Source organism: Balaenoptera ricei, chromosome 2, assembly GCF_028023285.1.
Source record: "Balaenoptera ricei isolate mBalRic1 chromosome 2, mBalRic1.hap2, whole genome shotgun sequence".
In the NCBI taxonomy this organism is placed as follows: domain Eukaryota; kingdom Metazoa; phylum Chordata; class Mammalia; order Artiodactyla; family Balaenopteridae; genus Balaenoptera; species Balaenoptera ricei.
This window is the reverse complement of record NC_082640.1, coordinates 6,032,446-6,176,624: the sequence shown is the minus strand read 5'-3', so window position 1 is coordinate 6,176,624 and position 144,179 is coordinate 6,032,446. Positions and strand designations below refer to the sequence as shown.

The 144,179-nt window shown below is 40.3% G+C and overlaps 2 protein-coding genes across 2 annotated transcripts; one reads left to right on the top strand and one right to left on the bottom strand.

The window, feature by feature from the left end:
* Nucleotides 1-46,891: 46,891 nt before the first annotated feature.
* On the top strand, nucleotides 46,892-113,600 carry PTER (phosphotriesterase related). Its single transcript, XM_059910113.1, has 5 exons — nucleotides 46,892-47,023; nucleotides 83,909-84,380; nucleotides 85,876-86,141; nucleotides 105,552-105,692; nucleotides 112,347-113,600. The coding sequence occupies exons 2-5, from the start codon at nucleotides 83,949-83,951 to the stop codon at nucleotides 112,555-112,557; spliced, it is 1,050 nt and encodes a 349-aa protein (XP_059766096.1). The 5' UTR covers nucleotides 46,892-47,023; nucleotides 83,909-83,948; the 3' UTR covers nucleotides 112,558-113,600.
* A 1,832-nt stretch (nucleotides 113,601-115,432) lies between these two features.
* On the bottom strand, nucleotides 115,433-122,451 carry C1QL3 (complement C1q like 3). The gene is made up of 2 exons (XM_059915277.1): nucleotides 121,772-122,451; nucleotides 115,433-115,981 (listed from the first exon to the last, which is right to left on the bottom strand). Exons 1-2 carry the CDS (start codon nucleotides 122,357-122,359, stop codon nucleotides 115,802-115,804), a joined length of 768 nt encoding a protein of 255 aa, XP_059771260.1. The 5' UTR covers nucleotides 122,360-122,451; the 3' UTR covers nucleotides 115,433-115,801.
* Nucleotides 122,452-144,179: the final 21,728 nt, after the last annotated feature.

The following is a 144,179-nucleotide window of genomic DNA, read 5'->3' as shown; positions in this document are numbered from 1 at the left end:
AAGTACTTAAAAGAAAATTATAATATAAATTCTGTAAAGAATGCACTTTGAATGTATTTTTATCCTGAAATCACGTAATAACCGTATGATACATACCTCATATGAGAAGACAGTTACTAATGCTTCTACAATGCTTCCTTTCTCATTTAAATACCACAGTAAGTAGGTGCATAACGTTTTTGTATAGGAATAGTACATAAATATGTTCATCCCCAAAAATGACACAAAATGTAAGCATGATTTTGGGTAAAATGACGTTTAAATGTTTCTAATTTTTCCCACAATAAGACATCAATTCCACTTTTTTTTTTTTAGAAGAGTGGGTGTTATTAATTCCATGCTCTAATTCCTCTTTGTTCTCTAGATCAGTATTTGACACAGTTCTACTAAAAAGGATCTGTTTCTATAGTCAAGGGCTGCAAGACAGAGAGGGCAGCTATGGAAGTTTCTGAGATCAAGGAACCTAAATATGGGACCATAATTAACTGACATAGACAGATGCATGGGTCAGCTTCTACGAGGTCAGTATAGAGAAAGCAATTTCTGTCATGTGACCATAAAGGATGTTTCCATGAAGTCATCTCTAGAACTCAGGTGGGGAATGAAAGTAATCATTTCCCTGTGGATGTTCCCCTCGGATTCAGTGTAGACCTGCCCTTAACATTTGTAAGACAGAAGGTTAAGATGACAAAAACATATATTTGTTGAAACATTTACATGTTAAAAACAGGCTAAACACTGAAAAACATATGTTCTACAACCTTAACAAATATAATAATATTCCTTCATTACCTTTATAACCTTCATAATGACAGAATAGAAAAATGTATATAAAGCTGTGGCTTTTATAACACTGCAAATCAGTAAAACAGCAAATGACTAAATTTAATTATTTTTTTTATAAGTCAGGATATTTTGTTGATGCACCAGTGAGTCATAAGATAAAGACATGTAACTCATAAATCATAAATAATTTCATGAAGTTTATTTTTCATATTTTCCTTTCCACAAAATCAATAATTATGTTGTTATAATGAAGATACGTATATAATTTTTATTCAATTGTCAGTAACCACCTAAAGAAGTATTTACAGTAGTGATTTTAAGTGACAAATTTTGACTATATTTTCATCCAAAATGTAAATTAATGTATATGTACAAAATCCCCAACCATTTTATATACTTTTTAAAAGATATTTTTCTATAATAGAGTTATTAAAGGGATAATATAAATTACATTTAATGTTTATCAAAATTTTTATTTGATCAATTTCAGTTGCTTCATATCACTAAAATTTTTAAGCAAAATTAAACATTCGTTTATTGTTTTTAAATTTAATTAAATATCATCAAATATACTTATAGAAAGAAAACTATTTGTAATTCTAGGGTTCAATGCTCATCTAATTGCCGATGTAAAGCACTGATACCGTGCATCACACACCTAGACCTATATAGTGACAAATTTAAGAGTGGTATGAACTATTTAATGCCACAGAATGTTCCTCTGACAACTCCTGCAGCTATTGTCAATACTGCAAAACTGTGAGCACTTCCATAACCACGGATTGGAAAAGGAAGGGGAAAACTGAAACCAAGCAGGACCCTGTGGGGCTCTTGGGCACGGAAGTCTTTCAAACAGTTGCTCATCAGGGAAGGGAGGGGACACAGGGACAAGGGGGCAGCAGCCAAGAAACAACAGTGCAGCCTTGGGGCAGGGTCCTGATTCCACCTCAAGGGACACACATCACAATATCTTTAAGCTCTTCTGCAGAACTAAAACCCGCACCAAATGGAAGATGTTCCAGAGAGAAGGTCACAGTTTGATAACCTCAAAGCTCATCAGACCACCACCTGAGGCCAGATTAAAGGAGTGCAGGCCCTGCACACACCCTGATCCTTCAGCAACCTGCCCTTGAACCACTGTTATAAAACTCCTCACCATATCCTCCCGGGTTGGGACACAGTTTTTCAGGGCACGAGCCCACTGTGGCCCCCCTTTGCCTGGCAAAGCAGTAAAGCTGTTCTTTTCTACTTCACCCCAAACTCTGTCTCCGAGATGTGATTCGGCACCGGAGCACAGAGGTCGAGTTTTCGGCATCAAAACTGGACTGTAGGGCTTCCCTGGTGGTGCAGTGGTTGAGAATCTGCCTGCTAATGCAGGGGACACGGGTTCGAGCCCTGGTCTGGGAAGATCCCACATGCCACGGAGCAACTAGGCCCGTGAGCCACAACTACTGAGCCTGCGCGTCTGGAGCCTGTGCTCCTCAACAAGAGAGGCCGCGATAGTGAAAGGCCCGCGCACCGCGATGAAGAGTGGCCCCCCTTGCCACAACAGAGAAAGCCCTCACACAGAAACGAAGACCCAACACAGCCAAAAATAAATAATAAATAAATAAATAAAATTTAAAAAAAAAAAGATTTATTGTAAGGTGTACTCAATACACACACACACACACACACACACACATGCACGCGCGCACACACGCACACACATCGCAACGATGTGAGGTGATAGATGTGTAATTAACTTATTGTGGTAAGCATTTCACAATGTATACATTTTTAAATCATCACATTGTGCATCTTAAAAAAATCACATTGTACATCCTAAATATATATACTTTTTATCTGTCAATCATACCTCAATAAAGCTAGAAAAACAAAACTCCTGGCCAAATTGGGCCAGGCTTGAAACCACTGTGACCCATCCTATGAGACTTTTACTGAATTATACAAAATAATTTGTTCTACAACAACAAACATGTATGTTACAGATGCAATGCTTATAGGTGCTACTCAGGAAATAACTCCCAGTCCCAACCGAAAAACGCAATTCAAGCAAACCTTGAGGCTTGAATTCTGAGATCAGTGTTCTCTTCTCTAATTCAACAGATCTCTTCTATGTATCACACACACACACACACACACACACACACTCTCACTTTTTTCTGGAATTAATTATATATACATGTAAATTTATAAATTGTATATATATAATTAATTCCAGAGGGAAAAAAAAAACAGTGGATGTTTTCAGTCATTTGGTATATTTGAGTTTTCAAGGGTATTACCCAGAGGCTATTACTTCTCTTAGTCACTGCCCCTAAAATTCAGGAAGGTTCCTATCAGGTGGGCAATAATGCCCAGCTTATGACCCCATATTCCAAACAGCTCAACAGAGCAAATATAAGATATGTTTGAATTTCAACTACCCTACAGTTCAGCTTACATAGTAGAATGTACTATTAATATGATTTATTATTTAGGCAAAAATTTAAGTTAAAAAATATGTTTTTGGACTGTTACCAAGTTCTGCTTATATTTCCAGACGTGGGGGAAAATTCCTTTTCTAATTTATTTTAAAACTTCTTTATTCAAGGCTGACCAAGATTTAGCTTAGGTTAAATTTCACTTAGAGTTGATGAAAATGGCGCTTCTCCTACAGCTCAGGACTGAGTTGTACCTATTGTTTCTCCTCTACCTGTGGGAAGATCTTGAGTCATACCCTAATGAGCATTCTACACAATCAAGAGGCTTTTATCTAGGTTTTACACATCAACAAAAGCAGGGAGTGAATAATAACCAGCCCCCAAAATGAAATATTTAGTAATGCTAGGTGCCAAGCATACTGCTAAAATGCCCTCCTTATTTATTTCCCAGAACCACACTGCAGAGCCTATGAGTATTGCTATTATCACCTCTATTTCACAAGTGAAGAGAAGACCAGAGTAGTTAACTCAACTGCCCAAGGTCACACAGCTAGTAAGTGGCTAAACCAAGACTCCAGTCCATGTCTGCTAGATTTCACAGCTCAATCTTCCCATCTTTCCCCCTACCCCATTTTTTTTTTTTCTTTTTTTTCTTTTTTGCTTGCTGGACATACCTGAGCCTCCCATTTTCTATTCAAAGTTTCCATCCATTAACTCCATTTCTATTTCAACTCTTTATCCGTTCAAATTATTTTTTTGTAATTTTTAATTTGACTACAATGTTTAAACCTATATGTTAAAACTAATATAGCGTCATCTCTGATATAGATTGCTTTAAAAAAAAAAAGATAATGAACACTTTCTACATCCTAACATTTTCAGCGTACATCAATGAAAATTAACAAGGAATTTAAACAGTGGTATAAACATATTTCTCCACAGAGAAGAATTCATAACAATAGTTCATATCCTAAGAGGGCCAAGGAATGACTTGAAAGATTAATGGAATTAACTTTAAAAAGCGATGAAATTTTCATAAAGTGGAGATTCTCATTAGGCATAAAACAAACTTAAATATGATTTAATGAATTATTAGAAGTGAAACTTCAGGGCTATCTAAAACTGCCCTTAGTCCAAAGAATCCTTTGCAAATAAATAGAAAAGTACATTGAAAGAAAAAAAATCTTTCTGAGGAGTAGAAGGGTCCAAGACCACAGTAAACTAATTTTACTAAATTGTTGATCCATTTTTTGACGTGTATATTACTTTCTGCAGTGTGACCCAACCAGTGGTTTAACCCAGACCAAATGGTTGACCTTTACTTGAAAAGTAAATAATCATCTACAAAAGTTCTTGATTCAGAGATGACTCACTGGTGTCCACTGTCCACGAGCACTTCCTATATGGACGGACACCTGCTTCATGATTATTAACCTCTGCTATGGGCTCAGTTGACTTGGAGACTGAGCAAATGATTAATGAGTGAAGAATGTTTTTTCCTCTGCTACTTATAGTGTCTGCACCAAGAGAGAATGCTATGGCAACCAGAATATAGAGAAGTGATGGAAGGATGTTGCCGAGTGATGACAAAAGCATTTTGCAGGAAGTACTGAAGCTATGGTAAAATGAATATGAAACAGAAATGAAGTCTTGGGAAGGAGAAAATAAATAGAGAATAAAGGAGAGGGAAAACTCAAGAAAGCTGGACCTTTAGGAGGAAGACTAAAACTTTACAGACATGAGACAAAATGAGAAAAATTTCTGGGTAACATGGAGTAAGTAATAGCAATAGAATCTACAACTCAAAGAGTTTTTAGGCCATCAACTAAAATTAGGTGATTTTTCAATCACATTAGAGCAGGTGTGATTCGTTAATCACAAATGTCTTAAACCATCACCATCACCTTCCAGAAGCATCTAGTAAATGTCAATCATGCATGACCAGGGAGGTCCTGTTTGGGTTTTTTTGCAAGAAAAATTCACATTCTTAGTTTTTACCTAGTATGTCACTTTGGTGCACATTAAGTGCACAATAGTTTGCTAGTTGTTGGGTTAGGCTGGCAAACAGGATCATGTATAAGAATACAGAATAGGAAAAATATTAGAAATGGTCCAAAATATGTCACTGAGTAGTTATTCAAATGAATGCATCTTGGCCACATGAATTTAGGCCATATATAATCAAGATGGCATCAAGCAGTCACTGAGTTTAAGGTGAAAGGGTGAGTTCAGTTCTCATCTCTGGGAGGCCTGAAGAGAGAAGGAGGATATTCAAGAACATTTCTAGTGACAAATGAAAGACACAGCTCAGTGTCTGGGAGAGGGGGACCAAGGAGGAAGGAGGGGCTCTAGGCAGAGCCTCAGCCAGCTTAAGTAGGTGTGGGAATGACTGACCCCCTGTGTATGCCTGTGCCTGAGATAAGTGAAAGCCATGCATGGGCCGAGGTATAGAAAGATATCAGGGAAGATGGAGGTAAGACTGAGACGACTGCAAAAATGCACATTGAGGAGAAAGAATGCTTTGGCATGGTAGGTTAGAATAGTCTGGAATGTGGTGCTCTTCTTCCTTGCTGACAATCTTATTTTCTTTTGCATCGAAATCCCAGTGCGGGGGCAGGTTGGGGGGGAAACATTTGAACATAAAAGTCAGCATGGTTAGAACTACGTAAGACTAGCGCAATCCACATGGCATTTGGAAAATCCGAACAGAAAAGAACAGCAACCAATGTTAACCAATGAGGGCATTTGGTTGAAGCCAAAAGAATTTAATATTAGTTTCACCCCCTCCTCTTATATGACCGCTCAGGGCAAGTCACTGACAACTTTTCCTTCAGGGCCCCTATGTACAGCATAGGACAGCATGCACCTAACAGCAGAGAAATTAATCAACCAATCAAGCTTCTGAATCCACCTAAACTCTCATCAACAGCTTAAGTATCCTCCCTGATATCACTGTTTGAAGATTGTTGTAGGAGCTCACAGAGGGCCCTGGCGCTCAAACCCACAGTGGTCTTTCTGGTATCAGAACACGGTTGATTAGGTAATGTCTGCAAAGATAAGGGCCAGATTCCTAAGGTCCAGAATGATCCTTATGTATGGTTCATTCCCTACAGCAGAATCTCAGCCAGAACTGAAGGAGGGAGGGAATAGGCTCTCCAGCTGGGCTGATGTCCAGTAATTGGTCTCTAAGAAGCAACAATTACTTTTCAGGTGTCCTCTCAATGAAGCCTAAATACATGCTGCACTCTCAAAATTTCCCAACTATTCGTTATCTGCAAATCCATTACTTGCAAAGAGCTTCTAGCTTTTGGCCTAAAACACTGAGATTCACCTCCTTCCTGCTGAATATCTCAAAAGGCAGGAAAAAGACAATGGAGCAGAATGTGACTAACCCATCCGTCAGGCCACTTCTGTGACTATTTCTGTGGACCCTTTGTCCCCTCTCAGTCAGTATTAACTATACAGTCCAATTAAACCTAGCGCTGGTTGTCCACAGGGATTCCTTTCATACAGAAATGCAATTCGCTCCCAGATTCTCAGCATTACCTAATGGCCTGCATAGAAGCAGTTGGATGGTCTCTGGCCGGTTCCCGGGGGACAAATTGATCACCATGGCAATAATCAGAAGCTCTCACCCTAAAGAGGAGCAAGGTAATATCCACAGCGCCATGGAGGAAGCATATCTGATTATCTCAGAAGGGCTGCCTCCTTGGCGTAGGCTGCTACCGCCAATTAAACTGCACACACACACACACACACACACACACACACACGGCTAGTGCCAGAATGTGGAAGCAGGCATATGGCTGGAAACTGAGTGGGGGAAACACGCCAACTTCTGATGCAGCCCAGATGCCTCTGCTCAGGTGGTCTGGGTCAGCTCTCTGTGAATAGGACCCGCTCAGCCCCAGTAAATAGCACTGATGGATACTTGCAGAAATACAACTGGACTGAATCCGGAAACCACTTCACCAGCAATACAGTACGAGGAGAAAAATTCAGGAAACGTGATCCCATGACAACGTTTGAGAAAGTAATGTGAGCCTGCACCAAAACCCTATGATAATTATAAACTGTTTGATTTTACAATTCTTTTGGAGCGCCTACAAGTATTAAAGGAGGAACTAGATCTAATTTCGATATTTTTTTCTGCTATATTGCTTTCAGCTAGATTTGCATCTTCTGTTGGAGACATCCTCTGAAAAGAATGTCATTAAAATACAGACGAGAGATGTGTAAAAGAAAATACATACTTGTATTGTGTAACCTCTATAGTAACAAATGCCCAGTGGGCCAAACAAGACCAAAAATCTAGTTTCCTACACTGTGTGAAGTTGGCATGTTCGCACTGCACAAAGCTAGGGTGAAATTGATCCAGGGAGAAGTTAATGTACGCATTCTCATTACTACCTATTGTAAAGGCACATACATACTTTTCCTTATTACTCTGTGCATTCGAAGGCCTTCGAAGCATGCATTCACAACCCTTACTTTCCTTTAGTGTTGAGAACAATCTAGGGACAGTTCACTGTATATGATCAAGGGAGGGAAATATCTTCTAAGCCCTCGTGCGAAGTTCCCACCCTTGTAAGGTCACAGGCTGACATCTAGCCCCCTATGACAGGAAAGATGTGGGCCAGTAGTCAGACTGCTTCTCAGGGGCGCTGCCTGCAGTCACTTCTGGGTAGAAAGATGGGCCCTTACAGGACTTTAATGAGCTTGCTGAAAATCGCACTGAACCCAAACACAGAATGACTTCACAATTAGGAGTTGGGATTGTCTAGTCTCTTACTTTTCTGTCACATTTTTGTACTGGGTGTTAATAGGTCCTTCAAACTCTTTCTAACTAACCCCTTAAATAGACTGCAATTAAAGAATTTCAATGATGCTATACCACATAGGATAAATCATATTTCAGATCTGTGAAAACTCATCTTTTCTTTTTCAAGAAACCACTATCTTGTGTTAAACTAATTTGTGTTAAAATAAATGTGGATTTGACATGGCACTTTGTACAAAGTTTCTTTAAACTGCTGCCATTTAAAGTAAATAGCAGCCTCTTCTTTGCTGTGATAGTAGTAAAGATTTAACTTATTAATCTCTGAGTCTCTTTCCTCAATCAGTGAAGAAGTTGAGATTTGTGTGTCTTAACCCATGGATTTGTGGTGACGATTATATACTTGGCATGTAATATTTTCTCAAAAAATAAGTTACCCATCTCTCCCATTTATGAACCATCTTTTTGTCAAGACTTTATGTTATGGGACTTCCCTGGCGGTCCAGTGGTTAAGACTCCGCACTTCCTCTGCAGGGGGCACGGGTTCGATCCCTGGTCGGGGAACTAAGATCCCACATGCCGTGCAGTGTGGCCAAAAAAAAAAAAAAGACCTTATGTTAAATATCCTTAAATAATAAAGTTCCACTTTCATTCTATTTGCTATTTCATGAAAACAAAATGCAAAAAAAGAGTAGATTTTAAATCCTCAGACCCATAATTTAGTGAATCTTTGGGAAATTGATTAGAGGGAGTGAGGCAGAACATTCCCATCTGTAAACCTCATCACAGATATCTCTCTCTTCCACACCAACTAACTGTCCTTCCTCACTTCAAATGTCTTCATTCTTCTATTGTCCTCAAACCAGGGTGTGCAAAGACATCCTGAAACAAGATGTCACCAAAACCAAGAGAAGCTGGGAGCCACGGGTGCATTTCATTTGAAGAGGTCTGCCGTTACTTAGGGGAGTATAAACTTTGGAGTGAGGCAGAGCTGGGTTCAAATCCCAGTTCTACCATATTTGGCTGTTTGATCGCCGGCAAGGTGTCCAAACTTGCTAAGTCTCAGTTTTCTCAGTTGTGCTATGGGTGATAATCCATCACCTCTAAATGTTATCAAAGACCCAGGTGGATTTGCAGTGGAGCTAGTGAAGCTTAACTTCCAGGACTGCTCACTTGCACGAGTGTCTTCAAGGCCCTCTACCTAATACTGTATTTCTACTTTTTATTCCTTTTCTTTTTTTTTTTTTTTTTTTTGAAATTCACGTTCTTTTATTTATTTATTTATTCATTTATTTATGACTGTGTTGGGTCTTCGTTTCTGTGCGAGGGCCCTCTCTAGTTGTGGCAAGTGGGGACCACTCTTCATCGCGGTGCGCGGGCCTCTCACCATCGCGGCCTCTCTTGCTGCGGAGCACAGGCTCCAGACACGCAGGCTCAGCAATTGTGGCTCACGGGCCCAGTCGCTCCGTGGCATGTGGGATCTTCCCAGACCAGGGCTCGAACCCGTGTCCCCTGCATTGGCAGGCAGACTCTCAACCACTGCGCCACCAGGGAAGCCCTTATTCCTTTTCTTAAACAGAGCTTCTCAACGTGTGTAAACATCAGGCGTCGCAAATCCTGGACCTACCCTTGCATGATGATTAAACAGGAAAATAAACTTAAGGTATTGGTCCATAGCAACTGTCCAACAAATGGCATTATTGTCATCAGACTCACAGGCCAAATGATTAGATCTGGTATTAAGCTGATGCAGAGAAGGCTACCAACTAATGGTATTGCTTACGGATTACACAAAGTTTAACTCTAATAACCTAAAAGGGAAAAGAATTTGAAAAAGAACAGATATATGTATATGTATAACTGAATCACTTTGCTGTACATCTGAAACTAACACAGCACTGTTAATCAACTGGACTCCAATATAAAATAAAAATTTAAAAAAAAGAATCAATAAATTTTAAAGAACATTCACTGATTCAAGAGTCATTTACCACACATTTACTGTGTACCAGCCTTTGGTACAATAAAAGCAAATAAAAAATAAAACTAAAAAAAAAAAAAGTTTAACTCATCCTAAAATATGCCACACCAAGCTTGGGGAGATGCTGGAACCAAGCTCTAGCGACACATTTGGATTCAACATTAATATTAAATGTGTAACCGTACTTGGGTACATTAGGAAGTAAGGCTTCAAGTTAATTCATCACAGGATAGGTCGACTTAAATGTTGAGGAAGAAAATGTAAAAGCCTCGAGCAAATGATGCCCAGGGTTCTAGGGGGGAGGGCTCGTAATGCCGACTGTGGGGACCTGATGTTTTGGAGGCTCACTCATGTTGCAGCAAGCATGACTTCTTCATCAGGCTTCTGCCTTTTTGACAAGCTACCCCACCCAGGTGATTCTGAAGTCCAGTTAGTTTGACAACACTTGCTTACGATTAAACATGAAATAAACAACTGATTAGATACTTTTCAGGATTCCGTATATGTTCCTGCCTGGCTCAGAAGAAAACCAATTTTCTACCGACAGTATGGCCCTTCTCTTCCACAGCAAGAGGCGGGTGGTTTGTACATTTTCTCTCTTGATGGGTTTACCACAATTGCCGATAAAGAGCATGCCATTCAGACATATATTGCGATTCCAGCAGGATCAGGGATCTCTTTATATACTTGGGGATAAGACGGTTTAATGTTAGCTGAAATACAGATCTACTGCCCAGAGGAATAGAATCCTCCTGAAGATGGTGGATTAACAGCCACAAAAGCCTGAAACAAAGTTTCCAGGGGAAGGACAGAATGCTTGCTCTCTGGCTTTGTCCTGTTTCAACCTTGTTATCAATAACAGATGGAAACCTAAGAAGCATGCTTACAAATATGCAGGTAGTGCAAAATAAGGAAGGAATAAATGCCTGGAAAAGGATAATGATCAAGCTACAAAGCAATCCAAACAGGCTGGAATTAGAACCAAAAACAAATACGACCATGGAATTGATGCAAGCATGAGTGAAAAGAAAAGAAAACCAGGACTGTCTCAGGAAGGTATTATTGATACAAGTTTTGTTTGAGTCCACAGTAAAATGCTGTGAGTTTAATGCTGTTGCTGCTACTCTTATATGTGCATATATTTCCACTTTTTGGAAGAAAATAGTTCTACTCTATTCTGTGCTGGTCAAACTATGTTTTTTGGAACAGATTCATTTCTGGGCATAACACTTTAAGAGGAGAAATCCTCAAATTACCAGGCAGCCGAAAGGGGATTGCTCGGATGTGAGGAGTCTAGAAACTAATGTATACTCCATATGACAGCTTGAGGAGTAAAAAAGGCTTGTCTTTCTTCAAATAATGGATTGTCTGTAGACTTACTCTGTTACTGCTGGGCAAAATCACGGCTATGTGATGGCTGTACGAAGGCATGTTAAGTTAACTACAGGAATATACAATGAAACAGTTAAATATCTCCCCAAAATGCAATGGAGAATCCAGTATGGAAGTGAGCTCCCCGTTGTGAAGGTAATCAAGCACAGAGTAAACAGTGACCCAGCCAGAATTACTAGAGAATGCTTTCTCTCGCTTGATATTGTTCAGAGAGGAGAGGGGATAAATCCGAGATGCTTTCGGCTCCATAGAGAAGTTTCTATTATTTGCTTTATCTTAGCTAGCTCAGAGTTTCGGCTGCAAGTTGAAGCTGGAGAAGGAGCAGAAAAAAACAAAACCCAAAAAGGGCACATAGACATTCAGTCAATATGTCTGCAGCACATATCAAGTGCCATACCCTGTTCCCAGCAATGGGGATACAGAAGGAAAAAAAAAAATCCCAACCCCAATCCCTGCCCTCATAGAGCTTATATTCTATTACGAGACATCTATGATAGGTGGCTTGGTGATTTCCCCCTGCTGTGAGAACACAGAATAAAGTAAAAAGGACTGTGGGGAGTGAAAGGGAAGCATGACTGTGCCAGAGGGCATTACTTGAATGAATACTTCTCAGTCTAAATAAATCCCAAGATTCCTTATCAATGAAATCTATCCCATATTAAGATTTCATTGGCTTCTCTGAAGCACCGCAGTCTATTCATTCAAAAAGGGCATATTTGCTGCCCCTACTCCCCTTTTAAAGATCCCCAAATGACCATCTGACTCTATCAATATTGACTTCTTTAGAGGAGGTCACCACCTACCAGATGTTACATCCATTATGTCAAATGAGTTCCCCCTGACATATTGATTATTTCATTTTTCTTGTCTTTTGGCCATAACCTCCTTTCTAATTAATTTATTCTTGGTTCTATCAGTGTGTACATCTTTGATGTTCCCAAGACTATACTGTCTACCTGAATCACCAGCTGCCTAACTCCTGTAAGCTGCTGTTTATCTCTGGCTTAGTGATCTTCTTGAACCTTGACTCTGTTTGCCTTGCTTTAGGAGAACTCTGAACACATTTGCAAATCCCAATTCCAAGACTGCTTCAGTTTACACGTGTATCTTCTAAGGTAGAGTCTCTCTTCATGACCCACAGGCATCGTTGGCAGTGAATGAATTTAGCTCTCAGAGTCTCACATAACCAGGGTAAGCCTCTACTTTCTCTCTGCTTTTATCGCTGGTTTCTGCTCAATTCTGCTCACCTTCAGGAATACAGATGTTGGGATCTGGAGGTCAACTGTGAGGGTGTTTGAGTTAATCTCAGCGAACCATGATGCATTGATCTCCAGTCTCCTAGTGCACTCATATTTCTCTCCCTGGAATTAGATGCTCAGCTATCTGCCAGGGGACCTCTTCCCAGACAGTCTCTGATTTGAACTATCTGAGGGCTCCTCATCAAGCTGCTATGGGAGAGTAACAACCCACAGAGCTCATGCTATGGGCTCCACTCCTGGGGAACAATGCTGCATCCTTGCCAAGCAATCAAACCAATACCTCAATCATAGAAGATGAATGCCTCTTTGCTTATATCCTTGAAGGGGGAAAAATAGCTAATGTGATTCTCTCCTTCCTAAAGGCTTCTGTGCAGTAAGTGGCTGGGATTAAATTATATAATCACATCATCTATCTGTTCAAAAGCCTGTCACTCTTTTGCTGCATTTGCCAACTTGTCCCTTTAGCAGAGGGGCTCGATACTGAGAGCAGTGGAAAAGGGAGCATTATGATGCCGAGTAATATAATTCTAAATACCATCAAGGCCATAAAACGGGAAGTAAGTGATAAATAATTTACATTTATCAGAATGACTGAATCTTATTACAAGTTCAGCAATATGATATCCTCCCAGACAGCACAGACGTGGATGGAGAAAGAGATCAGAATTTCAATAGTTGGCCAGGGTCGCACTGAATTCTTGTTTAAAGCCCTACGAACCTGGTGTGAACCTGATTGATCTTTTTTTTCACTAGTCCCTAGAAAAGAGGGTGCTAGTTTTTTTTGTTTTTTTTTTTTTAATAAATTTATTTATTTTTGGCTGCTTTGGGTCTTCGTTGCTGCGTGCGGGCTTTCTCTAGTTGCGGCGAGCGGGGGCTACTCTTCGTTGCGGTGCGCAGGCTTCTCATTGCGGTGGCTTCTCTTGTTGCAGAGCACGGGGTCTAGGTGCGCGGGCTTCAGTAGTTGTGGCTCAAGGGTTTAGTTGCTCTGTGGCGTGTGCGATCTTCCTGGACCAGGGCTCGAACCCGTGTTCCCTGCCTTGGCAGGCAGATTCAGGTGCTAGTCTTATAACAAGGAAGTAAGCAAGTCGAAAAAAGAAATCCAATTCAACAAGATCATTTGGGGGCTTCCCTGGTGGCACAGTGGTTAAGAATCCACCTGCCAATGCAGGAGACACGGGTTCGAGCCCTGGTCTGGGAAGATCCCACATGCCGCGGAGCAACTAAGCCCATGCGCCACAACTACTGAGCCCACGTGCCACAACTACTGAACCCCAAGCGCCTAGAGCCTGTGCTCTGCAACAAGAGAAGCCACCACAATGAGAAGCCCGTGCACCGCAACGAAGAGGAGCCCCCGCTCGCCACAACTAGAGAAAAGCCCATGTGCAGCCAAAAATAAATTAAATTAAAAAAAAAAAAAAAAAAGATGATTTGGGAAAGATAAGAAACTATGGCAGTAAGTAAAAAGGATAAGATGCCATAGTTGTTTCCATTCTTTTCTTCATTCCAAGTTTACCTTTATTCTTAATTCATTTCTTCATTCATTCATTCACTTTCTTAAATGCCTAGAGTGTGTAAGATATTGTATTGAGAATTGTGGAAGAGGCAACAATGAAGAATAGATATGCTTCTCACCTTCAAGTAGTTTACACTCAAATACAACACACTGGAATAAACCTTGGGAAGCAGAACTCCACCTGTATAAAGCAGAAGTGAGCATATGTCCGAGCTAAACACTAATACATTATCTTTTTCTTCATCCTTCTATCGTGATGGTATCTGCCTAATTCAGAGCTGCTCCCCCTTGAAAAGTTTTCTCCTGGGACCAGGTCCCTGGTTTGAAAAGCAAAAGTTCAAATCCACTTTCATTTCCTAAACAGGATACTCAGAGCAAAGTCATTTCTCAAATGATCAATTAAACTTTGTTTAACACATTTTTTCTGACAGAAAAAAACACTGATCAGGGAGGCCTATGTCTCTGAAAACACACTAATCTCTACACACACGACCGCAACTCAAGACTACCTTTTTTTTTGGTGGGATATATCTCATGTATGAGCGCAGTTATTTTTAGTAAATACCTGATGGTGCACTTGATTAAAAATACCAATCCCTGGAAGTATAAATTGATATAGCCACTATGGAGAACAGTATGGAGGTTCCTCAAAAAACTAAAAATAGAACTACCATGCGACCCAGCAATCCCACTACTGGGCATATACCCTGAGAAAACCAGAATTCAAAAAGAGTCGTGTACCACAATGTTCACTACAGTTCTATTTACAATAACCAGGACATGGAAGCAACCCAAGTGTCCATTGACAGACGAATGCATAAAGAAGATGTGGCACATATATACAATGGAATATTACTCAGCCATAAAAGGAAATGAAATTGAGTTATTGGTAGCGAGGTGGATAGACCTAGAGACTGTCATACAGAGTGAAGTAAGTCAGAAAGAGAAAAACAAATACCGTATGCTAACACATATATATGGAATCTAAAAAAAAAAAAGGTTCTGAAGAACCTAGGGGCAGGACAGGAATAAAGATGCAGACGTAGAGAATGGACTTGAGGCAATGGGGAGGGGGAAGTGTAAGCTGGGACGAAGTGAGAGAGTGGCGTGGACACATATACACTACCAAATGTAAAATAGATAGCTAGTGGGAAGCAGCCGCATAGCACAGGGAGATCAGCTCGGTGCTTTGTGACCACCTAGAGGGATGGGATAGGGAGGGTGGGAGGGAGGGAGATGCAAGAGGGAAGAGATATGGGGATATATGTATACATATAGCTGATTCACTTTGTTATAAAGGAGAAACTAACACACCATTGTAAAGCAATTATACTCCAATAAACATGTTCAAAAAAAAAAAAACAAAACACCAATCCCTTTCCACCTTTTCTGCTTGGAGTAATAGTAGCCATTCAGCTGTATGAATCTCCTCCTCACCTGGCATCTGGCTATCTTTTCTTTTAGGGAAGGCTCCCAGACTTTATTTTCTGGTCCAAAAGAGTTTATTAAATAAACTAACACTAACATCAGAATACATTTTTTTGCAACCCTTCTCCAAATCCCTGCTGCTGCAAGCTACACTTGAGACACGACCAAGGTGGGAAAACCAAGGGACACAGCGGCAGCCTCTAGCTACCAAATTTCAGTGACAGTGAGCAGAGGTCCTGGGTTAGTCCCCTCTTCCAGTCACCACAGTGGCTTACAAATGTATTGTCTTCTCCTCCATACACATCCCGCCCTGTTCTCTCCGTAGCCCTGTTTCAGCAGAACCTCCATGTTGAATTAGCGAGTGGATTAGCAAATTCTCAAAGCTGCGCGAAATGCATCAAGCTCTTTTGTGCCTCTGAATCTGTTCCTGCGCTGCTCTCTCCACCTGGCACGGCCTTTCCTTCCCCAGCCCTCTTGTGCCTCCAGAATACGAACCTATCCTTTAAATCCAGCTCCCCAGGATCCACTCTACAGCCTCTCCAACCGCAGAGGAATTAACTCTTCCCTCCTGTTGATTTTCGATTGTTGCTAAAGCAAATTACCATAAATGGAGGGACTTATGACAACCCAAACTTATTATCTTACCGTTCTGGAGGTCAGAAGTCTTAAAAATCAAGGTGTCAGCAGGACTGTATTCCTTCTGGAGGCCGTCGGGGAGAATTCGTTTCCTTGCTTTTTCCATCTTCTAGAGGCTGCCTGCACTTCCCGGTTCGTGGCCCCTCCCCCAAACGCTCTGATCTCTGCTTCCCTCACAGCTCCCTCCCTTCGCCAACTCTCAACACTCCTGATTCTTATTAGGACCTTCCTGATTACATGCGGCCCACCTGGATAATCCAGGCTGCTCTCCCCAGCTCAAGATCCTTAATTTTTTTTTTTTTTAATTGAAGTATAGTTGATTTATAATGTTGTGCCTGGGAGTGTGGCATTAGCAGATGCAAACTAGTACGTATAGGATGGATAAACAACAAGGTCCTACTGTATAGCACAGGGAACTATATTCCATATTCTGTGATAAACCATAATGGGAAAGATCCTTAATTTAATCATATCTACAAAGACTCTTTTGCATGTAAGTAACGTATTCACATGTTCTGGGGATTAGGACATAGATATTTTTGGGGGGCAGTTATTCTGCCTACAGCCCCTCCTTTTGAAGCCCCACTCTGCTCTTCCAAATGTCCACATTAGCTGCATTATATTCCAGTGCATTTTGTTTATAAAAGTCACCCTAACAGTCTTCCAGAAGGTACTTTGGGTCTTTAAGTTGTTTCTCCAGTGCCTAGAATTTTGCTTATTACTTAGCAGTCAATGAATCGAATTCAATGTTTGTGGAAAAGGAACTCGGGAGGGGGTGGGAAGGATGATTTAACTGTAAGGCAATTATTTGACAAAAAAATATAATAAACGAATGTTTGCATCAACAAGGATGACAAAGCAAATGGTTGGAAAAGCACAATCAATTCAGCATTCTGGCATAAGGTCTCATAGATAATCACAGAACAACAAAACCCAACAGGTGTAGATCAGGGGCTGGCAAACTACAGCTCGTGGCCACCTGTTTTGTAAATAAAGTTTTATTGGAACACAGCTGTGTCCATTTGACATACTGGCTGACATATTGCTTTTGTGAGTCAATGGCAGCTGTTGACCAGTTGCTACAGAGACTATATGCCCTACAAGCCTAAAATATTTAGTGTTTGGCCCTTTATATAAAATGTTTGCTGACTTCTGATCTAGATAATGAGAGAGATTGAATTCGAATTTTGTTCCAGGCAGGTTGGAGTAAGCATTTTGAAAGCCAGATTCACCTATTCAACTACCATGGCAGTTGAATGCCCAACTATTTAGCTAGGCTCTCTTAGCGATTAGATTAGAAGGCTGACATACTAATCCAGTCATGAAATTATAAAGCTGGTCAGTTGATATATTTTGAATATGTTAATGATAGCCGAGATAAGACAGTAGTGTCTCCAATTTCTTACCCAGTGATCAAACTTCAAATTTCCTAACTCCATCCTTATAAATGTGGATCAAATTGTCTTACCAATGCTTCACAATGGCACCCTTAGAAAATTATTTCAACATTTAAGATGCATCGTTTCTACCTCCTACTTGCCTCTTTTGAATGCATGTATAGGCAATAGGCAGAAATAGCCATCCAATTCTCTTTGATAAAAATCCACCTGTTTGTAAGAGAAAATAGAATGAGGATGAGAAGAAAAGTCAGGAAGTTAAAAAAAATTTTTTTTTCTAAAATATTACCTTTTAACAAAGATGGCTTTGTAGTTTTAAACAAACAAGCAAACAAATAAGCAAGTCACTGTTTGTGGTATTTGCATGAAGTTAGAACTTTTCATATATTTGGTCTGAGAGAAAATATTTATTGGTCATTTTTGCCATATCACTTTAAATAATACACCTTTAATTAAAAAAAAATTAAGATTGAACGTCAGTAACCACTATTATAAAACTACTAACATTTAACCTAGTTTCTCATTCTCAGGAATTGAAATTAAGAGCCTTGAGTCATAATTCCAGTTCTGCCATTAACTTTCCCTGTGAACTACAAGGCACATACATTTCCATGGCCTCAATTTCCCCATATGTAAAATCATTACAACAATATATTCCTCACCTAATTCATGGCACTGCTGTTATGATAAAATGAGGTAATGTTGGTGAATTTGTACAAACTCTATACAAATGAAAGATATTATTATTATCTGATTATTGCCTTAACATCTTCCCAAATTGTCTCTGGTATTAAAAATGTTATGGTCATAAACATCTATAACAGTGCTCCTTAGTTGACAATGAAATATTCCTCCTTGTGAATTTCATAGTTTAGATTTTATTTTGATGTAATAAAACGAGCATAATTAACTTTTATTGTGTGCATTGTTTGTGGGAACGTTTTAACACGTTAAGTATAGCCATTTATCTCAGCATCACACAAGGATTACCAAATTGAGAAGTGCTTTCTTTAAAAATGGGGTGATTTCATCTGGAGATTTGAGTTTGGTTTTATTGCTGAGATTAATAAAATGTTGTTTAAAATGAAACTGTTTTCTTTCCAGTACTTCATATTTTTGCTTGGTTAAAGAAACAGCAGTAATATGATTATATGTCAGTAATTAAATATCTTTGCAGAACAGTATCTTAATAGCATATATTTAGAACACAGCTATACCAAAAACATTCAATTACATAGATACAGCTTTAATATTTAACAGCTTGTTTCTTAACTACCATCCTTCTGGTAAGCTGATGTTGACCATGTATAAAGGAAAGCAAGCAGCTTAGTGTCAAATTAAGGGAAGTGGAATATATTATAATGGTAGCTTTTATGTTTTGCTATTCTCACATTCAGCCAAGTATAATGTTTTTATTTAATACGTTTAACTATCGATTCATCTCTCTTATTTGTAGCAACAGGGGCCTTCAATTTTCTCTAAACACAATGAAGGTTTATCCAGGGACCAAAGTAGGAAAAAAAAAGTCATTTAACTTAAGCATCATGGTGAAATAAACATGTGTAAGAGAAAGAATAGGCATTTCCAATAAAATTCCCGGAAAACAACATGCTGAAACCACTGGAAAGGCATCTCAGGAAGTAGAGAAGAAAGCTACCTGATACTCTTCCTTAAAGATGGGAATAGCAAAGAAGCCAGGCTCCTGTTAGGAACCTCTGTGTTTCCCTTTTACCTAATGTTAAATGTGAATCTGTAAATAAATGGAACTGTCCCTAATTTATTAATGGTGTACTTTGTTTTAGAAAAGAACCTAGCGTTCTCCCTAACTTTTGACTTTGATTCCAGTTTCACGACTCCTTACTGTAAGTCAGGGCTCAGTCCTTTCTACTAAAAACTAAGGAACTAGGCATGGACTCTAATAGGTAGAGTGATCTTCAACAATCCCAGAGGGTAGGGACGTGGCTCAGACTATTTCCAGGTCCCCATAGCGATAATGACCAGGATGGTTCGGGGGGCAAGATGTCCATCGAACACTGACTCACGTCTCTGGTTGGGTAGAAGAAGCCAGTCTGCCAGTAGACACAACTGAGTCTGAAGTTAAACCACAGGGGTTAAAGTTTGGTGCCACCACTTACTCCCTGTGTGACCCAGGGCAAGTCGCTAACTGTCCAAATCGCAGTCTCTTAGCTGTGCAATGAGAGCTACTAATGGTACCTACTTCCTGGAAATGTCAGAATGTTTAAGCCAGGTATGCAATTAGTGCTCAGTAAATATTAGAAGAACAAAGGTGAAACAGTACTAGAGAAAAATCAAGCAAAGGGGAAACAGTATGTGGAAAGAGAGTACCTGTCTGGATTAGAGCAAGTCTTCGGTGGGGAAGGCAGGGAGAGGGGGATGTAGAGACAGATGACTTTTACAGTAGTTGTAAGGAAGAGCAAATGAGACACCTCACCAGCAGGCTCTGGCTCCTTCATGTCGACTACAGTTCCTGGGGTTTCCCGGAAATCAGAAGGTTTTGACTTAAGTGCCTTGTACTTCCTCTTGACCTTTGAGCCTTAAAATATTGTGCACTGCTGCTGGCCTTTTGAACTTAATTATGATGGCAGTAACAATGGGCGTAAATCTGGAGCAGACCACACATCCTTTGCATGTGAGCCACTGGACGCAGTCCTCATTACTCTGGTTATTAGTGAGCACTTGATAACTATTTGTTGAAGAGCCGATCTTCCTGATAGTCTTGATGCCCAAAGCTCAGCTTCTCTGTACACAGGTGCTGAACTGAATCTCAGGGACAGAGTTTTGGGTGAAGTAGAAAAGGATAGCTTTACTACTTTGCCAGGCAAAAGGGGGACACAGCGGCTCCTGCCTCGAAAAACTATATGCGTCCCAACTTGGGGAGGGTAGTGAGGAGTTTTATAGAAATGATTCAAAGAGGGCGTGATCAGCTCGTGGACATTTTTCTGATTGGTTGGCGGTGAGGTAAGTAGGAGTCGGCATCATCAACCTTCAGGTTCCAACTGGTCTGGGGTCTACATGCTTGTGGGCAGCATATCATCATTAACTTCTCCCACCTGGAGGGGGTTTCAGTCTCTGCAACACAGCTCTAAGATGTTGTTGTGTGTATCCCTTGCTGGAGAACCAGGACCCTGCCCCAAGGCTGCACTATTGTTTCTCTTGACTGTTTCTCCCTGGTCTCACATCCCCTCCCTTCCCTAATTAACAACCGCTTGAATCTGCCCCGTTGGAACCCAGGGAAGGTCATGGAGGCTGAATGAAGGTTATTTCCTATAATCAAAGAAATGGGGGACACAGAAAGGCTTTGTGCCCAGGAGCCCCACAGGGCCCTGCTCGCTATCAGTCCTGTCGCTGTTCCGCACTGTTATCTGTAGAGCCTCAAGTACCTTGTACGGAGGTGGCGGTGGTCGGAGGGTTGGCTGGCATTCTTTCTAGCAAAAGTGAGGGCGCTGAGCTCCCCCCGACTCCGTGCGAGGTCTGCTTTGTGAAGGCAGCAGCTCGTCAGAGGGAAAACGGGCAGCGCCAACGAGAACTGCTTTGCTCTGTCCTGCTCTATTCTCCATGCAAGATCATAATCAATATCCTTTAGCGGTGAATGGCCTATCGATGGCTGAAACGGGGAGACAAAAATACTTTCTTTCTGATTCATCTCTCAAGTACTCCAGCGGAGGGGATTCTGATAAAGAACAGCAGTAAACATTGTCACTGCTCTCCTCCAGTCTGTCAGGAAGGGAATGAAAATGCTGCCATAGAAGCAATATTTCTATGAAATCCTCCCTGATTATTTCCACCAGGGTCTGCCCAGCTCCAAAGCCACACTATTTAAAAAGAAAGAAGAGAGGGCATTGCTATGAATAATGGGAACACGTAGAGGGAAAAGCACAGGAGGATAAGGCAGAGAGATAGCATTAAAATGCCTTTTCATATTCGACACAGAAGAAACCTTATCTTCCAACAACGACAAAAAGTCGGATGAATATGTAAGCTGCTAATACTTCGCTACATCTGAGATTCCATCTTGGAGTGAAAAGGAATGATTTCATTGTGGCGTCCTGAAAAGAAATGTACAGAGAATGAAGAGGAAGTGTCTCCACTTAAAGACTGGACAGTGTTGATGATATCATATTCTGAGAAGTTGTCTCCTGACACCAGCTATAATAGCGTCTCAGATTTCTACAGGGTTTCACACAAATAGAAAAGGTGGGAGCGGATTGTAGCAGAAGCCCCCCCCCCCCTTTTTTTTTCTTTGGTGTTTTTTTTTACCTCTGGTTTAAAAACAATGGAAAGAGTGAGGAAGTTCTCTCCACCACAGACAAAGCCGAGGACTGTTTTTAAGTTAGAAGTTACTTCAAAGTCATTAGAGTCAAAGGACTTTGAGGGAAGAGAGAGATCACTGAAGACTTTGCAACTATTGCATAACAGCGAATCAGCTATCAACCCAGCAGAGATGAACAAGCTGAAGAGTGCTTCATTCATTTTGAAATAACTGAAATCAAACTCACTGGAAATAATTAAGTGAAAACAGTTGGCTCCACAAAGAAAAACCAGGGCACTGAAATAGGACGGTGAAGCAATATCTTGCACTTATACCTTCAAATCACCCCAGCCCAGGTTTCTCACTACTGACATTTGGGGCCCGACAATTCTTTGTTGTGGAGTCTGCCCTGTGCCCTGTGGGAGGTTTAGCTGCATCCCTGGCCTCTACCCAGTAAATGCCAGTAGGAACCCCCTTCCCAGTGTCTCCAGACATTCACCAGGGCAAGGGAGGGAGGCAAGGCAAATCACTCCAGTAGAGAACCACAGCCTTAAACCCAGTCTTTTTTTTTTCATTGATCCGTAGTCTACTGTCCACTCAGATACCCCGGAAGACTCATCTGACATCATCACCAACTTCTCACACATCACAGGCCTCACTTAAAAATGTGCTAACCTATCCTATCCTTAGCACACCACCCTTTATTTCCCTTTAGAGGGTCCTTGAGCAGACCACTTTGCTTTCTTAGGCACTGGGCTGACAACTCCACCAAACCGTTTTAAGGCCTCTAAAGGCACTTGTTGCAAAGTTGGTGAGTCCTGGGTTCAAATCCTGCCTCTGCCACTTGGAAGCTGTGAGAACTTCAGGCAAGTCATTTTCTTTTCTGAGGCTTGGCACTCTCTCCCCCCCACTCTCTCTCCATATATATATGCATATATACTCAGAATAAAATTAAATTTACCCTATAGCAATGTTGCTGATTAAATGACATTATATGCAAAGCCCTCATCAGTATCTGGATGTACTTATTTTATGATAGCTTACAAAGTTGGAAATACATTGCTTAAACATAAAGAAACAATTTGAGGGACTTCCCTGGTGGTCCAGTGGTTAAGACTCCATGCTCCCAATGCAGGGGGCCGGGGTTCAATCCCTGGTCAGGGAACTAAGATCCCACATGCCGCAACTAAGAGCCCGCATGCCACAACTAAGAGCCCACATGCCGCAACTAAGACCCAGCGCAGCCAAACAAAAAAAAATAAAAGAAACAATTTGAGGGTAACAACAGGAGGCCAGTTGGAGCTGAAATAGTATTTGATCAATTAGCACAAGAATGAACATCAGCAGTCTTGGAAATGAATGAGTGGTCAGAATGATAGGCAGAAACTCAGGTGCGTAGAGGTCACGTGGGCATTTGCAAGCAGCTTAATGATTATGATGGTCAGGGCCAGGAAATATCAAATTATGGTGTACAAAGATGGAAATGAAAAGAGCTGGTGTTGAGAGAAAACACTACGTGTGCCTAAAATAGACACAAATGAACCAAGGATAGATTGGTGATCAATACTTTCTTTTTTTTTTTGCTTCCTTGTGTTTCACTAGCCAACTATTTTCATCTCATTGATTTTCTAGCTAATTTGGAAGCTGTCACCTATTTGTAAAAGAATTCCCTATTTCCTTTAGATTTTTACCTGCTCAATGTTTCTCTGATTGATTCATCACGTCAAAATCAAAACATATTATTAATGAAATATGACATTTCTATAGCACCTACTTTTCAAATACATGCAAAAAAAAGTGCCTGAAAATGTCTTACTTGCCTATAAAGTCATTCTAGACTATATTTTTAAAGGGAAGGTAAGTTTTAAAAACCCAACTAGTTTAAAGAATTAGATTTCAAAAAATTAAAACAAAATGCATTACACTGTAAAACTCATTCGTAGAGTGGATTTATTTATGTCCTGAATAGTACACTAACAATAATTAGGTAAGTTTGAAGATAAATGCATTCACAATCTTCCCTTTAAATCCAATATTAGTATAAAATTTCATTGTTGCTTAATTAGAAGCTGAACTGGTAGCCAATATATCATTTTATGTAACAATAGTCATGAGAGAAATTATTGTATAGGATCAAAATAATAAAGCAGTAGCTGACAACTGCATTTTTCTGTCAGATGCATTCCTAATAGCTCTATACAATCACTATTAGACCAAGCCCCAGCTAGAAGTGTCAGGAAAATTAAAGCAGACAGGCACCTCTTTAAGGCACTTGGTACAATTTAGTTTGACTTAATAGGGTCTGTTTCAGGGAGTCTGAATAGAAATATAAGCAGTTCCACCAAAATTTTCAGATCTTATTTGTGTTAGAATCGTCAGTTGCTTTTGACCATGTTGATCATGGGGTCCTTTAATTTGACTTGCACATAAGATTGGGTTCCTACCAGGTATTATCTTGTTTCTCTACACACTTTAATGTTTCTCCACTTTCATTTCAGTTTAAACAAATGCACATCTGGCAATAACCCACCGAATAACAAGGTTCCTCAAGTCATTATTCTGTGGACATCTTTTCAGGCATGTTTTTTCAGTTACTATGTATGTCTCTCTCTGTATCCATTTTTAGGTGTCATGTATGTTATCTCTGTTATATCCAGTTTTATCACTGTATTTTCAAACAACTGCAAAAGAAATCTTGTCTCTATAAAAATTACAAATGGAGACAACTTATTTTCCATCTTAATAGAAAAGAAATCCTATAAATTTTACTATCAAATGCTGCCTCTGTTTTATATGTTTAGGACAAAGATGAATTTCACTTTTATTGCATTGTCTATTCCATTTTTGAAAACAGTTTAGGGTGCATATCCCGACTGTGAAACTTTCCATAGCAACAAGATATAAGAAAGGATACGGCTTTCTTTTGCATTTTCTAGGCTAAATGGCTGTGAGCTACTTTGATTTTGGCCTTTGAAACGCATTCCTGCAAACATTCACAGATAGGACAAACCCCAAAATTTATTGTGTGTGCCTCTAAATCAACTGAGTCAATTATTTTTATTTTCAAACTATATTTTAATTATGACTAGTGTTAGGGACTGAATTTCAAGGAATTAAAATTATTTTACTAGGTACTCACATGAGATAAGAGACTATTTTCTTTGTATATAATCTGGGAGATAGAGAAATGAAACATGATTAAGGAAGCTCAACTCTCTCTCCCTCTCTCTCAATCTCTCTTTCAATCTCCCTCTCCATCCCCATGGGCGCACACGCGCACACGCACACGTGCGCACACACACACACACACACCCCTACGTGACCCCCAGGATCTGAATCATGCTGGGATTTGGTGGGTGAAGGAGGGAGTGCGATAGAGTGTGTGTATGTCAGGGAACATAATGGCCATTGTTGATGGTGTTTAAATTTGGGGGAAAGTTCACAGTTCTAAAATCTCAGACCTCAGGACTTCCCTGGCAGTCCAGTGGTTAAGACTTTGCCTTCCAATGCAGGGAGTGCAGGTTCGATCCCTGGTCAGGGAGCTAAGATCCCACATGCCTCGTGGTCGAAAACCAAAACATAAAACAGAAGCAATATTGTAATAAATTCAATAAAGACTTTAAAAATGGTCCACATCAAAAAAAAAGAAATCTTAAGAAAAAAATAAATAAAATCTTAGACCTCACTATTGTTTTGTTGTTTTCCCTCCCTCACTAGACATTTTATCGTCTATGAGCTGAGAAGCCTTGTCAACTGCAGTAAGGGTCTAATGACTTATTAAGCATTTTCTAAAGCCTGAAAAGTCACCCATCTACTAGCAGTAGACTCCTGGGTCCAACACTGCGGCCAAGAAATCCAGATTCAACATTCACACAACCTGGTGTTCTTTTGCAGAATAGTTCTCGCAAAGCAGTGCCTGGAAAATGATATTTTAAAAACGAGTAATTGCGTGATCAAGGAAATGGGGAAGAGTAAGCCCTAATTTTCAATATTTGTGAATAAAGGGAATTTGTGTTATTCAAATGTAAGGAGCTAATAATATCTCTAGAGGGTGATGCTTGAGAAATCTGGCACCAAAGTGCTCTGTTTGCAGAAATGCATAACTCACACAATCCACGTTTATACAGTTCTTGTTTAGCAAAGGTACCTGTTACATATTTGTTGATGTCTTCTTACCTTGTGTTGTTGATGCTGTTTTGTTTTTATATGAAGAACTCCCAAAGCACAAGGTTCTGTTTCATGTTTCTCGTGAAATATCTATTTATTTAACCATGAAAGTCTGTTAAGAAATAAAGAACATGGAAACACACACAATAGAGAAGAAAAATTTACTCTGAATCAAAATATGCATGTTCTCAACTTAGTTTTAATTGTTCGTATTAAAAACTGAATGGATACAAAAATTCAATTAACAATATGTGCATAAGGTACAGTGAATTACAATAACATTGACCACCACGTGCCCACCACCCAAGATAAGGAATAGAATGTTTTCGGCACCTTTGAGGGCCTCTATGCATCACTCCATGATGTCATACTGCTCCTCCCTAGAGGAAACCACTACCCTGAATTTTGGTTTATCCTTACCTTGCTTTGGCACATATGTTGATATTCTCAAACAGCGGGTGGTTTAGTCGCAAATGTTCTGAGTTGATATAAATGGAATCACTGTCTGAATTCTTCTGCAACTTGATTTTTTCACTCAATATTATTTTCTGAAATGCATCCAACTTGATGTGTGCAGTGATATTTTATTCTTTTTCACTGATATATGGTACAGTTACATTATTTTAAAAACCACATGAGATGGAAAATTGGCCATAAAAAGAAAAATGCATCTTCAGTATTTGTTGTTTGAGAGAACTTCTAGCTTTCTTTCCATTTCAGCCTTTGACTCAACTTTATACTTCCCCTGGAGAAAAAGAATGATGTATTATTTATTAGTGCACACGGAGAAGTTAGAGATTATTTTGCTCAATTCTCTCACTTTTTGTATGAAGTGCCTGAACCCTAGGTAGATGAAGGGACCCTTGCAAGATTACAGAACACTTAGGTCTTTGGGCATCTAACCTCAGCCTATATTTCATATGTCCTCAAAAGAAAAATGAACTTACCCTCTGCCATTCTCTTGTACCTTCTCTTTTCTTCAGGAATAATTCATCAAGATACTAAAAGAGGGGTTGTGTCTAGACTCATTTCAAAGTGACTATAGGTCCTGATTTTCAGAAAAAATTCGACGATTTTTCTACACTTGGCTAATATTCACCGTGTGGGAACTGGTAGGAAGCAAAGCCTACTTGATACCATAGGAGCCCCAAATACCAAATATTCACTTTCACCACTTCCCTTGCAGCCACGCATTGCTGCATAGGTGTCCTTGATCTGTCAATACCTAAACTCTTGACTTTGAATTGGGAGCAAATGACTTAAATCCTTTGTTTTCAGTGGCAACAACATCTAATTTTCAGAAGTAATAATGGCAGACTAGAGTTACATATATACAAAGGTAAGAGAAACATGAGTTAATACTGCAAAAATTTCCTCAGCTGCCATGTACAACTACAGCAAGTTCCACATTAATTCATGGGTATCTTTAGGGCCACAAATTAGAACAAGAAGAGAAGCAGGAAAAAGGATGTTCAGCACTGCTAAGAAATGTTATTTCCCGATGCAACACTATATTGCCCTGATAGTATGTGAGAAGGCTTGGACATGTTAATTTCTCTCTTCTTGTACCTAAGTTCTTTGGCTGCCGGAATTGTCCCTGTGCTCTGAAGCAGTGTCTGTCTCTCATGTTGGCAGGGACGCCACCCACAAACATTCATCAGGAATAGCTGCCTTTTGTTTCAAGGATGTAGAGCAAGAGATGTGAAGTGCTTGCCCGGGGCCTGAACAGTGTTAGTGTCAAGAATGGATGTCAAGAAAAGACACTAACAGCGTTAGCATCAAGAATGGATAGAACAGATGTTAAGAAAAGATGCTCAACATCACTAATTATTAGAGAAATGAAAACCAAAACTACAATGAGGGGCTTCCCTGGCAGTGCAGTGGTTAAGAATCTGCCTGTCAATGCAGGGGACATGGGTTTGAGCCCTGGTCCGGGAAGATCCCACATGCCGTGGAGTAACTAAGCCTGTGCGCCACAACTACTGAGCCTGCGCTCTAGAGCCTGCGAGTCACACTACTGAGCCCACGTGCCACAATTACTGAAGCCTGTGTGCCTAGAGCCCATGCTCTGCAACAAGAGAAGCCACTGCTGTGAGAAGCCCACGTACCACAACGATGTGTAGCCCCCGCTCACAGCAACTAGAGAAAGCCCAAGCGCAGCAACGAAGACCCAACACAGCCAAAATTAAATAAATAAAATAAATAAATTTATTTTTTAAAAAACTACAATGAGGTACTACCTCACACCGATTAGAATGGCCTTCATCAAAAAATCTACAGACAATAAATGCTGGAGAGGGTGTGGAGAAAAGGGAACCCTCCTACACTGTTGGTGGGAATGTAAATTGGTGTAGTCACTATGGAAACCAGTATGGAGTTTCCTTAAAAAACTAAAAATAGAGCTACCATATGATCCATCAATCCCATTCCTGGGCATATACCTAGAGAAAATCATAATTCGAGAAGATACATGCACCCCAATGTTCATTGCAGCACTATTTACAATAGCCAGGACGTGGAAGCAACCTAAATGCCCATTGACAGAGGAATGGATAAAGAAGATGTGGTACATGTATACAATGGAATATTACTCAGCCGTAAAAAAGAACAAAATAATGCCATTTGCAGCAACATGGCTGGACCTAGAGATTGTCATACTGAATGAAGTCAGACAGATAAAGACAAATATCATATGATATCACTTATATGTGGAATCTAAAAAAATGGTACAAATGAACTTATTTAAAAAACAGAAATAGAGTCACAGATGTAGAAAAAAAAACTTATGGTTACCAGGGTCGGGGGGAAGGGAGGAGCAATAAATTGGGAGATTGGGATTGATATACACACACTACTATATATAAAATAGATAACTAATAAGGACCTACTGTATAGCATAGGGAACTCTACTCAATACTATGTAATGACCTATATGGGAAAAGAATCTAAAAGAGTGGATATATGTGTATGTATAACTGATTCACTTTGCTGTACAGCAGAAACTAACACAACGTTGTAAATCAACTATACTCCAATAAAAATTATTTCAAAAAAAGAAAAAAAAAGAACGATGTTTACAGTTATGGGTCCTGCACTGCCAGCCCTGAGCACCAGACCCCACACGTCAGGGATGCCTGGATGATCTTTAACGTGTGTGTGTGTGTGCACGCACGTGCATGTGTGTGTGTGTGTGCAGGAAGTGGGACCCTCTAAAGGGCAGGACCTGGTGCAGGGGTTGCTCTGGCTTGGATCATAGGCAGCACTATTCATGACAGTGTTGAGAGGATGGCAGCTGCTATATAAAAGGCCATTTGCCTAAGAAGCAGAGTGACCATCACATTCTTCCCAGACTGGTTCTGTGGTCCTGCTCATTGCTTAGTCTCCCTTTACTCCTTATTTACATCTCAATATTCCATTGATACAACAGGTAATTTTGAATTTGCTAGATCACAAAATCCAAGTGACTGCAGATTAGATCAGCGAGATCAGCTAGAAAGTTGCTCTTTCCTTTTCCTTCCAGGTAAATAGGTGTGGAGAAAGAAAGTCTCCCTGGAATTTTTCTGTGTTTCCATAGCCTTTTAAGACTCTTCAGAGGATTTTGATACGTAGCCATTTGTCTAGTTAATTGCCCTGATTTGAAAGAGTACTATATTTTCTTATCTTCCCAGGTGGACCAAATATAATAGTTACAGCCCTTGAGTAGGTCCCTAGGCTAAGTCGAAGGTGTCTTGAAGACAGGAGTGTTAGCTCCCTAGATATTTGCATTTCAAAGAGGAATGGCCCCCAAGAGGCACATGAAAAGATGCTCAACATCATTAATTATTAGAGAAATGCAAATCAAAACTACAATGAGGTATCACCTCCCACCAGTCAGAATCACCATATTAAAAAGTCTGCAAATAACAAATGCTGGAGAGGGAGAGGAGAAAAGGGAACCTTCCTACACTGTTGATGGGAATTTAAGTTGGTGCAGCCACTGTGGAAAACAGTATGGAGGTTCCTCAAAAAACTAAAAATAGAATTACCATATGATCCAGCAATCCCACTCCTGGGCATATATCCAGACAAAACTATAACTCGAAAAGATACATGCACCCCTATGTTCATAGCAGCATTATTCACAATAGCCATGACATGAAAACAACCTAAATGTCCATCGACAGATGAATGGATAAAGAAGATGTGGTACATATATACAATGGACTACTACTCAGCCATAAAAAAGAATGAAATAAAGCCATTTGTAGCAACATGATGCAACTACTAATTATCATACTAAGTAAGTCAGAAAGAGAAAGACAAATACCATATGACATCACTTATATGTGGAATCTAAAATATGACATAAATGAACCTATCTATGAAACAGAAACAGAATCATGGACATAGAGCACAGACTGGTGGTTGCCAAAGGGGAGGGGAGTGGAGGAGGGGTGGAGTGGGAGTTTGGGGTCAGCAGATGTAAGCATTTATATAGAGAATGGATAAACAACAAGGTCCTACTGTATAGCACAGAGAACTATATTCAATATCCTATGATAAACCATAATGGGAAAGAATATACAAAAAAATAATGTATACATGTGTATAACTGAGTCACTTTGCTGTACAGCAGTAATTAACACAACATTGTAAATCAACTATACTTCAATAAAAAAAAAAAAAGGAATGGCCCCTGGAACTTAGAGAGTTCTCAAGGTCACAAAAGCAGGGACACCCAGGCTATCAGGCTTCTGGAGAGATTTATTTCCATAGTGGGACAAGGGACCTGACACTCATCGCATCACCTCAGAGGTAAGACTGTTCCAAGAGGGATGGATGAACTTACTATTTACTATGAGGTATTTAATATGAAATCTCTCCCTGATCCAGAATACCAGCGTGCATATTCAGGATAAATTTAATAACAATGAATATTAACAACCATGAGATATAGGCAGGGTCGGTCAAGTGCGTTTTCAGACCCCTACATGAAAATAACAAGGAGTGGGGTTGGTGGTGAAGGGCAAGAGGAGTGGGAGTCGTGATTTATTTATTTTGGCCGTGCCCTGCAGCTTGTGGGATCTTAGTTCCCCAACCAGGGATTGAACCCAGGCCCTCGGCAGTGAAAGCGCTGCGTCCTAACCACTGGACTGCCAGGGAATTCCGCGCATCATGATTTTTAATCAGGAACATTCTTGAACCTTATCCCAAATCAACTGAATCAGAATCTCTCGGTATGGGACCCTAAAATCTGCATTTCAATCAATACCCACCCTCCTGCCCAGTGATTCCTTTGCCTCCAAAATGCAAAAGAGACTAGATTAAGAAAATGTTTATATGAAGAGAATGTCTCTCAACCTGAGATCTAGGACACTTGGAATTCCCCGGGTCCCTTTCTGCAAGTCCATGAGGTCAACACTCTTCTGATAAAAATACTCTGATGCTATTTGACTTTTTCTCTCTTATTCTCTTACAGGCCTACAGGGGAGCTTTTCAGAGACCACATGCTGTGTGATGACTTCGCTGCTCTGGCAGCTCACGGAAAGTGTATTAGGTAGGCACTCTTGTGTCCTAAAAAAATTCCCAGTTTTAATTTCTAATATGATAAATGTTGAGAGAGATAACCAACATAAATAAAGGCACTTTAGAATCCTCAATAAGGTTTAAGAATGTAAAGGAATCCAAGACAAATAAAGGTTTAACAACCACACTTCTAAGCTGCGTAGGACCTAGAGGTCCATCCTATCCAGAAGGCATTTGCACTCTGAGATTAGTTTAACCCAGTGAGCCTTTAATTCTTAAACATACTGGGGAAACACTTTGTAGATTAGAACTGTTTAATGCCAGTGGGGTACAGGCATACTGCATTTTATTGCACTTCACAGATATTACATTTTTTACAAATTGAAAAGTTTGTGGGAACCCTAAAAGTCTATCAGTGTCATTTTTCCAACAGTATTATTATTTTTTAAACATCTTTATTAGAGTATAACTGCTTTACAATGGTGTGTTAGTTTCTGCTTTATAACAAAGTGAATCAGCTATACATATACATATATCCCCATATCCCCTCCCTCTTGCGTCTCCCTCCCACCCTCCCTATCCCACCCCTCTAGGTGGTCACAAAGCACCGAGCTGATCTCCCTGTGCCATGCAGCTGCTTCCCACTAGCTATCTATTTTACATTTGATAGTGTATATATGTCCATGCCACTCTCTCACTTTGTCCCAGCTTATCCTTCCCCCTCCCCATGTCCTCAAGTCCATTCTCTATGTCTGTGTCTTTATTCCTCTCCTGCCCCTAGGTTCATCAGAACCTTTTTTTTTTAGATTCCATATATATGAGTTAGCATATGGTATTTGTTTTTCTCTTTCTGACTTACTTCACTCTGTATAACAGACTCTAGGTCCATCCACCTCACTACAAATAACTCAATTTCGTTTCTTTTTATGGCTGAGTAATATTCCATTGGGATTAATCTCCAAAATATACAAGCAGCTCATGCAGCTCAATATCAAAAAAACAAACAACCCAATCCAAAAATGGGCAGAAGACCTAAATAGACATTTCTCCAAAGAAGATATACAGATTGCCAACAAACACATGAAAAGATGCTGAACATCACTAATCATTAGAGAAATGTAAATCAAAACTACAATGAGGTATCACCTCACACTGGTCAGAACAGTATTATTTTTTAACTGAGGTAAGTACATTGTTTTTTTTAGACATAATGCTATTGCATACTTAATAGACAACAGTATAGTGTAAACATAACTTTTATACGCACTAGGAAACCAAGAAATTTGTGTGACCTGCTTATTGCAATATTGACTTTATTGTGGCAGTCTGGAACCAAACCCACAATATCCCCAATGTCTGCCTGTGCTCTGTCACCCCTTCACTTTCTATCGTCGAACAAAAGGATTAAAAACTCCGTACTCCTTTTCTGAAAGGTCACTATTTGCCTGGATTAGATTGAATGTTCACCAAAACTCATTGTGGTCAGTTTCAATGTGTTTGGTAATTTTTAACAACAATCAACCACTAATAACTTCTGTTTAACTCCACGTTAAGCAGAAAACCTTTATATTTCAATCCTTATTAGACCACCTTTCCAAAATGCAGCAATTTCTTTCCTTAGAAGGTAAACAAAATATTCTTTAGTTTGTTCTTATTAATCCAGGATCTCTCAGTGTTTTAGGACACGCGTTTAGAACTCCAGTTCTTTTTTTTTTTTGGCCACACCGCAAGGCTTGTGGGATCTTAGTTCCCTGACCAGGGATTGAACCCACGCCGTGGCAGTGAAAGCATCTAACCACTGGACCTAACTGGACCATCAGGGAGTTCCCAGAACTCCAATTCTTATGCTGGAACATGACTGTAGAAGGCATAGATGAGTTGGTGGTGTACCGGAATGGAGCCATGGTTTTGGTCGGCTACGTTTTTCTAAATAGAATAGCTTGCTCTCTTATAATTTTCCCCTAAAAGCAACTTGAATTAGAATAATACCAACTTGATCTACTTTGTATTTTTCTATTATAAAATACTTTCACATCATTATAATCCATAAAACTTACTATATGCTCAGAATATATTCCCATCTACAGAGGGGTAAAGCGAGAATCAGTGGAGTTCATTAAAGCTTTTAGTTAGCTGAGTCCGGTATATTTTTAAATTTAAATTTAGTTTTTAAAAACTACGTTTTAAAAATTAAGCTCTTTCTCTAATCTACTTTTATTTGTAACATTTGAAATTTCTGAGCAATATTTTTTAAAAATATCATGCTAAACGCTAAGGAAATACAAACAAATACACTTTTCCATTGATTTAGGACAGATACTAAGATTCTAATGCGTATCTTTTTCTCTAATTCTGTTTGTTTTTAATTCGTTTTGCTTTTGGTTTGCTTTCGAAGGACAATATCTTTCTCCCCAAATTCTCAAGTAATGTTCAAGAAAAGTACTATCTGATGGTGAATGTACCTTTCTTCAGTAAATTATTACAGGATTATTCTCTTTATAAGACAGTGCATGCTGCTTACTTTTCAAAAGATATTATACATCCTACAGTAGTTTAAACTGAAAAGCATTTATGCTTCTATTAATGTTTCTCTTTCCAACTCCTCTCCAAGTTAACTTACAGAAGAACAAAATTACTGACACCATCTCAAGCAAGGTTCCGATTCACGAGGTAACACTAATCCCTTAGGTAAAGAGTTCGAGTGTTCTCCAAACAGATGGGGGAATAAACATGGATCCTAAGTGAACAATGCCTCTGTTACTACAGGAGAGATATGTGACTTCCTTCACACAGCCTCTCCATCTTAACACCAAATAATGAGAGAAACCGTTCCAAACAAAAGCAAGCCATTTCACCTACATGTAGACTTGGACAGTTAAGCTTTGAAATGGCAACTTGATTCCTAGACACTACCACATTCGCCCTATACACTACCATACTCACCGTATACACTACTACAGTCCCCTTACACTTGCCAATGTGTTGCAAGGAAAATATATTACATACCTCGGTTTTCTAGGTTACAGCAATGATTGCTGCTCCTACAGAGTCTGAGCTGGTGAGAGTTCTATGCTCAAAGGAAGGATCCTTGATATCACAGATTCCTTTATCCACATGAACGGAAATGGTCAACGTTTGGCACGGGGAAACCAGATGAAGCCTTTCTTTGTGGCTATACATTCCACCCACTCCCATGTCTTGGATGTGCTGCTGCAGAGGGCTTTGAAAATCTGTGATGATGTAAAGGACATGTACATGATTTGTCTGAATAGACCTAACACCAGAACTGGTCATCTATTAAAGTAAACTGGATAAGAAAACCCACTACTTATAGGCAGAGAAGACAGCAATTCACACAGTGAGATTTTAGAAGTACTGAAAGACTCTAATTCCAAAACACTTACCCAAGGTGCCACCATGGTATCTGAAATCTACACCATCAGAAAAATCACTACTTTGGGTTAAGGAAGTGTACCTCTAAGTGTGCTCTCTACGGAGCATTAATAGGTGTTATAGTAAGAAAAAAAAATACACATAGACTTACATGTTCATTAATATTCATAAATGTGGGTAAATCTCAGGTTTAAATAAATAGCTGTCTTTACTGTCTAACTTACCCATGCTTGGAGAAACCACATAGTGTTCTGAATCTCCAATAATGGGACATAAATAAGTAGTATTTTCCAAACTTGATTGACCATGGGACACGTTTTTTTTTACAGTGTATCTTATTAGACTGCTTTTTTGTCTCCGATTAGAAAATGCAACTTTCCCAGATGACCCCTAATAGCATGCAAATGTCCTAACTAGATGGACAACTTATGAAGACATATCGTTCATGAATATTTGAGCCTGGATTTTTTTCTTCTATCAAAATAATTAGCTGCAGAGAACAGAAACTTGCAGTGACAAGAGATTTACATCTTGGTGTGACTGAAAAAGAACGGGTGATACCTAGAGGGTGCTGGAAGCAGGGGAGGGGTACTGGTGGGCAGGTAAACTCAGGTGCAGAGCTACCCAGTAAGAATTACTCCAAATCCCAGAGAGAGCAAAGAACGCATAATGTGGAGTTCAGAGAGCATGAGAGAGAATCACTAAACAGACTAAAATAGAAGTGAACAGGGAAAACAGTGGGCGGCATTAAAGGCAATTTCAGTTCATGGGAATCTTTTGCCTAAGACTACCCTTACCAGGAAAGAAAAATTTCACTATTTCTTATTTCCAGAGGCAGCCAGCTATTAGAGCTCTCCCTGCCTGTAAGCCCTCCGAATATAATCCTTTCTGCCTTCATCTATAAATGAGTATAATTACAGTGTGCAAAAAAGTGGAGACCTTCAGGAATACAAAGTTAATGCCTAACATTCAATACACTTTGACTTCTCCAAGGCTCTGAAGTTTAACACCACCCATATTTGAACTCCCCCCTTCTACGGAAAACGGGTTAACTTACTATTTTAAAACCATTCCTCAAAACCACACAATTTTAGATTCTGTATTTAGAATTTTCTCTTATAATAAGAGTCGATGATTCACCTCCTAGGGGAAGCACCTATCTTCATTCCCCGTGGGATATTAGTTTCTACTGTAAAGTGAAGTTCTGGTCAAGACTCTGAATTTATATGTGAGCACCATTCTAATTTTAAATTTCTCAAATATTTGAAACGATGAGGGATTCGCTTGAGCCTAAAAGCAACTTTTCTACATTGCCTCTCATTATAACTGAAGATAGTTCAAAAGGCAGTGGTGATGGAGGTTTCATTTGGGAAATGAGCATATCAGGTTAGCATTATATTCAACAAACACATGATATCTGTTGGGACTGTTACTTTGAACTGGATCCTTTTCCTGCTGAAGGAAAACTGTGTTTTGCCATAGCAAGAGTTTATTATTTCTTCCACCTACCTAATGTCATGTTTTCCACCTTAACACTCACAGTCAATGAAATATTTTTATGTGAGCTTTCTACTGCCTGTCAAAAGGTGCCATCTGCCTGTTATATGATGTGCTAAGATATTTGTACCTTATCAACTGTTAATTATCATAACAGCCTGCAACTTGTTTTTTTTTTAATTCAGTGCAGCTCTGGGTGTCTCGGCTTAGGTTAAAAGTGCCGGCTGACAGAACTACTCTCCTTTTACACTTACTACAGGTTCTCTGGATGCTGACAGAAACATTTTTTTTATGCTGATAAATCAGGCTGTCCTGTTATCTAAAAGAGGAAAGAAGGCAGGCAAAAAAGTTAGGGAAATGAACATTTCCATGACTTCACCCAGGCCAGAAGGAAAGTAATAGTCCCATCTCTGAGGGGTCTAAGTGATATCTTATTCCCACACGATTTATTTTAAAATATTGAATTTGCTTGATGTTAAAAAAAAAAGTATGTTGTTTTCTATTACTATAATAAATGATGTGACAAAGAGTAGCTTGTCCTTTTATATAAGTCCCTGATTAATCTCAAATCCTGTCTTTTCCACTTTTATTCCTCTTTGCCTATCTCCCACTGATTAGAATAATCCAATAAGGCTGGTTTAGGACCACAAATCTCTGCAAAACCACAGGCACTGCTAGGGCTGGTGCACCTACAAGGTCACGTGTGATCAGTGAAGAGCCAGACTAGGGTTTCATGCAATTTGTGGGCAAGAAACAACTCCAGAACAAGGCAAAGGAGTTCTATGCAACCTTTGAGGAATTTTACGGCACAGAGGGATTTTTTGGTTCTCAAAAGCACTTGGCTGCTTTTATACAAAGCATGACATAAACAACTGTCTTAGGGCAGGCACACAGAAACCACCAACATCTCCATTCTGAAAGCTTTGCCAGTGGCATCACTGGAACATGGTTTCCAGAGCACACAATCGAAGGCACATAGAAATGTACCAACATGTTACAAAATAAGACAATCAACATTACTTTCAGGCCATTGATACCAAAATACTGCTCCAATCAAAATAAAGAAACAAGTTCATTAACATCATTGCCTTTTTTTTTTTTTTAAACAAAAAGCAAAGCCAGCACTTGCCTCCAGGGTCTTCTCTTCCCCATTCCCACTCCATCCCTGACAAAGTCACAAACTTTCTCATATCTCATATCACCATTGGGTCCGAAACCCTGGTTACCAGGTTTCTTTCTGTTGAATGACCTAGGTTAGGATGTTCCGTTGGGAGAGCCCAAGCCGTATGAAGATGGAGCAACGACCCTCCGTGCTCTTCCCCGGGTGCCGTGGTATCAACTGGGTTCCAGTGTGACCTGCGGTGAATCAGAAGTCTCTCCTGGCGCCCCTCCAGCCTCAGGCTCTCCAGAGCTCCCCCTGCCCTAATTCTGGCAGGCGGGCTGATGAAGCCAGAATTGCTCTTATCAACTTCTTATTCTCCCTGCACAACTTCCTCACCCCACACCACACCTATACAAAGGGAGTCTTTGTGAGAAGGACCATGTACGCATTCACCAGGAAAAGCTTGGGGTCTCTGATTTAAACAGCAGTGGAGTAAGCCAGTACCCATCACCCTCATCCCAAATCCCCCAAGTACAAAGCAGTCCTTCTTGCAAATACCTGTTTTGTGACTCCGCTGGGCCTCTGTATGCTCAGGCTCTGAACGTTATAGAATGTTGAGTGTTAACGTTAAAATAGTCTTCTCAATACGTAACTACTGTGGACATTATTCCTCGGGGAATTATAATTCTTGTAAGACTAAGTCAAGCTCATTAATTGGTTATGGAATTTAGCAGACTAAAGTGTTTAAATCTGCTGTTGAGGGCATTTTTAAAGTCACGTCTGCGTTATTTTCCTTGTCTGTGAGAAGTAAGTACCATCATTAGCTAACGTTAAAAACAAGGAAAATTTGGGCAAAACCGTGTTAAGAAATATGGCATTTGCTGTCACTTTGCGACTCTGATTTTTAACAGTAATATTTTTCCTACTCTTTGGGATCCTACATCCAGGAGATGGTGACGGTGGGTGTGCCTGAAATACTGGGTGTCTCCAAGGATAGACAGGGAATAATGAACATAAAGTTCAGGAGAGTGGCTGTCCTGCGATGGGGGTGAGAGGTAAAGAGACCAAAGAAGAGGGTGCGAGGGGCATCTATGGTATCAGTAATGCTGGGTGGTGGGTTCACAGATGTTTATTTTATTACTAGGCCTTTTACCTTCCATAATATTTATTGAATATATTCTTCTGTGTCAATTAAAACTACCATGTGCCTGATATTCAAATAAGACTGCCTGTTAATGCTTCCACACAACTATGCACCTTATGTTAAAAAAGATAGTTCTTTATTAAAATGACCATACCATCCTCACATCCTATTACCACCTAAACACCAGAATAATGAAATGCTTTATTTTAGGGAACGTTAAGAAAAAAGAATGCCAGCTTCTAAAATAGAAGTTTTCCGATTACATCTGTTACTATTAACACATATTCTAACCTTAATCTCGCACACATGCCGTGATTATGGAGTGCTTTCTGACTCACTCTGCTTCTCTCAAGTTAAAACCTTCCTCGGGGACTTCGAACTCTTGGAGTTAAAAGCCCTTTTGAGTTTGGATCTTTCTCAGCAGTCGGTGATTTTTTTAAAAAATCCCAGTGAATGTCCTTTGCCTCCCTCCAAAAGGAGAGCGGTGGATACCAGGTTGTTTTTAAGATCTTCTTCTGGCTCTAAACATCTCTGATTCTGTGACAGTCAAGGAGTGTTCGCTTTCTTTTCCAGCTTCTCTGCTCTCAAAGTATCGCTTCCTTCCCCATACAATCGAAGAAAAAGAAGACTGCTTGGAATTAGGAATTACTTTACTCTCTGACTTCTCACGTCTTTACTCTCCAGTGTGACTAACCAGCAGAAGACCCCCTACGTCCTCCCACCCCCTACACTCTCCCCTACAAACACGCACGCACACGCACACATGCACACACAGTATACACAGAGCCTGGACCCACAGACTCTCCAGCTCACATTTAATACTGCTTCTACTGATCTGCGCCCCACACTCATTCCCCTGTCTGAATAATAACAACTAACATACCTTGATCCATTTGCTATGTCTTGTGCTAAGAAGCTGACTTGGATTACCGGGTAATGAGTTCTTAGCCTTTGGGTTTTGGAGTCAGAGAGCCCTAGATTTGAATCTCAGCTTAGCCCTTTATTAGCTATGACACCTTGAGCAAAAAGACGTCACATCTCTGAGCCTCAGTTTCCACATCTGCAAAATGGGGATTATGCAAACAAAAATCTTACAGATGTTTACAAAGCGCTGCTAGAATAGAGACTGGCACACAGATTGTGGATAAATGACAGTTATTTCTGTAACTATTATTCACCTTCCTGACAGTGCTGCTATACTGGCCATTATTTCTAGGTTCTTCCTCCTCAGTGTCTCGCCCAAGGCTCTGATACTTGATTTTCCTGCCTCCCGCCTGGGTTTTGAATCCCTTCTCCTGACCCTTTGATTCCTGGGCTTCTGTCTGTTGCTCCTCACATGGGTGGTCTCTTAGAGTATTGCACCCTGAGGCCCACCTACCCTCTTATCTGAAAACACACTATTTACTTCATTCTATTTACTGTTTCTTCTTTTCTCCCCTTTTCCCAGTTCCACTGAGATATAACTGACATACAGCACGGGGGATGTTTAAGGTGTACAGCGTAATGATTTGACTTACATACATCATGAAATGATGATCACAGAAAGTTTAGTGATCACGCATCATCTCACATAGATACAAAATTTAAAGAAATTTAAAAAATAGTTTTTCCTTGTAAATAACTCTTAGGATTTACTCTCTGGACGATGTTCACATATAACATACAGCAGTGTTAATTACGTTAATCATGTTGTACATTGCACCCCTAGTACTTACTTATTTTATAGCTGGAAGTCTGTGCCTCTCGACCCCCTCCACCTAATTCCTCCCCACGCTCCCACCTCTGGTAACCCCAAGTCTGATCTCTTTTTCTGAGTTTGTTTGTTCTTGAAGTCTAACTGACCTACACCACTACTTCTCTACGCTTCAACCATAATTACCTCTCCTGTCTAGCAAACCTCCCAGTCTTATTCTGAAGACTCCAGGTAAGACAACTTCATATAGGGTACCACTTAATCCACATACAAACCCTATGAAAACACAAGGTCTCTGCCACCTTCAACACATAAACTCTATCTCTGGTCCTAAGACAGCTTCTTCAACTCCCATCTTCTCCCAGTGGGATGGGGCACAAATCAAATCTGCTAATTCACGTGGCCTTTCTTAGCTGCAAGAGAGGCGGTGAAGTCTAATCTTTTTTTTTTTTAATTTTATTTATTTATTTGTTTGTTTATTTATTTATTTATTTTTGGCTGCGTTGGGTCTTCATTGCTGCACGCGGGCTTTCTCTAGTTGCAGCGAGCGGGGGCTACTCTTTGTTATGGTACGTGGGCTTCTCATTGTGGTGGCTTCTCTTGTTGCAGAGCACAGGCTCTAGGCACGTGGGCTTCAGTAGTTGTGGCACGCAGGCTCAGTAGTTGTGGCACACGGGCTTAGTTGCTCCGCGGCATGAGGGATCTTCCCGGACCAGGGCTCGAACCCGTGTCCCCTGCATTGGCAGGCAGATTCTTATCCACTGCGCCACCAGGGAAGCCCAGTGAAGTGTAATCTTTAATTGGGTGGCCATAAACCCTGCTAAATTATTAGCATGAAAGAAAAGGAGAATGGATCTTAAGAACAACCAGCAATCTGCCCAAGGAAGGTAATCGTGTTTTCATTTTATATGAGGACACCGTGGCTCAGGGAAATGAAGAGGTCCCAGGAATTGAAATCAGATTTATCAGACTCTAGAGCTACCGCTGAAGGTACTGTTTGGTTCTACCTGGTTCCCAGTGTTCACAGAGAATGGAGCTGCCTCCAGCACATTCTGTCTGGAGATTCGTTCCAACAGAAGGCCCTGATTTCCCCCCCTTATTCTAGCTAGAAGATGGAAGCAAACTCTTCTCTTCAGTTATTTTAGCCACAACATGATTTTTATATACCCTAGTATATTGTTACTTCTCTTAACAATATTTACTAAGCAAGACACAATTTTGCCAAGTACTCACAGGAAAGAGTTCTTTAGCGCAAGGTTGCACAGGCTGTGTTCCTTACATAGCACAAAATATTTAAAATCAGTATTTAAACAAGGTTTCTGGAAAGCAATTTTAACTATCTCTGTGGCAAAAAACTACACACACAGACACACAAAATTTTAAAAGATCCTGAAATAAAAACACAGAAATTATTCATATTACTTAAAGGGAAAAAAAAATGTCGAGTTATTTGAATTATACATTCAAGTCATCCTTTTAATGTTTGCTTCAAACCCACATTGTTCTGTTTTTCAATACTGAGAAAACTACCATTTGGTGTTCTTCACAGACACACATGCCTGGACTTAGAGTTAATGAAGAGCTTCCGTGCTGAGTTTTTTTTTTTTTTGGTGGGGGGGAGTGGGGTTTAATATCATTCTGTTTCTCTCAAGGCTGTATTTAATATTAGAGATCAATAATCACATTATCATGTGCTGATAGATGCCTCTAACACAAATAATTCTCTCAAGGATTTGGAAACCCTCATGGAAGGCATTTCACATTAGTTATTAATGGCTGGCTAAAGGAGGGTGGTTTTCAATTTGCATATGGCATCATCTCATCCTCTTACCAGGATAAATACTACATTAATCAGGGTGGGCTCTCTGCTTAACAAATAATCCCATCTCAGTGGGTTAAGACATCAAAAGGACACTTTTCACTCACATTTCCTCATAGTTAAGGGTGGTAGGAGGGCTCCGCTTTACATGGCCATTCAGATACAGCCCCCTTCTCGCCTGGGGCTCCACTCTCCAGGTTCCAGAAATTCTCTCCATCCTGCCCATGAGTGGAGAAAGAGCGGAGGATGTTGGGTAGGTGGGAGTTTTTTGAGAGGCCAGTTCTAGAAGGCATACCACATCCTATTGGCTGGCACTCAGTGGCAGGACCACATCTAACTGCAAGGGAGCTTGGGAAATGTAGTGATGTGTCCAGCAGGCAGAAGATTAGAAGGAAATGGGTTTAGTGAGCACCTAACCACCAAACATCACTGAGTCTCTGTCACAAATACCAAAAGAAATTGCTAGGCCAGGAAAAAGAAAAAAAAAAAAAACAACCTCCCTCCCACCAAAAAAAAAAAAAAACCTAAAGAAACCCCCAGGCTGTTCACTTTAAAAGTTTTTTTTTTTTTTAATTAATGATGATACAATTAAAAATTATGACCTTTTCTTTATACTAGCAAATCTAGTGAGAGGAACAGGTGTTCTAAATTCAAGTCAACTTTTATAAGTTATTTACAAACAGCTGTCTGAAATCAAGTCTTTTTTTATTGTGGTAAAATATTCACAACATAAAATTTACCATTTGAACCATTTTTAAGTGTACAGTTCAGTGGCATTAAGTAGTTGCTCGCATTGTTGAGCAACTACTACCACTATCCATCTCCACAGTTTTTACATCTTCCCAAGTTGAAACTCCGTACCCATTGAACACTAACTCCCCATTCCCCTTCCCTCAGCCCCCGGTAACCACTATTCTACTTCCTGTCTCTATGAATTACACTAGTCTAGGCGCCTCACATAAGTGAAATCATACAATATTTGTCCTTTTCTGTCCAGCTTACTTCACTTAGCATAATGTCTTCAGGTTCATCCAAGTTGTAGCACTGTCAGAATTTCATTCCTTTTCAAGGTTGAATGATATTCTATTGTACGTATAGACCATATTTTGTTTATCCACTCATCAGTGAACATGTGGATTGTTTCCACCTTTTGGCTATTGTGAATAAGACTGCTATGAACATAGGTGTAGAAATATCTGTTCGTTTTTTTGCTTTCACTTCTTCTGGATCTATACCCAGAAGTGGAGTTGCTGCATCATTTGCTAACACTATTTTTTGAGGAACTGCTCTACTGTTTTCCACAGGGGCTGTAAAGTCATAATAGTTTCTGAAGACAAATTTGTGACTGGCTTCTACAAATGGTTGTAATGACTCCTTTGTAAAGGAACAGTCCCTATTAAAAAGTTCCCTGGATTGGGGGGGGGGGTGGTTTATGTGTTTTCAATTTAGCTCTTTAAGAACTAGAATATTTTAATTTCACTTTTCCTTTTGCCACTAAGTAATAAAATACATTGAATAGTTAGTTGTATTCTCTGGGAGGTATAAAGAATAGGAATTTGATACCAAAATGTGTGTTGAAAGCTCTGTCCTATCTCTAATGTGACACTGGTATCTAATAGATTTCCCAGAAATGATGGGACTAGTCTATCACACCATGACTAAAAATTAATCTGAGAAAAATCTCTGTAGCACTGTAAATTTTAACTTCCAATTAACAGTTAAAACCTGACTGCAACACCATTTAAGACTTGATATCATCTTCCCCTGCTGCCCCCTCTGACAATCACCTGGATAACTTTATATTTTGTCTTCTCCAGATTTTTTTCTATAGTTCATTTCGGCATAAGTATTTAAAAAATTAACTAGGGTGATGAAAACCTGAGTGCCTTCCAGGAGTTTAACCTGAACAGCAAGGGGTACTGGATGTTTGGATTTGATTTTATTCTCTCTGCCAATTTAGTGTTTCTGAGTACAGGTACTGTCAAAATTCAAAGATACTATGAAAATGAAAAGCAGGTACTGTGGAAATGAGAGTGCATTTGAACTAAACCCTTAACAGGGAGATTGATTTGGAAATCTTTGGTTCCTTAATAATATGATTTTTAACTCAACTATTTCATCACAGACAGATGATGGTACGGTAATATTCTAGGTTTCAAAAAATATCTGCAAGTTAAGCTTTTCCAGGAAGAAAGGCTGGAAAATGACACTGGGTACAAGGTTTGTTGGCAGATTATGATATTTGACGGCAGGACATCATAAAAGACGTCTCTTACCCCTTCTTGTCTGCCTATTATCAGGGCTAGTAGATTTCGGGGCCAGTTCTGAAGCATGTTTATTTTAATTTTTTTTTTTTTTTTTTTTTTTTTTTAAGATTTTGGCCTCACTGCCCAGCATGTGGGAATCTCAGTTCCCCGACCAGGGATCAAACCTGTGCCCCCTGCATTGGAAGTGCGGAGTCTTAACCACTGGACCGCCAGGGAAGTCCCTATTTTAATTATTTTTAAATAGGATAGCATTTGGTGCTTAACCAACAGGAGTGCTTACATCACGTATGATGTGAAATGGAATTATAGGCTATACTCAAATGCCATACACTATCAAGGTTTTTCAATGTTGTACCTTGAATTTGCATGGATTTCTCTCCCTGTGTTTGAACGCACGTATTCACAATAGTTTGATAAAGTTCCTGAAATAAAACTCCTACCTATTAATTTGACGTTTCCTTGAAGCTACTTCTTTCAAAGAGAAATAAAATCTAGAGTAGTTTCTCTTTGACACTATCTTTTTAAGGTGTAAAGCCCTAGGAAGAAGAGCCTGCATGTGAAATCCATCACAAATCTTGCACAATGGGTGTAATGTGGACAGTGGAGAATTTAGTAACTTCCATAAAGGAAAACTGAAGTTATTTTTTAACATGAATCTTGTGTATAATTTCATGTCTGGCAGCATGGACTAGTAAAATACATAACATTGTAAATAATGGACTTTTAGGCCTCACCTTAACAACCATCGTCAGGTACACATTTATACGGCTTCAGGGTTGCCGTACAGGCAATCAAAGTGGCAGGCAGCACTGAAATCACTTTAGAAGCTTCCCTTGACCCATCTATTCATTATACAATCTCAGTATGAGCCCCAGTCATTCTTAGGAATATTCAACTGTCCCAATACTCATGCCCCTGGAGTTCTTAACCTGTACATTTATTCTTGTCTCTCCCACTCCTGGGCGTTATTTTTATCCCCTTCCCTGTTCTTAGGATTAAAGCAGCCATCGTCTTTAAGGACCACTGCTTTCCAAGTATTTTCTCCCTGCCTATCCCTTACCAACCAACTTCTCATACTTTTACCCTCCTTGTAAAACAAAAACAACCCCCCCACCCCTTATTTCCTTTTCTCCTCTTTTTCTCACTTAAATATATTAATGTATTTCCTGGCATCCTATGGAAGTTCCCTGCTCTCTGCTAGGAGGGCAGGTGCTATGACATCACCAAACTGGGTTCTAACCCCGGCCTTGCACAAGGCACTTCTCTGTTTTCTTATCTGTAATCAGAGGAGAAATTGATCCTAACACATATAGATCTAAAAATTAAGATAACAGAGGCAGGCATCTAGAGCAGCAGAGGAGGCCTCAGGAAACATCTTCTATTATTTTTATTACTCTTCTTAAATGACTTCCTTTCAAATGACACCTGGAGGTTCTTCCCATTTGAGTACTCAACTTCTTTTTCTCAGAATTCAGGATAAAATTAATTAAATACACTTAAACACTTAAATTCTGTCCTGCGGCAACGGCTCCTAGCACTGTGTTTCCTAGGCTGACTCACAGGTATTCAAATAGGCTATTTGTCTCATGAAGTGCTGGGGCCAGTGCTTATAGTAGAGACTCTAATTTTAAAGATGAGAAGCCTCAGGCCCAAGAATATGAAACAATGAAGCAATAAACTGACGCCAAACATTGTGAATTTACTAAATGCCACCTAACTGTACACTTTAATATGTATAAAATGGTAAATGTTATGTGTATTTTACCACAATTAAAAAAAAATCATCTGGGAGGGGAAAAAAAAAGGCATAAACCGAGAGTTGCCTGTATTCAGGATGGTTATGTAAATCCTGTTCGTGCCACCCAATTGCCAGTGCACACCCTCTGACTTGTTATCCCCGAAGGAAACTAAAATAGCTACTAAAGCCTCCACGCTGCAGGCTTTTCCGTGGAGAACTGAGATCTGGGGAAAATGCAGCGGCTTCCTTTCTGCCTGGGGGGATCCAGCCCCTAGTCCTTCTGACTCAGCCGCACTAGAAAGAGAAGAGAAACCTCTCCTTCCAGGATATTTGGCGGCTGCCTACAATAGACCTGCGCCCAGGAAGTGGGTTCTCAGCCCAGCCGCTGAGCGGATCCTGAGGCTACACGCCTTCTGCCCGCTCAAGGGTAGGGCCAGGCCGCCGGAGCCTGGAGCTCAGACAGCCCGGAGGCGGGCGGGGCAGGGGCAGTGGCGGGGGCAGAGGCAGCGGCAGGGGCTGGGGCCCGCTGGGCGTGGCCTAGGGCCGAAGGCGGGGCCTGGCAGGAACCTGCTGGGCGTGGCCGAGTCTAGAGGGATCCGACTGGCGCCTGGCGGGCGCGGCCTAAGGAAGGGGTGGGGCGTGGCCGGGGCCCTTGGGATGCGGCCCTGGGGCCCGAGGGCGGGGAGAACACTAGACCGAAAGGTGAAGTGGGCGGAGACTGTGGGGACGTCAAAGGCCCAGTTCCTGCGGAGGGTCCCCGGGGAGAAGGCGGCGCGCAACGAGTGGAGGGAAGGCGCCCGGGAGCCGGAGCGGGCGCGGGAGCTGTGGGCCCGGTAGGAAGAATGGGGTCGCTGCCGAGCTGGGCGCGTTAACTCCTGCAGGGACCCCGGCGGAGGTCCGCCCTGGGAAGGAGTCTTAAAGCAGTCCCTAAGGCTTTGGCTTGTTGCTGCCTTTCTCCTGGCGCTCGGGGGGAGCTGCAAAGACGGGGATCGTGAGGCTGCGAGGCCTGGGAGGCTGGCCTGGGCTTGCAGCTGGCTGGTTGCCCCGAAGTTTAAAGTCCTGCAAAGGCTGGCTTGAAGCCCGAGGCTCGGAGTCCGGCGCGGAGCGTGGCCCGAGGGCCCCGCGTGGCTCGAGCTCAGGGTTGCTCGACAGAAATGCTCCGGGGTCGTCGTTGGGCCGCTGTGCTGGGATGACGCGGGGCGGGGGGGGGGGGCATCTACTCCACGCTTGTTCTCCTCTAATAAGCTTTGAAATCATACCTCTAAGCCTTGGGCCTCAGCTTTCCCCTTGATTTTACCGTCATGGTCCTTCTATCGTAAAGATATTCCAAATACACTTGGGTGCGGATATGATCATGGTATTTACAGCCACGATGTGACATTTGTGAAGACACCTCAGGTGCACTGACACCTGGGGCGGGGGGTGCGTTTAGAGAACTAACTCCTTGGGTGGACACACGAGTCTATTCGTCCTTAAATCACCTCTCCAGTGGAGGAAACTGACAAGCATTGACTCCTTTCCTAAAGGACCGTCACATTCACTGTCATATAGAATGAACGTCAGTAAGAAAAGAGCCCTAAGACTTAGGACTTGGCCGGTTACATTTTATTTTACATGGGCAGTAGGGGTGTACAGCAGTTATCCTGAAGGTCTGATGTAATTCCAGAAATAACCAATCCCCCCCCTCAAAAAGAAACAGTGCACAGGGCAAAGAGAAAGCGATCAGACAACTTGCTGACTGTTGATAACAAGATAGCAACTTAATTTTAAAGAGGATAATTTGAACAAAGAACTCAAGAGTGCTACTTTGTGAAATTCTGTAGTCATTCGTGGAGACTAGATGTTGCTTTATTGTTATAAAAGTGACTAAAATGTATGCAATGTAGATTTTTGGAATAGAATAGCAAAATACGTTTTATTTCCATTCCTTGATCTTAAATCATAATAGAAAGGTCCAAGCCTATATTTTTTGACAGTTAGTAAAAGCTAATCACCAGGGGTCTTCTCTGAGCTCTGTACATGCTAATACTAACTTAAGACAATTTGCAGTGTGCATAGTTAAATTTTGACCCAGACAGGAGCAAAGAACAACAGATCATTTAGAGTCTTGAACAAAAGTCTATGCCAGTGTACTTGCTGCCTTCTCAGTTGGGGCTTGGCCCTGAGATCCCTGGGATTATAGTAGGTAGAAGACCCCTATGTAAGGCTTGCAGAGGTTGCTCTCAGAATTAAGCCTGAAGACAAAATAATGAACTACAGAGAATGGGAGGAGCTACTGAAAATAGAATGGAAAATATCCATTCTTGCTTCCATATGCTTTAAAGTGTTACTATCTGAGGAATCTTTCATCCTTCTCAAACGTCTTAAATACCCCAGTGAACCACACAGTAACATTGCAGAGAAGTCCTTAAGCTGTGTTCTGCTCTATGAACTTCACTGTTAATAGGAGAACCTGAGATGGTTGTTTTTCATATGCCAAACATGACCTCGTTCTTCTGTACTCAGTGGTTCATGTTTTTCTAAAAAAAAGTTTCATTTAAAAAAGCCTTCTCATTCATAGACGTCCCCCCCTCACTTAAATAAAAAAAGGAAGAAGAAAAATAAAATATCTGCTCCCACCTAGTCATCTGGCTCCCACCTCTGTCCCCTTCCAATGAGGCATGGCCATGTGACTTTCTCTGGTCAATGAAATTTAAGTGGAGTGACCTGTGTCACTTCCAGGTGGAAGCTTTAAAAGCCAATGAGAGGTGTGCCCCACTCTCTTTCCCTCTGCCAGGGTGACCACCAATTTTCTAGATAGTGGTGTTCTGTTGGCCTGGGTCATGGAATGAAGACAATCAGAAGAGCCCCCATCACTCTGTGTTAGACATATAGTGTAAGCCAGAAATCAGCCTCTGTTGTGTTTAGACCCCAGGATTTGGGGACTTGTTTGTTAAAGCAGCATAACCTAGCCTATCCTGACTAAGACACTCAGGTAGGGTCTGAGCCACACGTCTCCAAGAATTACTGGTCTCCTTGGGGGCCTAAAAGAGGGAGGATGATATAAGAAGTGTGCCGTTGTGACCACTGTCCCTCTTACTGTGTGGACTTGTTTCCAGAATGCTCCAGAACGTCATGGTTTTAATCAAAGGTGGAAAAAAATGGCATTTAGATGTTTAATTATATTCTGTAAGGGCAGCCAGTATTAAAGTGTAAAGTACTTAAAGGTTCAATGTCCATAAGGGATAGGAATTAAGGCTCTCATTTTCATTTCAAAAAACACTATCTGTCTGTCTGTCTGTCTGCCTATCTATCTACCTATATTTAAAATTTTCCAACTTCCCTGGTGGTGCAGTGGTTAAGAATCTGCCTGCCAATGCAGGGGACACGGGCTCGAGCCCTGGTTCCGGGAGATCCCACATGCTGTGGAGCAACTAAGCTTGTGCACCACAACTACTGAGCCTGCGCTCTAGAGCCCGCGAGCCACAACTACTGAGCCCATGTGCCACAACTACTGAAGCCCGCATGCCTAGAGCCTGTGCTCTGCAACAAGAGAAGCCACCACAATGAGAAGCCTGTGCACCACAACAAAGAGTAGCCCCTGCTCGTCGCAACTAGAGAAAGCCTGCACACAGCAATGAAGACCCAATGCAGCCAAAAATAAATAAAATTTAAAAAATAAAACAAAATTTTCAGCATCCTTCCAAGTTTTCCAATATAAAGGAAAGTTTATGGATTCATTGTTAAGACACACAATTCTTTCCAAATGTAGTTGTATCAGTGGATGCATTTCAGAAATTATTTTGTCATCAAGGGACACTTGAAATGAATCATCCAAACCTACCATTGACTAATATCTAATTTTTTTTTGAAAGCAGCTTCAAAGAGTACTTTAAATATGATTTCTTGGCTTTCTTATTTTGGATCTAAGAGGATCAGACCTAGGTTTTGCTCTCCACATCCTGGAAGCAATGTGTTCCCTCTTTTCCTCTGACTTAAACAGAAGTGAAGCAGGAGCATTTTGCTTAGGGCAGAGCCATGCTGCATTCTTAGGGCTGTTGGCTATAAATCCACTCTCCCTAGAGGTTTACAATCAAAGTTCTCCCCCTCTCTTACTCAGACGAGTGATATGATGATGATAAATTGCTTGGACATGACTGCCCCGAGCTCGGGTGTGATGAATTATGTTGTTCAGGGCACAACCAAAGACTCTCCCTTGTCTGTCGACAACATTGAATGTTGGCAGTTTTCATAAGTAGCTTTCTGCCAATTTTGGTCTCTGCTTTGCATATTAAATTCTCTGTTTTCACAGGTCATGGTTCTTAGTTCTTAATCATCTCTGTCTTCCCCTGAATTCACTTAGCTAATCAACCTTTTTTTTTTCTGTTCCTAGTCACTAAAAGGCTGAGCTATTCTCACAGTTGTGTTCAGTAAACATTGAGTCTTTCTTCATGGAAACTGTTAAAATAATAATTATTAGTCCTTTCCACTAAATCCAGAGTAATAATAGCTTATCTTGCAATGGCTTAATTGGGTAATTATTTAGTGTTTGAAAAGCACTTTGAAGAGACTATTGGTAAATATTATGAATTTAATGCTCTGTTGTATAATTGAAAGTCCACCACAACCACAAAATCCTTAGTATTATTGTGTACCAACAAAGGTGTGTTTCTTAATATTGCTTACTATTTTCAAAACTGTATATTATTGATTTTTGAAATATTTAAAGTATTTTCATACACTCTCAAAGTTATCAGGTTTATACTGTCACATTTCTGGGTCTTGTGTACTACATTCCTTATGTCTCTGAAAAATTAGATGTCATTAGTCTTGGACTCTAATAAAAGTTTGGAGGAAATATGAAGTGGATTCCCCAGTTCAGGGGTATTTCACATCATACAGCTGCCACATCTGTTGTGTGTGGTATCTGCTACCTTTTCAGCAAGCTTTCCTATTAAGCCCTGACAAATCACTGCAATAATGATTTATTTACTCTGAGTCCATACACTGAGCTGTCACCTCATTGGCATCAACATTTGTCAAAAAGGATTAGATTATATTGCATATGCCCAGCCAGACCCTTCGACAGATTTTCTACTCACTTTATAGACCCAGAGCCCCCTGGTTTAATTAAAGGCCACTTCCGTGGCTTGGACTACACAACCTTTATTACTGACTGTATTAGTTTGCTAGGGCTGCATAACGAAATATCACAGGCTGGGTGACTTAAACAACAGAAATTGATTTTTTTCATCATTCTGGAGGCTAGAAGTCCAAGATCAAGGTGTTGGTAGATTTGGTTTCTTTTGAAGCCTCTCTTTTTGGCTTGCTGATGACCTCCTTCTCCCTGTATCCTCATGTGGTCTTCTCTCTGTGTCCTAACCTTTTCTTATAACTACACAAAATAGTCATGTTAGATTAGGACCTACCCTAACAAACCCATTTTAATATAATTATCTCTTTAAAGACCCTATCTCCAAATACTGTCACATTCTGAGATACTGAGGGTTAGGACATCAACATAAGAATGTTTGGAGGGGGTACAATTCAGCCCGTCATACTAGCCTACAATAATAATGGCCTCTAGAAACTATCATTTTGGGAGGTTTTTTTTTTTTAATCAAATTTGAGCAATCAAGTGATAACTACAAATCTTTTGGAAGGTCTACTCAGTTCAGGAACTTCTTAACATTACTTGGAGGAGAGCTTTATGCTTATGACTTATAAGATTGAACTAATTAGATTAAAATCAAAGCAACATTATTAAATGAATTCAATTGGGTTGGCCAAAAAGTTCATTTGGGTTTTGCTATGTTATTGACAAGCCCAAACGAACTTTTTGGCCAACCCAAATATATGGTTTATTAAGCTGTTAACCATAAAATGCACGTAAGCAAGTATATCTTGCTGTCTGAACTATATCATCCAAATATTTGTGATGACAACTCACAAATGTTTCTTACCTAAAATATCCTCTCTGAATCAAAAAAGTGCCATGACTAGTGTGCATACTTATGCCATCAAAAAGGGCAACAGGATATAAAATACACTCTGGTCCTATCGCACATCTTCTCCCGAGAGGGTGATATCTTGTGCTCCCGCTGTTCGACGTGTTCTGAATTCCTGCCTCCATATTATCAACTGAAAATGTCTATGAAAGCCAAAGAGTCTCTGAAGAAAGATGATGAGCCCAAGAGGAAGACAGATAAGCTCTTAAATCTGAAGAAATATCAGGAATGTGAAAGCCTCAAAGACCTCAGTGGGACCTGCCCACATCTATCATGCAGACTAGAATTGATTCTGGAAAACTTTACAATATTCAGCTTTGGAATAGAATCGTAGTCTTTTTTTTTTTTAACATCTTTATTGGAATATAGTTGCTTTACAATGATGTGTTAGTTTCTGCTGTATAACAAAGTGAATCAGCTATATGCATACATATATCCCCATATCTCCTCCCTCTTGAGTCTCCCTCCCCCCCTCCCTATCCCACCTCTCTAGGCGGTCACAAAGCACCGAGCTGATCTCCCTGTGCTATGCAGCTGCTTCCCATATCCACCTCAATACAAATAACTCAATTTTGTTTATTTTCATGGCTGAATAATATTCCATTGTATAAATGTGCCACATCTTCTTTATCCATTCATCTGTCGATGGACACTTGGGTTGCTTCCATGTCCTGGCTATTGTAAATAGAGCTGCAATGAACATTGTGGTACATGACTCTTTTTGAATTATGGTTTTCTCAGGGTATATGCCCAGTAGTGGGATTGCTGGGTCGTATGGTAGTTCTATTTTTAGTTTTTTAAGGAACCTCCATACTGTTCTCCATAGTGGCTGTATCAATTTCCATTCCCACCAACAGTGCAAGAGGGTTCCCTTTTCTCCACACCCTCTCCAGCATTTGTTGTATGTAGATTCTTTGATGATGGCCATTCTGACTGGTGTGAGGTGATACCTCATTATAGTTTTGATTTGCATTTCTCTAATGATTAGTGATGTTGAGTATCCTTTCATGTGTTTGTTGGCAATCTGTATATCTTCTTTGGAGAAATGTCTATTTATGTCTTCTGCCCAGTTTTGGATTGGGTTGTTTGTTTGTTTTTTTTTTTTAACATCTTTATTGGAGTATAATTGCTTTACAGTGGTGTGTTAGTTTCTGCTTTATAACAAAGTGAATTAGTTATACATGTACATATGTTCCCGTATCTCTTCCCTCTTGCATCTCCCTCCCACCCTCCCCATCCCACCCCTCTAGGTGGTCACAAACCACCGAGCTGATCTCCCTGTGCTATGCGGCTGCTTCCCACTAGCTATCTATTTTACGTTTGCTAGTGTATATATGTCCATGCCACTCTCTCACTTTGTCACAGCTTACCCTTCTGCATGAGCTGCTTGTATATTTTGGAGATTAATCCTTTGTCAGTTGCTTCATTTGCAAATATTTTCTCCCATTCTGAGGGTTGTCTTTTCATCTTGTTTATGGTTTCCTTTGCTGTGCAAAAGCTTTTAAGTTTCATTAGGTTCCATTTATTTTTGTTTTTATTTCCATTTCTCTAGGAGGTGGGTCAAAAAGGATCTTGCTGTGATTTATGTCATAGAGTGTTCTGCCTATGTTTTCCTCTAAGAGTTTTATAGCGTCTGGCCTTACATTTAGGTCTCTAATCCATTTTGAGTTTATTTTTGTATATGGCATTAGGGAGTGTTCTAATTTCATTCTTTTACATGTAGCTGTCCAGTTTTCCTAGCACCACTTATTGAAGAGGCTGTCTTTTCTCCATTGTATACTCTTGCCTCCTTTATCAAAGATAAGGTGACCATGTGTCCATGGGTTTATCTCTGGGCTTTCTATCCTGTTCCATTGATCTATATTTCTGTTTTTGTGCCAGTACATACTGTCTTGCTTACTGTAGCTTTGAAGTACAGTCTGAAGTAGCCTTTTTTTAAAATTATTTTTTAAAATGTCTTTTGCAGTAAACTGAGAGCCAGAAATCCTTAGAGGATTGTTACATGGGTTTATAAGAGTATGTTCATAATATATGGGATAATTGGCTGATGGCTTGGAATGAGCTGCGAAACATTTTTCCCTTCAAAAACTGTTTTTAGTTGGAATTATTGTGGAAGCCGGGTGATGGATACATAGGGGTTCACTATACTACTCTCGACATTTGTGAACATTTTTAAAATGTCCATATTAAAAAATTTAAATAAAAGAATTGATTTTTACAAAAAGAACTGAATTATATATATATAGACAAATATAATTATGTAATATAATCATATAAATATATATAAAATTCATTTCTTCTTTATATATATAATTATATATATACTTCTGTGATGCAAAATTTGATACCATCAAATTTTCAGGGACAGATGAAATTTGAATAATAAGCAAATAAATTTGCATGCATATGTAAGAGAATTCACATGTAAGTAGGATGTGGTTTTTCACTCCCAGTCACTCCACAGAAAAGTATTGTTGAAACCTTTCTCCGGGAAAGGCTACAAGGGTGTCTTTGCTAGTTTTAACCTAGGTTATTTGACACGATTTTATTTATTGCTCTCTGGTCTGTGGCACGTCTATCATTTCATGAGTCAGTGCTTTTCTGCGAGTTATAGAGTTTCCCAGGCTGTGGTTTCTCCAAGTTCAGTCTTTATTTATTTATTTATTTTATTTATTTATTTTTGGCTGTGTTGGGTCTTCATTGCTGGGTGTGGGCTTTCTCTAGTTGTGCCGAGCAGGGGCTACTCTTCATTGCAGTGCATGGGCTTCTCATTGTGGTGGCTTCTCTTATTGTGGAGCACGGGCTCTAGGTGAGTGGGCTTCAGTAGTTGTGGCTTGCGGGCTCTAGAGCACAGGCTCAGTAGTTGTGGCGTATGGGCTTAGTTGCTCCGTGGCATGTAGGATCTTCCTGTACCGGGGCTCGAACCCGTGTCCCTTGCATCGGCAGGCAGATTCTTAACCACTGTGCCACCAGGGAAGTCCCCAGTCTTTAACTTTAGAGACTTTCCATTTGCCACTGCACAAATCCATTTAACACAGGAATTCCAGAAGAGGCCACTGGCTTCCAAAGCAAATCTAAGGCCTTACATTGATTCCCCTTTGCTTCTGTGTTGCTTTGAACTTGCCCCCTTATCATCCAGAAAAGAACAAATTCCAAGGGTTCCTCTTTCTCCTGTGGAACTAAATATTTGGGAGCAGCTGAGTGCGTAAGTAGCAAAGATTCTGCTGTTTTAAATAAGACTGAGACTTTGACCTTACAGCTATATTTGACCTGTTAGGTGTCCAGGGAGAGAGAAGGTTCTAGCAAATCCAGTTGCAGTGCTCCTTTTTGACTTTCTTCATTCCTCCCAGGCATTGCCTTTTCACTTTTTGTCTATCAGGGTATTTTGGTAGATAAATTAAAATATTTCAGGCTAAGAGATGCAAGTTTAAAATGGTCTCTGTGAAGATTCTACATAGTTCTATATATTCTTGTCTATTGAATGTCATTTGGTTGTTAGATGTAAGATATGTAAAAGAATATATATAGTTTCTAGCATTAGGGATACTTCATGGGCCTTTGCTATTACTTATTCTTGCTACAGTGAGGTCAAAACCCATTAGTTTCTAAATTCCTTTGCTTTCTGATAGACCAAATCAGAACTGCAAAAGATTTTTTTTTTAATGTGGAGTTTTCATAATGCATTATGTAGGGATACTGTGTTTTTTTGTGAACCTGTTTCCACTTATTTATTTTTATTTTTGTGTTAGTAATACCTTGGCTAAAATAAGTTTTCATTAGTTATTCCTATATAATGTGATGATTTTACAACATTGGCACTAAAGGAGAGTTTATTTATATTTTGTTTCTCTAAAAAGAAAGATGTATTAAACTTTAGAGTTTTATTCTATAAAAATTTGAAAGCTTACTAAGTAGTTGTACTATGTCTGACCACACTGTCTCAATCCATATTCTTTTACACCATATAATATCATATTTATATTTTTAAATCAACATCCTTTAAAATAATGTCAACAATTACAGCGTCAGTAAAAAGGTCTGAGAGTTAGAATTGGATAATAGCTTTCTTTGCCTAATTGGAAGTCAAGATTATATTTCTCATGAGTTGGGGGATGTTATCCCCAGAACAGGAGTTAGTTCCTTAACAGGCCAGAAAAAATAAATTGTTACAAGACATTGCAGAGATGTTAAATGCCTTTTAGTTTTCATAAACTCAGTGTAATAGTCATCAGAGTGAATGAATAAATTTATCATTCATTAGTATTCCTCAAATTTGTCCAATTTGATTCATTCTCGCATCATCTTTAAGAGTGTTTGCTATGCCTATGTACTACCTTCACTACTAATGACTTAACATTTTTTTTAAAACCAACCCACTGTTTTCCTTCAGCCTCATCTTAAGCAAAAATATCCATGAAATCACAGGCTTGCAATGTTTATTACTTTTTTTCTAAGACACGTTCAAATAAATAAATACTTGTTTAAAACATTTTTAAATGCCCATATATCACCTAAAATCAGTGTGAACACCAGTGGACTATATTATCACACCTTCTGAAAACACTGACCAAAAAAAAGCAGATTGACTTTTTCTACTTATCTCACTGCCCACTAAAAAAATAAAATAGTTCTTGGTTGTAAAGCTGGCACAGAGTCATTTTCAGAATAGTTTCTGTACTTGTGCTGTGATGATTAGGAACTGTGAAAACACTAGAAAATGTATATACATATGTATGTGTCTGTATCTAAGTACACGTGTACATAGGTACTGGATCATTTCAGCTGTTATTTAGGAAAGAGCCAAGAGTCTTCAGTTGCTTAGACAATCAGCATCATGTATTTGAGGGCTAATCACCACCATTATTTTATACTAGCGCCTCTATTTTACTTTTAGTCATAAGCAGTATAAAGGGTGATCATAGAAAAGTAATAATCCGGGTAGTGAAATATTTTTCATTCATCTGCTAGTAATAATTTGAAGTTAATAGTAAATACTGTAAGGGACTTCCCTGCTGGTCCAGTGGTTAAGACTCCACGCTCCCAATGCAGGAGGCCGGGGTTCGATCCCTGGTCAGGGAACTAGATCCCACATGCACGCCGCAACTAGGAGTCTGCATGCCGCAACAAAAGATCCTGCGTGCCGCAACTAAGACCCGGCCACAGCCAAATAAATAAATAAATAAATATTTTAAAAAGATAGTAAATACTGTAATGTGGTTTGTTAAGGATGGTTTAACTTGATGGGAGATCAGAATAGAATTAGAAAGATATCAATAGTTTTTACATTCCTTGTATAGCAATGTTGTGCCTGATTTTCTACTACGCATATATCCCCATTTGTTTAACGTCTAAACTCCTGGGGAGTGACTGCAAAACCGGTTTAGAGGTCATTTGACGCCTCTTCCCACAGAATCAGAGGAGGTGTATCTGGAAAGAACGTTAGAAATCACCTTGCTTATTAATTCCTTTGTTTTATTAATGAGAAAACAGGCCCACAGACTAAGTGATTAACCCAAAGACACACTGAGCATATCAACTTTTTTGTTTTTGGTAACGTTTAAGTAGTTGGTAAACTTGTAGCTTTTCCTCATTTTGGGGAAATAGTGATATTTTCATAAAGTAGGATGTTGTCCCATCTGTGTGCATTCTTCCATTTTTAAAACACAGTAACTTAACATTAATTTTTGGCGGCACTTAAGGTATTTTATAGCTTCTAGCTTTTTTTTTTAATTGAAGTCCAGCTGATTCACAATGTCGTGTTAATTTCTGCTGTACAGCAAGGTGACTCAGTTATACAGAGAGATACATTCCTTTTCATATTCTTTTCCATGATGGTGTATCCCAGGATACTGAATATAGTTCCCTGTGCTGTACCGTAGGACCTTGTTGTTTATCCATCCTATAGATACTAGTTTGCATCTGCTCATCCCACACTCCCAGTCTTTCCCCCCGCCGCACCCCCTCCCCCTTGGCAACCACAAGTCCGTTCTCTATGTCTCTGAGTCTGTTTCTGCTTCGTAGAAATGTTCATTTTTGTCATATTTTAGATTCCACATATAAGTGATATATAGCTTCTAACTTTTGTTTGTATCAAATAGAAGATTAACCTATTGCATATTATCAGGAATGATATCTGTTGCCTTCAGTACATTTGAACAAGAGAGGGAAACTGATATTTTTTTAAGCAGCGTCAAGGTACATTTTCTATAATAAATAAAACTTCTGTTCTTATGGTTAGTGCTCTTGGATTCAAACCTCCCTGAGTTCTTGATTTTTAATCTATGTCTAATAACAACAAAATAATAGAAAACTGATCATCAGATGTAATAAAAGTTTTGATATGACTTCATAATGAAAAATGTATGAAATGAGTTACTGTGAAGAATAGGGCCAAGAAGTGAGAGTTTAGTTTCATGTGATGCCCAAGCAAGAACTCGCGGAAGACTAGGGTAGCAAGGGCCATAGAATTTACCTATGAAATTAAAAATCACTTCTAAAGGAGGGACAGCTAATTTTGTTTATGTAATAATTTTCTATTGCTCCACAGCTTGTTGGTAAAAGCATCTTTGAGCACTTAGAAAGCACATCTGTATCCGCACTGTGTTCCAATTAAAAAAGTGTTATCAGTTCTTTTTGGAAACTGAGCCACGGCGTAGTTCTGAGATCTCCCAGGCACACATAATTCGAGAAAGGGAAAATTAGTGACCATTCCCCGCTGAATGCTGTGATTTGCCATCACCAAGAAGGCAGGCAAAGTCTTAATCATACAAGAGACCTTTGCCAGTTGGTAATTCCTCTGCTGTTAATGCTACCGGAGAGTCCATATTCCAAATCTGCTCCCTGCGGCTTCAGACCTACAGCAGCTCTGAAGCCTGTGCCTCCTCTCCAGCCACGTTAATTGACTCCTCATCCATAAACGTTTCTAGAACGCCCGCCACGGGCCAGTCACGGTGCTAAATGCTGGCCGTGACGCGGTTCTCACTTAACACTGAGCAGAGAGGAGGCTTCCTTGAGAGAGAGGATAATCCGTCTGCAATGCTCCTGCGGTGTCTCCAGAGAGTATCAGAGGATTAGAGGGCTCTCCAGTGGTCACACTGCCTGGCCAGGCTCTGCAGCACGTGCCATTTGTCACTGACACAACATACTCACTTTACACCACGGCTTCAAACCAAGGAGAGTGTCGGGGGCTGGGCGGTGCTCCTCTGAGCCTTGATCTGATGCTTGGAGAGAGCGTCTCCCCTCATTCCTCTCTCAGCGATAAAGAACAAGGTGTAGCTTCCGTGCTCTGCTCAGATCCGAGCAGAGGAGAGGTTTCCTGCCCACAACCTCTTTTTGCTTCATCCCTGTGTGGGACTCTGGCTGTGTCCCCTACTAGGGTCTTTGGTGGCCTTCCTTCTTCCCAGAGTTAGTGACTACAAAGATGCCAGGCAGACTCTCATGAATGCTGATAATCCGGACTCCATTCCTGCCATACAGTCTTTGTTTGGCCCTTTATTAACTGGCAAACATTTTCTTTTCAGGAGCACCTTGTCTGCTTGCTGTCACAGCTGTGTAACGCCAGCTACTTCAAAATTTAGCATAAGAGTATTAATTGCGTTCTACCTACATGTTGCATATAATTTGTCGTAAACCTGACTAAATTATAAACTCCTTAAAGACAGGGACCACGTCTGCTTTTCCTTTCTACACCACAGAGAGGGAACTGACCTCCTTTATTACTGTTGTATGAGTCCTAAACAAACAAAAAGAAAAACAAACCACAAGAAAAACCTTACATCTTGTGAGAGGATGTCTCTTCAATGAAGAGTCGCAAGGCAAACGCTACTGCACGATGCGCTGACCTTTTGAGAAGTGAAATGTTTTATCGCTGAGCATGACTTTTTTTAAAAAATATTTTTTAAGCTTTCATATTACAACAACATGGTTCCATCACAATTAATCTTATATGGTAATGCAGTGACAATGAGATGATTTCTCTGGAGAATCTATGCTAATACTATTAGAATGCTCTTACAATGTCAAAATGATTGCGGTGGAAGCATGTGGGGACTGTGAGTATGTGATTATGATATTCTAGTGATGGGTGATTACCATAGGAAACTACTAATGCAACTCTGCAGGGACTTGCATTATGAAGCCATTATAACGTGAGATTATAATGACACAATAACTTGGATGCACATTAATGATGTGAAAACTAAAAGCTAATTTGAATGCAAGTAGTGTTTCCATTAATTTGTAATTAAACACTGAAAGCAATGCTTGTTTAAATTTAAGACAGAGACATACAATCCAGAAATGAAAATGGTGGGAAAGAAGGCATGCTTAGGAATGGTTAGAACCATTTACAACTCTGCCCTTTGGTACTTACTTGGGGTGAAAGCTCACCTCAAAGTGGCCTCCCCAGACTTTCTCCCCCTCTGCTGGTCCCCTAAAGTAACCAAAAACTGCATCAGGACACAAGAACCCTGGACCCAACTCCCATTTCTATCACTGCCATCACTTAGCATTTTAAGCCTTCTTGTTTCATTTTTGAAGTGCGCATGATAGTATATTACCTCCCTCAAAACAAGAGACTAAAGCAATTTTTCTTCCATTAAAAGTAATGTTTTAAAATATATGACAAAATTATCTATGTTCAAAATCCAACAAAACAGATAAGCACAGAGGAGAAAAAGAAAAAACAACTAAAAAGAAATTCTACCCCTCGAAATGGCCTCTATTAGCATCCCTGGGTATTTTCTTTTTTTCAGACTATTTCCTATGCATAGGGTATACATTTTTTTCCATTAAACCTTTGTATTATACAGTAATAAGTACTATATTATACAGTAATAAGTAAAATCTACTTATTAATTCTCCCCCTCCCTCCAAGTTGCAAGATCTATTTCTTTTTTTTTTAACATCTTTTAGTTTTATTTTTAAACAGCTTTTAGTTTTACTGATCTTTGCTATTGTTTCCTTCATTCTTTTTCATTTATTTCTGATCTGATCTTTATGATTTCTTTCCTTCTGCTAACTTTGGGGTTTTTTGTTCTTCTTTCTCTAATTGCTTCAGGTGTAAGCTTAGGTTGTTTATTTGAGATTTTTCTTGTTTCTTGAGGTAGGATTGTACTGCTGTAAACTTCCCTCTTAGAACTGCTTTTGCTGCATCCCATAGGTTTTGGGTCGTCGTGTTTTCATTGTCATTTGTTTCTAGGTATTTTTTGATTTCCTCTTTGATTTATTCAGTGATCTCTTGGTTATTTAGTAGTGTATTGTTTAGCCTCCACATGTTTGTATTTTTTACAGTTTTTTTCCCTGTAATTGATATCTAGTCTTACAGTGTTGTGGTCGGAAAAGATACTTGATATGATTTCAATTTTCTTAAATTTACCAAGGCTTGATTTGTGACCCAAGATATGATCTATCCTGGAGAATGTTCCATGAGCACTTGAGAAGAAAGTTTATTCTGTTTTTTTTTGGATTGAATGTCCTATAAATATCAATTGAGTCCATCTTGTTTAATATATCTTTTAAAGCTTGTGTTTCCTTATTTATTCTCATTTTGGATGATCCGTGCATTGGTGAAAGTGGGGTGTTAAAGTCCCCTACTATGATTATGTTACTGTCGATTTCCCCTTTTATGGCTGTTAGCATTTGCCTTATGTACTGAGGTGCTCCTATGTTGGGTGCATAGATATTTACAATTGTTATATCTTCTTCTTGGATTGATCCCTTGATCATTATGTAGTGTCCTTCTTTGTCTCTTGTGATAGTCTTTATTTTAAAGTCTAATTTTGTCTCATATGAGATTTGCTACTTCAGCTTTCTTTTGATTTCCATTTGCATGGAATATCTTTTTCCATCCCCTCACTTTCAGTCTGTGTGTGTCCCTAGGTCTGAAGTGAGTTGCCTGTAGACAGTATATATATGGTTCTTATTTTTGTATCCATTCAGCCAGTCTATATGTCTTTTGGTTGGAGCATTTAATCCATTTACATTTAAGGTAATTATTGATATGTATGTTCCTATTACCATTTTCTTGTTTTGCATTTGTTATTGTAGGTCTTTTCCTTCTCTTGTGTTTCCTGCCTAGAGAGGTTCCTTTAGCATTTGTTGTAAAGCTGGTTTGGTGGTGCTGAATTCTCTTAGCTTTTGCTTGTCTGTAAAGGTTTTAATTTCTCTGTCAAATCTGAACGAGATCCTTGCTGGGTAGAGTAATCTTGGTTGTAGGTTTTTCCCTTTCATCACTTTAAATATGTCCTGCCACTCCCTCTGGCTTGCAGAATTTCTGCTGAAAGATCAGCTGTTAACCTTATGGGGATTCCCTTGTATGTTATTTGTTGTTTTTCCCTTGCTGCTTTTAATATTTTTTCTTTGTATGTAATTTTTTTAAAAGTATTTTTAAATTTATTCATTTATTTTTGGCTGTGTTGGGTCTTTGCTGCTGCGCACGGGCTTTCTCTAGTTACAGTGAGCGGGGGCTACTCTTTGTTGTGGTGCGCAGGCTTCTCATTGTGGTGGCTTCTCTTGTTGCGGAGCAGGAGCTCTAGGTGCGTGGGCTTCAGTAGTTGTGGCTCACGGGCTCCAGAGTGCAGGCTCAGTAGTTGTGGCATGAGAGCTCAGTAGTTGTGGTGCACGGGCCTAGTTGCTCCACAGCATGTAGGATCTTCCCAGACCAGGGCTGGAACCTACATCCCCTGCATTGGCAGGTGGATTCTCAACCACTGCACCACCAGGGAAGCCCCTGTATTTAATTTTTGACAGTTTGGTTAATATTAAAATATCGTGGCGTGTTTCTCCTTGGATTTAACCTGTATGGGACTCTCTGTGCTTTCTGGACTTGATTGACTATTTCCTTTCCCATATTAGGGAAGTTTTCAACTATAATCTCTTCAAATATTTTCTCAGACCCTTTCTTTTTCTCTTCTTCTTCTGGGACCCCTATAATTCGAATATTGGTGCATCTATTGTTGTCCCAGAGGTCTCTGAGACTGTCCTCAATTCTTTTCATTTTTTTTTCTTTATTCTGCTCTGTGGTAATAATTTCCACTATTTTATCTTCCAGGTCACTTATCCATTCTTCTGCCTCAGTTATTCTGCTATTGATTCCTTCTAGAGAATTTTTAATTTCATTCATTGTGTTGTTCATCATTGTTTGTTTGCTCTTTAGTTCTTCTAGGTCCTTGTTAAACGTTTCTTGTATTTTCTCCATTCTATTTTCAAGATTTTGGATCATCTTTACTATCATTACTCTGAATTCTTTTTCAGTTAGGCTGCCTACTTCCTCCTCATTTGTTTGGTCTGGTGGGTTTTTACTTTGCTCCTTCATCTGCTGCATATTTCTCTGTCTTCCCATTTTGCTTAACTTACTGTGTTTGGGGTCTCCTTTTCGCAGCCTGCAGGTTCATAGTTCCCTTTGTTGTTGGTGTCAGCTCCCAGTGGCTAAGGTTGGTTCAGTGGGTTGTGTAGGCTTCCTGATGGAGGGGACTGGTGCCTGTGTTCTGGAGGATGAGGCTGGATCTTGTCTTTCTGGTGGGCAGAGCTGAGTCCAGTGGTGTGTTCTGGGCTGTCTGTGAACTTAGTATGATTCTAGGCAGCCTCTCTGCTAATGGGTGGGGCTGTGTTCCTGTCTTTCTAGTTGTTTGGCATGGGGCGTCCAGCACTGGAGCTTGCTGGCCACGGGGTGGAACTGGGTCTTAGTGTTGAGACGGGGATCTCCGGGAGAGCTCTCGCTGATTGATATTACAGGGGGCTGGGAGGTCTCTGGTGGTACAGTGTCCTGAACTTGGCTCTCCCACCTCAGAGGCTCAGGCTTGACACCAGGCCAGAACACCAAGACCCTGTCAACCACATGGCCACATGGCTCAGAAGAAAAGGGAGAAAAAAAGAAAGAAAGAAAAAATAATAATAAATAAATAAATAATAAAAATAAAATAAAATAGTTAAAATAAAAAAATTAAGAAGTAATTTTTAAAAAAAGGGAGCAACCAAACCAATAAACAAATCCACCAATGATAACAAGCGCTAAAAACGAAACTAAGATAAACATATAAATCAGAAACAAATCAGTCGCATACAGCAAACCCCAAGTCTACAGTTGCTCCCAAAGTCCACCTCCTCAATTTTGGGCTGATTCGTTGTCTATTCAGGTATTCCAGAGATGCAGGTACATCAAGTTGACTGTGGAGATTTAACCGGCTGCTCCTGAGGCTGCTGGGAGAGATTTCCCTTTCTCTTCTTTGTTCGCACAGCTCCTGGGGTTCAGCTTTGGATTTGGCCCCGTCTCTGCATGTAGGTCGTCTGAGGGCATCTGTTCTTAGCTGAGACAGGATGGGGTTAAAGGAGCAGCTGCTTCGGGGGCTCTGGCTCACTCAGGCCAGGGGGAGGGAGGGGTACGGAGGAGGCGGGGCGAGCCTGCGGCGGCAGAGGCCACATGACGTTGCAGCAGCCTGAGGCGCGCAGTGCGTTCTCCCGGGGAAGTTGTCCCTGGATCACGGGACCTTGGCAGTGGCGGGCTGCACAGGATCCTGGGAAGGGAGGTGTGGAGAGTGACCTGTGCTTGCACACAGGCTTCCTGGTGGCGGCAGCAGCAGCCTTAGCCTCCCATGCCCGTCTCTGTGGTCCGCGCTGATTGCCGCGGCTCGCGCCCGTCTCCGCAGCTCGTTTAGGCGGCGCTCTTAATCCCCTCTCCTCGCACATCCCGAAACAATGGTTTTTTGCCTCTTAGGCAGCTCCAGACTTTTCCCCGGACTCCCTCCCGGCTAGCTGTGGTGCACTAACCCCTTCAGGCTGTGTTCACGCCGCCAACCCCAGTCCTCTCCCTGCAATCCGACCGAAGCCCGAGCCTCAGCTCCCAGCCCCGCCCACCCCAGCGGGGGAGCAGACAGGCCTCTCGGGCTGGTGAGCGCTGCTCGGCGCCGAGCCTCTGTGCGGGAATCTCTCCACTTTGCCCTCCGCACCCCTGTGGCCGCGCTCTCCTCCGTGGCTCCGAAGCTTCCCCCCTCCGCCACCCGCAGTCTCTGCCCGCGAAGGGGCTCTTAGTGTGTGGAAACCTTTCCTCCTTCACAGCTCCCTCCCACTGGTGCAGGTCCCGTCCCTATTCTTTTGTCTGTTTTTTCTTTTTTCTTTTGCTCTACCCAGGTACGTGGGGGAGTTTCTTGCCTTTTGGGGAGTCTGAGGTCTTCTGCCAGCCTTCAGTCAGTGTTCTGTAGGAGCTGTTCCACATGTAGATGCATTTCTGATGTATTTGTGGGGAGGAAGGTGATCTCCACGTCTTACCCCTCCGCCATCTTGAAGGTCCCCTCTGCAAGATCTATTTCTTATCCAAGAGAATCCAGTTGATAAGTTTTTGTTTTTTAAAGGTCAGCTCAAGTTGGATGATTTTACATGTCACCCAGGAAACTATATTTTGTTATTAGGGAATAGTATTTGGCAGGGTTTGTGCTCTGCATATGTTACAGGATGGTTCTACAGTGTTAGCAACACTACAAATGCTTCATTAATACTTATGTCTGTTTAGTAACAAGTAGTTCATTTGATAAGTCATAGAGTGCTAGTTTGTTCTTGATTGATAATTACTATATGGCTTAGGTCAACATAAAGACAGATTATGGAAAACTAGGAAAATTTAGGAGCTGCTGAACTTGTTAGATAAACCCCTGCATTAGCTTGTTTGGATGGCATAAGGACATGTAATAGCTAATATACACTCCCTCCTAATATTGACTTGAAGTGCTTATTACTCTTTGGTTTAAATATAATTAAGATGAGTTTTTTGTTATTAAGTATTTAGTTCACACTTAGAGATTCTGTATGCTCTGTCATTATTTTTATGACCACTTCTTGTGACAACCAATTTAGGTAGATACATTTAAATTACTCCAGTGTTTGTTTTTTTTTTTCCAGTCCTTTTTTTAATATTTAGGAAAAGGGAAGCAGAGTGCACTTAAATGGCTTGCTTCATGCCATGCAGTCTACAGTGGAGTTGGGATTAGATTTTCTGGTCCTGGATAATTGTAGCTTCTTCCTTAGGCCAATGAGTGATGTTCCCTCTGAATAGTGTTCCCATATAAATGGACACCAGGATAACTTAATGTGGTGTTTATAGCAAATATCTACATGGTTAAATAAAGTGAGCATTGGACTAACAAGTTGGGAGACTGCATTGTGGTCTAGGTTATCTGGCCTTCAAAAAATAAGGATTCAGTTTTTGCATCTAAAAATGAAGTCTTTGTATTAAGTGAGCTCTGTAGTCCCTTCCAGCTCAAAATGCATATATGTGGAACCTAGAAAAATGGTACAGATGAACCGGTTTGCAGGGCAGAAATTGAGACACAGACGTAGAGAACAAACGTATGGACACCAAGGGGGGAAAGCGGTGGGATGGTGGTGTGGTGGGTGTGATGAATTGGGAGATTGGGATTGACATGTATACACTGATGTGTATAAAATTGATGACTAATAAGTACCTGCTGCATAAAAAAATAAATAAAATAAAATTCAAAAAAAAATTATACATATACATATATCCACTCTTTTTTAGATTCTTTTCCCATATAGGCCATTACAGAGTATTGAGTAGAGTTCCCTGTGCTATACAGTAGGTCTTTATTTTCTTAAAAAAAAAATCTGCAAACAAATAGTATTTAACATTAATTGAAACTTTCATATTTTAATTACAAATATTATGCATTTTAATATTTAATATTAATAAAAATATTTATTTTACCTGCTTCAAAACCATTAATCTAAATTCAAAACCATACCTTATTTAGATGTATCTAATAATTTGACATGTTCCAGCAGACTTGTAATTTGAGTTAAAATGTTTCTTTTACTTAGGAAATTGATGGAAATTATTAAAGTTGCAGATATAAATCTAATCCAAAGAAGAGATTAAAATTATAGTGCTTTGGTATACCCATACTTGTTAAAGTACAGTTAGAACTACAGTGAAAGGAAACTTCTGCTTTCATAATTGTACAAGTACATAGATAAATAGTGTGTTGAATAGTATTTCAAATATACGACTTTCTGTGAATTCTTACAAAGCAAGTAATAGCAGTGACTGAAGTATCAAATTAAAATATAATGCTAGACAACCTTTCTAAATCTTTTAGGGTACCTTATTTTTATGAGGAAAATAAATAAGCATTACATTCCCTTTATATTTTAATACATATATGTGACTAGGGACTAGTTAATTAAAAATTTGTTAGTTAGCTGTAGGGAATTTTCCTAATTTTGTGAGGCTTGTTATCTTGAGAATTTAGAATTCCTTTAGAGCATTTTTTTCTGCCATCTCAAAGACTGGGAGAGAGTGATTATTGCTCTGTGACACATGTATTTATTACAGACTTGCCCTTGGTCCCTCTGTAAGAAATCAGTTTTCAGGAGTAGAAATAAGCTGTTTGTTACTTTATTTTTAGTACATCAAATCCCCGTCTTTCCCCAAAAGAGGTTTCTGTGTCAGGTGCCACAGTCTCTTAGGATGAGGCAAAATTTGTTACCTTGCCTTCTTTCCTAGACCCATCAGTAAAAATTATCTCTAAAGCAATTTTTCTCAAACTTGAGGAGGCACAAATTCTCAACAAAAATGTTTGATTTTGTGTTTTCATTTTTATGATAATCTAAACAATTATAAGCATAGTCTGGACCATTATAAGCATCTTACAACCAAATATTGCCATAAGATTTCATTATTTGTGTCCCCATTTGTTTTTCAGACGTCAATGATAATAAATTATTACCTAAAACCAAGACAGCATCTATCTTTTTTTCTGATTTTTTTTCCCCCAAACTGGGATCTCTGTTTCCCTGGGAGCCACGCCTGTGTTTTGTAGGATGTCAGGAGGTGGCAAGATTGAGACAGTGGTGCCATAGTCTGGTTAAAGTGGTTTGGGCTCTTTAATTTCCTTCCTAAGAAGTGGATTTGGTTTATAAACTAGATCATGTATGATAACTGCATGTCTGTTTCTTTTTCAGAGTCTCACTTTAGAATCTATACCACTATCCTAGGTATAGAACCAAGAGTCAGGAGTTACTGTTTTCTAGTCTTCTTTTTTCCTAGCTCTTGCTGTTTGTACTGTGTCTTTAACATAATCAACCTCCTTAAGACTGGTACCCACTCATCTCTCTGTTGCTGAGGGAAGGACACGGATACAGGGAAGACAGCTGTGAGACAACTCAGCCAAGCTTCTGGTAAACCAGCCAATGAAAGCTAAGAGATTACATATCATGATACATTGGGATTCTCATCCTGTGTTCTTTTGCAAGAAAAGGGTGATGTCTATTTTCTTTGGTGCGCATTTTAGGTGTTCATTAATAAGCGCAGGTTGACTATATGGGAAAAGCATCTAAAAAAGAGTGGATACATGTATAGGTATAACCAACTCACTTTGCTGTACAGCAGAAACTAACACAACATTGTAAATCTACTCCAATACATAAATAAATAAAGAAAAAAGAAAAAAAAAAGTACTGGTTGAATCTCAAAGGAGAAACCTCAGAGATCTTATACTATTTTTAAAGGCCTCCCAAGGGATGCTTACAGAGCCTAGGACAGTGTATTCTGCCTTCAGTGAAAAGGGAAGATAGCTCATCATCCTTGTCTGAATAAACCCCATTTCCTCATTGGTGAAATGGGAACAATAATAGTAATAGCAGATTTCATCTAAAAGTATGTCCTATGGTCCAGTCTTCTAGTTGGGTACTTTTCGGTGACTCACATTCACTGGTCCCTTGCTTATTTCACCAGGACATTAGGAGATTTAATTAAAGTGTAGAGAGCATCCTGAGTGAGCTCTTCAGAGAAACATACGACGTTATTATTGTAGATCACACTTTTGATATTCCATAATCTCTTGAAAGTAATGAAACCAGCAATATAGAAAGCTGGGGCTTCAATGCAGTTAAGAGTTTTATGAAAACACATTCATACCATGTGATTTTCATAGTGGTCATCATTGTGGGGTTTGAGAGTTCAATTACTGTGAACTTTCTAACTGTTCTAAGTATTTTGATTTAATTTTTCCCATCAATAAGTAACACGTTTGAGAGGTCAATGAGTATTCAAGTCATGCTCTGTTCAGTCAACATTTAAGACTTTCCAATTGTGTTTTCAAACTGTGATTGGGAAAAGTACCTTACACAGCTATCGTTTTAACACTTCTGTAAGTCAGAGGGGAAAAAAAGAGAATGCTCATCCCGGATTCCTTTCCCCTGAAACGTACGCCTGCTCTCAAAATCCCTGAGGAACAAGGAAAATTCGCTTTTCTTTCCTAACTCATCCTAGCCTCCAGTCCCCAGCATTCAGCCTATACGCACACTGCCCATTTAATTATCATCCTAATACAGGTCTCATCCTTTGGGGCCAGCCCACGCGTCAGTATTTCCTACTACAGACCTGGCATGCAATCCATGCAAGAGCCTCTAAAGAGTTCTTACAAACCCCAAAACATTGCTCATTGCTCATGCCACCCGAATGCCTCCTTGCTAAGATCCTCTTAATGTTCTGCAGCATTGCCTAAATGTCACCTCCTCCAGGAAGCCCTCCCAGCCCCTCCAGTACTGATGAATGTTGTCCAGACGATACTCCCCAGAGCACTTGCTTTGTACTTCTTTTCTAACATTTACTGCACTCTGCTTTATATCACAGCTGTCCCACCAATACACAGAAAATATCAGTTTGACATTGGAAGCTCACCCTATGTCAGGCACTTGTGTTGGAACGCTTCAGCTTCCTAAGGCAGGAGTGCTCCTTTTTCATCTTTGTTTACCATAGTATCCTCCTCCAAAGGAGATCAGCAGATCCTCAGCAAACGTTTGTAACATCAAATTGAAACGTACTCAGGTGAAATCTGTGGATACCTGGAAAGCAGGCTCCTTTATGTTGCCTTCCTTTGCTCCGAGAATTCAAGGACCGAGTTATCCCCTCAAACCTACAAATCAAAGTTACTTTTCTTAATATTTCGAAAAGAATAACAGTAGCTGGTCACAAGCCTAGAAAGAGGCCACAATGCCAATGAGAACATCAGATTGTTTCCGGCTGAAATTACGTTCCATCAGTGTGGAATTGAAGGGTGGATAGAACTCAAGCTGTTCATTGGTTGAACAGACACTTTTTGAGCATCTGCTTCTTGCCCATAACTAATATAGCTCAGAGGTGGTACCTACTTCTGCATGTGTGGGAAGGAGTTATCAAAGCAAAAGTAGTTATATGTATAACTCCTCTTCCTCAAGCATGGGTGGCATTTCTCATATAGGCATCCGGGTAGAAAACAGATCATGTTTTGGAAGTCTCTAGAATAAGACAAGGAGGCTTACAATCAGATGAAGAGTCCTCTGGCTCTCCTTGACCTTTTTCTGCAGGAAAAATGGCAGGTCTACCATTTTTTACATCAAACAGGCTAAATGTGACAATCTAAAAGCACGTATATGGTACTGATTCTTTTTAAGCTTAGCTAATTCAGCTAAGCAGGATAGTGAAAGTCAAGACTTTTCTAAGACAGTCTACTGTGTGGTCTTCAAAATAAATAACCTGAGATGATTTTGTGGGAAATGCCTTTTAGATAGATAGCTACTCGTGCAGTAGAAAGGCTTTCTGGGATTCCAGGAAAATTATTTTGAAATTAAACTCTCTTAAAAAGATATTAGGGGGGATGGTCTATACATTTAAAAAATTAGCTGTAAGAGTCATTATCCAGTTTTACTCCTTATAAAGGAATGGTTACTGCTATGAATCACCTGCAGTAATTTTACTGAGTATTTTTAGTTTCCGGATTTATATTTGGTGTCTACCAATTCAGGTAGGAACTTCCTTGAAGATGAAGTCACTTGACATTGTTTCTATGTGCTCAAGAGTCTTGCTCTTATTTCGTAAGGGAAAGTTTTTTTATTAAAAAAGAGCATATGTATTCCCACGTAGTACTGTGTTGGGTGCAGAAGGATAAGCTACAATGGCATGTTTACTATCTTCTGAGAGTTTAGAGTGCAAAGATACAGGAAAGTTGAAAAAACAAACATGGCCTCAAAATCCATAACCCCAAAACTTTTGGGAAAACAGTTTTCCATGCTTTTAAATAAGTTTTAGTGGTTTTGATTTAGGGAAATAATGTGATGTGCCATAAATGGGACAAGCTATGATCTTAGAATTATTAACTGTTAGATGCATATTAATAAATATTCCAGGAAAAAAATGTTTAGCCCTTTTCTAACAACCATGAACCTGTTCTTCTTTTCTGGTCCTGATTCTACTTCCGTTTATAATTTCCTTGCTTTGGCTTTAATATTTGTTTTCTTTATGTGTCTTCTGTGTAAGTTACCTCAAATCCTTCGTGGAATAGGGCTGGATTAAAACAAGCAAGCATATAGCTCTTAATTAAGTACTGCTATGTGCCAGGCACTGCCAGGGGCTGAGGACTGAGAGCCAGGACATGGGCTCTGCCCTCAAGGAGCTCAAAGTCTGATGGACAGACATTAACACAAGATGTGAGTTTCAAGGGTAGACTCAGAACTATGAGAGCACCTAGAGTGGGCATCTTATCCAGAATGCTTGAGCAACAAGGAGGAACATCATGAAAACCTTTCAGTTAGAAATGATGCCAAGGAACTTCCCTGGTGGTCCAGTGGTAAAGAATCCTCCTTCCAGGGGCTTCCCTGGCGGCGCAGTGGTTGAGAATCTGCCTGCCAATGCAGGGGACACGGGTTCGAGCCCTGGTCTGGGAAGGTCCCACATGCCGCGGAGCAACTGGGCCCGTGAGCCACAATTACTGAGCCTGCGCATCTGGAGCCTGTGCTCCGCAACAAGAGAGGCCGCGATAGCGAGAGGCCCGCGCACCGTGATTAAGAGTGGCCCCCGCTTGCCACAACTAGAGAAAACCCTCACGCAGAAACGAAGAACCAACACAGCCAAAAATAAATAAAAATTAAAAAAAAAAAAAGAATCCTCCTTCCAATGCAGGGGACGCGGGTTTGACCCCTGGTCAGGAAACTAAGGTCCCACACGCTACGGGGCAACTAAGCCCACGCACCACAACTACTGAGCTCGCGCGCCTCAAGTAGAGCCCGTGTGCCGCAAACTACAGAGCCCACGTGCCCTGGAGCCTGCGTGCCACAACTAGAGAACACCTGCATGCCACAACTAGAGAGAAGCCCGCGCGCCGCAACAAAAGATCCCGCATACCTCAACAAAGGTCCCACATGCCGCAAATAAGACCCGAGGCAGCCAAAAATAAATTTAAAAATTTAAAAAATACTTAAAAAAAAAAAGGTTGTCATTTTCAGCATTTCAAGGTCCTTTAAAAAAAAAGAAAGAAAGAAAGAAATGATGCCAAAGCCCCATCCTGAAGGCCTAGTACAAGTTAGCCAGGATAGGAAAAGGGTTGAGGAGGTGGAGTGGGAGTAGGTGGGATTTGTTAGCTCAGAAAAAAAGAGGCAGAAACACATTCAGAGACCTTGAGACAGGTGCAAGCATGTTGAGTATCTCCCATAGGCTCTACCTGCCAAGCACAGGATCTTACACTTAAGGGATGCTCAAGAAATATTTATGGAATCTATGATAACTGGCTTTTTTAAAAAGGATGGAGAAGCTGGATGTGAAAGGGTTAATTTGTGGAGGTTTCTGCAGAGAGGCGGATGGGGCTATGGGAGAAGGTACCTGAAGTGCATTGTGACAAGGGGGGAGGGGCGGGCAAGGAGAAGGTACTTAGGACCAAGTCAGGTGCCCTCAGGACCACACAAGCTTGAAAATAGAGAAAGCTTCTAAGGAAATGACACTGAGTTGAGAATTTAGCACAAAATCAGTGGGGGAGAAAACAACACAAACTTTAGAGTCTGTAGGAAGATCTTGAGTTGAAGAGGCTGGCGTTTCTGAGTAACTGAAAGGCCAGGGAGGAGAGGGGTCAGGGAGAAAGGGCAGAGTGGAGTGAAATGATTGGAGAAGGAACCAGATCATGCCATGCTTTATAGCTTATGCCAAGTATTTTGGACTGTATCCCAAGGGCAATGGGAAACTTCTAGGGGATTTTGAAGGAGGGACAGAAATGATCAAATCTATGTTTTATCAGGATCCCTAGTCTATGGAGAACAAGTTGGAGGGGGACCCAGTGGATAGATAACTATGTTTATTTCATCTTTTTGTTTTTCTGCTAACCTGTCAAAGGCTGTCAACCTTCCTTGAAAAAAGATTATTTTATGGTTTTGTCCTTATATGGTTTATCTTTACTTAAAATTTATATCGTTTGATCCCTCTTTTTCACTTATAAATAAATGATGACCCATTCTTCATAATTTCTGACATTTCCTATGAAATGACTCATTGACTACCCCCCCATCTGCATTCCTAACCACACATAGGAGTGTATTCCATAGTGGGACTGTGGTCCTTGAGTGGCTTGACTGTGATAACATTTATTCAGGCTGCTGAAGCTTTTCCAAAATTCTCGTTGGGCTCCAGGACTTCAACGAGAGTCAAGTTCAATCCATGAAGGGCTCGGTCAAAGAGCTTGAATGTAATCAAAGCGAACCATAGCCACTGCAACGGCATGTAATTTGATCAGGAGTATTTGCACATGAACAATATCAAATCTCAGGCTTGACTGGCAATTAGCAATTCTGTGATAATAAAGAAGAATCTGAAATAGCTCTTGAGTTAATAAATCTTTGTGTGTCTTAGCTGAGGATTCAAAATCTATATTCTATGAAATAATGCCATTTGCAGCAACATGGATGGACCTATAGATTATCATACTAAGTGAAGTAAGTCAGAGAAAGACAAATACCATATGATATCACTTATACGTGGAATCTAAAATATGACACAAATGAACAAATGAACTTACCTACAAAACAAACAGACTCACAGACATAGAGACTTGTGGTTGCCAAGAGGGAGGGGGGAAGGGGGAGGGTTGGATTGGGAGTTTAGGATCAGCAAATGCAAACTATTATATATAGAATGGATAAACAACAAGGTCCTACTGTATAGCACTGGGAACTATATTCAATATCCTGTAATAAACCATAATGGAAAAAATATGAAAAAGAATATACATATATATGTATAACTGAATCACTTTGCTGTACACCAGGAACTAATACAACATTGTAAATCAACTATACGTCAATAAAAATAAATAAATAAATAAACCAAAATCTATACTCTATTATTTTACAGGTGACAACAGTATAGGCATACAATAGGATAGGTTTACACTGGTAAGATGGACCTTTTCTCATTTTACTCCCTTTTAATGATATAAATGAAAGAGATATACATTAAAAAACTGGAACATAACATTAAATTGTAATGAAGAAAATAATTATCTATCTTTACTGTCTATTGCCCAAGATACACAATACATTTTAAGTTCTAATCATATGTAGCCATATACATTCACCATAAATTTACAGTTTTGTATTTTCTTTCACATGTTATGAGCATTTTCTTCTATCCCTAAATATTTTTTGAAACTATAACTTGAATGTTTGCATAATGTTCCATCATAGAGGGAAACATTCCTATATTATTGGATATTTTGGTCACTATTCTAAATAATGCCAAAAAGAAAACTTTGGGCATAAATATTTTTTACAGGTATCTAAATATTTCCTGAAGACAGATCCCCAGCAGCACTATAACATTTAAAAACTCTAGCTACATATTGCTAAACTGCTTTTCAGAAAAGTTGGGCAAGTTGGCACTTTGCTAGGGTTACGTATAGGAGAGCCATATGTCACCATGTTCACTATGCTATCACTCATCTCTCACAAGCCAGACAGTGAATGAGCCATCTGTGTTTTAACCATCTCCCAACTCATACTTTCTACTGGATCCCCAAAAATGTGCCCACTTCTGCTAACTTTTAGGACTCACTTGCCATTTAGAATGGAAAGCTTTTTTTTTTTTAATGTGAAGCTAGATTTCTATCTATGACAAATTCCAAATGGTTAGTTGTGTTTCAAGTGTAAGTTAGGTTCCTTAAATGTGGTATACATTTTAAGTACTTTTATTATTAAGCATTGTTCACACAAAATTGAAATCAAGCTCCCCTCTCTGCCACCATGTTTTGGAGCTTATCTGGCAGCAGCAATTCCAAATAAGTATTTTATTTGATATTTGGACAGCTATTTGAAATTTGGACAGTTTTCCATTATGTTGTATCCACTGGCAATTATTTTTAAAAAATACATCATGCTTGAGGTTTAGTTTGTAGGCTTGAGAATTTTATGTATGTAGCCACTTCTGTCTTCATTTCTCACTAAGAAGGCATAATTTAAACCAGACTGTCACATTTGTTTGTATATAAAGGAAAAAGTAATTATGTGTGGGATAATCCATCGGGATTTGGAGTATAGTTGTACATATTATATGCCCTTTCCACTTGCAAACTTCAACAAAAAGGGGGGGGATTTTAATCTTATTGGAATGATAGAGTTATAGTAAATTTTCCTTTATTCATTTTAGGATAAAACTTTTTGCTCTTTCACTCATTAGGGCATAAACAAATGACTATTTAGTTCAGTCCAGTTTCACAGGTGCAAACCAAATGCTAGATACTATGTAAGTATAGGGGATAAAAGAGAGATTTCCCCCTTTCCCCTCTTATACACACACACACACACACACACACACATACACACAGAGCACCTAATCAAATGGAGACAAATCCCTTAATAGATCAATTCAGTACAATGTGACATTTGCTGGGATATACTTTTAAATTTCACTCTATGATATACTCACTATGAGTGCCCGTCCCCACCATTAAGAGGTTCAGATAAACCAAATCTACGCACTAATGAACTGACCATTCAAAAACTAGTTCCCATTTAAGCATTCCTGTTTCCTGTTTTCCTGAGTATCTTTTTCTTCAACTCTGCTGACTGCTGTAAATAGTCATCAATATCAAGGGATATGATGCAAATAGACTGCAAAGTAAAATTGAAAATTAAAAAAAAATGCAGTTTGTTATGATTGAGAAAAGTGATATTGGAGAAATGCTATAATATATACAAACCCAAAATAAGGATGTGACAGAATTAGACTTTTAACAACCCAAGAGGAGAAATTAACATGGATAGTATCAGGATTAGTGCTTCAAAAGAGAATACGCAGCATAAAACTGGTTAATAGAGGACCTTGGTATAAAAAATTGATAAAGTCTTCAGAAATATTTTGGCAAAAATAACCTTTTTCATCATTGGGGTGCAAAAGTCAAGTAAAGGATGTCATATCACCTAATTTCATCAGAAAAATTACACATTCAATTAATTTTTAAAAATCCAACCTTCAATTTATTTTTTGTTCCAACAATTACGGCATACTGATAATTCTGACTTATTTTATAATTTTTTATTTTTCTAATTTGAAATTTTAATCAAGTCCTTTAAATATGACTTATTATTCAGCTTTGGTCTCTGTACATTGTGATTACCCATTGCTGTGCAACAAACCATCCCCCCAAACCACAGGTTTCAGATAACAGCCATTTTATTATCTCCCATAATCATAATCCTGTGGGTTGGCCAGACTCTGCCAGGTTAGCTGTAGCTGGGCCTGCAGTCATGTGGGATCTTTGGCTGGGTTCAAATGTTCAAGATGACTGACTTGTCTGGTACCTTCCCAGGCACGGCCACAAGGCTGAGCTCAGTGGGGTGACTCAGGAGCCTCTCCCACTATCCATGTAGTCTTAGGGTCTCTCCTTCTCCACACGAGATGGTAGCCAGACTTCTTACATTGCAGCTCAAGGTTCCCCAAAGCACAAAAGCAGAAGCTACTTCCAAAAACTTGGGTCCCCAACTGACATAAGCATCACTACTGCCACATTCTATTGGTTAAAGCCAGTCACAGGCTAGCTCAGTCTGGAAAGAGGCTGCCCCAGGACAGGAATATTGGAAAGCACAGTTCACTGAAAGCCAGCTATGGAGACCAGCTAATGCACTGTTTGAAGTCCCTTCATTTAAAAAGGCATTTCCAGTACCAGTTCTCCGTAGATAATGAGGACCTCCTGTAGCTGTAATCACTTCAGTGGGTCATTTCCAAAAGCCCAATGAGTTGTGATGTCAATTGAAACAGTCAATCCACTTCTAAAAATCATGGGCCTCAAGTGAAGGAATTCCTTTCTAAGCAAATTAGAGCCTCAGTTTGATTCATCAACTCCAACCCCTTTTTGTTAGTTTTTTTTTTAGAGAACAAGTTTAGGTTCATTTGCCTAAGGATACTCAGCAAATACTTGGAAAAGAATTCAAAGTTTGGCAAATAATAATAATTCAGGACATTTGTCTGGGGCTTTATAATTTAGGTAATGCTTTTAGGTACCATCTTATCTGCTTTTCGTTTCAGATCTAAAGCAGTAGATCAGGCAGATCTACTGCAGTTTTCAAGTGAGGAAATCAGCTCAACTCACTGTAAGCTTTAAAATTTTCCACAATTACACAGGTAGGAAACATTGGAGCCAGAACTTCAAGTTCAGGGTTCTTTCAAACCATCCGTCCCTCCTAGCCTCTTGGAGAGTTCTCTTTTAAGCTTAGAAGTAGCTAAATTCATCCATTCATTCATTCATTCATTCATTCTCTCTCTCTCTGTCTCACTCTCCATGTATGTAAGTATTCACATGTATATAAAATGTACATTTTTTTTTTTTTGGCTGCGTGGTTTGCAGGATCTTACTTCCCTGACGAGGGACTGAACCTGGGCCCACAGCAGTGAAAGTGCCAAGTCCTAACCTCTGGACCACCAGGGAACTCCCTAAAATACACATTTTAAAAACCATTCTTAAAGTACAGCCTTTATTCATAGTTAATAATGAAATTGATATTTAATGAATGAAATTCATTCTGTCTCTCTTATTATGTGTATGTGTATGTATATATGCATATCTGTATAAAATACACATTTTAAAAACTGTTCTTAAAGTACAACCTTCATTGATAATGATTTCTAGAAAGTCAATAATATCCATTTCAAGTTAAAGGCTATCACAGAAGCATGGATGTCATCCAGAAGTCATCTGGTCAACCCCTTCATTTCACAGATGGGAAAACAGCCTCAGAGTGTTAAGTTATTTGCCCAAAGTCACACAGCTGTTTAGAGGAAGAGCCAAGAGCTTTGACTCTGACCGGACCATTCTTCCAACTAAACCAAGCCACCTCAAGAATAGCCTCCCAAATGAAACTGTGTGAGGAATATAGATATTTTGTGGATAGGACATTAATTTGATTTGCCAAGAATTAAAATTAGCACAAAATTTAAGATTCTTAATGACTAAATACAGTTAAGGACCAGCTGTGCAATTTGCTCAAAATATTGTTGTTTCCAGGAGACAACCTATTGCTAGGAATCCATGGAAGAAAAAAAAAAAAGAAAGAAAGAAAGAAAAAAAACGCCCTCTATAATAAGCTAAGAACTAACTTCACCTCAGAGAGTTCTTCACGAAGAAAAAGAAGTTTTAATTATTGCATCCAGTAACTTGGTGTATGTTTCTCTTCCAGGACTGTATGTTAGCAAAATCAAAAAGTTTCTTCAAACATTCTCAAAGCACTGAGTATGGAACCTTCTTCTGAGAATAAGAAGGGCTAAGATGAGCTAAGATCTTAGCTTTTCAAATGAAGAAAAACACGAACGTCCGTTCAGTTCTGCAGACAGCAGCATTTTGCCAACATTGCACAACTATTACTTACGTTACTACGATAAGTAGTAAGCAATATTGTATTCTGACCTCCATAGAAAGAAATGCTGTTTTTTCCCTCTCTTTCTCCCCTACACCCACATCCTTCCTCTCTCCCTTTCTTTTACGGAGGAGAAAATATTTACCGTTTGTTGACTAAACAGGTAACAGATTCAAGAAGCCAGCAGTACGATTTACCAAAGTTACAGTGTGTGTGACTTGAAGGGTTGACTAGTTAGCACACGTTTGACTGAATTAAAAGAGTCAACGAAGGCACAAGCTCCATCCCTTCGGTCAAGAGCCCGACGTAATTTCTGAGTTTAATAATCACTAGAATGACTTGACCTAGCGGTTTAGATGAACCGTTCTCATCAAGGAGCACAGGATGGGGAAGAGCAGAGCTGAGCCAGAGGAGGGGGGCATCTTTCCCAAGCACACCTGCCTGTGACTGCATTTTTCTAGGAATGTCACTTCCTGTGTACATCTCTGCCACCATCTTCATATTTGTTGTTTGAGATTTGGAAATATCCCGAGTTTGTCTCTCTTACTTCCTTAGTCAAATAGAAAACAAAAAACAAAAAACAAAAAACTTGGGGATGAAACCCACCATCTTCCTCTGAATTCCAGATACAAGTTGCTCATTTGTATCTCTGAGGAGTTTTGTTTTATTTATGTCACAGTTTGAAGAGCTTGCTGGGTCCCCTTATTGTTCTGTGTACTGAGGTGGTCGGATTTCTTTCTCCTTACTCAGACATGGCTATTGATCTTTGGACAGTGTTTAATATGAAAAGTTATAAATCTCCACTCAGTAGAACCACTTAGCCATAAATATTTGGGCAAATGGACATGTGGGGACGTGTGTGAGGGGAAATTCCTTGTGTCACTGTTTTTCAGCCACTGGACCGATGCTGTTGGAGAGAAGGCATGTCAAAGGCTTGAACCTGCACATGACGGAAGTATTCAAACAAGCTTTCAAAAGTATTATGCGGTGTTTAAAATATTTTAGTCACAAATCAAATGTCAGCTTTAAGTGCAGCGTTTATGGAGTACTGCTGTTCCATATGATGTAACCCATAAAAAAATAGAAGTGCCCACACATTTCCATGAGATGGCACTTTTTTTCTAAGGAGCCCATTTATTTGGGGGATACTACTTTTATAGCACCAGCAAGGCCAGTGAGAAACTTCCATCTGTTGTACTTCTTTCTGCTTCTGCTGTCTCACCATCTCCACTGGCATCAAGCTCAGACTAAGCCACCACTGGATTTTGTCCAGATTCCAGCAACACCCCGCTGGTCTCTGTAGGCACACTGGCCCCGCTTCTGTCCATTCTCCACACAGTTGCCAGGTTATTCAGATCATATCTTCTCCTGCATAAAACTCTGAAATGCTTTCCCATTTTTTAATCCGTTAGGGTTTGATTAGGGAAAGGAAACAACTATAAGTGAAATGGACCGAGGCATTTATTACAGAGCTTAGAACTTACACAGTTGTTGAACAAGTGAACTGAAAATCAATTCATCAAACATCAACTTGCCAATTTCACCATTGCTTCTAAAATTCTAAATCGTGTATCTCCAATCTGGTCTAGGACCTGGTGCAGCAGATGTAGGGGCAGGAAGAGGGCTTATGTCTGAAATTGGGCAGTATATTGCTGTTAAAGAAATTCCATACATTCATATGTAAAATATTCAGAGGTCCAGAAGTCCTACTCTCTGAAATATGAAATATAATTGAAATGGCTCTTCACCCTAGGTAGACAGAAAAAATCTTAAGAGTAATGGCGAGGGTGAAACAGCTGTGGCACAATTTCAGTGAAATGAAACTAAAATTGCTCCCAAACTACCTACTCACCACCCAACTCCAGTAATTTAGCCAATTTGCTATACATTTTATAAAAGTTCATTTATGCATATGTTTTCAAAGAAGACCAATCCTACATATTGCCTCTGCTTTCCAGCTCAGTGGTACAGTAGTGCTGTTCTCTGATTCTGTTCGTCTTTTTTTTTTTCTTTAAATTTCTATGTTCTTTTTTTTTTTTTTTTAATTCTATACCCATTGGAATTGGAAGAGTTGTTTCCTCTGATCAGGCTGTCATAGTAATTGCAGATTGTCCTCAGTCTCTCTGACTGCTCAGATTTCATACCTGAAGTACAACAAAGCTTGTGGCCAATGTGTTTATAGCTCTGCCTAACCCTTTTCCCACTACCTTCTGTGCAGGCGTATGCAGTGTGGAAGCTTGCCACGGATGCTCTGTAAAATGCCTGAAGCCTCCTTTTTGCATGGGCTGGGGGGGGGGGGGGTCATCCTGTTTGCACAGTTGTGCACTGCAGCTTTTATTGCCCACTTACTGTCCTCTGTATTCTGCGTACTCTCCCTACGGAGGATGGCCATTAATAGCCCCTTGGCTGCCGACTGAGAAGAGAACAAGTTCCAGGGTGAATATAGACCCAAAAGGGCTCCCTCACTGCAGAGGAACTAGGAAATCTACCTGCATATTTTAATCTGCTAAAAGATACATTCTAGCATAGAGTGGTGTTGGCTATAGTTTGTTCTTCTTTTATCTTTTAAGTGTGGGTTACATTGTATGTGATCACAGGAAGCACCAACTAGTTCCGCCTGAGAGTGTTAGAGGAATTTCCCAGAGGAGATGACATTTCCTAGGTGATGTTTTTTTTCACGAAGACTTGCAGCTTGTGAGCTTGAAACTTACCAACATTGCTCTTTCAAATCTATATCAATTAAATATGCAGTGTGGCGCTTTTCTAGTCAAAGTGATAGTGTTTTGTCAGTTTATCCAAGTTTCTGGCCCCTGGTGATTCTCCAGGAACACATCGGTGAGACCATCAACCATAAGGAGGGAAAGAACAAATGAACCCATATGGGATATTGAGTCTCTTATTAATGGTACTTTGATTTCATCAACTGAAGGAACTAGCTACAGTAACAAGGAATAAGGCATCGAACAGTGAGTTCCTAGACGTCATCAATGGAAAATATCGCCCTCTGTAGTGACTGGCAGCTACAGAGTGATTCTCTAAATAGATAACGATCTTCTTCCGCTATGGCCGCCACGTGAAATACTTAGCTTTTGGAAGCCTGGTTTGCAGACAAGCACCCTCAAACAACACTTAATGGCCATGCTAGCCACAAGTCCTAAAGCTCTCTGTCAAACAGTCTAAATCAATCATTTATGCATTGCACGCTAGTATATATCAAACACCTGCATTCCAGATCATTGTAGTGGCTTGATGTAAAGTGGCCCCATAACTCAGTATTCCTCTTTCTCCACCCTTGATTTATTTTCACCTTGTCTTACGTATGCGCTACACCCATTACGAACTTGTCCTATACCCATTGCTTCTCTAATCAACCACTTCCTCTAGAAAGAAATAACCCAGGACATATATATTAGTTTCCAGAACGAGCATAACAAAGCTACTATTTTCTTGAAGGTGTGTGCTGGGTGCCAGACACTTTTACAGGTCTTTTTACCTGTGCTATGTAATTTAATTCTTATGGCAGCCTATGAAATGTGCATTGTTGTTCTAATTTACAGATGGGAAAACTGATTCTCAGAAAGTCACAGAAGACCATCAAAGGGATGTGCCTCCCCCATCAAAGGGGGAAAATGGTTTCAGAATGTCTTTTAAAGGAACAATGTGAAAGAACAAATATTTAATGAAATATCTAAAAGAGGTAGATTCATAGGGACAGAAAGTAAATTGGTAGTTACCAGAGCCTTGGGGAAAGAGAGAATGGAGAATCATTGCTTAATGTTTACAGAGTTTCTGTCTGGAGTGATGAAAAAAGTTTTGGAAACAGATACTGGTGATGGTTGCATAACCTTGTGAATGTAATTAATGCCACTGAATTGTACATTTAAAAATTATTAAAATGGCAAATTGTATGCTATGTATATCTTACCACAATTAAAAAGAGGGGAGAGGAGGGGAAAAAAAAAAAAAAAAAGGAACAATGTGAGAGCTTTGAAAGACACTGTTTTACTCAGTTCCCAGCAGATTGTTTTCCACCGTCCGTCTGGGTGTGTCTGGTTGGTACTTCAGTGGGACCCTGTCTCTGGCCATGGTTTTGCCCTTGACTATGTACCTTCACCACTTTCAGGATCGTCTTTTTTCTTTCCAAGCGAAATCCCTTCATTTAGGAAATGAAAAGCCTTGGAATCGGGTCCTTGCTGTCGCTGATAGAAACTTGGTGCACACTTAACTTGTGTCACAAATGAAAGTAAACAGAGGATAAACAGAGAGGTATTTGCTCTTTTGAGAGACAACAGACTTCAATTTCAGTAACTCACAGTCGCTCATTACGCCTAAGAATTTTTGCTTTTCAGTATTTTTGAAGTGTATTTCTGAGGTGTGCCCTAGGCGAAATAAAACATCTAGAATGGAGAGGTTTGTTTGTTTTTGTTTTTTCATTATTAAACCTAGATGTACTCCCTCCAGCTGTTTTTTGGGGAATAATCTGTGAAATCGTCATAGTCAGAGATTTTGTCATATTTCTCTTTATATATCCAATTTCTACATGGTGGACCTTCAACAGAAATTTGTTCACGTGGATAGTGAATGAGTCATGGAATGATCAGTAGCGTCAGTATATTTAATTTAGCTGAAAAATGGCAAATGAAACAGTTCTGATACATGGCTGCTTTTGAGACAAGTTATTGATTATGAAGAGTTTTTTTTTTTTTTTAATGGAGATTATTTTTGAATTATCCAAGGCAGCATAGCTATGACTAATGAGGTAAAATTAAGCAAAAGAAAGATGTGAACTGAATATCAAGAAATACTTCCAGTAGATGAGTTTGGGATTAAATCAGGCAGAGGAGTCCCAGTGGAAGTGGTTGGGGGACATTTAACGCCATGCATGTCACTTAGAGCTGCAGTGAACTTAAGCAATTTACAAGCAGCAGACTCTGACTTTGGCAGGATGATAAGTGAGGTCGTATCTCTAGTCTCATTGATTCTCTCTCTTATACTGGTATACGTTCACAGCCTCACATCCCCTATGGACAGAATTTATGTGTGTGTTAAATTTTCTGATTCCACTTTTCTTTTTTCCAGAAAACACTCTTTTTTAGAGCATCTCCTGGTCCCATCAGAAATGTCTTCCTTAAGTGGGAAAGTCCAAACGGTTCTGGGCCTTGTGGAGCCAAGCAAACTGGGCCGCACCCTGACCCACGAGCATCTGACAATGACTTTTGACTGCTCGTACTACCCACCGCCTCCGTGCCATGAAGTGATCTCCAATGAACCTATTACAATGAAAAATTTATTTTGGATCCAGAAAAACCCTTATTCCCATAGAGAGAATCTGCAGTTGAATCAGGAGACGGAAGCTGTCAAGGAAGAGTTGTTGGATTTTAAAGCCAAAGGTGGAGGAGCTTTGGTGGAAAATACAACCACGGGGATCAGCCGAGATGTGCAGACCTTGAAGCGGCTTGCAGAGGAGACTGGTGTCCACATCATATCCGGAGCTGGGTTCTATGTGGATGCAACTCACTCTTCAGAGACCAGAGCCATGTCAGTGGAGCAGGTAAAAAGCCCTAATTTCTTGGACAATATTTGCGTGTAAAATCAGAATCATCAGAACTTCAGAACGTGGATTATCCCTACGTGTCATCTACATTTGGAAATGTCACTGGCTCAGAGGCATGCTGTAGAAATTTGCTAGCTAGCAAAGGCATCTGTCAATGGGACCTAAATTAGGAACATTTCATTTCATAAAGAAAAAGCATCCAGGAAGGAGATCTTAATGCACTGGTCACCGGAAAACCCAATGGGTTAATACTTAGATTCATGTGTATCATGGTGCGTGGTAGCGGTGGCACAGTCTGTGTGTAAACCTCAGTTTTCCATTAGAAGCTTCAGTTATGCAACCTCAGTTTTCTTTCTGGATTTTATGATAACCAGCAATAAAAATTCACTGTCGGGTGAAACCTGGCAGGCAGAGACTTGGCACAGTTGCGAGTATGTTTCCTTCTCCTTTTACAAACCAGGAGGGGTAGAAGAAAATCCATTTTCCTGGTTTTGTCATAATATGATCTTAAGCAAGAATGGGCAGGAGGAAAAGTAAATCTTTCAGGGACAAAAAGAAAGGATAAGCCACAAAGCTGTTTTGTATGTGTGTGTGCTCTCCTTCTATACATACATATAATATACATTTAGATGTGTGTTTACACATATATGTATATATTTATATGTATCTTCCATTGCCTGTTTCATAGGCATAGAATGTCAGCTGCAGTCTTTGCAAAGAGTCAGTTAATCTTTAAAATACTTAATATTTCAAAATTTTATCCGCATTTTTTTTTTCCAGTCAGGTCTTTCCCTTTTTATACATTTATATTATTTGAAGACTATCCTGATATCAGGGATTACACATTCTTCTAACCACTCAATATAAATATGAGCCCCCAAATGCCATCTTAGTATTGTGTGCTGTGAATCTGCTTTGCTGTATAGGATAAAGGACAGAATGAATAAGAGAAAATTAAAGAATTACTTGCTACAGTTGACACAGATTCAGAGGCAGTCTTTTTACATGCTGGATGCCCCTTAGGTTAAAATACAGATTTTTAATCTCAATGAACGAATGTACAATGAATGTACTGTCATTAAGTCACTTTTTCCCCTGTAGCCTCCTGAAGCCATGAATTTCTTGGTAAATAATCACAGCAAGTTACTATGGACTCTTTGATTTAGAGTAACTTGTTTTTTTGATTTTAAAAAAAATTTTTATTTTATATTGGAGTAGAGTTGATTAACAATATTGTGTTAGTTTCAGGTGTACAGCAAAGTGATTCAGTTATACATATACATTTATCGATTCTTTTTCAAATTCTTTTACAGTAACTTGTTGAATTTGAGATTTGGTCAGTAAAATGCCTTTCTCATTGACCAATACTAACTGAATGAATGTTGGATACATTTTTAAAAGAATGAGTGACTGAATGACGAAATTCATTCACATACTGTGGTGACTCTATGTTGATAAAATCCAGTCTATCAATTTTCATTCTCTTCCTTAGCTTACTGATGTCCTTGTTAATGAAATTCTCCATGGAGCTGATGGAACCAGTATCAAGTGTGGCGTTATTGGGGAAATTGGTTGCTCCTGGCCTCTGACTGAGAGTGAAAGAAAGGTTCTACAGGCAACAGCTCATGCTCAGGTTAAGCTTGGCTGTCCTGTTATTATTCACCCTGGAAGGAATCGAAGTGCACCATTTCAGATTATCCGAGTGCTGCAAGAAGCTGGAGCAGACACCTCCAAAACAGTTATGTCACACCTCGACAGGTAAGCAGACCATCTACCAATTAGTGCGAACCATCACAAGGTTCATGAATGATCAAATAAGTAAAATCATCAGATCAGTAAAGCACTAGAAAAAAACTACTAACTACTTGGAAGATAGTATATATAAAGTTTTACCATAGACGTTAATAAAAATCACCAATGCCATTTTTTGAGTCCCTACCCTGTGTCAGTATCCTAGGTATTTTGCATAAGGCATTTCTTTTAATTTACTTAATCCTTCATAATGCTTCACAGTTGGTGTCACCACTTTGTCTCAGGGTATGATGTCACAGTTGGTGCCAATTCCACATGCTCAGTATTTGCCAGTAGTTAAGAGTGACAAATTTATCTGCAAATATAAAGGGAAGGGGAATTGAATGGCTTTCACCCTGAGAATAAACACACACATAGAAATGTTGAGGTGTGTTGTTGTGACTGGTGGTTTGAATCATCTTAATTTTGGAAAATGCACGGCTAAAAAAATAACAGTAATACGTATATTATTTGTTTGGCGGTATTATGTCTCAGTTTCCTATGGCTTCTGTAACAAATTATAAGAAACTGGGAGGCCTCAAACAATAGAAATGTATTCTCTGACAGCTCTGGAGGCCAGAAGTCTGAAATCAAGGTGTTGGCAGGGCTGCGCTTCCTCCAAGGATCTACAGGAGGAGCGTTCCTTGCCTCTTCCAGTGGCTGGTTGTTCCAGGCTTTCCTTGGCTTGTAGCCTAACTTCAATTTCTGCTGTCTTCACATGGCCTCCTCCTGCCTGTCTGTGTCTCCTCTTTTGCTTCTTATGAGGACACTTGCCATTAGATTTAGTGCCCACCCAGATCATCCAGAATGATCTCATCTCAAGATCCTTAACGTGATTATGTCTGCAAAGACCCTTTTTCCAAATAGGGTCACTTTCAGAGATTCAGAGGGTTGAAACATGGACATGTCTTTCTGAGGTCCGCCATTCAACCCCCTCATATTGTGTTAGACCTGTAGGGCTCAGCAAAATAACTGACTATGTAAACAGACGTTGGCTGCAGTTATTTGTACGAAGAAGCCTAACAATTCTGCCAAGGCTAGACATCAGCCTTTACATTGAATTGATGAAAGAATTAACACAGTACCGATGAGACTAATAATACGTTACAATTACTTCTATCTTGCAAAGTGGAATACAGCCGTATTAGCAGACTGATAAATCCTGACCATCAGACCTGACAGTCTGCTATTTAATAAACTAATGCTCCTACAGAACGTATTGGTAAAATGCTTCATCTTAATAAAAATACTGTAAAATCCTGTGCAGAGAAAAAATAAAACATATTATAATTGTGGCAGAACAGAGAAGCCAGTGTTAACGGGGAACCTGAGGGACGTCAAGGTAAAGGCAGTTGTCCTGGCAGCTGGGTTGCTATTGAGATCAATACTTGGCTATCTTCAGGAATATTCTGGTTGTACTGATAAAACAGAGGGATGTTTCTGGATACTGGTCACAGAGGTAGTGCATCGCAGTGTGAAGAATAGAATCTTTGGACCCAGAGACATGTGCTTTTAAATCTTGCCTCTACCATTTGCTATGCAATCTTGGGTAGCTTCATTTGAATTTAAAATTATGTATTTGATAATATACTTTTGTATGATATGGAATATTTGTAGCACCTTTAATCAATAAGGATGATTTTTGATTCTTTTTAAACAGTGTGAAGTATATCAGGCATACGAAAGAGTATAGATAATATATATTTTTAAAATTTAAAAATATTTATTAAGTTCTTGAAAACATTGCATTCTGCTGTTATTATATAAATCCTCTCTATATACCCCTTAGACTACAGTTGTTAATCACGGTGTTCAAATATTCTATATCTCTACTGATTTTTTGACTGCTTGATCTATTGGTTACTATGAGAAGTATATTAACATCTCTCATGGTGGATTTTTAGCTTCTGATTGTACATATTTCAGTTTTCACTTCATATATTTTGAAGCTATGTTATCACATGTATACAAATTATTATATCTTCCTGATGAATTGAAACTTATACCAACATATATGGAGCTGCTTTATCTCGCAATGTAAGTACTAGTGTTTTATTTTTTTTATTTTTATTTTTTTAATAAATTTATTTATTCTATTTATTTTTGGCTGCGTTGGGTCTTCGTTGCTGCGCGCGGGGCTTTCTCTAGTTGCGGCGAGCGGGGGCTACTCTTCGTTGAGGTGTGCGGGCTTCTCATTGAAGTGGCTTCTCTTGTTGTGGAGCACGGGCTCTAGGCACATGGGCTTCAGTAGTTGTGGCACGCAGGCTCAGTAGTTGTGGCTCGCGGGCTCTAGAGCGCAGGCTCAGTAGCTGTGGCGCACGGGCTTAGTTGCTCCGCGGCATGTGGGATCTTCCCGGACCAGGGCTCGAACCTGTGTCCCCTGCATTGGCAGGAGCATTCTTAAGCACTGCGCCAGCAGGGAAGCCCAGTACTAGTGTTTTAAAAGCTGTTTTATCTGATGTTAATGTGACTGTACCAATCTTTTTGTGTTTGTCTTTATAATTTACGTGCGTCTTGTATAAAAAGCATATGGCTGGGTTTGGAGTTTTACCCATTCTCTTTTTTTATATGCTAAATTCAGTTTATTTACATTGACTATGTTTACTGATATGCTTATTTCATTTTTTTTGTCATAGTTATTGTTAAAATTTCTTGATTTCTTTTTATTGGTTTTTTTTTCCACCTCCATATTCTATTTTTCCTCTTTACTTCTTTGGAAGGTATGTGTACGATTTATATCCTGTTAGTAGTTATAGCAGAAAATTTAACATGTATATTTAACACATCAAATTTAAACATTTTGAAATATAGTAAACATTTTTACCTTCCTTCCTTCCTAGTAATACAAGAACTTTAGAAACCTCAATTACTCACCATCTAAGTCATAGGCTATATTTTCCAGGATGTGGGGTCTACCTGATTGTTTTTTTTTTTTTTGGCCAGACCGCACGGCTTGTGGGATCCTAGTTCCCTGACCGGGGACTGAACCCAGGCCCTTGGCAGTGAAAGTGTGGAGTCCTAACCACTGGACCGCCAGGGAATTCCCTACTTGATTTTTTTTAATCCCAGTGATTAGACATTATTTTATTATTAAAAAACATGGTTAATGTATATTTAGATTAACTTTTTTGCTTTGCTTATCATTTCCTCTCACATATTAGATCTTTATCCTTAAATCATTACTTATTTCCTGAGGTACATCATTTGAAGTTCCTTTACTGAGGGTCTGGTTTGGTAATAAATACTTAGATTTCATGTGTCTGAAAATGCATTTATTCATTCATAAGAGATCATTTAATATAATAGATAATTTATAATAGTGAATTAGAATAGATAATTCTATTTAAAAGTTATTCTTTCCAAGCCCTTTCCATTTTTATCTGACATGTATTATTGCTGCTTTATCAACTCAAAGTAATTGTGCTTCCTTTGAAGTAACCTGTTTTTTTTTTTTTCTGATGACTTTTAGCATCTTTGTCTCTGATATTCTGTATTTTCCCTATGCTCTATCTCAGTGTGAATTTCTTTTTTATTTTGTATGCTTGGAATTCCTCAGTAGAAGGGTATTTTTCATTGTTTCTGGAAAACCTCAGCCATTGTCTCTTCAAATATTGCTTCATCCATATTTCCAGATTATTTACATTGTAAACTATAAGTTGATATAGGTAGGATCTTAATACCTGCACTTCATACTTCCATTCATTTGCATCTTTGAGCTGTAATTTCTTCAGTTCCATCTTCCTATTTACTCCTTCTCTCTCCAGTGGAATCAATCTGCTGCTTAGTCTATCAATTTGGTTTATCATGTTAAGAACTATAGTTTTTATTTTTTCTTCTGTAAGTTCTATTTGGTTACTTTTCAAATCTCCTTGGTTAATTTTGATAATTTCTTTTTCCTTCAACATGCTTTCAGCTTCATCTTTTAAAAAAAAATTAAGCATACAATGTTAACCTTGTACTTAATAAATCTAATTCCCACTGTCTTTTCATTCTGAGCGTATAGTTTGTTGGTTCTTCTGGCCCTCATTCATTATTTCCTTGTAAAATATTACTGTGATCTTAGATTCCTTGGAAATTATTACAAATCCTGGGTTGGAGGGTTTTTTCCTGGCCTTTTGTTTGTTTGCTATGTTTGTTTCTTATAGGCAGTCAGGGGGCATTACCAACCTGAGACTACTTTAAATTTTTAAAAATTAAAAGACAATTTTTACTGTGGTAAAATACACATAACATAAAATTTACCATCTTAACCATTTTGAAGTGTTAAGTTTGGTTGTGTTCAGTACATTCACATTGTTGGGCAACTGATATCTAGAACTCTCTTCATTTGCACAACTGAAACTCTATAGCCATGGAATATCAACTCCCCAACCCCCCACCCCTGGCCCACGGCAACCGCCATTTGATTGTCTGTCTCTACGAATGTGACTACGGGTACCTCATACAAGTGGAATCATACCGTATTTATCTTTTTGTGACTGTTTAAGCATTTGAGGGTTTTAGAACCACACAGGTGCTGTGAATTCTGGCCCCTAAACTCAGTAAGTGCAGGTTTGTGGTTATAGATTCTCATGGAAGACTTTTTTCCCAACTGCCTCCCCTCCACCAGAAGACAAGACTGAGGAAGACATATAACCTCCAAAGACTCCTTCTGTGGGCCAGATTTGCACTGAGTCCAGCCACATGGGTGTTGTTTTTGGGTGAGAGGAGTACTCCCTTCATGTGCTGGCAGAGGCTATGTCTCTGATTTATTTCTGTTCAGCCCCAGTTCTTTCTCACTTCATCCTTTAAAACCCCCCAGGCATCAAAAAAACAAACAACCCAATTACAAAATGGGCAGAAGACCTGAATAGACATTTTTCCAAAGAAGACATACAGATGGTCATGAAAAGATGCTCAGTATCGTTAATCATCAGGAAAATGCAAGTTAAAACCACAATGAGATATCACCTCACACCTGTCAGAATGGCCACCATCAAAAAGAACACAAATAACAAATGCTGGTGAGGATGTGGAGAAAAGGGAACCCTTGTGCACTGTTGGTGGGAGTGTAAGTTGGTTCAGTCATGTGGAAAACAGTATGGAGGTTTCTCAAAAAACTAAAAATAGAACTAGTATATGACCCAGCAATTTCACTCCTAGATATATATCCAAAAAAGCCAAAAACACTGATTCAAAAAGATACATGCACCACAATGTCCACAGCAGCAGCATTTACAGTTGCCAAGATACGGAAGCAACCTAAGTGCCCATCAACAGATAAATGGATAAAGAAGATGTGGTGTCTATAAACAATGGAATACTACTCAACCGTAAAAAAGAATGAAATTTTGCCATTTGCAACAACATGGATAGATTTGGAGGGTATTATGCTAATGAAATAGACAGAGAAAGACAAATACTGTATGATATCACTTATATGTGGAACCTAAAAAATACAACAAACTAGTGAATATAACAAAAGAGGAAACAGACTCACAGATATAGAGAACAAACTAGTGGTTACCAGTGAGGAGAGGGAGGGGGGAGGGGCAAGATAGCAGAAGGGGCTTAAGGGGTACAAACTACTATGTATAAAATAAATAAGCCACAAGGATATATTGTACAACACAGGGAATATAGTCAATATTTTATAATAACTACAAATGGAATATAAGCTTTAAAAATTGTGAATCACTATGTTGTATACCAGAAACTTACATAATATTGTACATCAATTATACCTCACTAAAAAAAAAAACAGGCAAACGCCAGCTCTAGGTCACCCCTTACTCCTTATTTTCTCTGCTCTCTCTTTTGTTTCTGCCCCCTGAACAAGTCCTTTACTTTCCTACCAGCTTAGCCAGGCATTTAAAAATATGATATTTTGTCCCCTTTCATTTTTTTTCCTTTTTTTAATAATTGTTTTTTTTTAATATTTTATTTATTTATTTATTTATTTATGGCTGTGTTGTTTCTTCGTTTCTGTGCGAGGACTTTCTCTAGTTGCGGCAAGCGGGGGTCATTCTTCATCGCAGTGCGCGGGCCTCTCACTGTCACGGCCTCTCTTGTTGCAGAGCACGGGCTCCAGACGCGCAGGCTCAGTAATTGTGGCTCACGGGCCCAGTTGCTCCGCGGCATGTGGGATCTTCCCGGACCAGGGCTCGAACCCGTGTCCCCTGCACTGGCAGGCAGATTCTTAACCACTGTGCCACCGGGGAAGCCCCCCTTTCATTTTATTCATTATTTTACATGTACTATGTTGGCAAGGTATCCTGTGAACGTTTAGCCTGCCCTATTGCTTGAACTGGCTCATGCTAATTCTTAAAGAAGAATCTTTCTAACTCTATTTGTTTACACTTAGACATGTAGGTAAGTGAGAAAATGAGGCCTGGCATTAATAGAACATAACCTTTCATTGAAAATTGTGAAATAAACATTAACTTCTACAACAGTAGGACTTCCTTGTTCATAAAATCAAACTCTACGTGTGTGTGTGTGTATGTATATATATACATATATATATGTTTACTCCTTCCTCATAAAATCAAACAACATGTATAGGTACATAAAATGTATATACACATAAGTATATGTATTTTCTTTTAAACAGTAAAGCTACAGTATCTGAGATTCATTGGCTGCCATTTCAATGCCTCCTTTTAAAATGGCCCAGGATGGAATGGAGAGCTTGACCTGACATCAGACAAACTCAGAGCATCCTAGAAAATCCTGAGACCAATTCTAGAACAGCCACCCATTCTGTCCCTATATTATGGATTATTCAGGGTTCCAGGCCTGAGATACTATACCTAGAAGTATGAACATTTCAGAGGACAGGCAACTAGGGAAAATGGCCTTAGAAAAAGGAGTGCATTTGGAAAAACAAACCAAATAAAGTAACAGAAAAAAAAATTCAGGGAGGCAGAGGCAGGCAACGTTAGCTTTTTGGTGTGAGTGTTCACAGCAAGACAGTTGCCAGGCTGGCGTTTGACTAGGTCAGCCTTTCACAGACTCTCTGAGGTCTGCTGGGCTGCACACACAATCTGACCTGTACTGAAAGGGCAAGGACTTCAGCTTCTATAATGGGGACAAATCACAAAAGAACATGTATTTCATGCAACAGAATGCACATGCAACGCACAAAAAGAAGAGCATCCTGAAAACAAGGCCTCCAGGAAAACAACAACAGGAATTTTTAGGCTTGAAAGAGAAGGTTCTGAACCCACAGGCTGCTGTGACTGTGGGTAGCAAGGTAAGATGCTGGCTCTGTCCTGCAGCTCTTTTTAGGACACTGGGCTTTCTAGCCGGACTGCCACTCAGCCTTGACTACCTGTAGAACTGTTCATTCATCCCCCTAAAGGTAGGATTTCTATCATTTGAGAATACGAAATAAAATATCTCCAGGTGTCCACAAGCCATTGATGCAATTAAATTTTTTAAAAGTTTTTCTAATCTTTTTTTTTTTAATTTAATTATTTGGTTGCACCGGGTCTTAGTTGTGGCAGGTGGGTTCCTTAGTTGCGCCTCCAGGGCTCCTTAGTTGCGGCACGCGGGCTCCTTAGTTGTGGCATGAGAACTCTCAGTTGCGGCGTGCACGTGGGGTCTGGTTTCCTGACCAGGGATTGAACCCAGGCCCCCTGCATTGGGAGCATGGAGTCTTATCCACGGCGCCACCAGGGAAGTACCAACAACTAAATATTTTTAAAGATATACAAATCTTCACTAGCATTCATAATAAGGCATTTTACCTTAAAATACATGCACACACACATAAAACAACAACAACGAAACTGCTTTATGCCTATCCAAAAGAAGCAGTTGAGACCCTGAGAGGGAAGAGTTAACGAATGGCCAGCACCTTAGGACACCTCTGCACTACACTGTTGTCATGTGACCACTTGTGACCTGCTTCAGGTCATTTGCCTGGAGAGAACAGCCTGACAAGATAAATCTGCTTCTGTATCTGGGCCCCCCCCCGCCCCCAACCATCTGTTCTCTTTAAGAAATACAGGCCTGTAGAAGTGCCTGTGGACCGCGGTGGATGTAACCCTAGGGAACATTGTAGGGGGCTGCCCTTGACAGTTATAGCCGCCCAAAGTCAACATTTGTCGAAAAAGAACACCAGCACTTATGTGTTCCTGTTTGGGCTTTTAATCCACAAAGGCTTTATGCCTTTTAATCACGTATTAAAACTTGACTACCTGTTAAAACCCTGGCCACATTTCCAGGTGGCAGATAACCACAGCACTGCCTCTGTCCCTGGTTTGATACAGCGTATACGGGATTGAAGAAGATAACCCATGGAGAGTCTTTTTGCCATCCGCCTCCAAGGAATTTTCTCTGCAATGTTCTATAGAGTAGCTGCAGGTATTTTTATGACAGCAAAATTCTGTCATCACCAAGGAAAGTTGGGTAGAGCAACATGGCTGGAAGGTATTTGGGTACTAACTATTTACTGATCAAACTCGGAGTCACTGGGAGGGCCAAAGACAGGTGCTATGCCTCAATCTTTCTTCTACTTATCGATTTAACAAACCAAAGGGCTTTAATGGAAATCCAGGGCCTAGAGTTTGATTAGAGGCACAATGATAATTAAGTGCAGGGACATAGCACATCTCTCTCTTTGAAAATTTCTCCCTGTGGAAGGTAGAGGAATTTGACCCAAGGGTTTCTGAAAGAGGAGAAGGCAGATTGCAGTGGATGGGCTCTTTACCCCTGATTATTCAGGCCAAATTCGCCCACCTCCTTAAAGGACACAATTTAGATACATTTTTTTTCATGCTCTTAATTAGATAAAGTAAGTGAGTGGAAAATCACTTCATTTATTCATTCATTCAACAAATATTTGTTAAGTGCCTAATTACTATATACCTGACACTAGGATGTAGCAGGGAACAAGACCCATTTTCTGCCTTCAACATGATTACTTCATTATAATTATGGTGACTTAACCTTAAGGGTGTCTTTGTAAAGGCACCAAAAAATAATCATCTGGTATCCTTTGAACTGTACAGTTTCAATTCCTATGAATACTAGTGAATTAATGTGAAACCAACCAAAAACAATTCCAAGCAAAAGTTTGGCAAACTTAAAACTGACCAAAATATTTTTATATATTTAAATAGCATGGAAGTACTTTAAAAAAAGAAAAGAACAATTGGAATGTTTTGCACATGAAATGGTTTATAACACTTAGAATCCTCTGCATACAATGCTGTATTTCTTAACAGTTTATTGTTAGGATTGTGTGTATGCATGCATTATGTGCAAAATGCACAGTATGTGGTGAGAGGAATGAGTATGCCTTTTAGAGTATGTACTTTGTACATGTTATATATAGTAAAGACAACTTACTTAGTCATATCAGCTCAGATCCAACTATGGAGTGAGAAATTAAAGACATTAATTCAGGCAACAAAGTAGGGGCCTGATAAGCACAAGAGAATTTTTCAGAGAAAATGTTTACTAATAACACTGCCCTTTTCTCATTTCCTAATATCCACTGACATTTCTTCTGTTACCCGTATGGCATGAGACAGGAAAATATAAGAAAAACTAGATGTTTTTAAACATACAATCATGGCTACTGGTATAGAATTAGGTATGACTGTAGCTAAATTTTACATAAAAATCTACACTGCAACCCACAGAATGGGAGAAAATATTTGCAAATGAATCGACAGACAAGGGATTAATTTACAAAATATACAAACAGCTCATGATCAATATCAAAAAAATAACCCAATCAAATATCAAAAAAACCCAATCAAAAAATGGGTGAAAGATCTAAACAGACATTTCTTCAAAGAAGACATACAGATGGCCAAGAGGCACATGAAAAGATGCTCAACATCACTAATTATTAGAGAAATGCAAATCAAAACTACAATGAGGTATCACCTCACAATGGTCAGAATGGCCATCATCAAAAAAGTTACAAACAATAAATGCTGGAGAGGGTGTGGAGAAAAGGGAACCCTCTTGCACTGTTGGTGGGAATGGAAATTGATACAACCGTTATGCAGAACAGTATGGAGGTTCCTTAAAAAACTAAAAATAGAGCTACCATATGATCCAGCAATCCCACTTTTGGGCATATATCCAGAGGAAATCATAATTCGAAAAGATACATGCACCCCAATGTTCAATGCAGCACTATTCACAATAGCCAGGACGTGGAAGCAACCTAAATGCCCATCGACAGAAGAATGGATAAAGAAGATGTGGTACATATATACAATGGAATATTACTCAGCCATAAAAAGAATGACATAATGCCATTTGTAGCAACATGGATGGACCTAGAGACTGTCATACTGAGTGAAGTAAGTCAGACAGAGAAAGACAAATACCATATGATATCACTTATATGTGGAATCTAAAAAAATGGTACAAATGAACTTATTTACAAAACAGAAATAGAGTCACAAATGTGAAAAACAAACTTCTGGTTATGGGGGAATGGGGAGAGGGATAAATTGGGAGATTGGGATTGACATATACACACTACTATATATAAAATAGATAACTAATAAGGACCTACTGTATAGCACAGGGAACTCTACTCAATGCCGTATAATGACCTATATGGGAAAAGAATCTAAAAAAGAGTGGATATATGTATATGTATAACTGATTCACTTTGCTGTACTGCAGAAACTAACACAACACTGTAAATCAATTATACTCCAATAAAAAAAATTTTTTTAAGTCTACATCGGTTTGTAGAGAGCACTCAGTGACACAGAAACACAAACCTTGAACACATTTCAGTGTGATGTCATGTGGTGACATTGGCCACAGCTATTCTTTCATGAATGCAGTGCCTATTCTATGTCTGCCTGGGACAATGGAGAAAGAGGGAGTGCTGGGGTCACAGCGTCTGATTCTATTTCTGACACCAGCACTTACTTGCTAAGTGACCGTCAGCAAGTCATTTAAGCCTCCAGTCTTTTGCTCATCTGTCAAAAGGCATTAAGAAAAATTATTTTTTAACCCTTAATGTGTTAGGCAAATTTCCCCGATTATCGTTTATCATGGTTTTCCTTTCATTGCAAAACTTATTTAAAAAGAAATAGAAAATCCAGGCAAATATTGGACAAACTGAAATGGAGCAAAACTACTTAATATACCTAAAAGTGCCGAATAAAATGCAATTAAGTTATGCTGGTAATTGGTATGTGTTGAGTATCCTAAATCGCACTCTTTAACAAAGACACTTGGGCGATTCAGCCCAATGTCAAGAGCAAACGAAGGCACTGGTCCTGGATTCTCTCTGATACATTATACCCACCAAAAGCTTCCACAAGTAATTTTTTTCTTCTAAAGACATTTTTCACGACTCTGACACCATTCCCATGAAATGTGACATTATAACAAATAGGATTGCCATGTCTATGAGATTTATCTTCACTCTCCTCAATACCATCATTCCTTGAACTGTGTATTGCTTGCATGAAAAACGCAACCTCTTTTGTGCTCTGTGGTAGCTGGAAAGTTCATATGGTAAAAAGCTCTTCCTAGGGTGGATAAACTGTGAAATCCATTTTAAAATGAGGTTTTAATTACATTTCGCAATTCAGAGCCAACTTCTGGTTTTGGTGTAATTTAAACAAGGGTTTTTTTCTCTTGCAGCCATCTGTTCCTTTTCCTCAAGCCTACACTTATGTCATAATATTGAAAATGTGACGTCATTCCCTCCTATGACATCATTAAACATCTCTGTACGATAAAGACCCAAGAAGAGAGCTGAATCACGTGGGAGGAAGATGCCTGTTCAGATATAGATAATGAGAATATGTAAAATAAATACATTGCAATCTGAATTATTTTTCTATTGCTTTTCATTCCCAGTTACTCTCTACAGTTGAAAAGACTGTGCCATAAGAGTAATGCTTTATCACAAAAAAATCCTCTAAAAAAGACAAAATAATCTTTAAAATACCTACATATATGGGAATAAACTAGTATATTAATGTGAATGCACCATCTGAATTGATGGTTTTGAGTTTGTGTGAAACCAGAGTTCCTGGTAAATATTTAATTGAAGTAATAAATTATACTTACTAGCCACAGACGATGTTTAGGCCGTACATTAAAAACTTACTTCATTCTATTCAGTTTCTATTTTTGACATTAAAAAATAAATTAATTGAAATTCATCAATTAAGAATTTTTCAGATTTTGTAAGTTGCAACTGCCAGTTAATAGTATAGAAATATACGTGAATAGTGTCTTAAAATTATATTAACATTGGCTTTATTAGGTTATAGTAATTTATATATTAACTTCTTTTAAACATTGTATTAGAAATATTTAAAAAATTATTTTAGGTTGTTACATCAACAATGCTAGGTGCGTTTAAAAATTCTTTTAAGTAGTTGCTGAAGAACTCTCATAAAATTATAAAGAATCCCACATGACACTATCTGTACAAATACTCACTGGTTTTAAATTAAGAAATGCAGTGAAGAGGGAGACAGGATTTTTTTGGAGTTCTTTTGTGGTAAACAATTTTTATAATAATCAGTCATTGAAATTAAACATTGTTTTAAATAGATCAGTTATATGTAAGCATCTCCTTATTATCATATTTTTAAGTTAAAAAAAATTTTTTTAATTACTTGGTCAAGTTCATAAGTTTTGGCACTGAAGATAATTCTGTGCTTCTGTATGTGTCAGGCCCTGAGCTAGTCCAGTCTCAAAATACAGCAACACTCACAGTGCTTACCCTTCAGGCCCTGGAATTCACAGACTGGAGTAGCTGATGAATTCCAACAAAGTCCCTGCACAGTATAATGGGAAGTGCACTAGCCTAGGAGTTCCTGGAATTCCTGGGTTCTTGATCACTGAAAAGACCCAGGCTTTACTTTCCTCATTTCTGCAATCATGTTAATATGCTGCATCAGTATTTCACCAGTTCATTATGAGTTCCAGAACCTGCCCTTTCCATGCTCGTGGTAGCATTTAATGATGCCAACATCTAATGAACTGCCCGTGGCGGGCCCTTGATTCTCCTTCTACACTTCTGTCACTATGGGGACCGTGTCCCCTCGCTTACTCTTCCTTCTTGCCCTAGTCTGGTCAATGACAGTATTATTCGCCCAGATGTTAGTCTAAAGTCCCCTCCCCTCTGCACCCCCATGTTAAAAGCTGTCTACCACACTGAGACCTCCAAATACAGCCCCTCTGGTCCATTCCTCTGTTGTTCACTTAATTCAGGTCCTCATTGTCACCTGAACTACGGTAACTGTCTCCAAAGAGGAACCACGCCCTTAGCTTTGCTCCCTAATCTAGCCTCCAAATTGCCATCATTTGGGTCTTTGCAAACACAAATCTGATTACATTCCCCCACCCTGACTTATTATCCTTCAGTGGTTCTGTGTCACCTTCAGCACAAAATCCAAACACCTTGGTCATCTGGTCCCCACCCATCTCTCCATCTCATCTCCCACCCTCTCTAGTGCATAGGCAGAATCTGGGCTAAAGCCACACTGCCCGTGACTTTGAGTAACCTGTGCTGAGTGTTCTTACATGCTTCTCACACAACCTAGTCCGTCTGGTGGAAATACCCTGTTCTCTGATCTACTAGGCAGAGTCTTTCTTCAATATACAACTCATCAGAGATTTTCTTCGCTGTGAAGCTTTTCCTGGATGAGCCAAGCAGTGTCTGATATCTCCTTCTTTGTGTCAACCCAGTTCCTAGTAGTACTTTCTTAGACTTGGTAAGGTCTGAAAAGCCATTATTTGTTTCCATGTCTCTTTTCCCTAATAGACACTGATCTTCTTGAAGGATGAGACCCTGTATTATTTGTCTTTTTTTCCCCAGCTCATACTTCATAGTAAGTAGATGATCAACAATTTCTTATTAGATGGATGGGTGGGCGGGTGGATGGATGGATGGATAGATGCGTCTCCCCTCATGCACTTTAGCTCTGATAAATTACAGCCTTATCTTCTAGAAATGACAAGCTCTTTTACCTCTCAATAGGTGTTCTTCTGGATTATCCATCCCTCACCGGACACTTAAACCCCACCAACCTATATCTGAATAGTTTTCTTCAAGACTCAACTCAAAGGAGTCGCCTCTTTCATTATTCTTTCATAATACTTTGTATGTATTTGTACTATAAAAAGCTTTCAACACATTTAATTGTAATTATTAATTTAAATATATATCTCCTTCCCTAGACTTTCAGTTCTTTGAGACAGCAGCTTAAATTTCTTATTCATAGGAGTATTCCCAGCACAAAGGCTAGCACGAGGTAGGTGATAGCACAAGACAGTAAATGTTTGCTGAATTAATTCATGAAGGTGTGCTTGAATGTATGAGATGAAATCATGTATTTGGGAGTATTTTGAAACTGTAAAAACCCAAGACAAATGTTAGGTAATGTCATCATCTTGATTACACCACGTGTTATATCCTTTCCTCTGCTTCTTAGTTCTTGCTTCCCAGAGAGAGCACAGATCCTCGTCTAAATTATCTCTTCACACAGACTTCCTTGTTCCCACTCAGACTGCATTTTGACATTAAACTACACCCCTCAGCTCTTGGATCAGATCTAGAATATATAGAGGTTTGAAAAACAGAATCAACTGTCTTGCGTTTTAGTACTGGCCTTAAAACATGTATGTACGTGATAACCATATTCTGAAAATGAAGAGAGCCAAATGGCATCAGAGAACCATTTTCTTAGTTAATAGCAATATATTTGTCATAAATATAAGCCTGTTCCTTACATAGAGAGAATCTGTTTACTGGTGGAAGAGCAAAAGTGTCAAACAGGCAACAGAAGAAATGATATAATATGAATAACAAGAACAAATACTTGATTCAAACATCTCATCTTCCTCTTGGGAAATCTCAGGATATTTTACAAATGACATTGCAATCAACTTCATTCACCTGGAAGAAGGGACTTTCTCCAGTGTGAAATGCAGTAGCTCTTCTGCATCTCACAGTCACCTCACGGACTATTTAGGGCAAGAGGTGAAAGATATATACCTTAAAGGCTGGGGAAGACTGGAATAAGAAAGAATATAATTATTCATGGATATAGAATATGGAATGAGGAAAACTGGCTGCGGTTGACACCTTTGCTCTTATAAGAAGTGCTGTGAGATCACTGAGGGGCAGGACCTTCGTTTAATCCTCTTCTGACAGACGTCAAGCAGAGTATATTTTCCCCTGGTGCCATTTTGACATCTGGGGTCAATCCTTTCTCCAAGTGAAAAAAAGTCACATGCATAAATGCAACTTCAGTAGCACCTTGACAGTCCCTGGAAGTCATCCAGCTGAATGTCAGTTTAATGTAGTTAAGTCACCTTGTTAGACATTCACGGTGCAAGGTGAGATGCTTTTGTGATGTGGTGTATTTCTCCATAGGTAAGTGCTGACGTAAGGAATGGAGCAGCTGAGGTGGGTGAATGCAGTCATCACAAAAGCGGCAGCAGGGTCTAAGAACATGGCTTCTGAAGATGAACGCATTTGCATTTACTCACCAACTCCTCATTTGGGAAGTTGAGACTTACAAGCTTTTCTGAGACTTAGTTTCCTCATCTATAAAATGGGGATGATCGTACTTTTCTCATGTAGTTTTTGTAAGGATTAAATGAGATAGGGCCGTCTTTATTGCCTGAGGATTATTAAGTGTTTTATTTTCCTGCTTCACCTACTTCTCCATCCTACCGCCTCATTAATATCTAATACAAAACTCATTTTATTTTCGGGGCTGTCTTCTGAAAAGTATGTCTGATCATTGAGCTACTTTTTCCCATGGATTTTACACTATGTTTCCTCCTTCAATAGGGAGAATTTAAGTGCACTCATTTCTTAGTTGCCTTCACACTAATGTTCAGTTATCTAGGGTGTGTCACATCATCAAATGTCACTAATAATAATAATATGTATGTATGTATGTACATACATATATATATGTATGTGTGTGTGTGTATATATGTATATTTATCCTGGCTTTTTTTTTTTTTTTTTTTTTTTATCCTGGCTTTTTAATGACAGCAAATTTGTCTGCCTCCTTTTTAAACTGCATTCTCCTGATGGTCAAAATATCAGCTTAATTGCTTCTTTTCTGAAATCTTCTCGCCTACATATGACTGTGAAATTTTTAAGAGTGTTTTACAGAGGGACCATTTCCCTCAAAGACACACTCCTTTCTACGTGCTGTTCTACAGGGTAAGAATTCCCAGGGATTACATTTGAAACTTACATGTGTAGATGCATCTTATTGAACATGTTCGTCTTCCTCTAGAAAGTGATCTCTGCCTACGGTGCCCTTCTTCAGATAACATTTCCAGTACAGGCAGGATTTATATATAATTGACATCTGGAGATCTGGATGCCTACGTTCCCCATCCCTCTCTGAGATGAGGTTTCTGGAAGACCACATCCAGGAAGATCACTCAGGGCCTCGTGGGCCACTGTAAGGCCCTGGCTTTTTCTTGGAGGGAAATGGGGAGCTATTGGCGGGTTGTGAGCGGAGGAGAGACCTGATCTGACTTAGGTGTAGATAGATTTTAGTTGCTGTATTGGAATAGACTGTAACAGAGCAAAGGTAGAGAAGTAGGGAGAGTACTTGGGAATCTATTGCAGGGATCCTGCAAGAGAAGATGGTGTTTTGGACCAGGAGTGTAGCAGGGGAGGTGGTGACATATTTGGATTCTGGTCCTATTTTGAAAGTCAAACCAAAAGTCTATCTTGATGGGCTAGATGTAGAGTGATTCAGAGGAAGAAAGAGGAGAAAGCTCCAAGATTTTTGGCCCTGAGCACTGGATGGATGGAGTTGCCATCAACTTAGTTGGAGCAGCTGGTTTGGGGCAGGACATGAGGGGTTTAGTTCAAGGCATGTTAAGCTTGCATTGCCTATCAGACATCCAAGTAGAGATGGCAAGCAGACAATTAGGCGTGCAAGTCTGAACTTCAGGAGAGAGGACCTCATTATAGAAGACCCTTAACATATGCCATATGCTTAGTATTTGTAAGAGGCTTAGAGCAACATCAGGCTCCTAGTAAGAAAGTAAGCAATGGTCACAATTAATATAGTTCCTTCTCCTCCTCTGACCATATCATTAGAAATATCCAGAATAACTGTAATGGTCAAATCCTGTCTATTATATGTCGTTATGCTTTGAGCTACTGATTGAAGACCTCCACAAAGTAATCCTTTCTTACTTTTTTGGATAACTTCCATTTTTCAAGTGCAATTTTTGAGGGTACTGCGGGGAGGGAACTACATTTCAGAATAAAAATTAAAAAACACGATGTGCACACAAAGTCAATGTAATTCTGGAAAATGTCCTTTGAGGATAAAATATGTAGCAGTGGGACTTCCCTAGTAGTGCAGTGGTTAAGAATCACCTGCCAATGCAGGGGACACAGGTTCGATCCCTGGTCTGGGAAGATCCCACATGCCATGAAGCAACTAAGCCCATGCACCACAACTACTGAGCCTGCGCTCTAGAGCCCATGAGCCACAACTACTGAGCCCACGTGCTGCAACTACTGAAGCCTGCGCGCCCTAGAGCCCGTGCTCCGCAACAAGAGAAGCCACCGCAATGAGAAGCCTGTGCACCTCAATGAAGAGTAGCTCCCGCTCGCCACAACTAGAGAAAGCCCGTGCGCAGCAACGAAGACCCAACACAGACAAAAATAATAAAAAATTTTAGAAAAGGAAAAAAATACTAAACTTATCTCTTCCCCCTTATGTTATTTTAATTGTGTATATTTCATTTTTAAGCATGGTTCTTTGGGGAAAACAGAATATGTTTACTATAGTAAAACACATATTCTTTTAGCCTAGTAATTTTGGAAGCAAAAATGGTCTCCATGGTAAGAAGATAGAAAAGGAGTGGTATTAATAGAAGGTAGCACAGAGCTAATGTGCATTTTATAGCATAAAGGAAAGATTTTTTTAGCCTCCCTGCCTAAAACAACATCGTGAACTCTAAGTTACGCTAAATTGGTGAAGAGAATAAAAAGGAGCCAGCTACGATATGATGGCTCAGAGTGAAAGTCAAGAGCCAACTTCCCGGCAGCAGCCCAGGACAGCAGAATCCTCTCACACTCGGACACAGAGGCTTAATTGGTCCTCCTAGGGTTTGGAAGAGAGGCTTTGAAAATACTTCTGACCTCTCAGAAGCAGATTTAGAGACATACAATAGTGCTTTAATCCTTGCATCCTGGCATTGCCAAAGTAATAGGATATCAGAATGGATAAAACCCTAATAAGACAAGGATTATCTGACGTTGCAACTTTTCTCCAAGCCCGTTTTGGATCCCAAACAATCACTTCCTTCCTCTAGGTCCTTAACTCCCTTCACACAATGTTTAATGAGGTATATTTTTTCCTTCACATTTTCTCCATATTGCCTCCTGGTAGGATTTTTTTCTTTCTTTCTTTCCTATTTCTCTCTGTGCTTGAATCTCTGTGATGGCATTTTGGGGGTTAATTTTAGGCATCCTTTTTACTTGTTAGAGTCTCAGCTTCTTGAGATAATCCACTCTTGTTCCAGACTCGACTCTTCTGTCTGGAGCCTGCACTCATCCTATACTTTTCTCCTTTTCCCATTCATTTACATAGTCTTACAAAGAGTGATATTTTTACTATGATCTCTAGTGAGAAGATAGCCATAAAATTATCATAAAATAATAAATTCTGTTTAAAAAATAAACACACCAGAACATAAATATCTGTAGGCGTATTGCCCCTCCTTTTTTAAAAAAAATTGCAATGATATTCACATATGCTTTGGAATTAATTTTAGAACAACTTTATGATCTTCACAAGAAAATCGCCCTGTTACCTTACCTTGGCTTCCTGTTTTATCCAGATCAGTATTACTCACCTAATTCTCCAGTCCTGATGCCAAATTTCCTCTGATAGTTTCCACAGTTCACAGCAGTCCCACTAAGGATTTTCAAAGGAATACGGAGCATATCCTGAAGACAATTCTGAAAAAGAATTACAAAATTGGTTTGGAGATGGCAGCATAATTAAAATGTCTACAGTTCCCAAGTCCTTGAGATGGGAACACTCCCTTTTGGATGGGAATTTTCCCTAATTTCTGGTAACAAATTGAACTATTTTATAATCACATCATAAAAGCCAACTCAAAAGTTCTTTTACTTGATTTCAACTACATTCCAGTACATAGTGTGCTTAAAACTTTGAATCTGTATACGTGGAAAACATGCTCTTGTTTTTTTTGTTTGTTTTTGGCCACACCACGTGGCATGTGGGATCTTAGTTCCCCGACCAGGGATCAAATTGGTGTCCCTGCATTTAGAAGCTTGGAGTCTTAACCCCTGGGCCACCAGGGAAGTACCTGGAAAATATGCTCTTAAGAGTAACAATATGTCTGTCTTATTGTCTCTAGGACTCTCCTTGACAAGAGGGAACTACTGGAGTTTGCTCAACTTGGCTGTTACTTGGAATATGATCTCTTTGGAAGTGAACTTTTTCATTATCAATTCAACCCGGATATTGACATGCCCAATGATAATAAAAGAATTAAAAGGTAAACATGATGAAATCTCTCATGGTATTTCCTTTTACCATCTCTTTTGGATTTTCTTATCTGGGTGGGTATTAGCAAAGATTCAGAAAACAGTAAGCAGGCGGAACCAGGGGCTTGCAGAGAAAAATATATCGATGCTGTTTCAGGAAGGCAAATCTCTATATATTATTTTGAGGAGAAAATGAATCAGCCTAAGTAGGCAAAAGCTTCGCAAAGCCTTAGAAGTTCAGTGCAGATGGGCAGCTGATAAGAAATACAGACAATACTCAATCTCTGCTCTGACAATAAAAGAACAAAAGACATTTCCCTCTTTTTATTCTTAACGAAGTAAGCTGTTTCTTTCTCAGGTTGACCACACCTGAGGTCCTAACCTCCTATAATGAATTTTTGAAATGCTTTACTAAAAATATTCACTAAAGAGGTGACTGCAACTTACAGGCTATAAGTATAATGTCTAAAGGTCGAACATTATGTAAAATCCAACCTCTCAAAACTGTCCAATATTTTGGGGGTGAAAGCAAATAACTGTACAAGTCATTCTCAGCAACCAAGTGGAAAACTTCGGGAGTCAAGGCTGGATGCTACCTGGTTTGTCTTGGTTACATGGTGATATGAAGACTGAATGCACCAAGTTAGGGAATCTGGGAGGAGAAATAGATTTGGGATTGACAGGATGACTTTATCTTGGGAATATAGTGTTTCTATCTGGTGGGGCCCTGGGATAAGGGCTCAGGATGCTCAGGACAGAGACTTGGACATAAATCTAGACATTGTTGGCTTACATGTGACAGTTGGAAGCATGGGAATGACTGAGATCACTCAGAGAAGAGAATGAGGACAGAGCCCTGGTGACCACCAACATTTACGGGATGAACTCAGGAACAGACCCTCAGAGACAGGTTGAGAAATTTTCAAAGCGTTAAGAATATCAGGGAAATGCATTGTTATGAAAGTTGTTGGAGAAGAATACTTAAAGCAGAAGGGCTTGAACACTTGTAATAGGTGGCAGATATCAAGTGAGATAAAGACTGAAAAGTATCCATTGGATTTCACAATCAGGAAGTTTTTGTGTTTTTTTTTAAATTTTATTTTTGGCTGCGTTGGGTCTTTGTTGCTGCACACGGGCTTTCTCTAGTTGCGGCGAGCGGGGGCTACTCTTCATTGCGGCGTGTGGGCTTCTCATTGCGGTGGCTTCTCTTGTTGTGGAGCTCGGGCTCTAGGCATGCGGGCTCAGTAGTTGTGGCTCGCGGGCTCTAGAGCACAGGCTCAGTAGTTGTGGCACACGGGCTTAGTTGCTTGGTGGCATGTGGGATCTTCCCAGACCAGGGCTTGAACCCGTGTCCCCTGCATTGGCAGATGGATTCTTAACCACTGCGCCACCAGGGAAGCCCAGGAAGTTTTTACTTCAGTCAATAAGTGCAGTCTTGGCAGAAAAGGCTTGAGGAACAAGTAGAAGGTGACGAAGAGGACAGAGGCTACTCTTTCAAGAAGCTTGATAGTAAAGGGAAGCAGGGCTGGAGGGCTGGAGCTAGAAGTGCAGACAGGACCAAAGGAAGGTTTTGTTAGGAGACAGAGAGAATGAATCCAGGGAAGTGGTGCCTGATCTACAGGGTTATTATAGAATTTATATGAAATAAATATGCAGTTTTTAGCTGAGTGTCTGGGGTAGACTATGGAAGTGGTCAGTCAATGTTAACCTAAAAAAAATCTGGACAGGTAAGAGATACAGATGAAGGCTCCTAAGGAGACAAAGAGATGGAATCTGGGCAGCAGATAGGAAGTTGGTTGAAAGGAAGTATACTTTCTCCATGGAAATGAGTGCAGGTGAGGCAGGTAATGGAGGGAGTGGGGAACAGTGTTTTGGTGAGAGGAACAGGAAACTGAGGACAGGTGGTCCCGTGTGATCTCTAGGGCGCCTGTGAAGGAGACATGGTCATCTCCTGAGAAGGAAGGAATGGATTCAGGGCAGGACCTTGTAGAGGAGGATGAAGGCTGAGAGTGGATGGTGAATGAATGAGAGAGACACTGTTGTGTGGAAGACCCAGTGGAGGCCAGACATCATGACTGCATGACTGTCTATCGGCACCAATGTGCATGATTTGGTGAGTAGTTTCCTAAAAAATGTTTTGTGTTTTGGTAGTAGGACCAAAGAATTTTGTGAGTAGAAGTAGAAGATGGAGACAGAGAGCCTGAGGGTTGGGATTATGTCCGAAAAACGTGGTTGATACTGGGGGCACCACAGAGGGGTTGAGATGAGGGTCACGAGGTCCAAGCTGGAGGGAAGAAAGTATAGAGAGAGATGGAGAGATGTCCAGGAATAACATAGCAGGGGCAAATCCCTGGATGCTTGAAGCAAGTGGGTGAATACAGATAGTGGAAGAAGGTGAGTGAAAAAGTAGAAGGATGGAACTCTTGGTCAGAGTGGGAAAAGGAAGGTTGAGTGGAACTGGTTCTCCATGATGACAAGGAGCAGAACAGGGTCCTGACTGTAGAAAACTGGTTGGAATGGGAGTAAGCCAAACTGGAGCAGAGAAGTGATGTCCAGAAACTGTGAGGCTCAAGTAGCAGGAGTTGAACACATGTACATTGGGTTTGAGGGGGAGGTCTTGAGCCAGTGGCCACAGCTGAGACAGCCTTAGGGTCTTTCCCCCAGGAAGTCAATCTTTACATGTACGCCTGCTACTGTCCCTGTGTACTGGCACACCTCCTTGATGAGCTTATTAACAGTAAAATAGGCTTCAAGTTTAATATCATCAGAGAGAGTTGACTGATGTTACAGTAGTTTTGTATATAAATATAGAGACACTCAGCTCTACATGAGCAAACTGCTTTGACTGTTCTGACCAGAATCGCTAGGGCATTTTTTTTTTTTTTTTCTACTACTCAAACCAGTTCTTTGATAAACAGATTTATTGGTTTGTTTGTTTGTTTTGTTTTATGATTTTAATTTCCTTGCCCAGGAGTACCATTCAATACAGGCAAACAGGTTTCCTAAGAGCCCTACTAGCTTGGACCATACTCAGAGGTGAATATTCTCTGGAATTTAAAATGGGGTGCTGTGTAGACCTTTCTCATCTTTCATGACCTCAAAACCATGATTTCCTGATGAATGCCCTCAACACACGTTTTACAATTCATCTTGGAAATAGGAAGTTTGCTCCCAGGACCTACTTTGTTTCTATAAGCCCGTTTATGGCAGTGAGCTGTATCTTCTCCACCCCTATGCTTTCCATGACACTCCTAGACCTGGAATAAAAGAGGGAATCTGCAGAGGGAGGTCTATGGAGATATGAGCTTTCATTGAGCTAAATGTAAACATTCTAGATGTATGGAAATACATCAAAAAGTATATATATATGTGCATGTGTGTTTGTGTATATCTATGTATCTGTGTATGTATGCATCCTTAATCTCTGTAAATTAAAGCCATGCATTAAGTCCCTGGACTCAAGTACAGCTCATGGTAATTACTAAATGAATTTTGGGTTGTGTGTGTATCCCCTTGTACCTACCTCCTGGGCACCTGATTTTCGTCATTCATCAGCAGTCCTTCTCTGAGTGAGCCTCAGTAAAGCTTTGAAGTGCAAGAACAGAGAAGCACGTTTCTGCCTACCTCTGGTTTTCAGCACCAGAAATTCTGTGTCTAACACCTGTTTTCAATCTTCTGCTCCATTTCTCAATCTTATTATATCTCTGCCTTTTCACACTTTGTAGTCTCTCTCTAATATTTGTTTGCAAAACACTAACTCATTTGTATTTCTATAATTACTGTGATTTTTTGTCTTCTCATCTGTAGTGGTTCCTTCCTTCTGGCGGTCTCTCTCTAAATACTGTTCTTCTACACAATGGCGCAGCATGTGAGACGATCTCTTATTTTAGGAGTGACCAGGCAGTTTTCTTGATAGTCAGGATATAATTATGTTTCTAGAGCCAGAACATTCTTTCTCATGAGATAACTAGTCTCCAGATTCTTGACTTAATGAGCTCTAAGGGTTCCCATTTTGAAATGAGTATCTTTCCTCACTACTGCACCATTCAGTGACCTTGTGCTTCAGGATATGACACAGGCCTCTTACAGGAATTTGTTTACACAAATGTGCCTCTGCAGTAATAAGATATCTCTTTTTCTCAGACAAGGAAAAGAGACAAAAATGTTGAGAAAGGCTCAGAAAATATACAGGGGAAAGTGTACCCTAAAATTTCCTGTAAGGTGATACTCCTTTTCAGTTGCGGATCAAGGTTTGTCACACTAAGTTTCAGCACCGTGCATGCATCTGTCAAATCTTTCTCTTTTTTCATAAACGATCATATAACTGCCTTAAATAATTCCCTTAAAGAGAATTCGTTCCAAAAGTAACTTCCTATCAGGACTTTTGGACATTATACAAATTGTAAAGAGGCAGATAATGCCCTACCCCTATATAAGGGTAGGTAGGGATATAGGGAATTCAGAGGTAGGGGATTAAGAGGTATAAACTATTATGTATGAAATAAGCTACAAGGATATATTGTACGACATAGGGAATATAGCCAATATTTTATAATAACTATAAATGGAGTATAACCTTTAAAACTTGTGAATCACTATACTGTACATCTGTAACATATACTATTGTACATCAACTATACTTCAATAAAAATAAAGAAAGGGGCTTCCCTGGTGGTGCAGTGATTGAGAATCTGCCTGCCAATGCAGGGGACACGGGTTCGAGCCCTGGTCTGGGAAGATCCCACATGCCGCGGAGCAACTGGGCCCGTGCGCCACAACTACTGAGCCTGCGCGTCTGGAGCCTGTGCTCCGCAACAAGAGAGGCCGCGATGGTGAGAGGCCCGCGCACCGCGATGAAGAGTGGCCCCCGCTCGCCGCAACTAGAGAAAGCCCTCGCACAGAAACGAAGACCCAACACAGCTATAAATAAATAAATAAACAAAAACAAACAAACAAAAAACACCAAAAAAAATATAAAGAAAGAAAGAAGCAAATAATGATGGTGGCACAGCTAGCATTCTAAGTACTCTTAAGACACACGTGAGGTACGTGTGAGGTGAATGCAGATCTCTAGACAAAACACCCAGGATGGCTCTTTTCTGACATTCCTTTGGCCTGCAAACACCAGATCTAATCTTTAAGCATAATTTCTTTTAAAATGTGTGTTCTCAGAGGGCAAGGCTTTGTGCTCGAGTTTTTTGATGTGGTGGCCCACAGTTTGCTTGCCGTAGTAGTTATTAAGTATGACTCATGCACTAGAATGCCGAGAAATGCTATTGAAACCAAAAAGATACCTTTCAGATAATTAGCCCTTGGCGGAAGGCGCTGCCCATCCATCTAGATCCATTTGGAAATCTAGGGATCGACAAGACAAGACAGAAAATGCCAGAGGATGGCCACGGTCTCCAAGCTGCACCTCCTGCCATCAGAGACCCATGGAAGTCACGGCAGACACTGCCCAGGGTCCAGACCTGTGCAGATGCTGGCTGTCAGGAGGTGACCGGCTCACATTACAGATGACAGCACTTAACAAAGCCAAGAGGATTAGATGTTTAGACAATAGGCGGGAAGCCATTCTGCAGTCAACTGACTATAAATTTAAAGGAACAGCTCATTATTTAGAGCAATCTTAATGAAATGGAAGGAAGAAAGAGTAAATTTTTATTGGCCAATTTAATCCAATGCTCCCAGACTACTACTAAGTCAGAATTCCCATCGGCTTCAAAAGCACTAGTGCAGAGGGACCGTAACTGACCTTTTAAAAATGACTAGCGTCTAAAATATGACACAAATGAACCTATCTACGAAACGGAAACAGACTCACAGACATAGAGAACAGACTTGTGGTTGCCAAGGGGGTGCAGGGTCGGGGAGGGAAGGATTGGGAGTTTGGGGTGAGCAGATGCAAACTACTATGTATAGGATGGATAAACAACAAGGTCCTACCGTATAGCACAGGGAACTATATTCAATACCCTGTGATAAACCATAATGGAAAAGAATATGAAAAAGAATATATATATGTATAATGGGGTCACTTTGCTGTACAGCAGAAATTAACACAACATTGTAAACCAACTAGACTTCAATAAAATTAATTTTAAAAAATAACTATCAAGCTCATCATATGCCCTTCATTTTCAAACCAACTGATTTTATCCTCAGAATGTTTTGCTTGTACAAAGATTCCTTTTGTTTCCCTATTTTAATCACAAACAGTCATTGATTTTATTTGCTAGGAGAAAAAGGAGAGACAGAGAGAATGAAATCTGAAAAATGGGTCGACTAAGCGAGGCATTTTAGAATGGAGAGCTGGGTACAATTCCAGAATAAAGTTATTTAATAAAATGCTAAAGTGGCCATTTATTCAAACTGGCACATCCTATTAGAAGCTGTCTTTAATGCAGGATTGCCAGGCATCGTCATAAATATCACAAGCTACGGATTTCTGTGTGCAGGGAATAAGGATCATGTTCCTACTAGGACGCGGTAATATCTTTATCGTCACCACACAATATTTATTAAGGGTCTCCCAGGACACGTGCCGCAAGGGAAGACGGTATCTTTATGATAACACAATAGGTTTATGAGTAAAAAGTTTAAAGCACCCTGAAAATTGTAAACGTGAGACCGATGCCATATAATGAGTTAACATTTTTTCACAGGGTACGTCTTCTGGTGGATGAGGGCTATGAAGATAGAATTCTGATGGCACATGACATACATACGAAGCATCGGCTGACGAAATACGGAGGTCACGGCTATTCTCATATACTTACCAACATTGTTCCTAAAATGTTGTTTAGAGGTATAACTGAGGCTGCACTTGATAAGATATTGATAGAGAACCCCAAGCAATGGCTAACTTTCAAATAGGATGGTTGTTCTGAATTCATACCTTTAGTATAAAGCTTGCAGGGAACAGACAGTGATTTCAAACCCACTGTGACATATTAATCAGAGCTACATTGGACTAATGACAGAGCATTTCTTTTTAGGAGAATTAGAAGACTTTTGCCTTCTCAGAAACTGGCTATTACATCTGTACCTTTAGGGAGTTACTGAGCCTAATTAAGCCCTATTGTTTTTCCTTAACAAAATAAAGACAAAAGTACCCATATCCAAACAATGATTTACAGTCTACATCCCCTTAGTGGAGTTTTGCTTCCTTTTGTTTTGTTTTCTTAATCTATCACCAGCACTCCATGAAAAAATTTAAAGTGTTTCTAGTTAAATTACCCCTTTCTGGAGCAATCTAATGTTTCTTGTAATATTGATGATTCTACTAATTATCCTGCTGTTCTTTAATTAATGCTTAATGAATAATATGACACTTCAAAATAGCTTCTGTGGCAAGGGAAGTTAAATTTTGAGACTTTTTTTTCAAAGGATACTGTAATATAATTACCAATTCACAATGGTAAAAATATTGTGGAAGGTTAATTATATGCTGTTCACCTATCTATATATACTGATAATAAATCAGTTTTGTTGCCTGTGGCTTTCTGGCATCCAGGTTTCCTATAAATTTTGTTGTGTTTTGAAAAACTGGTACAAGGGGACATGAACACGTAACATAGTAGTCAAGTATAAAAATTCAGTCATAAAAGTCAAAATATATTACATAATATAGTTTAATGAATCATTACATTTATAATAACAAAGGCCACAATTTAATTAATTAATAATATAGAATGCAAAAAAAAAAAAAAAAAGAGAAGTGTTTGCCTTATAAATATTCCCTTTATTTCCTTTATCTTTTATTTGTCTTTCCTTGGGCCTGAACAGAGAAAATAATGCTTACTTATCCGAAGAAAATGTCAGATCTATAAGAAATGACAGTCTGATTCTAGAGCCAACTCTTTAAAAGATACCCAGCCCTGATGTTTTGTGTAAATAAAGCCTTTTAAAAACTCTTAGTTGATGTGTTCTGCTGTTTATAAACTAATCTTTTGGTTGAATCCTTTACTATGACTTGTTACCTAAAAAGAAAAAATCTCCAAACCCTTAACGGCTAATTCCTCTTTGATTAATACATATTGTTAAATGGAAATAAAATCCACTGCAATTCCTTTATGAGTTATCTTACATATTAGAAAGGCCAAATAGAATTAGTCATTGTTCTTGATCAATGGGCTTACATGTTTTTAATCATATAAATCATGAGAGTTACTCAGACCAAGGCATTTAAATCAAGCAAACAGCACATTCAGATGGGAACACCAGGCATAACTCTTTTGGAAAGTTGAGGTTGGCTAAATAAAAGATATTTCTGTGGATCAATGATGATCAAGCTTTCTGTGTATTAGAACAGAAAGTATCCAAGAGGAATGAGCTAAACAGAACAAACTAGTTCCTTTAAATGAAAAAATGCAAATGTCCTTCGCCAGTAAAACAGGCAGATTTTTCAATCTCTGTTTTTGAAATCTACTTCTCAAAGAGTCTTCAAAGGCACCTGAGAGTGGAACAGATTTTTCATTGTAATAGTGGAAGTTGTCTGATAGTTAGGATGTATCAACATGCATTTTAAATCTTTTTCTTAGACTAAAGAGATGGCTTTTGGCAGTGTACTTTAACCAGAGAGGAAGGATTTGCACTACTCTCAAAATCTACTTTACTGTCAGCTTCAGTCCACCTGAGAAAAAAGAAAAAAATTGCTCATTCAAATGCATATAATTCATAAACACTGCAAAGGACAGCTACTTCGCCTCTGCAGTCCTAACAGTAATAGTTGGCCACAGAATGCAGTGAAAGTATTGATTGGCATATGGTAACAAAGAAGCCGCAGACCTAATTTACAGACACATGATTTCTGGGGCATTTTAACCTAATAAAATTTAATTTTCTGGATAACTCTTAGAAGTCGTCTAAATTATTTTGCTACTCCATATATTTCTGTCTTCCAAAATATATTTCAATCCAAAATAAGTCAAATAACTTATGCACGATTGTGTGTGCCTACACGTACATTTCTTTAAATTAAATTTTGGGGGCTATACAGCCATTGTGCCTACGGTCTGAAGCCATATATATATTTCATCTAACATATATATATGTACACATACATATATATATGTAGCAGGTATTTGTATAAAATATATACACTTTCTTGTCGTATTGGTTATATGTGAAATCGTTCATTTTGAAATAACCTCAGGCCATGACTTGTAGTAACTATCTGAAGGCCTTACTTAGTGTCCCCTTGGTGACGCATGCACCAGTGCAAATTAAACCTATATGCATTGGCTTATGAATAATCTTTTGTTCCAGAGAAGGCAAAAGCCTCAGTCTGATTTAACACCAAAGAATAAATTTCTCTGACTTTCCAAGTAAACCTAAATGCATTCAATTGACAAACTGGACACAGGGGGATTCTCTAAATACCATACGTAATTACACATTTACACACTTAGAGAGTAATCCTATGATACAAGTTCAATCTCTACTTTTAAAGACTTATCACCCGAAAAGAGAGGAAAGAAGATTCCTATGAAAAAGAATGTGAAACATGATCATAGGCTTGGGAATTCCCTCAAATCCAGAAAATTCCAGGTTAAGGCTTAAAGTTGAATCATTCCCAGGTCTAGCTCTAAAGTTAACAGGAGTACAAGGCAAACAATTTCTTTGGGGACAAGCAGGATTATGTCAATGAGACCTCCTCCTGCAGGGTAAAAATCATTCTTCCCCACACTATGAATGGACCCCGAGTAGCCTAATAAGCAGGTAAACTCACAAGAACCAAAGCTGACGTATGGATAAAAGCAGCGAGATCACAGTACACCAAAGGATCATATATATTGAAGAAATAATTCAGTGTCTTAGATTTTTCTATAAAAATTTGTGATCTATATAGGACTTCATTCACACAGACACTAACAATTAAGGAGTATTTGCTTTGGCGGTAGTGGATCAACATCTGCTTATCTTGCTTTTAATATTTTTTTTTTTTTACATAATGTTTCTGAGTATACAGATGTGAGTCAGGTAGCATTTGAATTCCCCCACATACACACAGCTGAAGTGCCCCGCGTCTGGCATCCCCTGGAGTCCTCGATTCACTGACGTTAGCCATACGAATCCAGTGTCCAAACTCAGAGTAATAAGCTTAGTTTTTGCATGATCAGTCAGCATAGATAATAAATCCAGAAAATGTGCTGTATTTGTTGTTGTTTCCTCCGTGGGCTTTCCCACCATCTAATTTGATGTAGACTTCGTCTCCTGGCTCCAAATGAAGAACCACACTATTGCTCGCATAGTCGTAATTCTGATCAGCGTCTTGGGCGATCGCGCTAGCACGCACCTGCGTGAAACAGACAAGAATTAGAATTTGTAAGAGAGAATTCTCAGGCTTTCTTTTCTTTCTTTTTTTTTTTTTGCCATTCACACAGCATCATAAGCTGACTGGCTTGCCATGGCACTGAATTTAGCACAACCAAGTCCACCTTGGCCTTGGGGCTTTATGAGGATATCTTTGTAACAGTTTCGACTATGTTATTGGAAAGGAGAAAATAGTGCTTTCGTGAAGGTGATTCTAAGTCTTTGTTTTTCTTTTTACTATGCGTTGTAAACAATGCATACCACTCTATTCTCTTCCTAAATCATGTCTTTTTCTAATTCCTTGTAACTCTGTGCCCAATCACTTCTTGAAATGGTCATTTTTTGCATTTTAATTTAAGCCAAGCAGCAATATCCTAACCAGCTGTTTGAGTACAGAAGTTCAATCCAAACTTCTGTTGGTCCCCATGATTATTAGAAAATTGAGATCCACGGTACGTACAGGCTCAGAGAAATCCCACTCCTGTAACTCTACTATACAGGAAGAAAAGAAAAAAAAAAAAAACCTTTTGATTTTGGGCTTTCAAAATCTAATTCAAGGAAAAGCCCCTGTACCCGAAGCTTAACTCATTGAAACATCTTTGGTTTAAAAGTCTTCAGAGTTCTTTTTTCTATTTGTGCCTTTTTATCACTTAATTGTGATGTGTGTACGTAAATAAGCTATTTAATTTCAACACATCTAAAAGTTATAGAAGGAACTACATTTCTATAAATTTGAAGTCTCTAAAATTTCTAGTTTTTTTTGAATGATCTCATTGGATACCCTTTTATATTGAGGTGATTCTAAATGTGTGGTTTGCTTTGAGGATGGAGATTTGCTTCTAATCCTATCAGGTTGAGCCTGTGATCTCATTAGTGAGCTGACAGACATTTGCAAACAGTCCAGTTGCCCATCACATCAAGTAATATGGACATTCTGTCACATCCTCAACTCCAATTAGGCTTCATATCCGTTTAGCTGTATTTTGATTCTGACTTGGAAAAAAATTTTTCAATAGGCAGACTTGTACTTGGTTTATTTCAGTAAAACATCTACTTTGTGGCTTGTTTCTGTTCCACTGTAATGATATTTCTCCGAATAACACAGCAAGTGATTTAGTGGTTTTGTAAACCTGCACTATGTAATAATGCATGACTTGGGGTGCAATATGTGGGATTTTATCACTTGGCAATATGAGAGAAATGAGACATAAGTCAAGAATTTCCATGCCTTTCTTTCAAAATTTAAATGATTGGTTTTCAAATTAAATTTTCATGTGGTATGTTCTCACATTAATGCTGAAATGTTAAAAAAGGAGAAGACTCTTTGACACTGCTGAACTTGTAAAGTAATTTGAGTAGTATTTTAAAAATTTATTTCTGGATATCATATAGCAAAAGGAGAAAAGGGCTTAAAAGATTCAGAATTGCTTAACATTGTGCTGACACTAATAAAATGAAAGCAAAATACAATTATGCTCACAAGCACTGACTTAAATGTATACACCAATTTAGTGAGGTGATCTGTTTTGACCATTAAGTAATAATACAATTTAATGTCATAATATTTCCTAGGAATTAATCACTAGTTTATAGGAGTTGGATGCTTTGATTCATTAATTTCATCTAGTCATTAGTTCCCAGGGAAAAAAAATCTACAAGGAGAATAGTACTCTTAGGACCTGATTTTTTTTTAATGTGTGGATTTTTAATGGGTGAGAAAAATTAAAATATAAAATACTAGTTAGCTATGTTAGTAATATATTAATTAATTATCAATCTATGATATACTTCTCACCTATGATTAATAACCAGGCACAAATTTTTATTTAGTGCTTTAGGTATTTAGTATTAAGTTCTATGCGTATTATGTTTTAACATTGTTTTCTACATGAGGGCATCTGGGAACTGGGATTCATTAAAATCACTTGATTTATATATATATATAATGCAATTTTTATTCCATGGGATGTAACCACAAGCCCACAAAATTGTTACCATTTTTATTCAGTAGGTGTTACCACAAAAACCTGCAAATGCATTATTATGATCCCACAGACTGGAAGGTTACCCTTATGGTTTTCACTTCCTTTGTTGCATAAAGCCAGTGTGATTGCTTTTTAATGAAAGTGATTCTCTAAGATTTTAACCATAAGACTCTCCCAATTAAATACCTGCCATACTCCAGTGTACTTTGCATGATTTTAGTATGTCTGCTCACCTGATCATACTCTAAAGGTATAATGGGACTTGAAATTTCAAGCTGTAGTATCCAGCCCAGTAACTTCCAACAATTCTTCCTTTAAGCCATCACACTATTGAGGGAAGTAATGCATCCACCCTGGAGGCTATTTTCAGGTTCCTAAATGTACACAGATTTCAGCATTTTCTCTGACGATATGATGCATCCTTTCCTTAGCCCGATATACCCATTTCTACCTAAATGTACTCTAATATCTTTCCATCTTATAAGTTAACTATTTAGATTCTGCTGATCTTTAGTGCACGTTTCACAGCCCCTAAAAAGATAATTCATTTGACATTTTATTAATCTTGCTACTAAATGAATAACAGCCCACAAACTGTCTTGTTTCCAATATATCTCATGTTCACTGGTGCCATAACTAATAAATTCTTAGAGTAAAAACCAGTCTTTAATTATTTTATAGTTCTAACCTTAAGCCAGTTTTAGTTTTTATTAGAGTGGTATTATAGTGATTGGATTCAAATAGCAATATTTTTTATTCAGGTTTCCTGCTAAATGTATACAAACATTTAAAAAAATATTTCCAGTCTCTATGGAAAGTTATTTGAGTCCAACTTTTGCCTTTAATATGCACTGTCATGGGCTTTTTAGACATGGTAAGATTAAATTTAGGTTGATGGTTTGATGGGGAATATGAGAACCGTGGTCCTTTTAGTGCTGTGTTTGTGAGGATGTAATAGGTTATGCTGCCTTAGCATTATCTTATTAGGGAGGGTTTATCATTAGAGACAATATTTATGGTAACATTTGCTAATTTAATTAATTGCTACTGATGCTCTCATAATTTCATTTTCATTGTACTTCTGTGGAATCATAAACAAAAGGTTAAGTGGCGCATCAGGTTAATTTACTGGCCTTTGATGTTTCCATCTGTGATCCTGCATTCAAACACAAAGCATAAATAAAATGGTTCTCATATGGTTATGGTCCAGAGGCATTCCTCTATCCTAGAGTGAACTGCATTTTTAGTTTAATTTTTTTGTGCTTCTCAAATCCACTTAATCCATAGAACATTACGCTGACATGGATCTCTGAGTTTCTGTTTTATGAAAACAAATTAGGTCAGCTCAGAGGGGGGAACGGCCTGCCATCTAAGAAGTGATCAGACAAGAGCAAAACTGAAAATCAAGGATAAACTCTTTCTTTAACATTAATTTTAAAAGGATTTTTAAAGATTTCTCATTTGCAACGCCTGCAGACCAGACTTTACAAAACAGTTCTATTCTAGATATAGAATTCCTTAACAGTAATATTGTAAAAACCATTTTGCAAAACAGTCCGGGCTGAACTGGAAAATATATTGTTTGCTACTATATTTGTTTTTCTGAATAACTTGTTGCTCCCCTTTTGTAGAAGTAGCAGCTTAATAATGCCAATGAAAAGCATTATACATTTTAAGGTCAGCTGTTGTGCCTTTTTTTTTTTTTCCTCCTCCCCCCACCCCATCCTCATAGAATGTGCATGCTAGGATGGTACAAAGAAGCATGCTACACTCCAAACAATGAAATAATTTAAAAAACAAAATGCACGTAGAACACATATATGGAATTGTTTTCTTGGAATCTTTACCTGGGCCTCAGCATCAACATTTAAACTAACTTAAACGTACTGTTCCCTAGCTTTTCATGCAGTTGCAATTTCCAGATACTTAAAGAAGTGTGTTTTGATACATTGATAAAACTTGAATCTTACTCTATTTGAATTAATCCCTCTAAAAACAATCTCTCCAGCCTGATAGTATTTGCCAGACCTAACCTTTGAGTCAGAAGACAGCCAATTTGTAAATAAATGGGTGTCTCATCACTGCCTGCTGAGAGGCTGTTCACAAGTCATTTTGTTAGGGTGACACAATAGCTCTATTTTGGTACAATGTGTCATGGCCTTTTTAGCCATTTACCTATAACTATCCCACTGCTCTGTGAATAATTTTTATTTATCTTAATATTAGTTTCTTGCATAATAACTAATAATAAACAACCCTGTCAGTGCCTCCTGGTGGCCATTTTTCCTCTTTTTGTTCTATGCGACCTTAGGGTCCCTTAAGCTATTTACTTCTGAATTCCTTTAGAAGTGAGGGGTGGTAGGAAGGGGGAGGGACAGGATATTTTGTCCTTCGTCTTATACGTTTAGGGTATTTGTCTTTCACTTTGGAAGAATTCTGACACTGTGAATTAGGACTTTGGAATAAATTCTGCTTTAATGTTGCTTAATAGAAACCTGGGTTATAGCTAGAAAGGTCTGAATTCAAGGGAGAAGTGACCTGAAGCCGGAGAGCCCCTGTAAAATCACAACTGGCCACGGCAGGGTAGGGGGGCCACTCCCTGGACCACCCAATAAGCAAAGTTGAAGCCCAAGCATTCAACCCAGACTGCAGGCTGCAAGGTCTCCCCCAGCGGCTGCTGATTCAGCGCTTGCAGAGGGTCTGATTACACTTTGAGGTAATTACAAAAAATTATTCTCCTCCCCCGATGAAGAGATGGGACACGCTTTGGTTTTGCAATGACCGCGAATTTCTCAAGCAAACGGGGAAGTGGCCCCAAGCATAACACTGCAGACCAGTGGCCCTTGTGGCAGCGCCGATCGTCTCGGCTCAGGAGAGCAGGTCCTCTGGCCGAGGGCTGATCTGAGGCTATTCCACAGTCAAGGCCAAGGCCACTGCCGCCTGTGAGCAAAAGGCTGGGTTGGAAAGACCCTCACGCAGGCGCCCTGGGGCTCGCTGGCAGTGAGGCCCAGAGCCCCGGGGCTGGGCTCCTCCGCCCGGCCTCCCGACCACCTGCCCGTGCGCCCTCCTCCTCCAGCCAGTGGAGTTTGGGTTCTGTGTCTGCGAGCGTGCTTTACGGCACAAACCCAGAGTCTCAACTTTTCCTTTTGTTAGCAGCACTCATTACCTCTCCCCCTTCTTCAGCTGAAATCTAAAGCAGAGTTTTTGCATCTCGAATCTGACTGTGAGTTCCCCGGGTCTGGGACGCCGCAGGGACCTTGCGACCGCCGGCCCCGTGGTTCTGCCTCGGCCTTGGACGCGCCCGGCTCGGACTCACTCCTTCGCGCCCCTTCTTTCTCCTTTGGGCCCCGGTCTTTCTCCCCCGGGTTTGTCACCCTGGCACGCCCACTCCTGGCTCCCCCAGCCCTCCCGTCCCCGCCAGGACCTGGCAGTGACCCCGCACGGCTGAGGACCCCGCAGCCGGGGGGTCGCTCGCTGCTCCGGGACTCCCCGCGGTGCACAACCTGTCCCGGGGACCGAATCCCGGCTTCCACCCCTCGAGGGTCGCGCGCACCAAGTGCAGGTCCTGGGCTCGGGAACCACCCTCTCCAGGCCGCCGGGCGCTCTTTGGCGTGCGACCCCAGCCTTCCCGGAGTGGAACGGCGTTGCCCCTGGCTCTAGGCTCCCGCGAGCGCGGCTGCCGCGCCCTTCCTCCGCGGGCTCCCACCCCCATGCCCGGGGTCTCCTCCCTCTCGCCGGCACCTTCCCGCGCTCCCTCCCCGCCCTCCCCGCCGCCCGCCCGCGCTCACCTGGTTGTTTTTGCAGAGATCGGCCCACATGCTGGTGCCATCCCCTCCGCGCATCAGGACGTGGTAGGTGAAGAAGTAGATGCCCGGGATGGAGCAGGTGAACTTGCCCGTGGTGGGATCGTAGTGGTTACCGAGGTTGGTGACCACGTCGTCGAACTTGAGCACCTCGTAGCCTTCGTGCTGCCGCTTGAGGCCGGCGTAGAAGGCGATCTTGGGCACCGTGCTGTAGGTGGCGGCGCTGATGGCCCCGGCCGCGTTCAGGCCGGGCGCCCCGGGAGGGCCCGGCAGGCCTTGGCGGCCGGGCTCGCCCTTCTCGCCCGGGGGGCCCGCGGGGCCCGGCGGCCCGGGCTCACCGGGGGGCCCCCGCGGGCCCGCCTTCCCGGGCCGGCCTGCCTCGCCTTTGGGGCCCTGGATGAAGGTGGGCAGGGACTGCATGAGGCCGCGGTCGGGCGTGGCGGCCGTGCTGGGCGCCTTGGTGCCCCCGTACGGGTCGCAGACCATGCGGCAGGTGCCCAGCATCTCGTAGTGCGCCGACGTGCCGGCCGAGCTCACCAGCACCGGGATGAGGATGACCAGCAGAAGTACCATCACCACCCCCAGCGCCCCGGCGGCGATCAGGCGCCTCCTGCTGCCCACCAGCCGGCTCAGCGCGGGGCGATCCTCTTGTCTGCTTTTGGACAAAATTTTGAAGGTTGGGCGGGGACCTCGTCAGAGCCGAAAACAACCCCCTGCGAACCCCAAGTCCCCTGGGCGGGCGCGCGCCGGCCGCTCCTCGCCCGCTCTCGCTGCCCCCAGCCGAGGCTGCGGCTGGGGAGGGAGCTCGGACGCCCGGCGACTTGAGCGCAAGTCCCCGAGCAGGGGGCGGGGTGCTCGGGGCGCCCCCTCGCCGCCCGCGAGCCCCTTCGCACCTGTGGCTGCCGCCGGCGCCGGCGCCGGCGCGGCCCCCGGGAGGGCAGGGAGCCGCCGCCGCCTCTCGCGCTCGCCGGGGCCGCTCACACTTTTCTGCCGCCGCCGCCGCCGCCGCCGCCGCCGCCGCCGCCGCCGCCCGCGATCGACTTTGCCGGTTTCGCCGACTGCGCCAGTTCGCACCAACTTTCCGTCTGAAGTTGCCTTTTTCTGCCTCCTCTTCTTTCGCTCGCTGGGATCGCCCTCCTCCTGCCTTGTTTTTTGGTTTTGTTTTTGTTTTTTCTTCTTCTTCTTCTTCTTCTTCTCCTCCTTGGCAACCACCAGAACTCTAATAGACGCGCATCCCCAAAACCCCGCGCCGGGCGCGCGAGCTCAGGCCAGGCGCCCCCCGGGGGCGTGGAAAGGCGGCGCTGGGCACCGGCGGCTCGGGGAGGCCCCGGGCTGGAGCGCAGGGGCTGGCGAGCAGCGGCGAGCGCCTCACCGCCGGGAGCAGAGCGCGAGAGAGGCTGAACGCAGAATTCTGCCCGGGTACCACCTGCCAGGAGAAGAGGAGGCTGACAAACGCGCGCCGGAGCAATTTATAGGCACCCAAGGCGCAGAGGAAGGGGAGCCGCTTTGGCATCTCACTGCGGCATCTGCTCTGCTCATCCCACTCAAAGGGAGTTTGGCATGACTCTGACAATGTGGGATTTTTCCCCCCCTCGGCCTCTCTTTTCTTCCCCCCCTCTCTGCACATGGATGAACAGTGAGATTCTGAATACTCCCTTGCTGAGCCCAGCCGATGGCGGCGCTCTCGCTGGACAGATGGGGGTGGGGAGTGAGACAGACGTGCTGTAGCCTTCAGCACTCCAGAGTCACACCTAAGTCCCCTGTTTCCCCACTGCCTGCAGCCCCAGTTGGAGGGTGCAGTTGAAGGTTGAAAGGAGGGTGGCTGGGTCGACAGTATTTCTCTAATGGCTCACCCACAATCAGCGTTTCAGGTGTTTTTTCAAAATGCCACTTTTAACATAAGGAGAGCCCTCTAGAATTTTCCAGATGGTAGATGTGATTTTTTTTTTTAACCTTATGGTTTTCCTCACCAGCCTTCCAAAATGAAATAAGATGTTTCCCAGAGAACAGTAAGGTGTGTTGAAGAGACAAAGACCGTTTCTCTATGATTTTAAATGAACATGCCCACCGCATAAAAGGGGGGAGGGGTGGTTCTTTTTACTAACGCTGCAAATGGTGAGTGTATACATACGAACTCTTATTTACAGGCTTACAATTCTAGCAACCTTTCAGGAGATTCAGCCATTGACCTAAGTTGCATTTACTTAAAGGTACTACATGCACGAGAAATAAGCACTTGTCAAGATGCCTTCAAAAGTCTTCAGATAAAGCAAGCAGCTTTCACAAAAGTACTGAGCAAGATCTTTTCCTAAGATATAGAAAGAGTCCTGTAAGTTTCAGAGCACATCTCCTGCATGTGTCTTGGGGGAGGGGGGACATAAGCAAAATATGAGAAAGAAGGGCTCCCATTTGCCGTGGCGAACAGGAGAAGGAACAGCCTGGATTTATAACATTAACGGAAAGCCCCCGGAGTAGCTATTAGGCAAGTTATCCCACCAACAAATATATAAGACACACAAGAACGGCTTTAAATAAACAAGTAGAATTGATTCGTAAATCATACTTTTGCATTCAGGAGCAACGGATGTCAGTCAAATGTGGGTGACATTTGCTTGTCAATACGGGGATGATGGCTGGGAAGATGGCGACTTATTACACCAGGGCGAGAATTGAAATGAGAAGCAGAAACAAATAAGACTACACAGCAAGCAAACAGTAACATCCCCGGCGACGATCAGGGGCCTGCGGTCTGGTCTGTGGGCCCCACAGCACGGACAGACATCTCCTCCTCTCTGCCTTCTGCCTACCCCTTATCCCATCCCACCAGTTCAGTTCTTTCTTTCCTCCTTCTCTGTTTCAGAACAAAATAAGGTCAAATGAGGAGGCAGAAGGAAACAAAGATTCATTGATTCTTCTAAGAGAAATGTCAGCAGCTCGTCAGGTCTTTCCTGGGAGAATCACCACTGAGGCGTCGGGCTGTGAGCCACAGCCCAGCCCTGGGCTCCCCGCTCTCCATTCTGCCTCTCTCTGGATGCTGACACAGGCCCTGCTTCTGCTCCTGGGACACAGTCCTTCTCACTTCTCACACCTTTAACTTTTCTTCGAGGGGGGTGCTTTTATAAACATGTGTCTTTACCTTGGGCAAAACTACACATATATTTCACACTATTTTTGTTCACATGAGCTGCATCATTTTCATATGTTTAAGCAGCAAACACATAATAAGTTCACTCCTGGCTACAACACCTATTTTCCTAAAATCTCTTCTGGGTTGCTTCTCAAAGTCACCTTTCTTTAGGGGGGTACAAAACGGTAACACATGGTGTCAGCAGTGGAGGGTAATATATTAATGAAACCGGCTCTTCCCTGATACAACAAATAATCAAACATTGTAAGACCTCTCTGTTGCTAAGGAGAGTTGAGTGGGGATAAAAGAAAAGGTTTTTTAAAGGTAGTATTGTATAAATAAATTCTCATCAAAAACCTCAAGATACATGGACGAAGCCTCAGCTCATAGAGGAACCCATCAAGGCTGAAATAGTAGAGTTAGAATGGACCCTGGAAAGCAAGTCTCTACCTGCTCGCTTGACAGATGGTGAGACTGAGACCCATAAGCCTCGAGTAGAATCAGGGTCATTCCATGCGCTTGCTGGTACACCTTCCTCTACACCACGGTATCAGTACACCGCAGACCAGACCAGCCCAGCCCAAGACCTGCGGTACTGTTCCTAGTAATTCAGGCTTTCCTCCTTCTACTTTCTCTAATGCCAAAGCAGAGCTTGATTTTTCCAAGTGAGGGCTCTAACATCTCAAAGTTCTGCTGAGATTTGGACTGGTGCTCAATTGTCATCCTTCATAATGAGGACACCATCCCCCATGTCACATGGCTGCCCCTAGTCTTTCCAGCGAGTGTACACACCTCAACAGTGCATGGACATTTGGCTTTTTAGTGAAGGAAGTTTACATGATCTGTCTCCTTCCTTTCCTCTAGAAATGTCCCGCCAAGTGTTGTACTTTGGGAGAAACTTCTTTTGTTCCCCCAAGATTTTCAGGGATGCCTGGGTTGTAGATGAACTCATGGCTGGTTCCTGCCACTTTTCACTGCTTGAATTTCCCAGAAGGTTCTTTGGAAAGTTACTCACGCTTCAGCCCTTATTCTGACAGTTTGAATAAACCATCTGATATGGCATATTACTCATCATCTTTATATGTATATAATAATAGAAAATGTGTCAATTAAAAAAAATATTTGGTTCTTTTCAGTCCTCATCAGAGGACCACGTTTTCTCTCACAGTCGATATTAGCTTTGGAAGCAGGCCCTGGAATCTAATTTTCACAGGACTTCCCAATCATTTCTCAAGAAAACACTAGGCTCCATCTTCCCATTCCTTCTGCCCCTGGGCCTTTGGGACCATTAACTAATAAAGTCAAATACAGAAACCCAGGGGCTTCCCTGGTGGCGCAGTGGTTAAGAATCCGCCTGCCAATGCAGGGGACACAGGTTGGAGCCCTGGTCCGGGAAGATCCCACATGCCAGGGAGCAACTAAGCCCGTGCGCCACAACTACTGAGCCTGCGCTCTAGAGCCCGCGAGCCACAACTACTGAGCCCACGTGCCACAACTACTGAAGCCTGTGCGCCTAGAGCCCGTGCTCTGCAACAAGAGAAGCCACCGCAATGAGAAGCCCGCGCACCGCAACGAAGAGTAGCTCCCGCTCGCTGCAACTAGAGAAAGCCCGCGCGCAGCAACAAAGACCCAACACAGCCAAAAATAAATAAATAAAAATAAATAAATTTAATTAAAAAAAAATACAGAAACCCATGATCGGAGTTGGGTGATGCTCCTGTGATTTTCACCTTTCCCACATCATTTCTGTCTCTTTCGCAGAACTGAGCAGGTCCTAAACACACGACTGCCACACAGATGTGCGTGGCCACCCATTGATCTTTATTGAGCACCCACTGGTAGCATAGCCCTACACCGGGCTCTTCCAAGGCAAACAAATATTTAGTCATGAGAATGATTTCCAAATCCAGCAGCACTTCAACAGAAATAGCATTTCTTAATAACAGGAAAAAAAATAATGAATTCAAAGACTCAAGGGCTATCTAAAGAAATAGATATTAAAAATGTTAAAAAAAAAATTTGGGCCGGATCAGCTATTGATCTTTAATTTCTGGGTCTCAAAATTGTACTTCTGGACACACACTCCTTTGACTGAAGAATTGGAGGTTTCCAGCCAGATAGGGTCTGCTTGGAGTTATGTAGGGAAGCTTTGGAATCAGAGGAGTCTTAACTTAAATCTTAGCTTCCTCATTTAGTAGCTAGGGAAGTTACTTGTAAACTTCCTGAGGCTTAATTTCCTTTCCTGTGAAATACCTAAATCAGGATTGTTGCGAAGATTGAGTTAATGCATATAATTACAATGATACTCAATGCCCAAGAAAAGCCCAGTAAATGTCAGCTTTCATCTTAGTATATTGTAGGTCTACTGAGTAGTGTGTGTATGTCTATGAACTTGATGGCAGAACACAAGGCTCTCAAGGAAGTTAAAGCTAAAGAGTCAGACTTCAGACAAATGACATCCAATGGGCAATAAGTATTACAGACTTAGACAAAACGAGAAAGAACACAGAAGTTCTCCAGGAGAGCAGGCTTCTGTGTTATAAAACAAAGCGAGACAAAACTCAAAATAAAGATCACTTTACCCTTCTCTAAAGGAAGAAAAAGTTTCATAGCCAGGTCATTTGAATTCACTGCAGTCTGCTAGACCAAGGTTTTAGACTTAGAACCTAGTAGGGAAGCATTAGAACATGCTTTTTGTCCTCTGGAAGGTTTTCCAAATCCCAAGTGGCAAATGTATTTAAAAATCACTGAGGTAGTTATTCAGGACCTGAGCCTCTAGAGGATGACTCTCAACAAAGCAAACATACCAGAGAGAGCGGCTTTGTACAGGCAGCCAGAAGAGCGATCACACTGCCGGAGACCTAAGTCATAACCACATTCAGGAGAGAATTCTCAACACAAAACTCTCCATTGAAGATAGTGAGTTGAACAGCTAGCTTGGCAGATCTACTGTCAGAAAATGATCGAATAGCCAGATGGAGAAGGTAACTAGCACATTACGTAAGACTCCGTTACAATATATGGCTTCAACTTGGTCTCCAATTCTTGCTATATCATTCCATAGAAGGATGAAATCTCTAGTATGGATATGATATTTTTGACTTGCCATGGGTCAAATATTATGGTCCCTATGACTCTACTTAATGTAGAATTGAAATGTTACAAAGAATGAGATCTAAGAGATCAGCAAGTCCTCCTAAGCTATGCTCAGGACAACTCAGTCATACAAGGTAGATGAATGAATTCAAGAAACTAATAGCACTTATTTACAAAACAGAAACAGACTTACAGATACTGAAAACAAACTTATGGTTACCAAAGGGGAAACGTGGAGGGGGGAGGGATAAATTAGGAGCTTGGGATGAACATTCACACACTATTATATATAAGATAGATAACCAACAAGGACCTATTGTATAGCACAGGGAACTCTACTCAATATTCTGTGATAGCCTATATGAGAAAAGAATCTGAAGCAGAATGAATATATGTATACGTATAACTGAATCACTTTGCTGTACACCTGAAACTAACACAACATTGTAAATCAACTAGACTCCAGTAAAATTTTCAAGGAAAGAAACTAAAAGTGGCTGCCGTTAGACTACGGGGAACTTTCCAGCAGAAGATACATCCTAGGGACACAGCTCAGAAGCTGTGCACCAGACAGATGAACTGGTCAGGCAGCGATAAGAATTGAGGCAGTCTTGCTGTTTTGTTTTAAAAAATCTAAAGCATCATGCATTCTGAGAGGAGAGGTTACAGAGAGCTTCCGATGGAACCAGACCCTGCCGAGAGCAGCCAGTATTCTAGAAACTAGCTCTAAGAGTAATTAGGCTGCAGGGGGCATGACCATCAAGTGAGGGTGCACTTGGGCCCACTCCCCACTCCTACTCCTCCCAGGGCAACTGACCTTCAAATATGAACAATATGTCCTATGAAGAAATACCGTGTCCCTTGGGTATCTGTATGTGAGTAGACATATCAGCTTTTCCCTAATGCAGACAATCTCCTGGGAATAGTTTTAAACGGTGTAAAAATAGAATTTCAAACCATAATCCTAAAAATAAATTGTGAAGGTAGTTTAGATTTATAATAAGCTGGAAGGAAGAAAAACCAAAATTAAACTATCGGAGGTAGCTGCATGTTCAATATAAGTAGATGAATACGCCAATATTTCCCATTGAAAGAACTTGTAATGATTCATAATGCAATTAATTACTTTATCTTTAGGTCTGGAAAGTGGAAAAAGTCAGCAAAAGTTGATCCTACTTAGACCAGGGTTTTGTGATTTTCTTTTTCCTGCTCAAGACACAAGTGATCAACCCTCTCCACTTGTCAGTATCCACAAAGGTTCTCTGGTTTCACTCGGGCCCTTCTGACCCACACCAGCAGGCAGGAAGATTCTGAGTGTGACGTTCATCATTCTGGGTGTGTTAGCCGTTTACTGCCCGCTGCTGCCTTGTTGGGACCATTCCAGCAAGCCAGCAACTTCACAGAGGTGGGAACACAGACAAGACTGTTCATTTTATTACCAGTGGCTGCTTTTGTGAATTTTTGGTAAATTTTCGAGGCAGAAAATTTTAAATTATTGGCTGAATTAGAGGGATTAACTGAAAATGTCTATTTTCCAATAGCTGCCATTATGTACTTATATTTGTATATATATAAAATCGCAATTATATATATTAAATATGGCACATTTATTACATTATCGTAATACAGGTATGTATATTGTATATATATATACATAATACATATATGTATATTATATATGATTTATATATCAATATATTTGTGTGTATGTAAATATATATATATATATATATATGTGATTTTTTTTACATTTACTCTTAAGGAATTGTTTCCGTGGGTGGGCAGGTCTTAATGGTCAGATAATGAGAGCTAGCTATGGCCCACCCATGGTGGTTTCTCTTTGTCGAAAGCCCCAGAACGTGACCTTGGCACCCCAGGACACATGAGCATTTGTCCTTGCGTTACACAGACCACTGGTTGGCCCTCTGTACCCATTTCCCTCGGGGTTGAAGGTGGCATCCACATGGTCCTTTTTTACAAAGGCCTTGGGCAGAAAAGAGAAGAAGAAAACAATAGGAGCTAATTAGAAGGACTTTTAGGAGAAGTGTGGATTTTCAGAGAAAATCATGCATTGGGTCTAAACTACATAATTAACTTTTTCCTCAGAAATTCAGAGCAAGCTCAGAAGGGCCTAATCTAATGTTTTATCTGGCGTTTGATGGCACTGGTTAGAATGAAGTCTCTGGATAAGCCGCTTCTATTATCTTCTCGTTAATGTGTTCCATTTAATTCAATTTAATCTAATTGAAAACAGGCCAGAAGAGAGCCGGACCTGGCTGTCCCCTTCCGATGCCTCCAGCCTCTCCCACCTGCAAACGGTTTCACGCGCGGCATCTGCGGGCACCTTCCTTCAGCACCCGCTGCGGACCCCACTGCAGAGCCGTCTCTGTCCTCCCGATGGCTCCACCACCCACCTCCCCTCCTGCCACGGCATCATTCTCCCAAGCTCCGTGAGTTTCCTTCTTCTTACAGCACTGACCTCATTCCGCTTTGCCAAAGGCCCGTGTCCTTTCTCCTGTGACTGCGAGAAAGCCCAGGTCTTTCATCTTCGGCCTCCCACCCCTCCCCTCCCCCTACCCACATGCACCACAGACACGTTTACTAGGGGCTAAATACGTGTTTGTTGATGTGAATTGCTGAATTGGGAATCAGCAGCAGGGTTTGCAAAAGAACTTTTTAAGACTGAGGAAATCTGGATGTACTGAACAAGCCTGGACTGGAAATGAGACATTTCCAAGGGCTGAAAATTCTTTAAACTGCCCAAAATGTTAGATTAAGAACCAGATTAGTATCCGTTATTAGAAACAAGAAACGATAGAACTGAGAAATAATCTGTACAAGAGTTGGGATTCGAAACTCTTTAGGGCCTTAGATGTCAGACCTAATATGTGTTTTCTCTGCAGGAAGTGATAATGGTGGACTCACTGATATTTAGGACCAGTCCCAATAGTTTAAAAATACTACTAGGTTTGTTTAACCATCGTATTTTCAAAACACTTTATAACAGGTGTACAGTGGGAGCAAAAATTCTCCTGTGTTTACCGAAGGGGAACATGCATTCCCCAGGGATTTCTGTCTGAGAGGATGGCCACATGAACCACCTACGCTAAATCCTCCAGTGTATCTTTTATGGGGTTCATCCCCTCCTTTCTTTAAGATGTGTTGAAACATTTTCTGCCTATACCCTGTTTGCTGTCAACAAATAGAGGCATACAAAAAACGAAATAATGCTATTCGCAGCAACCTGGATGGACCTGGAGATGGTCATACTGAGTGAAGGAAGTCAGACAAAGACAAATATCATATGATATCGCTTATATGCGGCATCTAAAAAAATGGTACAAATGAACTTATTTACAAAACAGAAATAGACTCATGGATGTAGGAAACAAACTTACAGTTACTGGGGGGAAAAGGCAGGGGGAATAAATTGGGAGATTGGGATTGACATATACACACTACTATCTATCAAATAGATAGGTAATAAGGACCCACTGTATAGCACAGTACTCAATACCCTGTAATGGCCTATACATAGGGAAAAGAATCTAAAAAAGAGTGGATATATGTATATGTATAACTGATTCACTTTGCTGTACAGCAGAAACTAACACAACAATGTAAGTCAACTACACTACAATAAAAATTTTTTAAAAAGAGACAATATATTTCATCTAAAATACAGATGATCATATCAATTCTTTTAAACTTCACCTGTTTCCAAAGAAGTATTTGAAGTCTCTGACAAGGAAAATAAGACATAAAAAATAGCTCCTTTACAATAAAAATATAAGAACTAGAGCTATGTGATTGAAAGAAGGGCTAGACAAGGGAGAAAAAAATTGCAGCAGAAGTATTACATCCAGGACAGTAGCTGCTCTATAGAAAATCAAATACTTCTGTGTTCCCCAAGAGCCAAGGCAAAAAGGGAAACACCATGAGTTACCTTTAGCTCATGATTTGTTAAAAGAAATATATCAGTCTTTCAGGAGAAAGAGAATTTTTCCTCTCACAGAATTCTAAGAAGAGTTTATCAAGCGGGGGGTACGAACTAATATTATAGACAACAATCAAGGTGGTTTACAGAAAATGAAGAACTATTCCCCAAAGAGGAACTAAAGTAGCCCAAATCTTATTCAGCTTACTAGAACATCTTGAAATTCATTTAAAGAAAGCTGACATATTGAATAAGAGGCAAATACTGCTCCCAGAAAACACATAATTAGCAAGAACAGAATGAATGGGAGAAAGAGCGGAAAGTGGAGTTTCAACCGAAAGAGGTAACGACCTATTTTCAATTAAAAATCAAAAGTGCAGTAAACGTTATCCCTGGAGTGACAAAACTCAGCAAAAACAAACGCAAATAAATTCTACATTTCTGTTTCCTTTCAGTGCGTAATTTGAAAAGATCAGTCAAATGTGATTAGCTACAGAAAAAAAAAAAAAAACAAAGTTAAACCATTTGGCAGATTTGTTCCCAAGTCATGACTACAATATTTTGACCTGTGAATTATGACAGATATAAAAGTGTTACTCGTATTATGAAAACAACTTTGAGCAGATAGGAGTTTAACTGAATCACACCTAAATCTCCAATTCTGTAAATAGAAAACGCCTGCATATACTATTTGATAATGATATTCATAAACACCAGGAACTACCCATATAAAAAACTAACAACTGTATGCACTTGTGAACTGCAAACACTGATCTACTTGCTGCAAATGAAAAAATCGCTTTTCTCCCTTCACATTCAACTGGTCACTTATAAGTAAGCATATTTATTTCAATCCCAACAACTCCTTAATTTAGCCTATAGTAAGTCACTGGATGTTTACGCACAATCTCTGAAATACGGACAAGTGTATGCAAGGTAAAAGCGTCCCAGTACTCCTGAGACAGCCAATGAATTTTCTGAAGATTTTTGAGCATGCAGTATAGTGTGAATTTTAATGATTTTCAGCTCCTCTTAGATCCACACACAAATATAGAAATATGTATCGGGCAATGCAAATGAACTTGAAATGGGTTCAGTGGATGGTAAAGCCATCCCTGTGCTGAGTGCTTTAATACCCGGGGTTCAGAAACCACTCAGAAGGCAACGTTCTCCCATCAGCAAAAGATAAAAGGCAAAAGGCAAACTGCTCTTACAAAGCAATAAATACTACGTAATACAAAGGGGGAAAGTAAATACTCCTTCACAACACAAAAGGGAATGGAGCCCGGGAGATAAAAATGCCAGAATAAATACAGGTGGTTTAAACTAGTAAAGGCGAATCTGAACAAGAGAGAAAAATGACTTGCTGGTTTTCTTTCTTGGAGGGCTTTACAAACCAAGCTTTCCTCAAATAACTCAAGTTTCAAATATGGCAGCACATTTAAGTTCCGCGTTTACCTTTCATCGTGGTCATGGAAAGCTTTGAAGCAATGTGAGCATTTCCAAAGAATTGGAAACCCTTGTGAAAAGACAAGTACAGTATTTATCAGTGCAACTGGAAATAAGGAATAGAGAGGAATCAGGAACAGTGGAGATTCGCCAAACAGGTGTCTGCGATTTCCCCCACCAAGTCAAAATCTGCTGATGCGCGTATCACTCTGCCCTCGTGATAAACTGTGGTCCCTCATATTCATCAGGGACTTGACAGCTGGGAGTGGGCAACTCCAGATTAAAATCTCCCCTGTTTTGTTGGCCAGGAGATTCATTTTTGCTGTCATCCACTCCATATACTCCTCCCTTTGTTTGCTGATTATTAATTTTGGACTCATTAGTGATTTAATTTTTCAACTACAGATGCAATTATTTTAATGATTCATTCGCGTAACGTTTTTTAATTTAAAGTAGGAGAGAATTCAATCTCAACTGAGTTCTTCAAAATGAAGGGGCCTCTTTATGGTAGAAAGCATATTTTAAAGGGGTCTGAAATCTTTGTGTGGAATTTAGCTGCAATGATAGAGCTCAGTGTTGCAGGATGGTTGGGGGATATATATACGATGACTTAAATAAAACATACAGGATTCAAGTTGGAAAACTCTTTTTGAGTAAACTATTCATGAAAATGGAAAATTACAGGATTTTTCTCACTCACATAAAATGTTGGGCTTTGGCAAGATGTCATTACAGCTGATCTTGGCAATGTGAGCTGGTGAAAGTAAATGAGATGGTTGCTTTGGAAGGGAGAGCCTTTGATTTGAAGGCTGTTTGTTTTGTATGATTTTTCATACTGGTGAAGCCAAAAAAGGATAAAAGTATTTCTTCAGGTTGGTGAAGTAAGAGACCAAGAATACAGTGAAACCTGCCTCCTTTCAGTTCTCAAATTACCCAGTTTTGTACAGAACGAGTTTGTATTAAGGGACTAGATGTATTTTTAACAAAATATATCCTATTCCCTTTTATATCTCCCATAGCATCCACACCAGCACCTGGGTACCAAGTGACTCTTTGATAATTGTTTGTCAAAACCGGTAAAGAGAACCATCTTATCTGCTGGTTGTGACTTACTGAAAGATCAAAGCATATACAATGCTTACTATGCAATGGAAGGTTCTGTATCAACAACTAAAGAGATACCTTTATCCAGAGCACTGGACCCTGATTGAGGTGGTGGTCCCACACACACCGACTCCTTGTTCCCTGAGATCAAGGGGAAGAAACCAGGGTGGACATCATGTGACCATTTTGTCCTTAAGGAGCCATCTCTTTACCACCCACGTTTGGCTGAGTAGAACCTTGTCTCAAAATTGGCCACTGAAATTCTTCTCTTTCCTGATTTTTGAGACGTGGAATAGAAAGACATGGAAATTGACAGCACCACTGAAGAAAGGCCCACAAAGGCCTCTTGCAAAACTTGGTAGAGCTGCCCTTGGTTCTTTTATCTGTCCTTCTAATCCTGTGGGATATTTTATGTCTTCCAAGAAGGCCCACCACCACCTTCCTATCCCTCTACTCTTTTTTTTTTTTTTTTTTTTTTTAACTTACTCTACCTCAAGTGGGATTATTTTGCTCACAATGGAGAGAACCATAACAAACACAACCTGGTTGGGGCTTTAAGGGAGGGTTAAGCTCTCTTCTGTACCAGCACTGCTCCAATAGAGCTAACTGTGATGATAGGAATGTGTGATCTACGTGCTGTCACGTGTGGCCACTGAGCATCTGAAATGTGGCTAGTGCAACAGAAAAACTGAATTTTTAATTTCATTGAATTTTAATTAAGTTGAAACAACCACAGGTGACTAGTGCCTACGGATTAGATGGGTCAGTACGATGAGAATGAGAGGAATCCTTTTTCTCTATTTAAGGACAGAACAAGTGAAATGGATTTAATTGAAGCAATGAGGCTACACATGGGCTGTGAGCCAAACCTGAGAAAAAGATGATCCAAGAAGGTCCCTGGAACTCTCAGGCAGACTCAGAAGTGGCCACCAGAATAGAATGGTGAATCAGCTTGCTGGGCTACTGTAACCAAGTACCACAGACTGGGAGGCTTAAACAACAGACATTCATCGTCTCCCAGTTCTGGAGGCTGGAAGTCCAAGACCGAGGTATCAGCAGGGTTGGTTTTTTCTCAGGCCTCTCTCCTTGGCTTGTAGATGGCCGTCTTCTCCCTGTGTCTTCACATGGTCTTCCCTGTGTGTGTGTCTATGCCCTAATCTCCTCTATAGGATACCAGTCACATTGGATAAGGGCCCACCCATACGGCCTTATTTTACGTTAATTAGCCCTTTAAAGGCTCTGTCTCCAAATACGGTCACATTCTGAGATACTAGGGATTAGGACTTGGACATATGGATTTTTGGGGGAACACAATTCAGTCCATAACTAATGGTCTAGTGCGGATATGCCTAAAAGACAAAAGAACATTGAGAATTCCAATTGTTAGCACAGCCAGGGAACTGCCGTCCCTTGAGACTGGAGACCTATTCAGCATTTCCAATCCAAGCGTGGCTGCATTTTCTTCATTTTAATTGCAGCAACAGATGAACTACAGACATGGGCATAGCTCGACTCTAGGTTACCATTTCCAGGGAGTTTAATGAGTACGACTTCTTTCAAGTAACTATGAGATTTGAATGTCAATTCTGACTCAGTTGATTCTTCTTTAGAAACCATCTCTAATTTTGATTTTTTCTTCCTCCAATTGCTATCAAAAGCAGGTCTTGATGATCACATACCAGGACCCTCATAATAGCTTCCTGCACGATCTCCTGGCCTTCAGCTTGCCCGGTTCTTGTTCACTGTATATACCGAGCTTAGATTCTTCTTCCCAAGAGACACCGTTCATTGTTCCTCCCATTTCTTGGAAGCTTCAAAGGACTCTCTCTCAGCTTAGTTGTCTCAAGATAAATCCTAAATTCCTAACTTCATGCTAAGTGCATGCTTATGACTTTAATTTCTATTGCTACCAAACAAAACAAAACAAAACACCTCTTGTGAATCCCTGCAGATCAATTTCCTCAACTTTCCGCTCACATATCTCACACACATTTCCAAGCCCAAGTCCTTGTTTACATTACTTCATCTGGAATATCTCCAAAGGCCCCAGGTCTCAAGAGACTTATCATTCATTAAAAGAAAACTTGTCAGACAGAGAAAGACAAACATCACATGACATCGCTTATATGCGGAATCTAAAAAAATGGTACAAATGAACTTATTTACAAAACAGAAATAGAGTCACAGATGTAGAAAACAAACTTATGGTTATGGGGGGTGGGGAGCGAAGGGGGAGGGATAAATTGGGAGATTAGGCTTCACATATACACACTTCTATATACAAGATAACCAACAAGGACCTACTGCATAGCACAGGGAACTCTACTCAATACTCTGTAATGACCTATATGGGAAAAGAATCGAAAAAAGAGTGGATATATGTATATGCATAACTAATTCACTTTACTGTACACCTGAAACTAACACAACATTGTAAATCAACTATATTCCAATAAAATTTTTTTTAAAAAAGAGAGAAAACTTGTATTCAAATTTTACTTCCTTAGAAATGTTTTCCGTGACCATTCTGTCTACAATGACGCTCCATCCGCTGGCATCCTATCACCCTCCTTTGTTTTTCACTACTGGCTGAATTATGTCTCCCTCAAAAATTCCTATGTTGAAGTCTTAACAGTATCTCCAGATGTGGCTGTATTTGGACACTGGGGCTTTACAGATGTGCTAAAGTTAAAATGAGGTCATTAATGTGGGCCCTAATCCAATGTGATAGGTGTCCTTATAAGAGGAAATCAGGACACAGACACACACAGAGGAAAGACTAAGTGAAGACACAGGGAGAAGACGGCCATTAACAAGCCAAGGGGAGAAGGCCTGGAACAAATTCTCCCCTCATGCCTCTCAGAAGAAACCACCCCTGCAGACACCTTGATCGCAGACTTCCAGCCTCCAGAACTGCCAGAAAATTCATTTCTGTTGTTGAAGCCACGCAGTCTGTAATACTTTGTAATGGTGGCACTAACAATACAGGTGTATACATTACTACCTACTGTTTTGGATCTGTTTCCCTCTACTAGAAAGTCAAGTTCATAAGGGCAGAAACTTAATTTTGTTCACTGCTGTATCTTCATTATCTAGAGCCTAGGGCCTGGCACATAGTAGGTGTTCACATAAATGAAGTTTGGAACTCCATTCTATATGCCCAGCTACACCATCTCTGCCTAATTCTGGGGAAGTCCATTGGCTGGCAGATAAAAACTATACCTCCCCAAAACCTAGCCTTTATTGGTAATAAAGGTAGTACTTCAGTCTCTGTTTGCTTTATATTATTTCTCAATTGGTCTTGAACTTGGGCAGGGAGGAGGGGGTTTAGTACCCTCACTGCCTAACATTCCGTAGCACCTTACAAGTGCAGGTACTCAATGAATATTTTACCCCTACACATGTTTAGTCCTCTTTACATGTTGCCTGACAACTTCCACACATGTATATTTTGATTCCCGGCTAGATTCCCAGCTTCTAGAGGGCAGGGATTGTTCTCAGTACCTGCAAGTCTGCCCTCTTATAGTAGCAGCTCAATAAATCTTCAATGACTGAATGACCAATATACATGTGCTGTGGAACCCTGGGGAAGTATTAGTCCGGCTCCCAACGACTCCCCTCCTTCTCTGAGGATTTTCTCACTTCCTTACCTACCTCTCATCTCTCCTCCACAATGTACAGAGCACGGAGGTGGAAGGAGGCGAGTTTGTACCGTGAGTCTCTGTCCTGTTCCCCTCGGCCACAGATACTGGACCAGAGATGGACACTGTGCCACTGAGGTGACTTCTCCCAGGAATCTGGATTGAGACCGAGAGACTCATGCTGGCCTCTTGCAGCTGCTAGACTTATTTTTGTCCATTTAGATAACAGAAAGAGGGCAACTGGTGCCCACTTTGTGACACAGAGAAGGAAAGGCAGTTCGCAGAGAAAGCTAAGGCGTAGGCAGTAGGCAGAGAGGAAGGGAGACACGGAGCCTTCTGGAACCAGATTCCGTTTCTGCCCATCGTTTCCAGGAGACTCCCCTGTGTCTCTGTTACCAACTCCCCCCTCCCCTGCCCCATCTTTGCTTAAATTGGTTTGTTTCCGTTGTTTGCAAAGCAAAGCAAAACACACAAGGATAAAATGAAACAAACAAACAAAAAACAAAACCATTGATGCATTCACCCCGTGATGGTGTTTTGAGATATAGGGGTAATTCCCTTCAGAGAATGAGGCATCAAAGTCCCTGAGCCCCTCCTGTGCCTCTCAAATCATCCATTAAAGCCCATTTACTTCCAGGTAACAGAGGAGCTGCAGCCATGCATCAGCTCGTGTACAGTGTTGGACAGTTTGCTTTGCAATTCTTTCCAAATAGAAGAAAGTACACCTGTGCTCCGAAGTCTACCAGGAACACTCTATGTTTTTAAATCTACCTTTTTCTAAATTGCCTCATAAATTCTTGCTGTTCTCAGGATCACCTTTCTCAACTATACCAGCTGAGATCAACTCAGGTGGTTACCCTAACACTTCCAAGATGTTAAATCTGAAATGCTAAACAAAGATCTTTATGGGAAGAAGGGCATTTATTTATTTTCTTCACGTGTTTACAGCTACACTGTTCAAGAGAAAAAGGTCGGGGGCGGGAAAATCCTTGTGTATGAAATTAAATCCAGATCGGACTGAAAGGACAAAATTGTTGGAATCATCTTCAAGGACTCCCACCCATCTTCATTTGTATCTTATTGATAACCAGTTAGGAGGCTGCTGGAATAGATCAGGTCAGATGGAGACTTGGACCAGGAGGTCTCAGAGGAGATGGTGATAAGGAGTCAGTGAGGGCTCAGGAGAACCAGAACCCGGGGGCCATAAAGGAAGGAATAGATCATAGACACAAGAATATAATGAACCAGGCAAGGATAAATTCTGTGAAGAAAATAAAAGCAGGGAGGTGGGACAGTGCCCTGTGGGTTACCTTAGATGCAGTCTCGGAGGACCTCTCTGATGAGATGATAGATAACTGAGACCGGGAAAATCTGGGGAGAAAAAAAATTAATCCAGGCTAAGGAGACAACTAGCAAAACACCCTCCCTTGTGAACAAGACTGACAGGCTTGAGAACAACAAGGAAGGTCAGTGTGGCTGGAACAGAGGGAAAGGAGGGGAAGAAGGTGGGGGGGAGGGGCAGCGCCCCAAGACTGATACTTTTAAGAGCAGTTTTAGGTGTACAGAAAATTAGAGCAGAAAGTACAGAGTTGCTATATACCCCATCTGTCCTCCATACATGGTTTTCCCTTTTATTAATATCCTTGCGTTCGTGTGGTGCATTTGTTACAACTGATGAACCAATACCGATACGTTATTATTAACTGAAGTCTGCAGTTTACATTAGGATTCACTGTTTCATTAAAGGGGTCTTAGCACAGGCAGGGGGATGGGACTGACATGATCTGATTTACAATTTTGAAAGACTCAGGTTCACAAAAGTGTTGTTACTGGTCGTACTGTTTCTCTCCCCAAGATTCGTATGTTGAAGTCCTAACTCCCAGTGCCTCAGAATGTGACTGTATTTGGAAATCGGCTCTTCATAGAGGTAATTAAGGTAAAATGAGGTCACTGGAGTGGGCTTTAATGCAATGTAACTAGTGTCCTTACAAGAGGAGGAGATGAGGACACAGACACAGAGGGAAGACCATGTGAAGACACAGGGAGAAGACAGCCGTCTACAAGCCAAGGAGAGAGGCCTCAGAAGAAACAATCCTGCCCACATCTGATCTTGGACTTCCAGCCTCCAGAACTATGAGACAATAGATTGCTGTTGTTTAAGCCCCCCAGTCTGTGGTAATTTGTTATGGCAGCCCTAACAAACCAATACAGCGGTAAAGACCTGCTATAAGAAAATCTACCTGATTTCATTCAACCAAGTATTTTCCAACATTTAAAATCAGAGGACCCTCTTTCTACTACAGACTACTGACCCTCCACAGACTAGCAGTTTGTAAGTCACACTTTGGGATGCCCTGAACTAGAATATAAGCCCCACGAGGGAAGGGACTTTGTTCTTGTCACTGCTATATCCCCAGCACCTGAAATAATGTCTGGAATTCAGTAAATATTTGCTGTGGCTTTTTGCTGTTCCATGTACGTCTACCTCCTGCCCATTTTCTACGCCTGGTCCCTTTGCAAATCTCAGTACCACCTGTCCGCAGGTGAACGGTAAGAATTACCTCATAACTTGCCTTTATTTTTTATGAACAATTCACAGGGAATGGAGGTCAACACCAACCAAAAACAGTCCTATCTAGGTGCCTGTATCTTCCACAGTTTTGAAAAATGCCACATTCTCCTTGAGGTTTCCTTTTCACCGAAATTTTATAGTTTTTCTACTTTTATTTTCTCCAATGTTATTTAAAAAAAAAAACCACCTAAATAGAAGGAACAGCCATAAGCAAACAGATATTCACTTTTTCTCACCATTCCAAGTATCTATAGGGGCAGCTGGTTCACTAGGTGGTATGTGCCAGGGACCTATATTCTCTGGAGAACTGTTTCATTGTCTGTAGAGGGCAGAAAGATTCTACATACAGAAATCAAGTCTACATAGTACCATGTGAAAGTGAAGAGCAGTCATCTTTGTTCTATATAGGTTTAAGAGTATATTTATGAGCTATTTAAGAATAACAACAATATCTGTCCTAGGGATTAAACTAGGCTATTTATAATAGTCTACAGTAGTAGTATCTGTAGTAGTACCTCTCATACTAGGATTATTCTGAAAGAAGGAACTAAGGCTCACTTTAGCAACGGAAGCAAAAGGGCATGTATTATAAAAACATTCATGTGCAAGAGCAAAACCCATCAGGAAGTAAGATGCCTTCTAAGACTGGCTTGATTTTCTAGTGTCTATGTTCTCTCTTAAGTATCCCTTCTTGTTTTCCTTATTCTGCGTGTGTGGGCTCAGTTCTCCTCTAGGTCCTAACTGATCATTCTTTTGTGTGTTCTCAGACTCTGGAAGGACCTGGTCTTCTTTGTTTAGTTCATTACTGTAGTAACTTTGGGCAGAGTCCTTTGTATGAGGCCATCTCAGGTCACTGGACCCTCTCACAGAGACTCTGGGGCTGCTGGTGGACCACGTACACACCACTGGTCCAGTCAGAGCCCACTCTGCCATAAGGAGTCATTGGAGAGCCTGTGACCATGACAGGTATGTCGGGTTGCTTTGCTTTTGCATTCCATTCACGTGAATCTCAGTTGCCACCTAAGTTCTACTTTAAGGCTCACAGTCTGAAATGGTATAAAAGGCTTTGGCCATACGCTCAAGATAACAATGATGATCTCTTTATTGGCTATTTTCATATCTACTAACTGTATTTCATTTACTTTGCAAATTATACATTTGCACATAAGCTAGTACATGTAAAACCCAATCTTGTGTAAAATCTTCAGACGTATCTTGAGCGCAACAGCTTGATAGCGATTTTTCAATATTTATCTTAACTTGTAAACTAAAGCCTGACAGCAAATATAAAATGTGACAGCAAATACATGGTTAAAACATTGTCAGGTAAACGATGTTTAAGAAACTGACATTGAAAACTGATGTCTCTATTTCCCTTGCCACGTGGGTGAGAGTGTGAAGTTGGCTCATGTGATCTGAGGAAAATGGAAAGTTTCCAGCAACAGTAAGTGTATCTCCCTGCGCCTCCAGGCCCTTTTGACTGAAGAAGGATGAATCTGTCGCTACACCTCAGACAAATGCCCTCGTCCCAATTCCTTGGCTTCATCTGAAGGTAGACAAGGAGGAAAGAGTCTGTCTCCTGAAAAACAAATTCTGAAGGTTCCAAAAGTCATCTCAAAGAACCTAATTTATTTTCCAGCAACTTCTTAAAAACCCAAGGGCTACATGGATCTCAGTAAAAACAGATGTACAAGCCAAAGCATCGGGATAAAAAAATTATAAAAATATTTAGCCATTAAGGGACTTCCCTGGTGGCACAGTGGTTAAGAATCTGCCTGCCAATGCAGGGGACACGGGTTCAAGCCCTGGTCCAGGAAAATCCCACATGCCACGGAGCAACTAAGCCCACACACCACAACTACTGAGCCTGTGTGCCACAACTACTGAGCCCATGTGCCACAACTACTGAAGCCCGCGCGCCTAGAGCCCGTGCTCTGCAACAAGAGAAGCCACCGCAATGAGAAGCCCACGCACCGCGACGAAGAGTAGCCCCCGCTCGCCACAACTAGAGAAAGCCCACGCGCAGCAATGAAGACCCAATGCAGACAAAAATAAATAAAAATTAAAAAAAATATTTAGCCATTAAAAAAACCCATACAGATAGTACTTTATAGATGTACAAACATCTTATATAAAATCTTCTTGCTTATTGGAAAAGAAAGAGGTGCCAAACCTGAGAAATGGCAGCTTCCACCAAACGCGTGAACAGGGAGAAAAGCTGGTTTGTTTCTCACTGTCTTTGGGAATCCTGTTTTCACTGGGAAAAGACTGCCCCGTTTTTCTTTTCACTACACACTTAGCAGCTCTGCAGCCAGATTTCTTTCAGAGGAAGGAGGAGGAAGATTGGTGAGAAGCAAAGTACGAGTTTTCCAGCCATTTGGCTGGCACCATGCTTTTTAAAATGGGTCATACCACTTCATATTTCCCAAGAACCCCGAATCATTTAAAAAGGAAGATAAAGACAGAGATAAAGCTTTTTTTTCCCTCCCCCAAAGGATAACAATAACAAATAGTTATTTTACATTTTATCTTGAACTTTGACAGTTGAACTTTGACCTTGGATGTCCACCTTAAATTTTTTTAAAAAACATGGTATATAAACTAGGAATCACGTCTTTTCCTCCTTTCTTTTCTCCTCAGCCTGGATCCCTCTGGCAAGCATTCTTCTATTTCCCTTGGCTTGGGTGACAGCATATGCCATCTACGAGGCTTCCTCCCTTTTCCTGGTTGTCAGAAGCCGTGTTGGTGGGCTGCATCTTCAAGCCATCAGTGTTGTATTAAGGGACAGGGTTGTTGACGGCAAAAAGGAGGCTCCCTCTGCTGGCTGTTTCTCCCTCTGCAGAAACAAATGTCTGAATATCCATTTAGAGGCCGGATTCTTTCATCCCCCTGCCCAGCCAGGAAAGTCTTTCTCACAATGGAGGTAAGGTAAGTCCATGAACGTGAGACCTCGGACAGCCCAACAGGCAAATGCTGGAGTTGATTTCTCTGAGGATGCTCTCTGAGGTTTTACATGCAAAACCTGGGCTTCTGGACAGAGTTAAATTATAAGATTTATAACTCTGAAAGGGACAGATGGCAGACCTACCCTGAAATAGCTTTTCTGGAAGAGTAACACACAGTAAATTGCATTAATTGTAATAATTGCTTTTTATGCCTTGGTAAAAACTGGCAAAGACCTTCAAACATTTTCTAATCATGGCAAATTAGCACAGCTCCCCGTAGCAGTGACAGAGCTAAAGTGCTATGGCTTTGGCTTCAGCTTAGAAGCTACAGGATTAAAAAGAGCATAGGAACCACTGACTCTGGAAAGAGATGCACAGTTGAGGTCCTGGATATGCACAAGCTAGAGAAGTATCTAGTCCCAGTGGGGGCCAGATTGTAGGTATTTCTTGTAGGTACATATTTGGTTAATTTCCCAGCCATGGTCCATAAGGATTTAGAAAAGCTCCTCCCTTTCTATATAC

What these genes read in the sequence shown, in the direction of transcription:
- PTER (XM_059910113.1), top strand. Translation starts at nt 83,949, where the DNA reads ATGTCTTCCTTAAGTGGGAAAGTCCAAACGGTTCTGGGCCTTGTGGAG. An exon ending in GAGCCATGTCAGTGGAGCAG is followed by an intron (nt 84,381 to 85,875) that starts GTAAAAAGCCCT and finishes TCTCTTCCTTAG; the next exon opens with CTTACTGATGTCCTTGTTAA. An exon ending in GATAATAAAAGAATTAAAAG is followed by an intron (nt 105,693 to 112,346) that starts GTAAACATGATG and finishes ATTTTTTCACAG; the next exon opens with GGTACGTCTTCTGGTGGATG.
- C1QL3 (XM_059915277.1), bottom strand. Translation starts at nt 122,359, where the DNA reads ATGGTACTTCTGCTGGTCATCCTCATCCCGGTGCTGGTGAGCTCGGCC. An exon ending in ATCTCTGCAAAAACAACCAG is followed by an intron (nt 115,982 to 121,771) that starts GTGAGCGCGGGC and finishes TGTTTCACGCAG; the next exon opens with GTGCGTGCTAGCGCGATCGC.